The following is a 124,129-nucleotide window of genomic DNA, read 5'->3' as shown; positions in this document are numbered from 1 at the left end:
CGAACGGAACTGAAGTGTTGTTTGTTGAGTTCGCTTCACCAATCATATAAGCATGCTCATGGGGCTCAATGTGGGAGACTTTGTAAACATCCTCCCTAACAAGAGCAATGGTTCGCTGAATCTACCACCGGATCAAAATCGCAACCCACTGAGAAAATCCGGTGAGAAACTCAGTGGGCTCAAACTCTTTTTGCGCTCGCTGCATGACTTGATGGTAATCTTTGAACAATGTCCTCTCAAGAAATTCGCGGTCAGTATATCGCCCTCAAGATGTGCCGACAAAGGAGAGTCGTTAGCGGTGTTTGTTCAAAGGGCTATGTTTAGTTGGTTGATGTACTGTTAATTTATATTTCGTTTCGTTTGTATTTCGCCGCACGCCCCCACTAGTGATAGGCAGTTCGTTATCTAGGGATTCGCTGCCCTAAGCACATCGTAACAATACTCATAGTAAATGACATGATCAAACAACACCCGATATTTTTGCTATTTTAAATGAGACAGTGTATTTGCTGATTCGTGATTTCGGATTAGTGATCTACAAATAAACTTAAAAAAACAAAATAGTTAATGGAGCGGAGAGTGATACAACCATAGAGTTAGTATACTTATTAACTCCAAAGATAAGTAAGTAAGGAGGGGCAACTTAACGGTGATCATTTGTTTAATTAATTATAAATAAATAAAAGACGAACAAAAAATGTTTACATTCGAACATTAACAAACAAACAACGAACAAATAATTAAAAATAAAAAAAATCCGAAAATCAAAAAAAGAGGGGCCAAATTTACAGAGCCATACAACAGGTGGTAGGACCTCTTGTGAGTCCGCAAGGGTAGGTACCACCGCCCTACCTATTTCTGCCGTGAAGCAGTAATGGCGTTTCGGTTTGAAGGGTGGGGCAGCCGTTATAACTATACTGAGACCTTAGAACATATCTCAAGGTGGGTGGCGTATTTACGTTGTAGATGTCTATGGGCTCCAGTAACCAAACACCAGGTGGGCTGTGAGCTCGTACACCTATCTAAGCAATAAAAAAAAAACTGTACAAGTAACTTTTTTTCGGATAAGCTATTAACTCTAGTTTTTTCTATGCTATAAAATATACTAGTACCTACTAGTCTTGGGCAAAATGTGTCACTGAAATGAAAAGATACAAATGTGTCTTTTCATCACACTGAATTATATCTATCTTTTAGTTCAATAGTTCAATTTAGTTCAGTACTTCAGTAGCTCCACAGAAATGTTTTGGAGTTGCGTTTAGTTCTCCTTCACTAGTTCATATACAGATATAGAGATATAAAGTCCTTCTAGTTCAATAGTTCAGTTTAGTTCAGTACTTCAGTAGCTCCACAGAAATGTTTTGGAGTTTCGTTCGCTTTTCCTTCAATAATCATTGACAGATATAGAGATATATAATCATATCTAATATTATAAATGTGAAAGAGATTTTGTTTGTTTGTTTGTTACTCTTTCACGTAAAAACTATTGTTGAACCAAATTGTATGAAATTTGGCACAGAAATAGATTATAGTCTGGAATAGAACATCCTAACTAATATTATAAATGTAAACGTGAGTTTTTTTGTTTGTTACTTTTTTACGTAAAAACGATTGAACGGAATTGTTGTTGACATTTAGCACAGAGATAGATTATAGAATGGAATAGGACACAGGTTATATATCATCACGCTTTGGTTATGGAGTTGGGCAGTATCTATAAACGCGGGTGAAACCGTGGGTGTTAGCTAGTTAATTAGTAAAATAACAGTTCATTGAACATTTACACTCAGAATAGGTACATAAAAAATAAAATAACTACAGATTTCCCTTCATACTTGATCAGGCTTAGCTTAGGGCTGACAATCTAGATAATTTCCGTTTTTTTTTTGTTTTACGATAGTTCGTAACATATTTTATTATATATTAAAAGTGATGATATTATATATTATTTTATTACTTTAAAAAAACTAATAACAAAATGCTTTAAATAGAAAATCTACTCAAACTAAAAGGTGAAAAATAATTACCTAAACATGAAATAGAACATCATTAGGCACGTACAACAGAGCGTGACAGCAAATTATCAATCAACACTGCTCGAGCAGTGCCGATCTTAGTTCGCAGCCGGTGGACTAAACAACTGAACTAAGTGAACTAAAGATATGATTGAATTGTAACTGAAGTAAAGAATGAAGGATAGAATCTAACTGAAGTACTTCGTTGTAGGTACTTATTAACTCCATGAGTACTTCATTTGAAGGATTCATTCGTGAACGACAAACGGCTAGTACCTACTATTTTGTTACTGATCTGTGGATGTTTGTACGTTCGTCCACAGATTAATAATGTGTGGGTCCGCCAGAGAATTGAACTAAAAATTGAAATAATTGAACGGTAGAAATTGTCAAGAAGAATGTGTTTGTTGAATCTTGACTTATACCTAATTGGCTAAACCAAAAAGTCAAAGAGAAAGTATATAATTTAGCCAATCATAAGTCTAGGTTTGGCTCTTCATTTAACAAAATTTCACCGAACACTGATCTGTGATACAAAAACTCAAAAAAGTCAAGCTGTCAAAATAGATCTTGGAATTTAATAAATTAATAATCTATTTAATTGATTAGTTAGGAAAATGATTAAACTTTTTTCATTAAAACAACAGAAAAAAGATGAAGAGGGTTCTACCAGAGGAGGAGGATCACAAAAAAAAGCATCAGCAGCCCAATTACGAATTACAAAAGGTTCTAGGCGATATTTTCAGTGTTTACTAGATTTTTCATGTTTAATTAAGCATTACCAATGAATTTCCTGTATTTTATGGCAGAAATATATTGGCAACAAATAAGATATCATTAAAATTAACTTGTTATTTTATAAGATTACTCTCCTTTCCTATATGTATCTAAAATAGCTTCATTTCATGACCAATATTAATGTATCCACAGATTTGAATGAATTGAATCTACCGAAAACATGCAACACAGAATTCCCTGATCCGGATGACCTATTGAATTTTAAATTGATTATATGCCCAGATGAAGGATTTTATAGAGGAGGAAAATTTGTATTTAGCTTTAAGGTGAGCTTTTGTTCATTATTCATCAACATCATAATTAACCTTAAGATAACTTTCGATGTGTTCACCAGTAGATCACATTCATTATCTCAGAGCTGAATCACTTCATATGGCAATATTGTTGGGTACAGGAAAAAAATTGTGTGCAAAACTTGGAACTATAAGAACTGATTCTAAATCTGTATTTTTTTACAAACTAAAATCAGATAGTTTGGAAGAGTTGACTGGTTTTTGTCAAAAAACATCATTGCATGATTGTATTTAAAAAATTTACTGTCCTGATTAAAAATTAAATCTATTGATTCTGACTTGGTATTAGGTGGTCAAAGGTAGTGTACAACTGGGTAAACACTGATCATGTCTATATCTCTTCTATAATACTTTTATTATATTCTGGTTTTAAGCATTGAACATCTGATGTCGAAGTCCTCGTCCACATGATGGGTCTGTGTTGGATGGCTGGATGGCCTCACTGCTGTTGACTGGTCAGTAGGGATGCTTATAGTGATGATCCCATCGGAATCTGCCTGTGTCTGTGATTACCATCCAGAAATTTAACATTAGAGTGAAGCCTGATGGATACATGGGGTAGACTGCGATAGACTATGAATTTTTTTGTGGTTATTGATCTCTCTCTCTTTCTCTCTCTCTCACACACTCATGCACTATTGTTGGTACACCACATTCTACCTTGTTCCTATTAATGTAGGTAGATGAGGTGTGAATCTTTAAGAGCATCTAAAAAAACAGAAAATTTTGTAGTAATACTGATGATCATTGCTGATGATGATAACTGCCACAGCTTTTTTTTTTTTATAGAATCATATGATTAACCAGTTGCCCATATTAAGTATTTAACTGAGCCCCACACCCTACAATGTGAACGTCACAAATCATCTTAGAAGTGTGCAGACAAAAGAGGACAAAGTTTCATTAATTGATAAAGTGTAGTAATAAAACATAATAACAATACAACATAACAAAAAATTTTAAAAGATTTCACATGTTTGTACAATTCTTTTATGACATTGATCAGTCTATAGCAAAAACTTTCTCCTGTGTTATTTCGCCTGTCATCTTCTTCAACATCTTGAAGACAATAACACCCAGATCCTGAAAACCAAATATCTTTTATCGACTCTAGGGGATAGTAGTCGCTAGCAACCTGACCAATGAGGCAGAACTTAGTTAATGATTCTTCAGTCTTTAGAGATCTCTTCAATTCATCTTTACCCGGAACAATTTCTCAAAGGATGTTTTCAAATAATACTAACCAGATGGAGCTCAGTAGCTAATACTTCTTTTACTATTGGTTAAATTAACTGTTCCTCAATTGAATATGTATGTTTATAGTAATAAATATTTTATATTAAACAAAGTCCACAGTCTTTTTGCTGAGAAGCTGCTGAAAAAAGCTTTGACTTTGAAGTTGGCTGAACTTCTTTGTTGTGTCTGGAAAAGATTGCAGACTTAATAATAAAAACATTTCGATTATTGAGTTCAGAAGCGAGATATTTGGGGTCTTGATTGTAATTTTGCAATTACATACTCCTAATTTTCGATTTTTTTTAACATCTTGCACTTGATCAAACTCAGTGATCGGTCAGTGCTATTCTAAATAGGAGACAGTTTGAGTATAGTTATTAATACAATCTCAGCCCACGGGCTATGATATAATAAACTAAAAACGGACCCCGGGCGAACCTTGAGGTTTGTCGAGGACTTCAAGGTGATCCCTCCCTCCATATTCTCCTTCTTTAAGCCTAATCTTTATAGATTACAAACTTATGTTATGTTACACATGGGTAGGTACCACTATCTTTTCCATTTATGCCGTGAAGCTGTCATGCTTTTCGGTTCGAAGGGTTGGACGACCGTGAGAGGAGAGTTAAGTCATCGGCTCGTCTCAAGTGACTAGCAGCATTTACGCTATGTTATTTCCGATAAATATTACGTAGATAATACCTGAGTAAACTGAAGTATTCTAGAAATGCTAAAGCACTTTAGTAGATAGTAAGTAACTTGTTTCTTTCTAACAAATATTTTTAACGAATTTTCAGGTAGGACCAAATTATCCTCACGAGCCGCCCAAAGTCAAATGTGAAACAGCAGTTTATCATCCTAACATAGACCTCGAAGGCAACGTGTGCCTGAATATACTCAGGGAAGATTGGAAACCTGTTCTCACAGTAAACTCCATAGTGTACGGTCTCCAGTATTTATTCTTGGTAAGCCCACTAAATTGATATAAAGACAAAGCAATTAAGAACTTCTCATCAAACAGTTTTCTTTTTTTGGTTTATCTTTACCAGAAATTGACAAGTTTTGGTGTAATTATGATTATTTTTGTTTTTTTATTTATTTCAACCTTTCAAATACTTAAATTTTCGTATTCACCGACGAGTCTTTAAAGTATTTTTAATTATGTCTAGGACTCGCGAAAACCGACGAAATAGCTGCTGGGTATGGTTTGATGAAAAAGTTTATGTTTGAAGTAATATTAAATTTAGAAAAATGTATTAATCTCAAGAATGTTTCGGAATCTGAAGAAATTTACTGTACAAAATGCTCTTTTATCAAACTTAGGGCTGCCGATAAAAATCATAACTATAAAAATATTCGTATATTAGCAGTACTCGTAAAGATAAATATAATGAGATTAGATGAGAAAGTCGCTATTCGTCCGTCATCACACGTATTGCATTTTTATCTATTTTGGTGTACAATAACGCATACTCTCTCTTTCATTCACGGTATTGTATTTTATTTTTATCCAGTTTACATGTACTTGTATTCTCTTGTATAATTGTATCCTATAACTCTCTGTGGACAGAGTTCTTTGAGGGATTGAGAAAATTTCATCATTTTTATTTTATCTTCGCACGAACTGTCAGCAAAGTTTATCCATACTTTCTGTGTGCTTAGTGCGAGTTTTTTAACGTTCTCGATTGCGTAAAAGTTACGTGAAATTTGTATGCAGCTGGAACAGTGCCCCTAGCGGCAAACATAGGCAAAGGTTCCGACTCCAAACAAATAAATTGACTGGTGGTAGGACCTCTTGTGAGTCCGCGCGGCTAGGTACCACCGCCCTGCCTATTTCTGCCGTGAAGCAGTAATGCGTTTCGGTTTGAAGGGTGGGGCAGCCGTTGTAACTATTACTTGAGACCTTAGAACGTATATCTCGAGGTGGGTTATTTACGTTGTGGATGTCTATGAGCTCCAGTAACTACTTAACACCAGATGGGCTGTGTGGTATAATGCTTATATTATTATCACGTTTCACTTAGAAAATTAATTTCCAAAAATATGTTATGATGTTTTTTGCATTGCACGTAATGAGCACGAACAAACAACGGCAGGGATTTTAGATAATGATACAATAAGTGTAACCTATGACCAGCAGGTATCACCACCTTTAATGTTTGCGATAAATAAGGAGAACGTACTTTAGGTAAATGCGCCACCCACCTCGAGATATACGTTCTAAGGTCTCAAGTAATAGTTACAACGGCTGCCCCACCCTTCAAACCGAAACGCATTACTGCTTCACGGCCGAAATAGGCAGGGCGGTGGTACCCACCCCCGCGCAGACTCACAAGAGGTCCTACCACCAGTAAAAAACATGTATTGGAATTGTTTTTTTTTTTTTTTTTAGGAACCAAACCCTGAAGATCCCCTCAACAAGGAAGCAGCGGACGAGCTCCAAAGCAACAGGCGACTTTTCGAACAACACGTTCAGAGAGCTATGCGAGGCGGCTACGTCGGCACATCTTATTTCGAACGATGCCTCAAATGAAAACCTGCACACGTGTAAAAAATGCTAACAACCATATAAATAATAATAAAATCTCATTTTAATGTTTTCTATTGTTTCGTTTTTATTTATTTAATATTGTTTTTTTAAAAAGGCATCTCTAATGCCATGCCCAACAAGATATCTAAAGTACAATTATATTGAAAAAGCGTTTAATTCACTTGAATTTTTCATATATTAATTTCATAACAAAATATATGAGTCGTATCGATCGATCCTATATTTTTCGAGTTGATATCAAATTCAAACACAGTTATGTCTTCATAGTTAAACTTAAAAAATGTCGCTAGTGGCGCTTAGGTCATTGTAAATAAAGAACTGCATTCAACAATTCTTTCATTTGAATACCTAAGTATATTTTTGATGTTGCCTAATCCTTATCGGATGGGTAACTACGAGGGCTCCACTAAAAGTATCGGGAATGGAATATTTCCACTGTTCCTGTCATACTAAAATCTTCTTAATTGAAAACTCCTTGGTTTTAAAAATCGAATACCATTTATTTATTTAAAAAAAGATTCTCGGTCTTGTCACGAGGTTTTGTCAAACTTGTTTAGTCGTTGAGAAAATGGAATTGACTCGAGAAAATTCAAGAGCGATGATTTATTATGACTTTCGAAGTAGTTTAACACAAAAACAGTGTGTTGACCGGATGATTTCTGCATTTGGTGATGAAGCCCCATCCAAAACCACAATTTATCGCTGGTTTGCTGAGTTTCAACGTGGACGTGTCAAGCTCAGTGATGATCCCCGTCAAGGTCGTCCAAAAACTGCAGTCACCCAAGAAAACGTTGATGCTGTGCGTAAGCTGATTGAGGAAGATCGACATGTGACATACCGCGAAATTCAGGCAACTTTAGACATTGGCATGAGTCAAATACAAATAATCTTGCATGAACAATTAGGTGTAAAAAAGTTGTTTTCCCGATGGATACCGCATTCGCTCTGTGAAGAGCAAAAAGCGGCTCACGTTACTTGGTGCGTCAGAACTCTCGAAAGATTCCACGCAGGATCCTCAAATGCTGTATACAACATTGTATCAGGTGACGAATCCTAGATATACGCGTACGAACCCGAAACAAAAAACCAGTCACGAGTTTGGGTGTTCGAAAATGAGTTAAAGCCAACAAAAATTGTTCGTTCACGGAGTGTTGCAAAAAAAAAGGTGGCCACGTTTGTCTCCAAAACCGGCCATGTTACGACTATTCCTCTTGAGGGACAAAAAACGGTTAATGCAGAATGGTATGCTAGCATTTGTTTGCCACAGGTCGTTTCTGAACTCCGTAAAAAGAACTGCAACCGCCGCATCATCCTCCATCACAACAATGCGAGTTCTCACACCGCGCACAGAACAAAAGAGTTTTTAGAGCAAGAAAACATAGAATTATTAGACAATCCGCCGTACAGCCCCGACCTAAGCCCTAATGATTTCTATACTTTCCCTAAAATAAAGAATAAATTGCGTGGACAGAGATTTTCATCACCTGAAGAAGCTGTGGACGCCTACAAAACGGCCATTTTGGAGACCCCAACTTCCGAATGGAATGGTTGCTTCAATGATTGTTTCCATCGTATGGAAAAATGTGTCAAATTTCGCGGAGAATACTTCGAAAAGCAATAAATACATTTTTAAATAGTAATGTTGTGTCACTTCGGTAATTCCCGAAATTTTCAGTGCCGCCTAGGTAGTAACTATAAATGTACTTTTCTAGTTATTTACCAAACAAACTATTACTCTGCTGGTTGGTGGATGAAATAGCATACACAAGACATGAGTAAATGCATGGAGTATGCGGTAAGTATCTAACAAACCACTAAATACTTACTAAATAGTGAAGAATTCGATAAAAAGAGAAGGAAGAATTTAATTGATATGATTGAATTGATTTAGTGACACAAACGAATGTTTTAAAACCAATCCTAGTAGGTGGCACCGATGACGTCTGATCTGGCATCTATGCTAGTAAAAATACATTTGAGAATGCGGCTACCTATTATACCCGAATTTTTAAGTCTACAAATATCGTTCGTAAAATCAAACAAAAGTTTAAAATTTTGCACTGAAATATTTATTCCTTTTTTTTTAAATGGAATTACCGTCTGAAAAAACTTGAAAACTATTTTTGAATACCTACCCAATTCGTAATTTAAATTTTAATACGCTTACCTCCTATTCAATATGACAAAGTAAAGAAGTGTGAAAAAATCCCTGTAGTCAGAAATGTTAAAATATCATAATTAAACCAAGCAATATTAAATATAAACTTTTTATGTAAATTCGGCGCTCCCTAATTCAAAAATAGTAATAATAAAGCACATAATATGGCGCTGCACATTCTAATGTTTTTGTTAGGATGCTGTAATATGTAGATAAATAAAAATTAATGTATGTTCTTGAGATTTGAAACGGTTTTTTGATTTATATTAAAGGTGATTAACATTAAGTAGGTAAAATGAATTCAAGGATCGTCGTTCATGATAAACGGGCGGTGTTTTTTATTATTATTTCTTATTGTTTTCTATTTCAATTTTATATTTCCTACTAATGTTGGTAGCCTTGAGGGGTCTGGCTGAGCCCTTGCTCGCCCACCTGTCCTTATGAATCTGGAAAGGCCTCTGGGCCACCAGTAAACTCTCAATCATAATTTGTTTTTCTCACGGGGCCTGACGAATTTGCTAACACTAGCCCTAGCAAGAGCAGTGTTTCGCAGAATCTAATACCGGATCGGAAACGCGCTTCACTGAGAAGATCCGGCGAGAACTCAGTTGGCTGTGTCTGAGGATTAATTTGCTCGCCTAGCCCTTCGTCACAAACGACGGGTTCGACGTGAAATATTTCAATATTTAAAAACTATACTAAAACTAAGTACAGTCTTTAAATAATATCAGAAAAACATCGAGATATAATGAAAACCATTACTTATATTCATAACTTTATTTAATACATGATACATGACAATGATTTTTGTTTTTTCATCGTGGTTCAAGTATTTAATAATGTCGAGATTTAATAAGTACCTATTTTAATTAAGCAGAATTCTGTAAAATAATATTACAATAATTAGATTCAGGACCACAACGACTTGGACAATACAATGATTTGTCCATAACGTGAATTTGAAATGCTGTTTTATGTTTCACGAAGTGAGCAACGGGCGAGGGTCGGCCTGAGTCACTCCAATCAGTAGGTAGAACCTAAGCTAAGCTGGCACCGACCGCGAACGCCCCGCCAGTTTCCCTCTGAACGCCGATCGGTCCGCGCGCTCGTTACTCACTACGCTTTCACCTCACGACAACGTGTTCAAGGCAGAGAGCTGTTTCGACACGGCATTCGGACTTCGGTTGCGAAAGTCTCGCGATGATATACAAGTGAGAGCTGACATCGAACGTCAGGGTAACGCTCATCGTGCACGGTGAGCCAGTTTATTCACGAGAGACATTCGAAACGCGCCAGCTGTGAGGTACGGGGGGCGCGCGACGCCGTCGGTTCGTACACGCGGGAATAACATTTACCCACGGTTACTTGCTGCAAGTCCTAAGAAAACCAATTTTTAATGTGTCAAGTCAGTATAGCTTATTGCTGCTACGTCAGATCGGAGAGCGCCTCGAGCAGGAACTACAAGGTTATGCAAATGAGTTCTGAACGATTCTATACCAGGGGTAATCAAAAGACCATTCACAACTTTAATAAACTTTAATGTTTTCGTGTTCCGTTCAGTCTTTTTAGTGCTTATCTGTTTCCAACTGTTTTCCAACCTTTTTTTTTATCTTTCGGAGCCACGATCGCTAATTGCTAATTACTGTGGAAAACGAGTGATAACAAGTCGGAGTGGTGTTTGAGGAGTGCGGTACAACCAGCTGTCAGAGTTAATTCAGCCGGTGATTACAATGGCGGCCAAGCAGGAGGAAACTCTGCTCTCCCGCTGCGAGATTCCCATCATAGACCTAGCGCACATAGGTATGTTTTATTTAAAAATACTAACCTTTACCTCCAATCTTCAAAATCTTAATTATATTTTTAAACGTTCACTACCTACATTTCTTGTGATATTAAAATAGAGGTAGACGCAGCAACCAACAAAATACTATTCTTTGAATTATTAAGGTCAAACAAAGACGAAACATCTCAAGTAAAAACGCGAAGGCAGCTACCTGAATCCTTATTGTAGACAGCCCCTTGGCGTGTTCCGTGTAGCGAGACCGACAGCTGCTATGTGTCGATACATTTGTGATTAGTAAATAATCTCTATATCCCATTCTTCGAAAATCCTACACGGGGATACCTATTAATCGAGTTCAACGGGTGGTTTGTTGAAAAAACAAGTTTTTTTTACGCTGGGATTGAAAGTCCATACAAAAACAATATCAAATTATCTATACATACACACAAAGAGCGGAATTCAATGGACTGATGAGTAAGTGGGATCCTAAATAAGCCAGCATTCGTGTGTCGTAGTGAATCAAACATACCAGTCATCCGCTAGTCGGTCATTCGTTTTGTTTAGTTATTTTACACGTGTCGCAATGCTGAAAATAATAACTATAACCTACATTAATTACATATTCAAGCCAATTTTTTAGATTCTCCTTAATTTAACTAAGATACATATTTGTATCATAGATTGTACGTATTTCTATCTTAGTTAAAGTATGTATACCCGTACATATTTGTTAGAGAATTAACTATACAACTTCTAAAACGGGGCGAGCGATCACAAAAGTCTGCAATGTGGGGGCAATGGCCAAACGCCCTTCGTAACAGCTAACAGCAGTCCCAATCAAGTCCCGGTTCTACTTGCATTGCTACTACTTTTCCCAGTACTAAATTTTCCGTACCTACTAAAAGAGAAACATACACACGACACTACACACGACATTCTAAGTCTATAAAATTGCAATGAACTTTAGTGAAAATACCTTTAGATGTTATTTAAATAACACATTACGTGCGAAAAACAATATTTCATAAATATTTCGAAGTCACACAAACGATACACATTCGGTAGTTATTCAATTGAATTATACGTGAACTACTAATACTTACACAATAATTTGAAAATTTAGACATGTCCTGATTTCTATAAAAAATCCCTCTGCGTTACCCTTAAGCCAGATAGGACGAAGACTCACAACCTCTTGTCCTGGTAAAAGGCCAGGGCCACCAGTAATCCTCCAATCATAAAAAAAAGACTCACAACGTAGCTAGAATAGCCCTTTGGGCTACCAGAGAGTAGGTAGACGGAAAAAAGATGAAGTTACACAGTATGATTGCAACAATGGATTCTAAAGTAAAGTAATTTTCAATTCTGGAAAAATTCAGTCGGTCATTCAAATTCCGCAGTCAATCTGTAATAGTATTATACACTCTACCTTAAATCATAGTTTAATGAGGAAAAATCTATTTGCCTTTACGCAAAACGAAAAAACAATACTCATGATATGGATAAAACTTAGTACGCCCTGTTCGAATTTGGAGATGTTCATAAAATAATTTTATTATTAGACGAAACGAACGAATACTAACAAACTACCAAGTATTTATACGTAATAGCTGAATACTTTCATAACATCAAGCAAGCTTTGATCGGAACGCGTTTGCCAGTTTTTGTGGTTTATTTAAGTTATGATTCATGATTCCCAACATATTTATTGAAGTATGTAGATACAATTTATGAGAATCATTCTCAAATCAACCATTTGGCGTTGCTATCCGGTGTAATATGTACTTGTACTCACTAAAACGTAATCTTACACATTTTTTATTGTTCAAATGTCACCCCCAAAACGCGTATTGGCTTTATTTATCAGTGTTCGTATTTCTAGTTTTATTAAAATATTATTCGATGAATCACTAATTATTATCATTCAGAGTTTTAACGGTTTCGTAGGAAACACGCTGCTTTGTTCTTTTCATAAACCGCTCCTTTGTTTTAATTAAACAAGCCGTTAGAATAAAAATCGTCTCGGGTATTCGGTGTAACGTGAAGGTCACTACGTATTGTCCCAACTCACAGATAAGATAATATTCTTATTACCGTACATTGCCAACGACGAATATCAAATAGAAACAATCAAAAACTTATTTCTCTATTTTTGCTTTTCTAATATTTAATTGATAATTCAACTATAAATAATTTACACTACTTTATATATTTTGTATTGTCAGTCAGTTTTAAAAACAATCATAAGATACAAAATATGGTATCAGTTCACGGTTTTGTTATTAACAATGTAATAAGAAATCCGTTAAGCAATAATAATATCTAAAATACCGTAACGTTTCCACGGTACAGTTTAGTGATAATTAATATGTCACAGTTCGTCCTGATGCTGAACACTGAATACTGACCCAGTTGCGCGTTCTCAGTTGTCATTACTTTTTTCGAAAACTCAATTATGTAGGTTACGGGGATTAAAATTGAATTCAATTTTATTCGTATTATGTCGGTACTGTAGTCACAGATTATTTATTGTGTTATATCGTTCTCTTTGATTAAGGATAGTTTCCAATGCACTAGAGATGAGGAAACCATTTCTCTATGTACATTCATACTAATATAATAATTGGGAATGTGAGTTGTTTTTTTTTTCTATGTTATAATTTGACAAGCTTTCTAGCTTTCTAGCTACTCAATTGATCGTAAGGAAATTTTGTATCCACGTAGACAAGGGTACAGACAAAGACATAGCATAGAGATCTGAATGAAAAGTTGAATTCCCGAGAAGCAGATTTTATTTTCTAGATTAACGCGACGGAAACCGCGTATAAAAACTAGTTATATAATTTAAAAGATTTGTTTTATAAAATTAAATAACGTGCACACCGCCGAGAGTTCACATCTCATTAAAAGTTTGATACTAAGAATGGTATTAAAAAAACTTAGTAAACCCAAAGTAAAAAATAAAATATATCATAGGTACATTATTCAACGAACGAAGCTGACACCATCTTTATAATTGGAAAATTTAATTGAAGTCTGCTTGTAAGTGAACGCAAATTTACATTATATTACCTTTAAACAAGCGTGTAATTACATCCCAACATTGTTAGAATAGACGAACTCACTTCACGATCACATGGCTCCTTTACACAATTGGCCATAAAGGGTGACATAACAAGCCGGCAGGCTCCCGGTCACTGTCCTCGTCGAACCCGTCGCTTGCGGCGTAGGGCTCGACGAGCGAATTAACCCACAGACATAGTCCACTGAGTTTCTCGTCGGATCTTCTCAGTGGGTCGCGTTTCCGATCCGGTGGTGTATTCTGCGAAGCACTGCTCTTATTAGAGCCAGTAATAGCAACACTCCGGTTTGAGCCCTGTGAGCTCACCTACACGTTAGGGCGAAGCTGATATAGCCTCTCAAGGCTAACAGCATAGGTAAGAAAAGAAAAAAGGCAAGCTCTTCTGAAATTGTTAAGGATACAGTCGCGTCGTGTAACTGCTGCTATCGTCACCACAGCTTCAAATGAATTAATATGATAGTCTACAAAATTATTACTATTCCGGTCTATATATTATACACTAGTACATGAGATATACAAAACTTGACACAATAATCTCAGTCTTTACCAGTGCACTTCAGTGATTTTCCAGCTATGCCATCGTGCAGCACTGCAGCATCTGTTAATCTGTTATCTTGGATTTTGGAAGTTCAATTTATAATAATGAAATGAAATTTGTCTAATATGTGAACTTCTTGAAGGATTTTGGATCGGTCAACAAACATTTATTTCTAGAAAAAGAGTAATAATGACTTTAATGTAGCATAGATTAAAAATTCAAGACGAAAACGAATTTTTTTCTCAACTTTTGATTTACGGACCACACATTAATTATTTTGATCGTAGTTTGAATATTCATCGCGGCAAGCTGAATCGTAGTCAATAAATTGGAAGCCATAACTCATTACATCGGACCTATTACGAAGAACCCTTCTAAGTCAGAGTGAATCTATTGTGTTGTAGTCCATTCAAATTGCAAGTCAAGTAATTGTTTGAGGTGATGAATTCCATGATTCTCTTACTATCGCAATAGTTATTATCAAAGTGGAGTTCGTGCCTCGAACAAAAAAAACAGTGGACTATGGATTCGTTTGCCATAGTTGACACCCTATTAGTTACCTACCTACTATTACGAGTAGTTAATTATGTCAAAAGAAACCTCCGTACTTCTTCCTGATTACGTCTACGTCTATAAATAATAGACACGTCTCCCCAATTAACAATTACTATGAACATTGTGTAAACCAATCTTAGCTTGGATTAATGGCCGACGAGCGTGATCCACGTCAGTCGTTTTATAACACGAAACATAATTTAACGCTATTAACTGTATCTGTGCGTTGATTACAATGCGGCAGTTAATTAAATTTCGAAAAAAAAAAAAATGTATGAGTCATTGCAATCTGTCTAATTTTAATGAGGTATAACAACTAACGAATGAAACCCACACTGATCTTTAAACACAGTAATTAATAATTTTCAATATAGTTCATGAAATTAAATTCAAGTAAGTAAAGTTTATTTTATTTTTATGATTATGATTCAAACATTATAGATAGGACTAACTACGTAGCAGCTGACGTTGCGTCGGCATCATGGCGTCAATTTAATCTTGTCACTTGAAAAACTATCAGTGTATAATATATAGCTTTCCCTACATGGCGTTGGATTAGTTCGTTATTTGCATATTTCTATTTTCGACCTAAATCCTCGTAACAAGAGTCCGGTTGTTCGCGACGACGGTGTAGAAATTTGCGAATATCGTCCGTTCGTTCACCTGTGACCTGCTTGTGTGTAACCATAATAGTAAATAGAAATACTACAGCAGTGTATATAAATATTTAAACGTATACGATGCCTATAAAATTGCAATATCAAATTTTAAAGAAAAAATTGGCAACTTTATCATAGCAATCAATTTACCGAAATCTAAAACATGAGATAAAAAAGGTTCAGTAAGAAAAAAAAACGACTGATAAAATATAAAAATATGAACAAATATAAAATCACCAGATATCTTAAATGTACCTACTGTATGTTAAATGATTGATGGGATAAAATAATTTAGTATTAACCTTTCAAACAAATAAATAATAATTTACAGCGGTCGACAAATGACAAGGACAAGAGATGAACATAAAGTACAGTACAAAAAATACAGTCGAACATAGAAATTACTATTTTTTTTATTGCTTAGATGGGTGGACGAATTCACAGCCCGCCTGGTGTCAAGTTGTTACTGGAGCCTATAGACATCTACAACGTAAATGCGCCACCCACCTTGAGAGTTTTTAAGATCTCAATATAGTTACAACGGCTGCCCTACCCTTCAATCCGAAACGCATTACTGCTTCACGACAGAAATAAGCAGGGCGATGGTACCTACCCGCGTGGACTCACAAGAGGTCCTACCACCAGTAAAAAAGTTGCCTTAAAATATTTTAAGCATAAATTACGCAAATCATGAGCGGAACAAGACTTACAGTTTTTAGGCATTTAGAAAAATGAGTTAGGTAACATCAGAAATGAAAAACCTAATATATTTTTAAAAGACAATTAACTTAATTGTGTCATTTCATATGCGTTTATACTGAGCGTATGTACCTGTATACGCAAGGTCCAATCTGCATTGGCAACAGGATCCTGTCTAATCAGTTACATACGTTTTATTATAGTTATTTAGCTAGCCTCCGAAAATTAATAATAAAACAATTTTGGCCTAAAGGTCTAGATACCAGGCCATAAACTCCAAAAATAAAATAAAATAATAAAACAATTCTAGTTTTGGCTCTGAAAACGAACGCGTGTCACATCGCAAAGTAAATGGATTATGTGACATAATATTAAATCACTTATAATTAAATCGCAATCAAAGTTGCAATCATACATTCCAGAAAAATACTGATAAATGATTAAAATTAAATAAAGTATTTTATCAGGTCTACCGTATTATGAAAATTTGATGTGAGTAATAAAATGGAATGGAGATTTTTGTGAAAAATTAAGTAGGGTATTGCGTAAAATGAAACTTTTGTAGATTATCTGCAGCAGCCACTTTACTCGGACTTTTTACTCGCACTCCACATATGAGCCACATATATTATAGTATAAATCAATAATTTTACAGCATTATACACCGATATTTTATAACACAAATGAGAATTTATTTCCAATAGAACAAATCAAAAGTTCTGTATTATTTAACAGGCCCATTCTTCCGACCACTCTTCATTAGCTCACACATAGATGAAAATAAATCTTTATAAACGAAAGTGTGTGAAAAAAGAGATTTTCTTTTGCAATTTTATCAGCCATTGTTTACAAGGTTTGCCTCCTGTGATCGAAATGACGCGCGCGTCGCGACCGCCATTGTGTTCCGACACCATCTGTGTACACCTGAATTGCTGACACTATTTGCATGTACATATTTGTCAATCCGAATCATGAACAAGACTAAAATGATTTGCTTTGTTCGTAATATGACGTCATCGCTTCAATTTGCACCATTTATTTACAATAGAAACACAATTTATATTTGACTAGCAAACTACCTTGATTTCGCGCGGGTGCAACAGGCCATTGTGCTCCTAGCTCCTAGACTTTACCAAACTAACTAAGAGATTTCTATAATTTTCTTTGTGTCAAGAAAACACAGACTTTTAAGGAAAACACTTAAGCAGAACTTTCCCCGAAATAAATAAACGACGATGGCGAAAATCGTATCAACATTCATTTTATGGTTGATAAGTCTAAGCTTCTAAGCTTAGACTTCATTATAAATACGAGTACTACTCAGTTGAACTATTTGGATGATACATAGGCGACACTGAAAATTTCGGGAATTAACACACAACATTACTATTTAAAAATGTATTTATTGCTTTTCGAAGTATTCTCCGCGAAATTTGACACATTTTTCCATACGATGGCACCAATCATTGAAGCAACCATTCCATTCGGAAGTTGGGGTCTCCAAAATGGCCGTTTTGTAGGCGTCCACAGCTTCTTCAGGTGATGAAAATCTCTGTCCACGCAATTTATTCTTTATTTTAGGGAAAATATAGAAATCATTAGGGCTTAGGTCGGGGCTGTACGGCGGATGGTCTAATAATTCTATGTTTTCTTGCTCTAAAAACACTTTTGTTCTGTGCGCGGTGTGAGAACTCGCATTGTCGTGATGGAGGATGATGCGGCGGTTGCAGTTCTCTTTACGGAGTTCAGAAACGACCTGTGGCAAACAAATGCTAGCATACCATTCTGCATTAACCGTTCTTTGTCCCTCAAGAGGAATAGTCGTAACATGGCCGGTTTTGGAGACAAACGTGGCCACCATTTTTTTTGCAACGCTCCGTGAACGAACAATTTTTGTTGGCTTTAACTCATTTTCGAACACCCAAACTCGTGACTGGTTTTTTGTTTCGGGTTCGTACGCGTATATCCAGGATTCGTCACCTGATACAATGTTGTATACAGCATTTGAGGATCCTGCGTGGAATCTTTCGAGAGTTCTGACGCACCAAGTAACGCGAGCCGCTTTTTGCTCTTCACAGAGCGAATGCGGTATCCATCGGGAAAACAACTTTTTTACACCTAATTGTTCATGCAAGATTATTTTTATTTGACTCATGCCAATGTCTAAAGTTGCCTGAATTTCGCGGTATGTCACATGTCGATCTTCCTCAATCAGCTTACTAACAGCATCAACGTTTTCTTGGGTGACTGCAGTTTTTGGACGACCTTGACGGGGATCATCACTGAGCTTGACACGTCCACGTTGAAACTCAGCAAACCAGCGATAAATTGTGGTTTTGGATGGGGCTTCATCACCAAATGCAGAAATCATCCGGTCAACACACTGTTTTTGTGTTAAACCACTTCGAAAGTCATTATAAATCATCGCTCTTGAATTTTCTCGAGTCAATTCCATTTTCTCAACGACTAAACAAGTTTGACAAAACCTCGTGACAAGACCAAGAACCTTTTTTTAAATAAATAAATGGTATTCGATTTTTAAAACCAAGGAGTTTTCAATTAAAAAGATTTAATATGACAGGAACAGTGGAAATATTCCATTCCCGATACTTTTAGTGCAGGCCTCGTAACAACGTTGTTTATGCGTTAAAGAAAATTTATAAAAAATTATGGTACCTTATGGTAAGTAGTACACAGTAGATGTCACCAGTATCAAATTAAAAAAAAAAATACTTGCAGGCATAGCTCAGATACATATTTGTAATATAAAAAATATAAATGTGGTGTCGTGGAACACCAGGTAGGAACGAAGTTCCTTCAGCTAATGTAGAATAGACACAATTTGCAAAAAAAAATCGTGCTCAATTTTATGTTGGTTTTCTTAATTTTTCTCTTAAATTTTGCTGATTAGTTTTTGGAACGAAGTTCCTTACGGCAGGCTTGGAGGGGATAGGGATTATGCTGCGCGACCGAACTGAAAAAAATGTGATAGTAAAACCGTAAGAAAAAATCCGTGGAAAAAAGTGCGTGGAATAAAACCGTTAAATGAGACGTGCGCAGGCGCGACAGTCGTATACACAAGCGAGTAGTGTATAATACCTTTCTCATTCTCCCTCTTTCTTTTCGTTCTCTCATCCCTTCTCTCTCTATTTTGTAATTATTTCTATTTCTATGTAATTTTATGTTGTCAAACAAAAATAAGGAGACATATTTTGTTATTTTAATTGATAATTTGAATTACGATTTTATTTTTATTTTACGTAATTTATTATTTCCTAAAATACTGAATTTCCTAAATACTTTCCTGTACTTAAATAAAAACTAATCAGCAAAATTTAAGAGAAAAATCAAGAAAACCAACATAAAATTGAGCACGATTTTTTTTTTGCAAATTGTGTCGATTCTACATTAGCCGAAGGAACTTCGTTCCTACCTGGTGTCCCACGACACCACATAATTAGTTTTATTTAAGTACAGGAAAGTATTTAGGAAATTCAGTATTTTAGGAAATAATAAATTACGTAAAATAAAAATAAAAAGCAAATGTGGTGTCGTGGGACACCAGGTAGGAACAAAGTTCCTTCGGCTAATGTAGAATCGACACAATTTGCAAAAAAAAAAGTCGTCGTGGCCTAAAGGATAAGACGTCCGGTGCATTCGTATCTAGCGATGCACCGGTGTTCGAATCCCGCAGGCGGGTACCAATTTTTCTAATGAAATACGTACTTAACAAATGTTCACGATTGACTTCCACGGTGAAGAAATAACATCGTGTTATAAAAATCAAACCCGCAAAATTATAATTTGCGTAATTACCTACTGGTGGTAGGACCTCATGTAAGTCCGCACGGGTAGGTACCACCGCCCTGCCTATTTTCTGCCGTGAAGCAGTAATGCGTTTCGGTTTGAAGGGTAGGGCAGCCGTTGTAACTATACTGAGATCTTAGAACTTATATCTCAAGGTGGGTGGCGCATTTACGTTGTAAATGTCTATGGGCTCCAGTAACCACTTAACACCAGGTGGGCTGTGAGCTCGTCCACCCATCTAAGCAATAAAAAAAAAAAAAGAGAAAGGTATTATACACTACTCGCTTGTGTATACGACTGTCGCGCTCGCGCCTGCGCACGTCTCATTTAACGATTTTATTCCACGCACTTTTTTCCACGGATTTTTTCTTACGGTTTTACTATCACATTTTTTTCAGTTCGGTCGCGCAGCAAAATCCCTATCCCCTCCAAGCTTGCCGTAAGGAACTTCGTTCCAAAAAAAAAAACTTTTTGTGATATTTATCAAAACAACATTTTATCATTTAAAATAATAATCAGAATAATGTCATAATATTACTAAAGTCGTTATCTGCAACATGCAAATAAACAAATATCTTTATATTTTCTTTGGAGATCTTGAAAAAAATCTAGATTGTATCAGAAGGCAGGCGCTCCTGAAACTCAATTAATAGAAACTGGTCACTCTCGTCTATAGTAAAAAATGCAAACCACAATAAAGATTAGATTCAATAGGTTTTTGTCCTACACATATAGTGCAGTATAGACTATTAAATCATACTTTTAAAAATCAAACGATGCGCTAGTTCAATGAACTTGTTCGACGTGGACATCCATAGTGAACTCCGATTTGTAATTAAAAAAAGAAAACTAATTAAAGTACAGATTATGTAAGTGTTCTATCTAACCACTATATTTCACAAGAATAAGTAACTAGAAACTCTCTAAAAAGTGGTCATAGAGTAGTAATGGCGTAATTTCATATAAATCATGCATTAGTGAATATATAGCTTGTCCTTAATTTTGCCCTTAAATGACGTCGCATAATAAAGTTGCGCTCGGCCGAGTCACATAAAGCTTGCGGGGCTAATTTGCAATATAGGCTATAATATTACTCTTACTTGTAGTCACCGTGTATCTTATACTTTTAAACGAGCAATTCTTGTATATAAATATATATATAATCTGAATCTCGGAAACGGCTCCCAACGATTTTCATAAAATTTAGTATGCAGGGGATTTCGGGGATGATAAATCGATCTAGCTACGATTTATTTTCAGAAAATGTTGTTTTATTCGTGTTTTTAATTATCAACTTTATCGATAATCAACTTTATGACTCTTCCCGACATCTATTGGCGAATATTAATACTATTTTTACTGCTTTAAAGACACAACATGATGGCGTTATAAAAAAAAATATGCCGAGCAAAGCTCTGTTATCATCTAGTGATTGAACTAAACACGCAACGATACGTCATTTGCTGCTGTACTTTAAAAGTAGTGTAACTTTTTCATTTTATTGCTTAGATGAGCGGACGAGCTCACGGCCCATTTGGTGTTAAGGAGTTACCGGAACATCTAAAACGTTAATGCTGCCATCCACCTCAAGGCATGAGTTCTAAAATCTCCGTATTTACAGTACCACGGCTGCCCCACTGCCGGCATTACCTACTGTTTCACGGCAGAAATAGGCAAGTTGGTAGTGGTACCTACCCATGCGAACTCATAAGAGGGCCTTTTTTTGTTGCTTAGATGGGTGGACGAGCTCACAGCGCACCTGGTGTTATTTGGTTACTGGAGCCCATAGACATCTACAACGTAAATGCGCCACCCACCTTGAGATATAAGTTCTAAGATCTCAGTATAGTTACAACGGCTGCCCCACGCTTCAAACCGAAACGCAATACTGCTTCACGGCAAAAAGAACGGGTGGTGGTACCTACCCGCGCGGACTCACAAGAGGCCCTACCACCAGTAATTACGCAAATTAGAATTTTGCGTGTTTGATTTTTATTACACGATGTTATTCCTTCACCGTGGAAGTCAATCGTGAACATTTGTCAAGTAGGTACGTATTTCATTAGAAAAATTGGTACCCACCTGCGGGACGTTAAAACCGTTGCATCGCTAGATACGAATGCAAAGAACGTCTTATCCTATAGGCCACGACGACTTCATACCTGCCACCAGTATAAATATTAGAGCACAAAGATCCTTCGAAGAACGAATATTACACCCGATCAATCACTACAATCAATCAGAAATGTATGTCGAGTGCTGCTTCATTGCAATCTGTGCATATTGTTTCAAATTGATTTATGCTCAGCTTAAAGAAATTCACGTGCACTCGTGATCGATTCCTCGTGAGATATTGTAAATGTATTAAATTGGCATCCAATTGTAAAATGATAAGCGGCAATCATTCAAATTAAATTAAATTGTTTTTAGTAAATCCTTGCCCTGTGATAGCTACCCTGCTCGTTTTGATGGGTAAAATTATTGTGGATTGCGAAGTGTAATGCATTAATGGCCATGTCTTATCATTATCATCAGCTTGCGGGGGTTAACTTATGGGTATAGACCTCTTCGTAATTTCGTCATTATGACCGGTTCTACGCTGCCGACATTTAGCTGATTCTCAGACCATGTACATGTCGACGAACCACATATATTTAATAACCCGATTGGGACGAATTGAAGGACTATTGGTTAGATTCAGATTAATTTCAAGTTGATACGAATTCCCTAGGAAAGACGTTTGAACGGTCGTACAGGCAGGCATATAGATACAAGTGTATGAATTTTCGGATTGCCATGTAGCAATATGGTGGTAGCAATGATTGTAATGGCGACAACGCACGTTAGGGTAAGCTGGAAACTGATCGCCCGCAGAAGGAAGCCGGGTGATGGTAGACCGTGTTCCCCCGACTGCTCCGGGGGAAGGTGTCGCGCGGCGCCACCAAGGCGGGCTTTCGGACCGCTGACCGAGGGAACCGGTAGTCGTGTCGCCGGCGGCCGCCGGTCCGGCGTCTGTGGGACGGCGGTATGGATGTAATATGCTCTGCGTCAACCTTGTCCCGCCGTCTCAATAGGCCCGACTGGGCTCCGGTCCGGTCTGGGGTAGGGCGCTGGCTGTGACCGGCAGGAATTTTTAGTGATGTTCAACTCCCAAATACTCCACCTGCCACACGGGTGAGGATCCGGCGATATTTTCATGTGGAAAAAAAAGCTGGAAACTGATGAAGACAGTGGGTAAGAGGACGACGGAGAAACAAGTCAGGAAAAAACTAGTAAGAACGGGTACTTTGTAGTGGGTACCTAACCGTTGAATTACGAAGAATTCAGTATAGAATTAAGTAAACTACTGCAGTCTGTATTTTATCTGGTCTGGTATAAGCGTAATTTACACAAGTTATTCAAGACAATATAGTAGGGAAAAAAGTTATCGTGAAAAAGCTCTGTTTATTCCTTTTGAAGTTCGGAACCCTAAAACATATCCCATAGGTGAAACTGTGAAACTATATATAAAGTGAGTTATAAGAACACACTGCGTAATTCTTGTCCGAACGCTTGAACTGCGAACTGTAACTAAATGAAGCTAGACAGGCTTCTCCGTTAGAGAAACCGCTTGACGGACTGTGCCAAAATCCTATTCAATACAGGCCAATTAATACCTAAGCATGTTTTGAACTCTGCTCGAAGCTGTCTAGTATCAATTATAGCTAAACATGTATTGCAGAAACAATTTAAATCGGCTTCGTCGAACAAGGTTTTTGACGATTTTCTTCTCCCTTTCTCATGCGAGATCTGGTATGGAACTTGGATGGCGACTGTGGTGAATGTTGACGTCACCATCAAAAATGTCTTTCTATTTAGCATGAACTTACAACGCCTACGACTTTCTTATTTCTTAACCTATTTTTAATTTCATTTTGATATAAATGAATGAATGCTTGTGATTAATTATTAATCAGAGCTGGCGTGATTATCTAAATTTTATATAACTATATCTACTTGTAATATCGCTTTAATTCACTAAATATAAAGATATTATCTATGTTTAAAAATTAATTAATTAATAATTTGAATATTACTGGTTAGCCCCTTTTCGATCTGTAAAAAACAATAAAGGAGTATTCCAATTAGTGTGTTATTGTATGAGTTATGAAAGCAAAAATGCATCGAGACTCGTTACATTGTATGATATGTAAACATTAAGTCATTCCAATATAACTTAGTCTTCATTAAATAAATTGAAACACTAAGCATTCTATTTTCGACTTATTCAATGGCAGTCACTATAAAATTTTCCTTAAAAATATCGTCTACTGTAGGTATAATGTGCAAAAAGTATTCATAGGTATAAATATAAACTAGACGCGTTCCGAAACTATCGGTGAATGGCACTTGTAAATAGATTTCACTTTCTATCCTTGCCATTTTACCTTGGCTAGTATTATGTACAGTTTATATAACAAAAAACCGTTTGTGTGATTGTGTACAACATTAAGAAAGGTGTGGTGGGTACGAGAATAGCAATTCTAATTAAAAGACATCCATTACGTGTTAATTCAACAAACGAACTCAAAATTCCGAAACACGAGCACGTATCGTGCCACTTATTTGGTTTTTTTTCTGAGTCCATACAAGTGCCAATATGGGCTCATTATGTTTGCCTTCAGTCAATCATGATAGTTTCCGTGACAATTCCAATATTTCGCAGTAAATTATTAATGGCTGTATGCGGTGTTTTTTTTGAATTCAAATCTGAGTCTTAATTATTTTTTTTATATATTTCAAGCCATTGGACCAATGATTGTTTTTTTATCGCTAAAATGGGTGGACGAGCCCATTTTTTTTTATTAACAAAAATTTACGGAGTATAAGTACCTTTTTTATGGTATTTTTATACGAGCTCAGGGCCCATCTCGTATAAAGAGATTACTGGAGCCCATAGACATCACAACGTGAATACCGCCATCTAGTATGAAACAGGTAGTTGGCGTCTCAATAATATTGTATAACGTACAGATGAGCGAGATGGTGGTACCTAACCATGCGGGATAACCAGCCACGGAAACAGAAAAAGTAGTTATTACTATTTTAGGCCTAAATCAACACTTGATTGATTACTGACTACACAAATAATCAAAATTAAAATCAAATTTCAGCCAGGAAACGATTTTTATTTATAACAATTGAGTAGGTAGTTCACTATCTGCTGTCTAACCATGCTAATATTAGCAATCCGTGCAAATGGAGAACCCGATGAAATGTCAAAGACCCTGCTAACATTAGAACTGACATCTACTAGCTACATAGCCATTCCAATCGAACAGGATACTTCAACCCGCATGGGGTTTTATTATGGCATTGGAAATTCCTAAAATACTAGGAATTTCCAATGACAGATGTAGCCATTTGATAATTATAAAAAAAACATTGTACAAATATTATAATTATTAATGGTTTGCTTTCTCTCAAAAAAGAAACTATGTTTAATAAAGAAAAATTTGAAACATAAAAGTAAAAAACCAAACAGCTTTTTTTCTAAATAAATAATAAATAAATAAATATTTACTAACAATCACGCCACGTTTTTTTTTTTTTTTTTTATTACCTTTGTAGGCAGACGGGCATACGGCCCACCTGATGGTGAGTGGTTACCGTCGCCCATGGACTTCAGCAATGCAAGGGGCAGAGCCAAGCCGCTGCCTACCGAACGTTAACTGGTCCCGTGCTAAGTTCGTAAAGAACTTGTGTTACAGGTATAACTTATACCAGATAACGGAAATAAATGTAAGATTTTTTATTATACACATACATATATTTAATATACATCCATAACCCTGGAAAATACATTTATATTTATCATACAAATATCTTGGCGGCATTCGAACCCGCGACCCCTTGTGTAGTGACCATGTCACTTACCACTACACCAGACGGCCGTTTATGCCGTCAAAAATACCGGATCGAAATAATAAAATTATTTTTGTGTAAAATTATTCCGAATGCTACTTCATATTGATCTAATTTACTTTATATCCATTCGTTTTGTCACGTGCTAAAACAATTTACTGAAATGTCATGCTTGTGGACATCTAATCACTTATCGATAATTCGATAAAGCGATAATGCAGATTCGGAACCGATAAAACCACAGTGAACGGAATAGTGATAATGTAACACATACATAATACAATAAAAATTACGTTGCAAAAATTGTTTTTTTTTTTTTTTCCTACCTAAGCTGATAGCCTTGAGAGGCTATATCAGCGTAACCCTAACTTTTGTAGGTGAGCTCACGGGGCTCAAACCTGATGACGTTGCTAACACGAACCCTAGCGAGAGTCGTGCTTCGCAGAATCTACCACCGGATCGGAAACGCGACCCAAAAATTGTACATTTTTAACGCTAAATCGCTAACCCATACGTACCAAAACGTAAACTAAGGTTATACTAATAAAATTTACAAATTATGTTTTAGTCAATACCGTCTTTACCATAAGGGCACACGGGGCCCGTGCCCAGGGCCCCCGTTCTCAGGGGGCCCCGAAAGACCGACAATTTCTCTCACACGTTTATTCTCAAAATATTTTTGTCGGGCACATTACACTTTTTTCGCAAATCAGTAATCAGAAGGTATTTACAAGACATATACTATGCCTATAATAGAATATTTTGCTCAACAGAAATCCCGAAAGAAACCGTTATCGAAATCTTAACCAAAAAACCAGCAGCATTCTAATATCATTAATGACATATTATATCATACTGTATTTGATTACCTATAATAAATGGTCATACTCAGTAAAAAAATGTTATCATAATTCGCTTTTTTTACTTTCCAAAAGGCCTCAATTCTTGTGTGTCCAAGGGCCCCATCCTAGCTTAAGACGTCCCTGGTTTTAGTAACATATTTCAGAATACTGTTTTATCAGATGGGTTATCGAGCTCACAGCCCAGCTCGTTTAAAGCAGTCCATAGACATCTCAATGTGAATGCCGCCACCCACCTTGAGACTCGAGATCCATTAGCATCGCTTAATACGAGTACACCTCCGACGTCTTCGACGAAGTAAAATTTATTTGGTCCAAAATAAAACCAGTTTGCTTATTTAGTTGTCAACATATTACTTTTTTAGTAGAAGTAAAAATTCAATGAATAATACACGTTATCACGACATGTTCTAATGCATGTGCATGCAGCATGACAACGTGTCGAAATTTATATTTGTAACGTAACACATTTCATAAACAATTTACATGATATTCAGTGAAGTTTGTGTAACAATATTCAAAGCGAATGTACATAATACTATGTTTTACATATTTTATCTATCTTCTTCTACTTATTTTTAATATTTACCGACTATATACTATTACAAAACCGCACCTAAAGAGGGCCACAGTACAATTTACACAATAAAATGTTCACATCACAATATGTTATGGTTAATGGAGCAGTTATTAGGGAACTCACTTATCGAGTGCTTCCATTAAATATATATTTTTATGCCAAATTTAATATAATTAAAACCACGAACCACTTCTAGTAGGTTTATTAAAAAAGTATTTTGCAAAATTCCCGATTTCCGCAATCACGTAGTGCTGTAATCTTTTTTAGTGGAAAGACGTCAACCACTTATCTGTGATCTTAGTTTATTGAATCACATACTTAAATAACAGAAGCATATCGGTAAAATACTTAAGTATATCTGTCTTTTAGCCCATAAGTGTCCTCTGCTGAACATAGGCCTCCTCATCGTCCTTACAACCCATCAGCGGTGGATTTTCACTAGGGGCAGTCGGGGCAAGTGCCCAGGGCGGCAAATTTTTTAGGGCGGCAAAATTTTGAAAGAGAAAAAATATTTTTGTCTTATCAAGATTGCCCAATATAATTAATTAATTATATTAATTAATAACTTTTTTTGATTAATTTTAATTGATAATTCAAGAAATTCAATTCATCTATTATTTGTGAATTTTATGTTGGCACTTTTGGTAAAAATTAATAATAAAAATGGTTTAATCAATTTATTTCCTTGGAGATTTAAAATAATAATAGATTTTCCTATTTTCTGAAATTAAAGAAATTTAATTAATATTTTTAATTTTGAAAAATAAAATATATAAACTATACATTTAAGTAAAATTCCAGTATTGGGGCGACTTTTTTTTCCTTGCCCAGGAGCGGCATAAGCTTAAATCCGGCCCTGCGACCCATGTCGATTTATAAAACGCCCTACAACCAGAGAAATACTTAATGTTTCAGAAAACCTTACAGAAAATTAAAATAAAACCTGCATAACAGTGTTTACCTACACGTAGAAAAGGACTCGCAACTTCTATATGGTTTACTTTTTACTAACAGCAGTTAACATGTCCATTTTAAAAAAATACAGTAACCTTTGTGGAAAAATCAGTAATACCAATAGAAAAATCAGTGATAGCTTATTTAAATTAATCCAGTGACTGGGGATGATCGATTTCGCTAGCGTTAACATATGGACCACATTGTTTACACGTGCCCAATTATTCGTGAATTTGTATCTATACCAGCGACATTAGACCATCTTAGAGTAATCGTGATTGTGCTCGCCCATCTAAAGACAAGGTCTAAAATAGCCGGAACGATTTTACGAAAAATGCAAGTTGGAAACCCATTCCACCACCACTAGTAATATTAAAAGGAATTTAAGTAGGAAAATAAGCTGAGAAGACTAGTATTTATATGTTTACTGCAGTACCTATACTAGTATTATACTATATGCTAATGACGAGAAGTAGCATGCCAGTGGTGGCTGGGGTGGCATCCCCATATCTACAGACTGTTGTCGCTTAATCCCATTTGGACAACGCCGAGGAGTCTTATGTCTAAAGAGCTTTGTCTAAACGAGTTCACTTACGCAAAAGCTGTAATATATATACGTATTAAATATACGCCAAAAGCACGCAGGCTGGTCCAAATAAAACCGTGACCATCACAAGTGACTGGATTAACGTAAAAACTACTATTCTTAGTTACAATGCATCAAAATTTAACAAACCTTTGTGTATAAATATACACAATAACTTGAGTTTTTGTAGCATTTTGATAAAATTAAATTATGTAATGCTTCGAAGAGCACGTCCGAGAGTTTCAGTTTTTTTTTACTGGTTACCTACCTATTTTTATGTGTACAGTGAGATGATTGACGTAGGTAGGATTACTAACAAAAATATGATTAAAGAAATAAATTATCGGTCGTGTACGCATTGCATAGGTAGATAAGCGTATGTTAAAGAGTCTCGGTGTGCGTGTTGAACTATTCAGCTGTACTATCCTAATTTATACATTGTGCCTATCTTCTAGATTTCATCGACAACAAAGAGATGATTTTCTATAGAGTAAATCTTATTGCTCGGTAGGCTGACGATCTCAATATTGTGGTTCGAACTTGTATATATGGAAGCTTATCTTGAAATTATCGTAGACGATAAATGAAATAATACGGGTACGGTTTTTGCAATTCTCAGAGGTTAGGTGATGAGGCATAGGATATACCTTAATACATTTAAAATTAAACAATTACATATTTTGGTTTTCATTGCGGGGGTCGAACCTCATGCGAGTTTTCGCGACTAGGGGGCGCGTGGGGTATGAGGGTTTTAAGGGTTTGTAGATGTTGGGAGCAGACTGTGGGTCCAAAGATGTTTTTAGTCTCTACCCAATAAACGACTCTCCTTGCACTGTCTCACCTGATATCCGATCCGATGCGGTTAGAACCGTAGGGATAGGGATAGGGGAGTTCTCGCGGTCAACCCTACGAGACATACACCCTGCGATACACCACCAACCGGGTTGGTCTTCCACAGCATGTCCAGCGACGACGACGACCGCGGAACGTGGCTACATACTATGGATCTTTGTATTTCAATTTGTGGTTCCTATATTACAGGAAAGCACAGTTTGTAGCCAGAACACTATGCGTGATATCTCTCCGATATATTAATAATAACTAGTGGTCCCACAGTAGTCGAAATTCGACTATAATTAATTGAAATTGTAGGTTTTTACACTGTTATGATTCTATTTTCAAAGACTTTTATACTCCTATAAACACAAATTTCGCCAAGACTACACTGTAGAAAAATGTTAATAAAGACAAACAATATTTAATCTATTCTCAATTCGGCCACAGACGTCAAGAACAAAAATTTGACAATAAATAAATAGTATGCATGCGTGTGTACGTGAAATACATGGTAGTGTGTGTAATGTTTTTATTTTTTATTTAATGTATTTTATATGTATAATTTTAAAAAATATTAACATTCTGCACTCCTTCTCTATATTCTCTATACCTGAGTACTCCTCCGTCCGCGCAATTTTCGTAAAAGGGGATACAAAGTTTTTCCTTCACGTATTAATATATAGATATTATTCGCTTAATGTTGAAACAAAACATCTTTCCACAGTACGGCGTAAAAAGGACGACTTTCATTAATAGAAACCTTTTGTTCTCTGTTAGGTATATTGATCACGTTCTGATTGTACACGTGCATATGCTTAAACTGCCACTGTTGCTGCAAGCATTCGTCAGATCAATGTAAACATTTCTAGGTGCATGTACGTTGTATATTATCGCAATTGAAAACGGTAATGGCTTTGTTTAGGGCCTCGTTGTATCGAAAATGATTATCATAATCTGTATGTGCTTATACAAATTGTTTGATTGATCAGCTTGACTTGATGACTTTGAATTAAGTGCATAATACACGTACATAGATGTGTTAAAAAAAAGCAAACATAATAACTTCTCAGAATTCTTAGCTACGAGTAAATTGTAATGTGACTCCATCTTGTATGTACGACGCTTTACGAACGATTACGAGCTTATTGCGAATATATGTAGGTACATAGATTATGAAAATAAAACCTCTTTCTGTTTGAAAGAAGAACTCGCTTCCACTGGTCCGAATTTAAATACGAACTCTTTGTCATAGTATTGGAATATTAATTTCAAAATAAAGAAAGAGAAACAATGAACAAATAATTAAAGCGCTTATCTGATAAGACATTGAGATAGTTATTTCCTGTTAGGCGTTTTGCGATTACAAAACTGTGTAAATATCAAAACTGACTTCATTTATATACAAAACATCATGAGGATCCTACATGATTATAGTATACATTATACTATTTAGCAGATACGGTTTTGTGACCCCGGCTGCCACGAGCTACTACATACTACTTTTATTACTTCCTCATCATCTGTCCGTAGCAGTAGTAGTAGTACGATATAGTTCTACCTAGTTTTCTACCCTTCTCCTGTTAGTACATTGTATCAGCGAACATAATATAATACTCTTCGCATATATATTCTAACATGTATAGGTACATTTACGAGAATTGCAATACGAAAAGCTAAGCTATACACAGCTATATCACGTTTCTCACGATTTAGCGACGATTTTTTTACAATTAAAGTGATCAGACTCAGGTTTTACTTAGTACGCCTGTACACAGTCTACACAATACTAAAATTATGGACAAACTTCAGCAAAATTTATTAGTGGTACTCAGTAATATTCCTAACACTAGGTTACCTAATACAGCTATATCATCAGTAGTAGTACTGTTCGACGTCGCCCAAAGCACGTCATTACGGATCCTCCCGATCCATTAACGGTGCTTTTAGGCACCACAAGCACCGGTCACCGTCCTCGTCGAACCCGTCGCTTGCGACGAAGGGCTCGACGAGCGAATTAACCCACAGACACAGCCTACTGAGTTTTTCGCCGGATCTTCTTAGTGGGTCGCGTTTCCGATCCGGTGGTAGATTCTGCGAAGCACTGCTCTTGCTAGGGTCAGTGTTAGCAACATTCCGGTTTGAGCCCCGTGAGCTCACCTACACTCGTTAGGGCGAAGCTGAAATAGCCTCTCAAGGCTATCAGCATAAGTAGAAAAAAAAAGGAGTACTAGTGGTAGGGTAAGGGACTGTTTCCACCATCGTGAATACTTCGGCTCTGAATCAGTCATGCGTTCCAGTATGAAGGGTGGAAAGCCGTTATACAATGGAACTGAGACTTCGATCTCAAGTTTCAAATGAGATGGCAGTATTCACGTTGTGTTAATATCTGCAGACCCCGGTAACTACTTTACAAAGTGAGAGCCATGAGACTGTTCATCTATACTAATATTATAAATCTGAAGAGTTTTTTTTGTTTGTTTGATTGATTGAATGCACTAGTCTCAGGAACTACTGGTTCAATTTGAGAAATTATTTCAGTGTCAGATAGTTCATTTATTGAGGAAAGTTACATAACATCACGCTAAGACCAATACAAGCGGAGCACCAATAATGTTTCCCAATCGTTTTTTTTTTCCTTTTGAGAGCTTCCGCTGCGTGCGCTGCGGAAACGGTTAAAGTCCGCGACAGCATATTATGTCTATATTTTAAGGTTGGCTCACTATAACGTTTTTTATGCTTTGTTTTAAAATAAAGCATTATTTGTGAAGGTGTTTTTATGAAGATGATATTAAGCCCTATCCAAATAAATACGATATTGATTTTAAATAAATTTCCCCTCACTTGATTTTAATGAGTAAGTCGCTATGAGTATTTTAATGAGTATGAGAAGATATCGCAGTTTTAAAATAACATCGCAGCAAAATAATGATCAAGCGCGTAATACTGATGTACAAGGCGCCGGTCGACCGGTACTCGGCGGCACAGAATAAGAAGAATAACAAGAAACACCCAAATCACTTCAAGATAGGCTTTGAAAATTATAGATTTTTCTGGATTTCTCCAGGATCCCATCATCTGATCTTGATGATTACAGGACCATTCGGGAAGTCACCCTTTCGAACAAAAAAAAGAAAAATAATTGTCAAAATCGGTTCAAGCATTCCCGAGAAATCAGTGAACATACATAGATAAAAAAATGGTGGTCGAATTGATACCTTCCTCTTTTGAAGTCGGTTAAAAATAATGACTTTGGTACATTAAATAAACCCTTAACGTTCTATTATTCAAAAATATTTTCACTTTCTACGTAAATGAAGAGGTGGGTAAAGTTTAGCGTTATGCCAAAGTAACTATTCCACGCGGACGAAGTCGCGGGCAAAAGCTAGTCCAATAATAAAAAATAATTCACAATACCAAACCAATTGTCTATGGCATTACATGAAGCCGGTTGGCATATTGAAACAACTGTGAACCCAATTGTCGATTTAAGGGGAATCCCTAGCATTATAACTGAAAAGTCAACAAGTGTTTTCGGAAACATAAATAAATCATATCATAAATGAAGAAAAATCAACGTGGCATAAGAAATTAATAAATTTCTAACATTTGTTTCAAAACTCGATTGATCGAATAGTTTATGTTTTCCTATTCCCTAAACCTATTTCGATAATACCCACCGATAAGTAAAAATGTTAACAACCGTTTGTTATGAATATCGGAAAGTTTCAAAGATAGCATTTGTTTAGTTTGTGGCCCCTAAACCTCAATTGTGGAAATGAAAGATTACGATTATCAAAGTTTATGATGAAAAAATAACGCGACCTCATTGGCGATTTCGAACGAAAAACATTGTAAAAACCCGTGCAAATGTTTTGTTCAGTTTCGGTTTTCCTCATACTCTGCTTCAAGATAAATAAACATTTTCCTTGCAATTGTAACAAATAAAACATAAATTATTTCGGTTCTTCACAATGATGATTCGTCGAGGCTGATGCCCTACTGTCTGCAATCCACCGTTTGCAAAAACACCTTTTGGCTAAAGCGCATATTCTACTTCTGTCAAATATCTCTGATTTATCTGCTGCGTCTTGCTCAAACGTATATTACATCTCTATTTAGAAATAGCTAACAAGACCATTAACACTAATAAGAAAGAACATTAAAAAAGGTGAACTAATAGACAAATTTCCACTCGAAATTGCCGGAGGAAGTTACGCGTCTGGGCTTGAGGATACGAGTTTTATACAAAAAAAAATACGCAAACTTAGCAAATATAAAAAAAAAAAGCCATATTTTAATCAACGAAATTATTTTAGTCAAAAAACAAGTAAACAAAACAAAGGATAAACTCAGAAATCCTTATTCGTTTGTTTATGAATAATCAAAGGTAATAATAACATATGTAAGAAAAATCGTAACAATTATCTGGGTATTATAAATTTACTTATCGTAAAATGCTAAATTGTTGTGAGCCGTTGAATACTATAAAATTACGACAATTTCAATTCATAATAAAGTCGTCTTACTGAGGAACAAGTAAGCATTGTAATTGTATAGCTTAATGATGATTATTCAGCAGAATGCCAGTCACACGGTACGTGCATGATGCCTCACACATTGACGCTGTGGTTTTTAAATTATATATGTTCAAGAACATTGAAGCCTGTTCAAGCACTAATATAAACATGTTTTATTCAAATCCAAATACACTAAGTCAAGTGGACGCTGACGCAAAATTTGGCAAAGCGTTGCTATCTGAAAGCCTGTTTTATTTAGAACAAGTTTTAATAGATACTTCAGTTTCTAATTGTAACTAGAAACTTAAGTTTAAGATACGAATTTTTGGGCTAAATTGAAACGAAGCGTAAAATTCCTTCTCTTATATCTGTACATATGTTCCGCCTTAAGCAAAAAAAAATTCGATTATAAACGGTAGAGTTTCGAATTTGCATAGCAACTAGGTATACTTACGTTTTATTCTCTCAATAAAATTAGCTTTGTGGACTATATTTCCTTTGCTTGTCTAATGGAACAAATATTTAAAAATCTTATTTCTTACAAAATTTAACCAAAATTAACCAGGTAATCTAAATCGTTACACATATTTTGTTTCATGTCAATACTATGTACCTGTCTAGTGCTTACGTAGATAATTATATTAATTTAATTACTTCTTGGTTGCGAGTTACGATCAAGGTTCACTGTGCATTGATTCATTAATAGTTTCATTATTTCTCTCAATTTACTGAATTAAATGATCATGTCAGATAAATTATTTCCAAACGACATTACAAGATTTATGCGGACGATGTTTGGTGATGAGATTTAGAGAACAGGTGAATGACAAGAAAGATCGCAAATGTCAAAATGTCGGACAGGCCCAATAATTAAAAACAAAACGATACATAATAAATATAGTTTAGTTATAGTTTCCTGATGTTATATGTTATATGATAGTTTCCTGATAATTTATTTATACATTTATATAACGATTTTACCCTAGTCTAATAAACATCATTGACCGTAATCAATTCAGGGATTGCTTCTTCTAAATCTATACTAATATTATAAAGAGGAAAGATTTGTTTGTTTGTTTCGAATAGGCTCCGAAACTACTGGACCGATTTGAAAAATTATTTTTCCATTAGAAGCCGACATTGTCCCTGATGAACATAGGCTACTTTTTTATTTTATTTATTATTATTATTTTTTGGTATCATGTGTGTTTTAATGTTTCCGAAGCGAAGCGAGGGCGGGTCGCTAGTATAGAATAAATGTAATCTTAAGATAGCGATTCAGGGCTTCTGCCGGTCTGAACGCATATTGCTTAATCATTAAACTATTTGTGGAAACTTACTTGGCCATTAATTACTACTGATTGTTTAGTTATATTTGAGGTGGCTGTAAGTTTTTCAACAAGTGAAAACATAATTTCATCTTTGGATGTCACTGCCCCAGATGACCTGATGGAATTTACCACAATCGCTTGGACTGGTGATAGGACCTCTTGTGAGTCCGCACGGGTAGGTACCACCACCCTACCTATTTCTGCCGTGAAGTAGTAATGCGTTTCGCTTTGAAGGGCGGGGCAGCCGTTGTAACTATACTGAGACCTTAGAACTCAAAGTGGGTGATGCATTTACGTTGTAGATTCCAATGGGCTCCAGTAACCACTTAACACCAGGTGGGCTGTGAGCTCGCCCACCCGTCTCAGCAATAAAAAATATACATTAAAAAAACATGTCAAATAACCATAGTTCCGTTTAAAAAACTGGTATAGCCTGATTGCGGGGTTAGTGTTACCAGATCATGTTGACACAGAAAATTGTCTGCTGAATAGATTTGTTGCTAGTCTCGACGCAATGAAAAGTTCAGTTAACACTTAACGTTAAACATTAATATATGATCGCTATCTTTTTTTATTGCCTTTGTAGGCAGACGAGCATACGGCCCACCTGATGGTGAGTGGTTACCGTCGCCCATGGACCTCAGCAATGCCAGGGGCAGAGCCAGGCCGCTGCCTACCAACCTGTCTACCTACCTGCCAGCTAGAGTGTTCAGAAAGTTTTGTGATATCTTATTTTGTCAGCTTGCTGCACGTTGCCAACTTTAAATTACAACGATACATTTGCTTTCACCACGTTAACACTAAATTTGTTACGATAGTCAGATTAATGATTCATTTCATATAACAGTAAAGCAATTATTCGGTTGAAAAATCTATATTGATTTGATTCAGCAAACAGCTTGTGATATAAATTGACTTGGGAAAAATATAAAACCACGCGTACTTGGATATTTTTGTCATACAGAACATGAAATACGGAAGTTAAATCCAGAATAGTTCGGTAAACCCGAACATCTGATAATCATCGATGCGTTCATTTGCAAAACAGTTTACAAATTGCAAAATGTTTTTTTTCTTTTTCTTTATAAAGGTAGTTTCAGACTACTTACGCTAAAAGACCATCATGAATCTATGTCAACGGGATGTAACCTATAGTTTTGATGGGTGACAAAATTTTGATTGCGTTGACGGAGAATCTTGAGACTTTTATGACTTCCTATCGCTGTACAAATTTCAACTTCGACGGACAACAGTGATCCCATAAGGGCTTTGTTGCTTTTCTGTTTGAGGACCGGAATCCTGGATGATTTTGAATCAGTTTATTAACTCTAGAATTTTAATGTTATGTTTCTTTAAATAGCCTTTTGTTTAATTTTTTATTTATTGCTAAGATGGATGGACGAGATCACAGTCCACCTGGTGTTAAGTGGTTACTGGAGCCTATAGACATCTACAACGTAAATGCGCCACCTACCTCGAGATATAAGTTCTAAGGTCTCAGTATAGTTACAACGGCTACCCCACCCTTCGAACCGAAACGCATTACTGCTTCACGGCGGAAATAGGCGGGGTGGTGGTACCTACCCGTGCGGACTCCCAAGAGGTCCTACCACCAGTGATTACGCAAATTATAATTTATAATATATAAATATCGGAAGCGAAGAATTTACAGAATTCAGTTCGAAAACACGTCGATGATGTGAGTACTAACGCGGGCGTAATGCATTGTTCTCGTGAGATTTCGGACACAGCTCAGCAGAGCAAATTTTTGTTTATATTCCAACATATCGGTATTTTAATCAATCTTATTGCGCCTTGAACTATGACGTTACCGACTCCGTGTCCTTCGACGTTTACGTCAATACGGTAACTAAACAATCGAATTAAATAATCAAAGATATAGATGCCGAAATTATGCAAAACAATCATAAAAGTTAACAGCTGAAAACGTTAGCAGTAAAGCTACAATAAAACGTGTCACAAACTGCTCTATTGTCATTCAGAAACCAGTTTAACGGGAAAGTACTTACCTAGTTGTACCTAGTCACCATTGACGTCAGCGTTTGATTTAATGTTATCTTGAAAGTGCTTATGGTTTATGGTGCAGAAATCAGAAATTGCAAGGTACTTCTTGATGAAATTTAACGTATAAATCAGACTCAGATTATTTATACAAATCCGATTATTTTTGTGCAGACAAAAATACTATAATGTTTGAATTTAATATATACAAAAATCTATTTGCTTTCCTGTAATTCGCAAATACTTAACTATTTCCATGAATTATAAATTTACCGTAGTCGGTATTGAATTTCTTTGAACCGGACACTCCTGAGAATCAAATATAACATAAAATGTAAATAATTATAATAATAATAAAAAAACAGGGGAAAGTGGAAAAAGATCCTAAGATTGAAGCTCATGGGTGATGGTGGTCACGACCCTCAGACATGAGGAACACGACTCGAGGAGGAGGAATAAAAAAATACCGTAATAGAAATTAATAAATATAATTAAATTTAAAATATGATAAAATTACAAAAAAAAAGTTGAATGAAATGAAAAAAGGATAATGATAAAAAGGGTTATTTTTTATATTTTAAACATAGATTATACAGATGGAAATGTGCCGAAGATTTTAATAGTTTGACCTTTTTTTGCATAATTACCAAATAAGATTCATGGTTAATCTATAAAATATATCTAGCACTGCGTTTAAATGATTAAAACTGAATTGTATACAAAAAATTAGTATTGCTTAAATGAATTATCGTTTTCTTCTAACCAAAATTAGTTCTTAGAAACTATTAAATCAGTACGCTAATGATTATTCTTATTCTGCACACAATGATATAAGTAACGAATAGTATTATGCAAATGCTACACATAAACGTACCATGTCATGATAACTAAGTGGCTGTGTGACGAAAAAATAATTAAATCACTTAACAAAATACTCGTAATATCAAACAGGTCCTTGCTTTTCACATATTCCAATCCTAATTGTAACTTACAAATAAAAGTACCCATTACAAAACTGTCCGGTAAATTTCATAAGTGTATTATTATTTTTAACAGCTACAATCTAGATTATAACAAGCAATAAATACATTAAAAACAATCCGTTACCCATTAGAAAATCTTCAATCTCCATTTGCCTGGTTTACGATAGCTAGAAAAGTCTAGATATTAAATTTAGCAAACTGTCGTATTCATTGCTGCCATGACAGGAATAAATGTTAACTGTAATATGGATGTGATTGTAATAACGTCACCAACGCGAACGTGGTGACCGTTAACGGTCGCTTTATCAACACGTTTGACCGCAAGATGCTGTTATCGTAATAGTTACTAAAATTCAAACATTAATAAACTATACAAAACATTGCAAATATTTAGTTCTAAAAGCCGTAAAAAAAATGTGTGTGTGTGTGTGTGTGTGCAAGTCACACGGTAGAAGTGAAACTTATAAATAAGATATAAATATATTAGATATACTGACTATCCCACTACACAGGAGCATACATATGGACAATGTTTAGTTGACGATAGTAGGGATGCTACGAAGAGTCGCACAAAGAGGAGACCGAGAACGTCTAATGTGTTCTATCTCATTCTCTCGCCTGTTGAATCCTATACATTTATGTGTTTGTGTCTCTATGGACTTATTTTTTCGTTTCATCGAGTTTGAAATCACAACGATTCTAAAGAAGTTTCACTTCAATAAATGTAAATCGAGGAATTATTAATTTATATTTTACTCAAGTCTTCGTCGAGATTCGTTTAAAAATATGCAAAGTCGCAGTTCGAAATCTGTCCTGATTTGTCCCTGTAATATATATGTCAGTGGATATCCATCGGAACGATGTCACGGCCAGACCTTCACAAACTCGGAATGTATGCACAGCCGTATATTTTATTTTATTCATTGCTCGGGACAAGGTGAACCCACGTTTTTGTTTTAAATACTTAACACATTTTTTTCAGTTTTCACGTTATTTCAAGCGATTTATCGCACGGTAACCAAAGATGGCTGTTACTAACTTAAAACATCAACACTAATTTATAGAGTGACGATAGAACGGTCCAATTTTCACCTATAAAGAATTTGTATTAAAATCCAGTACCTACGTAACCTAGAAATACACAAATAATATATTTTAGATAAAACGAATAGACAAATAAACACAATAATTTCTAAATGTAGGTACTTCTGATCAATCATTCCATCAGCTACAAATTGATGCAACATTAATTAACTTCTTAATATCTATTTTTGTACGTCACTAATGTAACTGACCACATCATTATTCATTAACTTTTTTTGTTTCTGATGTTTCTGTTTATATATTTGGTCGTTCGAGAAGCCAAAACTACCCGATTCATTTTGATAAATCATTTTGGTTTTTCGAATTCATATTAAGAAGACATTCATTTTCAATTATTTACATAAGTATATATTTTTCACTCTTTCCGAGCAAGAGCTGTAACGATAAATCTACATTGTTCACAACCCAGATAAGGTAATATGGGGGCTCCATTTCAAGTATTTACGGTAAATTAAAGCTAGTTAACCGTAGGATTCCTTTCGAATTCCACAAATTCGTTTAGATTGCATACCTACTAATTGCCCCTACTCATATAAGGAGCAACTATGCAATCGTTTGAACCGGCACTCATTCCAGATAATACATTAATGTACGTGCATTTTATAAAGTAATTATAATTAAAATCCCATTAACTGAACATTGACGACATTCTTAAGAGTTCAATCTGAGAATTTTAGAAACAATGTAAATGTAATAAATCTTATACGTTTAAACGAGCAATTCTGGTATATTAATATATTTATATATATAATCTGAATCTCGGAAACGGCTCCAACGATTTTCATAAAATGTAGTATACAGAGGATTTCGGGAGCGATAAATCGATCTAGCAACGATTTATTTTCAGAAAATGTTGTTTTATTCGTGTTTTCAATAATCAACTCTTCCCGACATCTTTTGGCGAATAATAATACTATTTTTCTTAATTGAGAGCAACTAACCGCTTTAAAGACACAACAAGATGGCGTTATACAAAAAAAAAGGGCAAAGCTCGGTCATCGTCTAGTAGTATATTATAATAAACATTCCTTAAGAATATGATTCAGAACACCAATCATAGTCGATGTTTTACACTAAATATACCTGGCTATCCACCTTAATGACTATTAAAACATCTAAGTAAGACTAAGAAGACTATGTATATTTCAGTGACTGAAAATAAGTAGATACTTAGTAGTTATTCAATTAGGGGCTTAATATGGTTTTTTATAAGATAAATGCGTAAACTAATCAATATAAAAGGATTAGAGTAGACATTGTGTAATAGAGTATTCTAGATATACTCATAGAATCTCTGATGTTTATATCGAAGACAGTTCGCAGCGGTGCATTGTACAATTACAAAAATTATGGAATAATTATTTATTTAGTCGACGTATAAAATAAAGTTGTCGTGACCCAAACTATAAGACACCGGGTGCATTCGTATCGATTGTGCCAATGTTCGAATCTCGCGGGCGGATACCAATTTTTTTAATGAAATACGTACATGTCACACGTTCACGAATGACTTTAATACATAGACATATGTATAAGCGAAAATTATTTTTATCATCTAACAAAAAGTAAGAGTTGTACATATTGCTTGAATTAGTATATTCAATTGAATTGAATTTATTTTATGTATGTATTTTCTTTAATAATGTATTATTAATAGTACACACCGCAACATACCTGCTGTATCTTTATCTTTTCCAGAATTTCTGTTAATTAAACGGTTGTCCGGAAGAAATCGCTTTTAGCGATAAGACCGCCTATTGTACACTTGTATTTGCTTGTTGACTGTTTTCTAATGTTAATTGTGTTTTGGTGTACCATTAAGTATGTTATCTCTCTCTTTCTCTAAATGTTTATGAAAGTAAAACAATAAAAAATCGTCAATATGATTTCGATATTGCTTTTTTCCGTATAAGCCATGCTTTAATTTAATTTTGTCATTTCAGGTACAGATGTGTGTCCTATGAAATCAGTGGTGCGCCGTATCGGTCAACAACTTTTCACGGCGCTCAGCGCTAAAGGACTTGCTGTACTTGTCAACCACGGCATTGCCGATGAAAAGGTATTACAACAAATATAAAAGTTAAAGTTGGAAAAGACAAGGGCAATGCAAAAGTTTTTATATGAATCAGCACGTCCTGAGGACATGATTTAAAAAAATCTTATCCTTATCGCTCGCAGATCTATATAATATAGGTATATTAATATTTGGGCCAAGGCAAATAATTGCCCAACACTTGGACCGTTAGGAACTTTTTTGACAATGTCGAGATTTAGTACTCAAACCTTATATTGTTCGAAAGGTCGATAATACACATATAATAAAATGAATACTAAACGCGAGATAATCCGATAATATAAATTGAATAGTTTATATATTTGTATTTCTACGTAGACACATCAGAACAAGGCCCACCTCAGAATTGGGAGCTACCGTCGCTCATAGGACTTCAGCAGTGTCAGGGTTTTATTATTTAACTAGCTGTACCTGTCCCCTTCGCTGGGCATTTAAAATTAACATTATTATTTCTCACCCCCACAAAGATTCTCATCATTAACGCCCCCACCACTGGTGTAAGGGAGTCCAACACTCATATAAATATTAGCCTATTCATTAAGTACATGTATTTTCTACTTGGATACCAAGTTTCAAGTCAATCGGATGCACGGTTCAGTAGTTATAACGGAACATCCGTAAAAACCACTATAGATTTATATATTAATATAGAAGTACATTAAAACGTTGACATTTTCATTACAGCTGAAATCAGTCTATGGAGACCTCGACAATTTCTGTGCACTTCCCGAGGGCTGTCAAGCGCAATATCTTCGTAACCCTGTCAGCAACCATGGCTATGTTCGTCCCGGCATGGACCAGTTCGACAATACTAAAACGGTAATTTAGGTCTCGCTTTATCTCCTTTTTGCGTTACGTAGACAAACTCACGGCCTCCTTTTTTAATACACTTTTATTAGCTTCAGACGTATGTATGTTAGTATGTATGTTTGTAACGGAATCTTTGAACATGATTTTGACCCCCTTCAAAACATCGGATTAACTCGAAATTTGGCATACTTATTAAGGACCGATGACAAATTTATTAAAATTATAATTATTTTCAATTTTTTATTTAGCTTAAGACGTGTGAACGATATAACGACCACCTGATGTTTGGTGGTTAGCAGACCACATAGACAGAACAACGTGAATGGGGCCACCCACTCACTCAACAGTTGTTTAGGGAAACTGCTGTTGCAACCTCCAAACCATGTCTGCTTCGCAGTAGGATAAGTAATAACCCACTGATATGAATTTATGCCATAACACCAGGATTTACGCTAATATATTCCAAATGATAATGCGGGTATGTAACCTGACACAGCAACCCGGGCGTAGTTGGAATAGCCTAAGCCAAGGATTAGGTACGAAAAATATAATTACAATTTACTAATACTTTCCGCGGACACACCAGTAGTGTTAACGTTTGTGACAGGATTAGGAATTGGAAATATTGTTTGCTATCCAATTTAACGGCCGTCTGGTGTAGTGGTAAGTGACATGTTCACTACACAAGGGGGTCGCGCGTTCGAATCCCACCAACGGAGGATATTTGTATGATAAATATAAAATGTCTTTTCCAGGGTTATGGATGTATATTAAATGTGTATAAATAAATAAAATAAAAATTTAACTAAAAATCTTACATTTATTTCCGTTATCTGGTACCTGTAACACAAGCTCTTTAGGAACTTAGCACGGAACCAGTTAAAGTCGCGTGTTTGTTAGTAAATATTTATTATTATTATTATTATTATTTATTGCCCTTGTAGGCAGACGAGCATACGGCCCACCTGATGGTGAGTGGTTACCGTCGCCCATGGACTTCAGCTTTGCCAGGGGCAGAGCCAAGCCGCTGCCTACTTTATTATAATATCTGCATCTTTACACGCTCATACTGTTTCAGGAGCTGCGTCATTCGTTCAACATCACGACCCTGAATGCCGCATCGATGCCGGCACAAGAGGAAGTCCCCGAATTTACGAAGCACGCCGTACCTCTTGCCCAAGACCTGACGAAACTGTCGCGCGTGCTACTGCAAGCTCTCGCTTATGCTCTCGGTACGTGAACGCACAATACAATCCAGGCTAGAGACTCTTGAAGTAGAGGACTAGCTAAGTTATGTAATGCTAAAATAATGTGTTGTTCAAAATTTAAAACACTAACCTTGGTTGTACTTTTATTATGCACGTTGTAAGACAGTTAAATAGAGAAGCTTACAGAAAAGACAACACAAAAATCCGCACACCTTATACAGACTGAAAGTCCAGCCAATGCAATCGATTTCGTGTCGCAAGATTGTTGGTTAAGCCTTGATATCTATTGGCTCAGATGATCAGTTGGCACCTGTTAAGCTCAATTAGCCCCTAATTATTATTATTATTTTTTTTTTTTTTTTGCTCAGGTGGGTGGACGAGCTCACAGCCCACCTAGTGTTAAGTGGTTACTGGAGCCCATGGGCATATACAACGTAAATGCGCCACCCACCTTGAGATATAAGTTCTAAGATCTCAGTATAGTTACAACGGCTGCTCCACCCTTCAAACCGAAACGCATTACTGCTTCACGGCAGAAATAGGCAGGGCGGTGGTACCTACCCGCGCGGACTTTCAAGAGGTCCTACCACCAGTAAATTAATTAAACAACACATACCTTGAATCGCGAGGCTCAAAACGAAATACATGTTTGTTCTTCGGCAAAAATAAATATCACAAGACCGAATAGAGATACATTATAGACATAAGAGAATATATCCCTACTGATTACTCTGCAATTTTATTCATATTGCGGTTGTGACTATTGTGAAAATACCACTCAAAGTGGTTGGGTATGTATGACACATACCGTAACTTTCGATAAGTAACCGAAAAGATTAATCTTATAGATCGCCTACAAATTTCGAAATGGGCTTTTCTCAGAATTAACAGTGCTTTTAATCAAAAAACATTGATAAAATTGGATTAATTTTGTATAAAAACCTGCATAGATGCTCGAATAAAAACATTATTATATTCTAAATTTTACAACTTTATATTATTCTAAATTACAGGAGTACCTCCAGGCACTTTCTTGGACTGTCACTCAGGTATGATGCAGGGCGATGGGCGTAATCCTTCGATCATGCGCCTGTTGTACTACCCGCCTGTCCCACCTGAAGACGAGGGTCCTTGCTGCCAAAGTGATGTGGTACATTACACACGCTGTGGCGCTCATGCCGATTACGGAACCTTCACGCTGATCGCACAGGATTCTGAAGGCGGACTCGAGGTAAAAGGAATTTAAGCCATACGTAAACTACTTGCAAACTTACCAAATACATACATTAAGATTTTTATCTCTACAACGCTTATCTTAAAGACTTCTTTCGTTTGGGTTGATTAAGGCTAAACACCCGTTATTTGTATAAAAACAAATGAGTTCACAACGTAATACAGTTACACGAAAAGTCGGTCGCTTGGAAAGTGCGTCATAAATGTCAACAGAGCACTCACATCGCGTCGGTCCATCCCGTCACGAGATAAGAAACAAATGTGTGTTCGTTATAATATTGTATTTTAAAAATAAAACTAATCTACCCTCAAACTTATAGCTGACTAGCGACCCGCCCTCGCTTCGCTTCGGAAACATTAAAACACACATGAAACCAAAAAAATAAATAAAAAAAAGTAGCCTATGTTCATCAGGGACAATGTCGGCTTCTAATGGAAAAAGGATTTTTCAAATCGGTCCAGTAGTTTCGGAGCCTATTCGAAACAAACAAACAAACAAATCTTTCCACTTTATAATATTAGTATAGATATAGATAGCAGAGTCCCGCGATGTTACCCGCGGTTATTGTCGTACCGCGGGTGACGCCACGGGGCCAAGCTAGTCTTAAAAAAAGTTACTCCTTATATCATTAGTGAAAGTCTCGTCAAAATCGGTCTAGCCGTTCCAGAGATTAGCCGGAGCAAACAGACAGACAGCCAGACAGACAAAAATTGTAAAAAATGTTATTTTGGTGTATGTACCGTATATATATTCATATGCATGTAGTAAAAAGCGGTTATTTCAATATTACAAACAGACACTCCAATTTTATTTATATGTATAGATGATAATATAAATGTTACAATTTCAGGTTAAGCTGAATGGTAGCGAGAAGTGGCAAGCCGTTGGTCATCTCCCTGGTGCCATTCTTGTTCAGACCGGGGAGTTCTTGGCTGCATGGACTGCAAATCTTCTGCCCGCTTTAGTAAGTTTATTTTGTCGTAGTTGGGCAAATTTAGTTTCGATCTTATCAAGGATTATGATATAACTTGAATGCAGCTCTGCATCTCTATTGATTGGATCGTTATAGAGATCACTGGCTGGATCGTATTATCGAACAATAGTAGGTATACTTAGTCTTGTAAGGTACTGTCTCTGTTTATCATTGTACACAGTAAAAAGATATAATAAGATATAAAAATAATAATGTTTTTGTATCTAAAAGTTATATATACCTACTTGAACTAGGTGCCCAACTTGAAATGGATGACTCACACTTTTCTTCTTCACTTGCTGAAAACTGTTAGTTTATCGAAGAATAACAAAAAGAAGATTTTTAAGGTTTAAATTTGTGCATATTTAGTTTTTTATTGATATCAAAATTTCTTGACCGTATCTTTCTTTAATACACGTCTTGTGAAATCTTACGAAAATGTTCATATTGTGTAGACGTGTGAACGAGCTCATGACCTTGATGTTAAATGGTCACCGAAGTCCAAGGAGCCTTTTTTTTTTATTGCTGAGGTAGGTGGACGATCTCACAGCCCACCTGATGTTAAGTGGTTACTGGAACCCATAGACATCCACGACGTAAATGCGCCACCCACCTTGAGATATAAGTTCTAAGCTCTCAAGTATAGTTACAACGGCTGCCCCACCCTTCAAACCGAAACGCATTACTGCTTCACGGCAGAAATAGGCATGGCGGTGGTACCTACCCGCGCGGACTCACAAGAGGTCCTACCACCAGTAATTATGCAAATTATAATTTTGCGGGTTTCATTTTTATTACACGATGTTATTTCTTCACCGTGGAAGTCAATCGTGAAAATTTGTTGAGTACCTACGTATTTCATTATAAAAATTGGTACCCGCCTGCGGGATTCGAACACCGGTGCATCGCTACATACGAATGCACCGGACGTCTTATCCCTTAGGCCACGATGACTACAAATGAGGTCTAAGTCCCAGTTCTATAGTACGTATGGCCTATCCTTCAAACCGGAACGCATTACTGCTTCGCAGCTGACCTACTAGCTCATAAAATACGCTAACATCGGTACATATTTATAAAAATACTAGCTGTACCCGTCCGCTTCGCTGGGCATTTCAAATTAACACTATTATTTCTCACCCCCACAAAAATTCTCATCATTAACGCACCCGTAACTGGTATAGGGAGTCCAACACTCCTATAAATATTAGCCTATCCATTAAGTACATGTATTATCTACATGGATACCAAGTTTCATATCAATCGGATGCATGTTTCTGTAGTTATAACGGAACATCCGTAAAAACCACTGTAGATTTATATATTAGTATAGATTAATATGAAAATATATTTTTTTAAACCTATGCTCAGGTTCACCGTGTAGTCGTGCCGGCGGGATCGTACGCGCGCGCCCGCAGCCGTCACTGCGTGGCGTTCTTCTGTCACCCGGACAACGACGCAGTGCTGCCGGCGTTACCGATCCGCGCGGCGCCGGTGCCCGCCCCTCCCGCCTTCACCCCGCACCCGCACCTCACCCTGCACCACCGTCTGCTCAACGCGGCCCATCACATCCAGAAACGTTTCAAGGAGACATACGCGTGACTAGTGCAAACGAACGACGATGAACACGGACCGAAAACGCCGCTGTCTCGTCGTCACACCGCACCTTGACATGCGACTGTGTTGCCATTTTATCAATTGTTTCTACTTAATACCAATTTATTAACGATTACAAGAAAAAAAAACTTCAGGTAGATAATTAATGTATATTCCCATATTTTATACTGCCGCCATATATTACGTATACGTAAATAACGGATACCTTTCTACATATATTTAAAAAAAACAGTCTTCCCCCTACTGTGTTCAAACTAAGAATTTATAAAAATAACAACACATACCTCGACAATTAGATTAACTGGTAATTAAGTGCCTATTAAGCTTTACATAAAGGTTTTTGCTTTCTTACATATTTTTATATTAAAATTTACAATTTATCACAGTCGGGTGTGGGTGTTTAAAATTTAAATAAATTTGTTTTTATATACTACTTAGCCCAATCAGCATTTATATAACATTCGAGCATGCATTTTTAAACTTTCCCAAATAAAAAGATACTATATATTTCTGGGTTATAAATCAGAACAGAAGACTATAGTTATTTCAAAAAATAATATGTACTACATTAGCATTCCCGAGTAATTGGCATTTAAAAGTTAAGGATATCGTACTTACTTGTTTGTATTAATTATGTAGTTTTTGCTTCAAAGCTTTTTATTTTTAAAATTACACACTAATCAATTTTTAAGTGCCTACAAAAAAACGTAACCAAATCATGTAGAGGTAACAGAATGTAAAGTTTACTGGCAATTCATAATAATTTTACGATGACATGATATTACGAAATCCAATATGGCACCCGAGCTTGCCAAGATAATGTTTTTTTTTGTTATAATGACTCAAGAAATGACGTCATATTATTATGTACGTAATGATATTGAAAATGGATTAAATTTTATCGTTTGTCACTTTATAAATTGATTTCTATTATTGATTTATAGAGTTTAGGTAGGCAATTAAAAAATGTTCGTGTGTAATAGGTACTCTAGTGATGTCGCGATAGTTATCAAAAAATAGACGTTATTTAACGAAAATTTGAACCGCGCGAAACTTAGAAGATTAGCTTGAGTGCATACAAGTTTAGAACAACATACGGAGGGTCTGTCTGCGGAGTAACAACAGCGCTGGGTAGAAAATCTTGACCGATGACGGTACAATTAGCGATTAGCGACGTGAAAGCATATTACATTAATTCATTAATATCCTGCTTCAAGTATGTCGTGTTGGTCGTTCTCTCATGTGTTTCTCTTGTTGTTTTTGTATTTGCATTTTGCTATGCACAAAATATATTGATGTCTTTACTAGTATCTTCGAAACTGTCAACTGTTTTTCACGGCTACTTATTGCGTTATTATATTGTAATTGTGTGATAATTTTTAGCTCAATTTTTAACTGTACTTAAGTATACGAATATTTGAACATCGAAGTCTGTGCAAGACGAGATGATATAAAAATGTTTATTAGTTAAAATGTAACGATTTTCAGTATGTACTTAGATTTTCGTGTGCGAATAATTTTTGAGTACTTACGTTGTATCTAGATTTAAATGATTTTTTTTTATGTACTATCTTTATTAGCTTTATGTGACAAATGTATTGAATCAAAAATATATTCAACTACTTAAATTATAATTCATGGTTATTAAAATAATTTCAACTCCATGCTGGCTGTAACTACATCAATGTGGATTTTACTCATAGGTATTTCTATAATATTCGAATAAAGTTTTCATGACATCCGAATTGAGTTTGACAGAAAATATATTAGACCATTAAACTATGAAACTATATGATAGCAAAAAAAACTTGAGCTAATTTCGAAGAACCCTTTTGCTGTTGCTAGCCAATTTGTGTTCAATCAACAAGTTTTGCAATTATTGGAAAAAAATTACAACACTGAACTGCCCTATATTTGGACTTTCTTGTTTTCTGTGTCAAACGTAAAACGAATGCCCGACATTTATGATGGATTCGAGTATTATTAATTCAGTTTTAAAGTAATTACAAAAAAAAAATCGCTCAAGTTCTTAACATAAACATTTCTCTGATTTATTATAAATGCGAATTCTGAATCTATAAATTAGATTGAAGAGGAAAAAGTCTTGATTAACATTCGCATTATGTAGTTATAGCATAGATGCATAATTACGTAGAATTATTTAAAAAAATTATTGAATATGACCAATAGATTATTGCTTCAATTAAACGTTTACTAGACAATAACCGGTCGATTTTTTTTTATAAGTGGCTTAACAACGCCATCTGCTGAAATAGCTTTAGTGTTATTGTGTCTTTAAAGCAGATATTTGAAATTATGAAAAATGTATTATTATTCGCCAATAGATGTCAGGAAGATATCAATAAAGTTGATTATTGAAAACACGAATAAAACAACATTTTCTGAAAATAAATCGTACCTAGATCGATTTATCGCCCCCGAAATCCCCTGTATACTAAATTTTATAAAAATCGTTGGAGCCGTTTCCGAGATTCAGATTATATATATACAAGCATTGCTCGTTTAAAGGTATAAGATTTAGTTACATAATCGACCTGATCATCAATATGTTACGCCTGTTATTTTTAATAAAAATTTAACGGTGATAAGGTCAGCCTATACGGGTAGGTACCACTATCTTGCCGCGAAGGAATAGTGACAGTCGCATCACTATACAATTAACTTAACGACCTCGTGTCTTAATTATGTGGTGGCATTCACATTATAATGTCAATAGGACCACTAACACAAGGGGACCGCGATCTCGATCACCCATCTATGCAATAAATAATAATAAAGAACACATCAAAGATATATCGCTATTAAATCAACAGCTATATCTTAAAACATGTAATACCTTAGATTTTTAAATGACATAAATAAATATGCTGATTTAGAACATTTCTTAAATACACAACAGTTGTTTCATTTATTTAGGAAACCCATTTAGGAAATTCCAATATAATTAAAATAAGTTCGTCTTAATTTATTCTGTTCGCAATTACTATGGTGTGACATTCCCCTCATTAAACGAGACTTAAGGAAGATACTTTAATGTGAGCTACTCACACAGCTAGTGGTAAGCGGAGGTCTGACTGTGCTCCTGACATTGTCAGCGTCCGTGGGCAGCAGTAACCACTTACCTTAAAATGGACTATTCATTCTTCTGTCTTCAAAAATAACTAAAAATCACTCTTTACCGCATATAATACTTTTCAAATCAGATTTGATGACTTTTGAAATATCCTAAGGTGGTGGTAGGACTTCTTGTGAGTCCGCGCGGGTAGGTACCACCACCCTGCCTATTTCTGCCGTGAAGAAGTAATGCGTTTCGGTTTGAAGGGTGGTCGTAACTATACTTGAGACCTTAGAACTTATATTTCAAGGTGGGTGGCGCATTTACGTTGTAGATGTCTATGGGCTCCAGTAACCGCTCAACACCAGGTGGGCTGTGATCTCGTCCACCAATCTAAGCAATTAAAAATTAAAAATTTAGGAGTTCCGGTCCAGAGGTGGAAGCAACACTCCACGGCAGGCTGGACTTGTGCTTTATAAAGCAAAAGTCTTTGTCCTGGCGTGAAGCACCGCTTCGCTCTGTTGAGATCTCCCAGCATTTTGTCAACGTCAACCTCAAGTATCCTAATACTCGTGGAAGGTTTTAGGGGTACTCCTTAGAGTTGCGGCACTATGACAATAGGGTACTTCTTCGCAGTGAACTGGAAAACCTGGTAGGTATTACTGAACAATCAATTTTGTTGTTAATTAAATATTGGTTAACAATAAGCTATTGTATTTCTATGCAATGTATTTCTATACAACAAAGGTTGTGATGTTCTCATTTTAAAATCAAATTTACGTTCAGTATTTCTACCAGGGGAATGGGTTTTAAAATCACCTTGTGTAGATGAGCATACTGATTGATCGTCTGGTCTAATCGCAGACATCAAAATCCCGGTCCCCGGTCTTCACCTGAAGTAGAAAACTCGACAGTATTGACTTATGGTGTCAAAAGAGACTTGCTTTGCTACTGAAATAGATAAGGCGGTGGGTACGGATCGATTCACAGAAATCACAACCCTACAGTGAATACATTGATTTGTTGCAGGTAAACAACAAAATGTAATCCTATTAAAATAAGTATTGTTCTGCAATATGCAATATGAGTTTGATGGGTGTATTTTAAAAACACCCCAAATCTCATGAAAACTCTGTAGGGGGGAAATCAGTTTTACGCACTCGCACCGAGCATCGTTACGTATGTAAAACTATTTTAATTTCACCGCGGTATAATCGCGTGAGCTATTTTCGAAATTTTATTTTGGCGTGGTTCGCGTGTGGTCGAAGCCGTCATGAGCTTTTGGCGGGAAAAGACAGAGTGGTCGGCGCTGTCCACCGGGACACGCGCTGCTGTCCCAACGATTCAACTCAAATACAAGCGGTAGTCCGACCTTCAAAACGAGTAGTCATGGTGAGTCAAATTTTTAACTTGTTTGCTTCTATCAGTTGCATTTTATAGAATTTAATTAAAGTAACCGTAAATACATAGAGCTGGTATTATTGCTTTCTAGTAGTAGCTTTACCAATCACATCTGGAAAATCGTTTACTTGTGGCTTGACCTGAGCATGAAAAAATCGGTCTGCGAATATTAAGACTACTAATTAATGTTCAAATAGGATATTTATTTTTAATTGCTTGTTTTAAAGAAGCTAATCCATTCCGATCACAGTCATTTTGAATTTATTATTATATTTTCAACAATTCTTGTAGGGATATGGATGTCAGATGCACACAATACGGCATATTGAAACAATACTATTCAGTGCTTTTTATATGGCGTACTTCAGAAGAATTTAATTATTAAGTTGGCAACCATAATTCACACACAACAATGTCCTACACATTTTTACAATAAAAAATGGTAGAATAGAGAAGCCTTCAATAACAATGTAGAACACCACTTCCTCAGGAAATAATTAAAAGCATACTATAGTCCGACAGCAATAAGCCTTACGGATCCACCAGATCCAACAACCCTTGCATTAGACACCTTTAGCTCTAACACTAGGAGTAGAGACCCCGGTAATTGTCGTCGAATTCTGCCGAGTTCGACGTGCAACCTAACCTAAAGATCAGCCCGCTGAGTTTCTCGCCAGATCTTCTCAGCGGGTCGCGATTCCGATCCGGTAGTATTCATTCGCGAAGCAGCTACTCTTGGGTTGTTAGGTCTTCTTTGGTGGCGCTCGGGTAGCTGTCAGCAAATCCCACCCCTCCTGCCTGAGTCTTTGCTCGCCCACCTGCTCTGGTAAAACTAGGAACGCCTCCGGTTCAACAGTAACCTCTCAAATAAAAAAAAAAAAAAGTAACCATTCGGCCATTTAACAAGTACCATTACAATTACCAGATTTTAAAGAAGCTCACTTATTTTTTTGAACAAAGGTGAGGATAAACTTTCGAATTAAGGATAAAAAAGGTCGATATTGAAAAAAGGATTTCAACAGTAACAGACATTTCGATAAAGGATCATAAAAATGACAAGAATAATTTTAAATTGCTGTAAAAATTAATACTTAATATTTCCATCATCCAGGGCTTAACATATTATTTATTATACTGAGTTTAACGTGTCAACATGTACATTATTTGATAAAACCAAATGCACTGGGGGAACACTTATATTACACAAAAATATTTAATTTCTTTCCTTGTACTATGCAAATAACTTTACTACAGTTTTGGTAATATTGATACTATAATACATAATAATATAAATCTAGTATTTGTTTTGTGCATTATAGCTATTTGATTACCTTGAATTTGTTTGTGTGGACACCATTTGAAATAAAATACTCTACGTAACTCTCACAAATGCGACGAATCTACCTTAAGAGTTACTAAATACCATATGAATGATGAATGCTATGTTGTAATCAGTTGATAAGTTAAATGCTCTAAGACCGTACCAAAGAATTAAAATTACACATACGTTCGAAAAACAATACCCTCCTTCGGCAGTCTGGTAACACACGCGTAAAATACTTAAATTAACGGTTTGTAAATAACTTATTTGTGCAATGCGAACTTCTAAGAAAGATTTCGTACAAACAAACCAAGCCGTTTTAAATCATAAAGTGACAAGACGTTACTTTCCAACAAGCTAAGATGTTACAACAGAACGTTAATACTGCGAAATGCCGGCCATATAAGTTTAAATATTAAAGGTTTTACAAAGCAATTCAACATAATGCTTGGCAAAGTCTTGCGGAAAACGCATGATTACTCGTACTAAATAACCACGCATGCGGCACGTGACACTTTGTGAATGTCGCGTGGACAGACTAAGGATAAAAGTGCCTTATCTACTAACACTTAATATTATCACTATAAGTTTTACGCCGAGATCTCTGTTAGTCTATGACTTTCAAAACTGTCCACGATTTCATTCTCATAAATTTTAAGTAGCTTCATATACAGGGTGACTCCTCAGAGAGCCATTAACATATGTACATTTTCTCTCAATGATTAATTTCAAGTCTTTACTTCTTCCAATTCTTGACTACGCCGATTCCAGTTATCCGGATCTAACCGAAACATAATTTGATAAACTTGAGCGGCTACAAAATTTCTGCATAAGGTTCATATTTGGGTTACGGAAATATGATCATGTAGGTATCTGAATTTCAAGTGGTTACCAATTCGCCTTCGCCGCAATACTCATGTCCTTTCATTACTATATTGTAGTCTCTTTAACCCCCCATACCCCTATATATCTCAAAGAACGTTTCGAGTTCCTAGGTGATATGCATAATTTTTCCCTGAGATCATCGGATAGCCTGAGACTGAAAATGCCGGCGCATTCATCATCATTCTTTGACAATTCATTCACCGTCCAGGCGGTTCGATTATAGAATGCTCTGCCGGATGCAGTGAGAAGTGCTCCAACTTTAAACTGTTTTAAAAGAATGGTGAAGGAACACTACTTATCTGCTTAATGCTGTTTGTTTGCATCATTATCATTTATCATTTCCATACTGTTGATTTATTATATGTGCGTAAGTATATTAGTATGTATTGTCTATGGTACACCGCAACATACCTGCTATATTTTTATATTTTCTAGAATTTCTGTAAATTAAACGGTTGTCTGGAAGAGATCGTTTTTAGCGATAAGACCGCCTATTGTACAAATGTATCTGCTTTTTGACTGTTTTTTGAATGTATGTTTTGATGAGCAATAAAGTGTATTCTCTCTCTCTCTCTCTCTCTCCCTCTCCCTCTCTATTGAGCATTTGACTACACGATGCAAAAGTTTTAAGAATAGCTGGTGTTGGTCAGATGGCATTCAATGAGCTATGAGCCGAGGCTTTGTTCTCTGATAACACCCGCTCACGCGTACACACACGTAAGATGCATTGGAAGTCTCTTTTAGCTACCTTTGTCTTGTGGTTTGTATGAACCACCAATTCTCCTTTTGCACATTGTAGCCTACCCACGTAGGTATATAAGCTTTAATCTATCCACAAGATATTAATATCAGTATTTAATGATAAACGTTGACAGAAAATAACTCGAGTTGCGTTGTCTTACGGATAAACATCACCGCACATGTTGACACGTGAGTCCCACTGAAAATACACAATGATTTAGTCTTGTATTTCTTCGAAAGTTTATATGGGAGACCCTATCTTCAGCGCCCTTCAGTGTGTCGTAGAGAACTAAATAGACCAGTCCTTGGAGTTATTCTGCAACAGAATAACTCTTCGAACATTTGTACAGGTTATCGAAAATGATCGGGTATAGGCGGACCATTTCAAAATTTTCGAGATTCGTGTCCCAAATCGCTAAATATGAACCACATTAAACATTACATTATCGCAGACACCCTGTATTTGACCATGTATATGAAGAATGTTTCTAAACAGAATGACAATAGAGAATATTATCAGCTACGGAATGCGTTGTCTTGCCAATCTCAATAAAACTCGTATGTCTGGTTATTAGAGAGATATGCCGCTGCGCTTACTTTGCAGTTATCCTTCTGTAGTAGCAGTATCTTCGTTCCTTTTCAACCTGACTTCTTATGGTTGAAATCCCGCATTGACAGGCACAGCTGTCTTGATACACTATAGTATTTAGGGTATTGGTACCCACAACAAGCCTTGAGCTCATAGGCTCATATACAGATACAAAAATATTGTTTCTATAAACATAAAATGGAAGTACCCATAATAATTTAATTGAATAGATGCTTTTTAAATTTCTTAGTAGATACTTTAGTATATCACATCGCTTCAACGATTCCATACTTAAGAAGCTCAATAGCAAGGAACGATTGTCCATTATTTGCCCGCGCAATGTTTTTGAATGCACGATTGCATACCAAAGAGAGACCCAAACTATAAAGCGATCAAATACAATAGAAGCTCAACCCTGTATAGGATGCTTTCCGTGTCGCATAGAACAGTAATAGATGAAAGAAATCTGTGTAACGGTGAAGGAATAACATCGTGTAATAAAAAAACCAAACCTGCAAAATTATAATTTGCGTAATCACTGGTGGTAGGACCTCTTCAGAGTCCGCACGGGTAGGTACCACCGCCCCGCCTACTTCCACCGTGAAGCAGTAATGCGTTTCGATTCGAAGGGTGGAGTAGCCGTTGTAACTATACTGAGACCTTAGAACTTGTATCTCGAGGTGGGTGGCGCATTTACGTTGTAGATGTCTATGGGCTCCAGTAACCACTTAACACCAGGTGGGCTGTGAGCTCGTCCATCCATCTAAGCAATAAAAAAAAATAAAAAACGCTCAACCCTGAATGTGATGCTTTCCGTGTCGCATAGAACAGCAATAGAAGGAAGAAATCTGTGTAAGCATACATAGGAGTCACGAGCATCAATCATCAAGACAACCTGACGTTGCAATTGAATCGGTTAAAATTGCATTATTTAAGTTATTGGTTAATTATTTTGTAATTCATATTATATTCTAAATAAAAATCCCTCTTTCGATCATGTGATGAAACACATGTAATGTTTTGATAACCAGTAACCGGTTATAACGGGAAAGCACCGATAGATTCGCTTGTCCACACTAACTACTACTGATACCCAGCGAACAAGCTATTATGGATCAACTTGTAAAAAAATAAGTATTTTCAAATAACCTTTATTCTGTTACAAGTTTATAACATTTATTATTATTTGTACAATTAGTTGAAATAAATGTTATTAAGTATTTTTTTGTTAATTAAAAATAGTATTCAACATGAATTTTCACTTCTTTTTACAACTATGGGTATAAATAGCCAGCAATTTTTTCAAACTTCTATTTCCTACGTGAAATTTAAGTATTTTCTGAACATGAGGATAGATATCTAACGAATGCCTCAAAACTAAATAATATATTCCTTTTACATTAAAAAACACTTCATTGTAATTAAAGTTTTATTAAGTAGAATAAATATATGTACCTTATAGTAAATCTAAACTAACCAACTATAGTCTGTTTTATAACTTAGCTTTATTTATTTATTTTTGCACAAAAAAGTATACACATTTTTTATAATTTTATTTTGTAGGTATCTCAAAACAATCGGTCTTTTAATTTGATTATTTTCATATTCCGAATTTATGGAAAGTTTGTATTTGAAATCGTTGCATATAGTTTTGCGTTTCTAATTAGACGTGCTTGCGTGCGTGTCCCATGGAAAGTCCTGATTTAGAACAAAGCTGAAAGTATCTGATGAACTCACGTCATTGCGTCATCATTAAATCAATCATAAAACCAGAAACGTGTCATATTTTATTGAGTCCTTCATAAAGCTGAACATAGATAGTAGTACGAGACAACAACAGTCAACACTATGATAAGAGAACCGGCTGAAACCGACGCACGCGCCGCCAGCCGGCCGCAGGGGGCCGACGACGCTCCGTCACAAACACAGACGTGTGTGTACACGCACTACAACACTCCCAGCTGATAACACAATCACCCACACTGGTTCGACGAACAAAGTAATCCAATGACGCATAATTCTGCAGTATATTTACTCTTGTTTTTAAATGGGTGATGTTATACGCTTTGTCATGTAGATTGAACGATTAATGAAATATGAAGCATCCAGTCATTTTGATCCGTAGTTGAGCTGGCTCAATAAAAAAACTGCACCCGTTTGTATATAGTATATAAAATTAACAAATTACATATATTATATCACATTAACATTTAACGAAGAAATAAGATTTTACAACAACGTAATTACCGTAAAATGTTAAATCCGCACGCATTCGGATGTTGATAAAATTTAACTTCTAATTCCTATTAACACATTTCAAAGAGAAAGTTCACAAGACGTGAGTGATATTTGATTTTTCCGCAGTTATTCAGTTTCCTTAACTGAGAAGATAAGCGACGTAAAACACAAAGTTTTCACGCCAAAGTTGTAACATCTAGTGAGCCCGGAAATCGGTAGACGATTCCACGTGATTAGATAAGAATAGCACGACATATCCAAAGTACAATTCACGCATCGTCTGCAGGTATATTTTTGCAAAGTCCTAACGCATATCTGATAGTTATCATTTAGTCAGATCTGTCTAAGCTCGCCGACGTCTCAACAAGAATGATTACATCATAACTTTTAGGTTTTACTTCTCCATCCAATAACGCTAACCAAATTTAAAGGGGATTAGATGGTATCAATTCTCGATAATCGGTCCGAATATTGTTCGTAAGATAGACGTGTCTGACCTCGATCTACTTACTACTAATTTTTCATGTCCCGTCAGTTGTAATAGTATCTATTAATTTTTTTACCTAACTTCCTCATCTTCTCCCTAATTGTTATATTTGCACTCGCGGAAATTATTACCACCGCCTTATTTGTACCTTGAGTTTTTCGTTTCGGACCGAGAGCAACACATCACCCTCATTCTCAAGACAGGCGGCGGCCCATCATGGTGTCCATATTTTGCTATCTTAATCAGATGCTTGTTATTCTCAATAACATCCAATAGTTTACGATCTACCCTGCACTATCCAAAAAAGATAAATCTTTCTTCGATGGCGTTTTCAGGGACAGGCAACCACAGCAGCACTTAGTATTAAGAAGGGACAGAGCGTAGGCAAGCATGTAACTATGACCAATTTTAAATCTCACTTAACAGGAAGGATAGCTTAACAAGTTTTGATTGGGCATTTAGTAGATACAGCTTTAATGTTGAATAGGAACCTAAAAATTGTAAGAGACGAAGCAACGTCAAACGCGGCAGCATTGCGGAAGAGTCTAATTCATCATCTATATCAAACAAACTAAAGCCTTCGTCTTGAAGCGAAACAGGATCTGTAGATATTCCTATAGCCGACCTGATATACCCCGTAAACGGTTACAAGGGACATCGAAGAAGACAACTGGTATATTGGATTCTCTAATCTCTATCCCAATCCAATCCATCGAAAATTTAATAAAGCTTTTCCCACGAAATGAAATCTTTTTGGTTACCAAAGTCGAAGGATTGAATCGTTAAATGGTTACATTATTAATCTCACATAATTAGTGTTTAGACCACGGAAACTTCATACCAATGAGGAAGGTTGTGTACAAGGAGTCACTCCTGAAAATGTAGATTGTTGTTCTCGCCTTTTGAGAGAAACTCGAAGTAAGTAGTAAGTATCGTTTGGAACCTCTGGACCTGCGGAGGGACTCCGGTTCCCTCTGTATTTTGTATTGTATAATAGCGATCGCATTCTGGTGGTTCACATCATGCGAAGTACCGCGGAGTGTGGCCAGCGCGGCGTCGCGTAGCGTTCTGCCGCCAGTACGAGGCACGACACTACGGCGCTTGGCAATATCCAACTTTTAGTCAACTTTCCACGCAATTCGCCATTGAACACACACATTTTCACGCGTTTTCACACCAGCGTAAAGAGAACTTTGGCCGAAACGGAAAATACGTTAACGCTAATGTTAGCGTAAAACAATATTCATTTATAATAACAATTACGTTAATGCCCGTAATGTAACTAGCTACAAGGTAGTGGGTAGGCGCCCTCCGCCTTTCCTCGAGACCGTGTATTCCACCGGTTATTTGATTTTTATTTTTAATACATTGCGTGCAATCCAAAAATATTGCTTGTATTTTTTTGCATTTTTTTTATTGCATATCACAGCCCACCTACTGTTATGTGGTTACCGGAGCCCATAAACATCTACAACGTATGCCGTCACCCACCTTGAGATATAAGTTCTAAGGTTCTCTTACCGTTTGTTCCATGGGGAGTGCTTTGAGGAATTGTTCGAGATGATACCGACATCTCGTTTTTACCATCGCACCGCCCGCCACCGGAGTAGAGTTCATCCTTACTACCTGGAGCCACTGCGGTCATCCACAGTGCGTTTCCAGAGGTTTTTTTTGCCACGTACCATCCGGCTATACCTCCACGGCGTTCCTCGAGCGCTATGACATGTCCTTCTTCAAACGAGGCTTGTGGAGAGTATTAAGCGGTAGGCAGCGGCTTGGCTCTGCCCCTAGCATTGCTGAAGTCCATGTGCGACGGTAACCACTCACAATCAGGTGGGCCGTATGCTCGTCTGCCTACAAGGGCAATAAAAAAAAATATAACACAACAGTTGTGAATTTGAAGTGAAGTGAATTGAATTTCCAGAGATCATTTTTGCCTGTACCATCCTTTGTAATCCACAAACTCCTTTTCACAACATATCTTGACCTTGTCCTTTTTCCAACGAGGTTTGAACAATCTTCATCTGACCGCAGCGGTTTATACTCCTCAGCCACAATGAAACACATCAAAATAAAGATCTTATGGTGCCTTCGAAAGCAATAAATATAGTTACGTATGCAGATGGCTTATTGAAACAATGTATTCATTATTCGCTAATATTTAGTTCTTAAATAATGACATCTCATGAAAAACGATATCTGATAATAAAATTATAATAAAATCTTGTTTCTCGTCATTTCTTTGTTCAACACAAATATTTGCTGTTTCTAAAAAAATCCTAGATACACATTATTTCATAAATATTACTTTCTACAAACATTAAATGGAATATTTTGCTAATTACAACATTCCTTTTAAATACAGTTGTGACATTAAAATACCGAAATATGTATTTTTCATTACTAACACACAGATGAAACGGATCTACTCAAATGACAAGATGTTTAAACAGTGCACTTTGTACAAGAATACATATTTTTAATCGTAAGAAATACGATGTTCGTAAATAAGAACCAGTAAGGGGTCGACTCGCTCCGACATCGCGATATCAGTCACCTATTGAACTGTGGTCTATCATCAGACCGGTATAAACTGGACATCGGCCGCAGCAGGCGGCTACCGATAACGCTACTAACATTACACCACACGACTACTCTGAATTCGTAATCCAACAGACCGTTTGTTTTTATTGAAAACTTTGAAACGTTGGTAAATAACTAAACGTAAATTGAAATGTCACCAGCAACTTTGTAAATTTGGTAGGAAATGTTATGAAAAGGCAGACTGTGTGTTCGCGGGGGACTCGTCCTCTTATCAGCGCGTTGTCACTTCGAGACGTTTTATAAGTACGCGGCGCACGCTCTCGCCATCATTGTCCGCGGCGACCGCGCCGTGACCACAACCAGTATTTGTTTTGTGACAGTTCATCAGTATAATTGCGAACATGTTGGTGTTTCCGCAATGGAGATCAGACATACGCGGCGACGGATGCAGGATCCCCCGATGGATGCCCGCCGAGCGTTTCGCGCCATACTTCGCGAGGCCCGTGCCCTTAGCGCCTATGCCTCCACAAGTACGTTTGGTCTTTATCGTAAGCCGTGATCATAGGACTTGCGTGTTTCATTAAATACTTGAAGTACTAACAAAATGTTATTTCGCCACCAGGTAGAAGATGAGGATTCGTCGGGTGGGTCATCCCCCGAGCGGTCGTACGAGACCAACGGAGAGACCGGCGAAAAGGCGGAAGGATTTTGCGGTTGGCACGGGTGTGGTGCGAGGTGCTTGAGTGTCGCGAGACTCTCGGCACACATCGCACGCACGCACGCAATCGCACACACAGACGGACTCTTCTACTGCGGCTGGAGAGGATGCAGCAGACCTCAGAGAGGTTTCAATGCAAGGTTTGTACGATGCAAAATGCGTTACGCACACGTTCGTACGTTTTCAATGTAAAAAATGATCGTTAATTTCCTAATTATCTTATCAACAGATACAAAATGCTAGTCCACGTGCGAACACATACAAACGAGCGTCCGCACACATGCAACCAGTGCAATAAAAGCTTTTCCAGAGCTGAAAACTTGAAAATTCATCTCCGTTCACATTCCGGAGAAAAGCCCTACGTGTGTCCATACGAGGTAAATACCTTTGGTACTTTCAAGACAATTCATTTTTTATTTTTTTTAGATGTTTCTTTATCTGTTATATTACTTTAAAATTAACTTTCCGTTCTATGTGCAGGGTTGCGGTAAAGCCTATTCTAATTCGAGCGACCGTTTCAAGCACACGCGGACACATGCGGTAGAGAAGCCTTATTGCTGCAAAGTACCTGGATGCAACAAACGTTACACAGATCCGTCCAGTTTAAGGAAACACGTGAAAACGTACAAGCACTACACAGCCGAACAGATTGCCAAACAAGAATCAGAATCGCGTAGTCCCATCACTTCGCCCAAAGAGAGCGTGATGAACGAGCCGATGTCGCCAGTAACGTGCATCAACTGCACACCTAGCATGTCACCGACGGTACCTTACAAGCCACTAGTGGCGGACTCACTAATGCCTCAACAAATTTCATATCCAGTCGATCAATTTACGTACCTCCGCCCTATCGAGCAGATCTATCCTGTACGAGTCCCATCAAACGAGATGTCCTACATTGAGTACACGCAAATGTACGAGCACGCGTATAGAACTTACTACTCAAACGTAAACTTTCCCGTGTTGAGGCCGAGCATTAACGAGAAAGTATTTACGTACGAGGAGCAGCCTCGTCTAGACGTCTCCATTACCAATATCGAGGAAAACCCTAAAAGATATAGATCTATTGATGAAATGCCTTTGAATCTTATCTGCGCTAAACCTATTGAACGCGCGCCTATCGAAGAACTAGTCAGACGGCCAGACTTACCTTTAGATTTAAGCACCAAAAGCTAATATTTATTGAATAATATAATAAAAACATTTAACACCGCTTTTCCTCGTATTATTTTCTCCGCCTTCAATTCGAAAATACGCAATTCTTAAGCCCATTTTAAACGTATTTAATATAAAATTTGAGACCGTTCGTATTATTTATGTTATAAATATTAGCGGACCGAAATAATTCGCTTTCAGAATTGTCTGATACAAAAACACAGTCACCCAAATATTTGAACAGCTTAGCATTATTCACCATATTCAGCAAAATTTTTATCACAATGCAAACATCGTACGTGACAAGACAGTGTCGCAGATTACTTCCTTATCTCTAAGGTAAAATACAACTCATTGCGTGAAAACAAAAGCTGCATCTTCAAGATACGTCTACATCGCGCTCTACTTTCTAAGCATCCATATTTGATATTATAATTTATGAAGGCAGTTAAATTTTCAAACTTCAATAAATAAAACGAATTAATATTCATAGAAAAAATTTTAATGTGTTGACTCGTGATATTGGGTCTCTATCTTCAGATTTGATTCAATTAAGAGCTTTTTTTTTTATCATTCATAATAGTAATAGATAATAATAATAATAATCGAAATCGTATTATTTTAGAAAACGTTGAAAAATTCGAACATCGAATATATATCTGATTGTATTGAAAAGGACGTACGTGATTTTAAAAGTTCTAAGTTCGAACAAGTTGCGACATCCCTTCGGCGATGGTGTTGAGTGCGGCAAGGTCCTTGCGCGCCGTGTCCAATAGATGCGCCATGCCCTTCTGTTGCAGAGTCAAGAACTGCTTCACGTCCTCTTGTGCACCTACGTACAAGCAACGATGTTCGTTAAATGTGACAATGCTTAATTACTGGTTGTAGGACCTCTTGTGAGTCCGCACGGGTACCACCACACCGCCTATTTCTGTCGTGCAGCAAGTAATGCGTTTCGGTTTGAAGGTTGGGGTAGCCGTTGTAACTATACTGAGACCTTAGAACTTATATCTCAAGGTGGGTGGCGCATTTACGTTGTAGATGTCTATGGGCTCCAGTAACCACTAAACACCAAGTGGGCTGTGAGATCGTCCACCTACCTAAGCGCTAAAAAAAACATATGTTTCTTGAAGGATGGGATTGGCGCTATTGTACAGTAATGAATATTCGGTTTACATATCGATATACGCTTGCTGCCTATCGGTAACTTGTCGTGAGCTGGTCGGCCCATATAAATTCCACATATGGACTAATTAGCGTAGGCCAGTTGCCGGTTTGGTTCCAGACATGAGTGTCCGGTTATACTATTCGCCACGTTCAAAATAGACCTTCAATGTAATAATAAGACAGATTAAAATAAAGTGACGCATATATCTATCTAATCGGTCACGACTTTACCGAGTACGGGTGTCGTAGAACAGGCTCTCGCGTGTGCTATGAGTCGCGCAATTTTCAACCGAGAGCAGTAGGACCGAGCGACTCAATCCGAGCATCGAAAACCTTACATTGCCTTTTTCAGGCAATAAAAAGCAGTCAGTTCAGCGTGAAACATCGCTTTTTTATATAAGTGAATAAAAAAACTCGAACGAATATGTGTTTTAAGCAGTAATTGATGTTGCCTTTATCCTACTAAGTGGGTAGGCACGACGGTGTCCATATTGTAGTTTTATCTGATATTTATCTGATTTTACGACCGGTCACTTAGGGCCAACCCTATTTGAGAACGATCGGCATTTGATTGGCAAACCCGGAGTTAGAAGAAGCGCTAAATCTCACTTCTTATTCTTAGTGATTGGGAAAGAATTAAGCAGATTTTCATCCTTTAATATATCTGTCTAAAAAAATTAGGTAATACTAGTTGACAAAATTCAAATACCCTAGATACCGGCTGCAGCGCCCTCTGCGGGGCTAATTTGTGAATCTAAACCATCCAGGGTGCCACCCAAACGCATATAAAAAAATCGTTCAAATCGATCGAACCGTTTAGGAGTTCGGTGACAAACACACTGACAGAAGAAATATATATATATATATACTGATTACATCTTGAATAAAAACTCACCTGGGTCTAATTGATATCGTTCATGCGCCATTCCCGCACTAGCGCTACGTTGCAAACGCACTGCGCACAGCAACTCGTTCAAACGCCCCTACACATTTATTATTTGAATATCTAATAAAGATAAATGCATACATACACAAGCTTGCTTTCATTGCGTATGTAAACATGAATGATTGTGTACATATATTACTAATGATATTATAAATATTATTGATGATTATGTAAATTATGAAAGTCGTGAAAACAATATAATATGTACATGCATATAAATATTAAATAATATGCTTGAAGTTGATGCGATTCTTCAATCATTCAATCATTTTATCGACAATATACAAACAAACTTTAAAAAGAAAATTCTTTAAAGTTTATTACGTTTTAAAGATCTATTACATATATCTATTTAGTATATAGAGCTTTTTTGTTTGTATTTTTATTTTTAGTTTTACTCGTATGTAATTACAGTTTAGGGTTGAACAAATCTTAATTTTAATGATTCGCTTTCGAGAACTGGATATTCAGCGATGTTCAGTTTGCTGATTGTGAATAGCTAGTTTGTCTGGTTAGTACTAAAAATATGCAAAAGAATTAAGGTTTAACAGTTTCTGTTCTCATATGTGGTGAGCATTACGTGATCTACTCGTTTTACAAAGACATTGCTTTGTCTGGTAAAAATACGTTAGGAATCTAAGATGTGCTTGAGCTCCTGAAATGCTCTTCATATAAATTCTTATTCAAATATCAAATACTTTATAGCGCATCTTTATTCGAACAATTTACTTCGAATCTACTAATCTAAAGTACTATTAAAATTTTCCTTTCGTTAACAGGGATTCCCTTTGAAAGGATATTCTTTGCACGCTGAATGCTCAGTAATTGAACATAATAGTAGTATTCCTGTTTATAATTAAAATTAAAAAAACTACAACACATATCTTACCGATGACTAGGTCCCAGTAAGTAGCATGTAACAAATAATACATGATTATTCACGGAGACATTAAAACCAAACTAGTAATGGGACGTAAAAAGCTAACCATAAAATAAACCATAATTGAACAAGACCCCGTACTAATTACGTATAAGTTAAAGCATTGGACCAAACATTGTATAGAAAAATAAATTACTCGACGAGGTTCGTAAAATAACAAAACAAGTTATAACAATTTTAACTCATAATTCCGAATGCAACCTTTCGCACCCGAATTACTCGTCCGACTACGACCGTGTTAAAAGCCCTAAGGTAAGATATCAATATATATATTCTGGAGTGGAGACCGCGAACCGGCAAACGTAGTGTAGGACGCCCTCCTGCTAGATGGAGCGACGACCTGCGCAAGGTAGCTGGCAGTAACTGGATGCGTAGAACCGAAGATCGGGTTCAGTGGCGAGCTTTGGGGGAGGCCTATGTCCAGTAGTGGACTGCCGCAGGCTGATGATGAAGATATAAATTATTCCAAGAATACTTGTACGTAACAAATAAAATAACACGATGTACTTAATAATAAACCCAAAATAATATAAATTTCCGTATACAATGATTGATGTAAGAGTGCCTATGTCCGCCACTAAACAGGCATACAATACGATTTGAAAAATAACAACCATTATATGTACTATACAGGAGGTATGGTCACTGGTGGCAGGACCACTTATGAGTTCGCGCGGGTAGGTACCACCACCCCACCTATTTCTCCCGTAAAGCAGTAATGCGTTTCGGTTTGAAGGGTGAGGCAGCCGTTGTAACTGTACTTGAGACCTTAGAACTTATATCTCAAGGTGGGTGGCGCATTTACGTTGTAGATATCTATGGGCTCCAGTAACCACTCAACACCAGGTGGGCTGTGAGCTCGTCCACCCATCTAAGCAATAAAGAAAAGGAGTTTTTGATCTTATGACTCAAGGACCGTGACCCTATTAACAGCCTCATATCAGGTTGTTTGCGTGCTTGTTCATCCGAGCACAGTAATTTTAAATCATTTTTACTACAGAACAAATAAAAAACTACTAAAAATAAATCACCACAATGCCATTTAATAATCATGCAATTTAGACAAGTTCGTAAGAAATTTTTTTTTAGGTACCGTAGGGTCATATTATTTACTTAAGCGTTACATTGTATTTATCAGTGAGGGTATTTTATGAGATTAGTGTTAATATTTATCAATTAAATTCTATGACGGCACAAATCAATGATAAATTATGACGAAAATAAATTTATCCGCGTCTGGACCAGACAGATAGATCGTAATCGATAGCTTGTTAATGAATTGCTTTATCTGTATTCTCGAGCGATAGACAAATGATACGCATTTTTTTTCACACGGACAACACATGATGATCATGCACGTTGGGCATGAATAATCCGCATATTGCGAAATCGGTTATAACTGGATACTGGCTTAATTTCGCAATAAAAGATTACAACGTCTGGAGATAAGCACTTGCATTTCTACAAATTCATTGTACCGATATATTTGTCCGCATTTATACGCGTAATATTTATGTTGACATCGATTTTTTTTTTATTGCCATAGTAGGCAGACGAGCATACGGCCCACCTGATGGTAAGTGGTCACCGTCGCTCATGGACGTCAGGAATGCCAGGGGCAGAGCCAAGCCGCTGCCTACCATAAAGTACTCTTCGCGAGCCTCGTTTGAATAAGGACATGTCATAGCGCTCGGAAAATTATTTGGTCTTTCATGTCATGCGGTATTATATGTTTAGTTTTTCTTTTTTTTATTGCTCAGACGGGTGGACGAGCTCACAGCCCACCTGGTGTTAAGTGGTTACTGGAGCCCATAGACATATACAACGTAAATGCGCCACCCACCTTGAGACATAAGTTCTAAGGTCTCAAGTATAGTTACAACGGCTGCCCCACCCTTCGAACCGAAACGCATTACTGCTTCACGGCAGAAATAAGCGGGTTGGTGGTACCTACCCGTGCGGACTCACAAGAGGTCCTACCACTAGTATAAATGCTGTTGTAATTATTTAATTTAACCTAGACTATTATTAAATTGCAGAAGTTAAATTACAGAAATTACGTTCTCACATAGATCCTCAGCGAAGTTTGATCGAAGTACAAATAGGTGTTTTTACGGTATTGAGTATTACATTTGAGTATCATAAAAGACTTGGTCTATCAAAATTTTGTTATATCCTAACATAAATTTAATAATGCACAGTAACCGAGAAAAATTTTGCTTTTTATGAATCATACAATTCAACTTTTTTCTTCGCCCCGTGATATTGGAAGAAGTATTTAAACGAGATTGATAGCACTTCGGGTAAGTAAGGTAATTGAATAGAAATAAAATAAATAAAAATTATTTTCTATTGAAGAATAAAAATCGGGAAAAAGAAATGAAGTCGTTATTTTTAATTTTTACAGACTTTTTAAACATCCAAAAAAATCGAGACCAATTTGACAAAAATATATCTAATATCTTGCGATTAAGGGCTTCCCATAAAAGGACAATAGATCTCAATTGTTTTAAAATACTATGCAATTCGATTGAATAGTTTTATTTATTATGGAGTTACATCAAAGGCAAATATAACTATCGAAATCAATTTGGTAAACAAATGATTGGTAATATAAATAAATAAATAAAATATTATAGTTAAATACTTTGTATTCATTTCTAGTCTACACCGAGCTGCGAATTGTATCTTTGAAGACTTCAACGAAACAACAAACAAACATTTGCGTAACGAACTAGATAATTTTAGTGAACCAGTAATTCGACATTTCAAGACGGCTAATTTCCACTTTCCATGACAAATGCATAAAGTCCTTTTTCCGAATGTACAAAAAGTTAATGTAATGTTCATAAAAAAATCTACTCGACCAAATATGCTCAAACTGGATAATTTATACATTTACAATTATCCTGAATTAATTACTGGTAAGTTTGCAAAGCAATGTCACGTGTAATTGCTTAATTATCAATATTGCACGCGTACTTAAATAATTAAAAGCGTATAACAACATTTTAACCGAATCATGTTTCTTTATTTTTCGTTGACCGCGATCTGTAACCGTTTATCAGAACCATTACATCGATATACCCATATGTGTTTTACCACACGTCTGGAGTCTGGCGATAACGCTGATAAGAAAAACACGCAAGCGACAGGTGAGTCGAAACTTTGGACAGATAATGACGGAGTAAATCATCAACTTTGTATTTGAGCACTTGAAAAAATTTGAAGTACTTTTTTTATAGTTGCTTCATAAAGTTGTTGAATCTATATATTTCATAAGTGACTATCGTTTGGATCAATATCCAATAAAGTATTTTCTTCGATTTTTGAAACCCATATTTTTACGGTTTAATCTCGCAATTTTTATTATAATTATACTATTTCTAATTTTTCCAATACTTTACAGTTTTCTTGGTCACGCAAGACTGAATATTAATTAATAATACACATAATATTTCATGTAAATACAGTAAAAATTTTAGAATTTTACAATTATATTATATGTTAATTTACCATGACTGTTATATTCACTGTAATCACTAACTAACTAGTCAATAACTAATCAGACCCGATTAGACCCGTTGTAAAATTAAAGTACTTTAGAGGTTTTTTTAAGCCTTAAGATTATTGCTATTTATTGAGGTGTTATTTATCAACCTCAATAAACTTAGAATGATTTTGCTTTAACCAACGAGCAGAAATGTACAATTTATTTGTCGTTGCCATTTGCGAATCATTCATGTGAGTGCCAGCAACTAAGCAACGTCGAGAATAAACAAACAATCATGAAACTACGTACGATGATGATTTATATGACGCTTTAGGTATAATTGTAAATAAATAAATAAATTTAAAAAACAATAACAAAACAAGACCACGCTAAACATTAATAAAAGCAAAACCTTAACTGTCCCCTTCATACTCATAAGCTAGACCGCGCGAGAGAGAAATGGGCAGACTTTTCATGATGCGCATGCAGTGTGACGTCACGCCACGCACTTATTCACGAACACTACACAAGCGCAACGTGTGAATGTGTTGAACGCGAGCTACATGATAGGCGGAGTGAGGGGTGTTAGGTTTTTTTCGTTACGGAATTTCATGATTCGGTCGCCGCGCTCAAGGCCCGCGATAAAAGCTATGCAATAGCTTTAAAATTAAATAACAAACAATCCAGTTTATCATACAAATGTTTGCTCGATGCGGGAACAGAACCCATGAACCTAGGCGCAACAGTCAGGGACGTTAACAACTGGACCAATGAGCCAGTCAAATAAATGAATGATTGACTTACATTTGAAAGTGGAGGCGCTGCTAATTGTGAAGCGAGTTCGTGCAGTCGAGCTCGGGTCGCCTCCTCTTCGGGACTAAGAGCTGCACCAACACGACCGACGGCTTCTTGACGCGCGACAATCTATATTTAACGTCAATAATACAATTACTTTTACTTGTGGTCCCGAACACAGTAGTCGAAATTCGACTATAATTAATTGAAATTATAAGTTTGTACACTAATATGATTCTATTGTCAAAGACCATCTTATATATAAAATTCTCGTGTCACAATGTTAGTTACCATACTCCTCTGAAACGGTTTGACCGATTTTTATGAAATTTTATATGCATGTTCAGTGATAAGGGTTGTCCATCCCTAACAATTTTTGGACATATTTTTTTTGTTATAACGAGGCATTATGTGGTTGAGTGAGGTTTTGTTATTATTATTTTTTCTACACTAGAAATTCCCTAGAAATCTTATATATGGCAAAACAACGTTTGCCGAGTCAGCTAGTTATTCTTATATTTTATGATCACAGATTTCGCCAAGACTACACTTTACACAAATATTAATAAAGACAAACATTATTTAATCTATTCTCAATTTGACCATAGACTTTAAGCAATAAGAAAAGTTTGACAATAGTCGAATAGTATGCATGCGTGTCTATGTCATGGTAGTGTGTGTAATGTGTGTGTGTAATGTTTTTTTACTAATTTAATGTACATATTTTTTATGCATAATTTAAAAAAATATTTACATTCTCCACTCCTTTTTTCTCTATAAGTGTAGGAAATTTCATACTCCTCCGTCTGCGCAATTTTCGTAAAAAAGGATACAAAGTTTTAGCTTTATATTGTATTAATATAAAGGTTTAACGGAGACATTAGAGGAACAACGCCCTTACCAGCAAACATAGGCAAACGTTAAAACTCCATACAAATTTGAGTTAACTTTTACGCTAACGAGAACGTTAAAAAAACTCGCACTAAGCACAATGGAATCGATTGCAGTACGCACATATAATATTCAGCGAACGCAGCTGCCCATTCTGTGGTGAATCCTTTAGTTGCTTTTGACGAGACGTACAAGAAAAGATGGGGTATGCCGACAAATAAACAGTTCATCCGATGACATAATATGTATTTTTGATGCCTAATACAGTGTCGCCAATGGACTGACCAAATTAAAACTACAGTGGGAGGTCCCTTTAATAAATGCAGTAGGATGACCTCGGAAAGAGAGAGATGACGGGACATCGTGAGACTCGTCGAGTCTATCCCCTCCAACACTACATGACGCTCGTGACCACTATCACTGTCACGAGTGAAACGATTGAGAGAAAAAAACACGGATCGAGGAGGGGTGTAGATTCTCAATCTTCTACGCCTAACAGAACTTTTAAGGTTAACCAGTGGATATAGAAATTAGTATGAGAAATATGTTACTAAAGACCGATGACGGTGAAGAGCGATTTTTAATGTACACCGAAAACTCAAATAACTTCAAAGTCTGTGAAGGCTATCCGTAAATCGTTTTGTGTACAAAGATAACAATTTATACACAACTTTTCCATAATTAAGACAGAGTCCAAAGAACATATTGCAACGACTCATTATTATCTTTATGTGTATCCGTTATTATTGTGTATATCCGTGATTGGATATCGCGATAGTACCATTAAAACGACGGTACAGGATAATATTTGGACTGATTTACGTGATAATAATAAAAGTGGTGATTACGAGTTTAGTTTTTAAATTTGTTCCCGTTGTTCTGTTTCCCAATGATAATAATTCAAAGACTGCATGTATCATGACCGCGGTGTGATCTCTTAACACAACTTATTACATTATTATCCATACTAATATCATAAATGTGAATGTCAGTGACATAACCTTTTATCAATGATCAATGACCTTTTATCCAGAAAAAAAAACATCTAATCCCCACAACGACACTTTTCCTTGACCACGCGAGTAAAGCCGCGGGTAACAGCTGGTATTATACAAAACCTAATATAAAATCCCCGCGAATGATTGATTATACATAAAAGCAGAGCATTTCTCATTAATTAATTATTGTCAAGAAATAACGTGTGACGCAATGAATCGATTATATTAAGTAACAAAGGTAGTAAAGTAGTGTATTGTTGAACCGTATAATAACGTAGTTAGTGGTCGATCGGGTTTCTAAACTAACTGTCCCCTACTTTGTATCCCTTTTTACAAAAATTGCGCGGATGGAGGACTATGAAATTTCCCACACTTATAGTGAATATAGAGGAGTGCAGAATGCAATTTTTTTTTAAATGATGCCAAAAAATACATCAAATCAATAAATAAAACATTACACACACTATCATGTATGTGACGTACACACGCATGCATACTATTTATTTATTGTCAAACTTTTGTTCTTGACGTTTGTAGTCAAATTGAGAATAGATTAAATATTGTTTGTCTTTATTAATATTTTTCTATAGTGTAGTCTTGGCGAAATTTGTGATTATAGAAGTATAATAATAGTCTTTGAAAATAGAATCATAATAGTGTACAAGCTTATATAATTAATTATAGTCGAATTTCGACTACCGGGCGACCACTAGTAACGATAATTTTTTGAAATTATAATTTCTGGACTGACCCGAGTGCCTGTGTGTTGGGGGTAGATGGAATATGTTGGAAGAATCGAATTACAATTCCCTGACTCTCAACAATCTGTGTCCCAACCTCCTATGACAGAACTCAATCAAAATAGCAAAATGCTGTGTTTAGCAGGAAGCGCATCTTTCTCAGCTACCTTACTCCCACAGGACGTCAGACCGAAGGTATTCAGCGCCATCATTGCACTCTCGATTGGCAAGGCAAATAAAAAGTCGCTAAATACAATACAATTTCTTTTTAGGTTAATAATACAGGGTGTTAAGAGACCGTTTCCGAAAACGAAGACAGAACTAATGACACCTTTGATGATGGAGTTATTTAGACAAATGTTGTAAATAAGTATTTGTGCGATCGCGCGAGTCTGCGCCGCGCCGTCAGCTGTTTTTGATTTTGTGTTTCATTGCTGGTTTTTTTGTTTAGTAAAGTAATGTTTTTATGAGGCTATTGTTTCATTTAGCTGTACTGACATTATTGAGCGTAAATATAAATATACTAGCTAATATAAATATACTTCGCCCGCTTCGCTGGTTATTTAAAATTAACATTATTATTTATTGTCATTATTATTAAGGAGTCCAACACTCATATAAACATTAGCCTATCCATTAAGTACATATATTTTCTACATGGATACCGAGTTTCAAGTCAATCGGATGCATGGTTCAGCAGTTATAACGGAACATCAGTAAAAACCACTGTAGATTTATATATTAGTATAGATATAAAGATTTTTTTTCCGTTCCATCATCAAAGGTGTCTTAATATTATCGTCGGTGTTCGTTTCCCAACACCCAGTATAGTACCTGCAAGAGCGTATGTCGCAGCGCGTGCAGAGCGGCGGAGAGGCGCGCCAGGCGGGCGGCGGCGGCGGCGCGGCGCGTCCGCAGCTCGCACAGCGTGTCCTCCGCGCGGCGCAGCCAGCTCGCCTGCAGCCGGGCCTGCTCCGCCTGGCACTGCGCTCGGAACTTTATCTAAGCACACGTCAATATTCATCTACAGCAGCCTTTTTTATTTTAATTTTTTTATCGCTTGGATGGGTGGACGAGCTCACAGCCCACCTGGTGTTAAGTGGTTACTGGAGCCCATAGACATCTACAACGTAAATGCGTTACCCACATTGAGATATAAGTTCTAAGGTCTCAGTATAGTTACAACGGCTGCCACACCCTTCAAACCGAAACGCATTGCTGCTTCACGGCAGAAATAGGCAGGGTGGTGGTACCTATCCGAGCGGACTCACAAGAGGTCCTACCACCAGTAAAGCCTTTCCCAAAATGAGCGATAACGCCCCTTTGTGGGCGCTTCGGGCCTAAAGGGGGGCGGTAAGAGACCCAGAAAAAAAATGGGGGCAGTGTGTAGAGGCTTGCGAGGCAATTTGTAATTTTATCTAGGAGCACTCTTGAGAATCCGACTGAGCTCTGTCTATAGTGATTTTTAAGTACGTGAAAAGATAGGGGCGCTAAAAAATATAATAATTTATTCTCAAAGTGAGCAGTAGACAAAATAAGTTTTGGAACCCCTGATCTACAATAACGAAATCACTGGAAATCGTCTCTAACCCATATAGTCCCCGTTGTATCCCATTGATAGATATAGTTTTATCATATTTATGTATATCATACAGATCTGTTTTAGATGTTATAATTTGTGTTGACCTACCTCTGAGAATCCAATAATTGGCACTGGAATGTAATTAGCAGAGTCCGGTTTGTCGGCTTGAGCTTGTTTCCATAATCTTATATCCATGCCTATAGTGAAAATAAGAAAATTGATTATTTTGTGCGATATTAATTTAATTTAATAGTAATATTAACGAAATTAAATTAAATTCATTAAAAAAATATAAATTTATTGAATGGTTATAAAAGAAAGAAACATTCGTTTAATATCATTGACGAAGTTCAAAAATGTACAAATCCTGCTAATTCGCATTGAAACATACATTACGTATGAGGACTTCAAAGCGACGCAGGAGTAGCTGCGAGAGCAATTAAAGATTCCAAAAAATATATCTTAATTTACAAGAAGAAGAGTATTTAAGAACAACATACTTAAATGAGACCCTTCATTCAATTATGTACTCTAAGAACTTCAGCGATTTTATTGTTACTATTACTGTGGTACGCAAAACTCTGTGTAATGCATTGCCATGTCACTGAGTGCTGAGTTGAAACCAACTATTGTCAATAATTCTTTACAATTAGCGCTATTTGAGACATGAGGTCGATGTCTCAATTGCATTCAAATACAGTCTATCCTTTCATTCAAATCGAAACTTTTGCTTAGCAGTAGAAATTATTTGGAGTCTTTGGATGGAGACTTTAGTGCACTCCCTGGTTTGCTCAATATTCTTATAGTCTAAGGTGACGAAGGTGGCATACTTGAGTTTTTTTATTACCCTTATTGGCAGACGAGCCCACGGCCCACCTGATGGTGAGTGGTTACCGTCGCCCATGGACTTCAGCAATGCCAGGGGCAGAGCCAAGCCGCTGCCTACCGTTTAATACTCTCCACAAACCTCGTTTGAAGAAGGACATGTTATAGCACTCGGGAAACACCGTGGAGGGGAGCTCATTCCATAGCCGGATGGTACGTGGCAAAAAAAACCTCTGGAAACGCACTGTGAATGACCGCAGTGGCTCCAGGTAGTATGGATGAACTCTACTCCGGTGGCGGGCGGTGCGATGGTAAAAACGAAATGACGGTATCATCTCGAACAATTCCTCAGAGCACTCCCCATGGAACATACGGTACAAAATACAGAGGAAACCGAAGTCCCTCCGCGGACTCAGAGGTTCCAAACGATCCGTGAGAATGGGATTATCGACAATCCGAACGGCCCTCTTCTGTATGGAGTCAAATTGAAGAAGCTGGTATTTGGTGTATGGCTTCTTTATGATACCTGGTGGAGGAGTTTGAAGGTACTGCTGCAGCATCTGCGGCGTCGGTGCGGTGACGGCGCTCACGGCGGAGCAGCCGGCGCTGCTCAGGGCGTTCTTAGCGTTGCCGGCATTTAAGAAATTCGCTAACTCTGACGCAGAAACGTGAGAATTGTTCGCGGCCTTATCCACCACGTATATTACCACCTAGAGTAATTATTTAACATAATTTCAATCCAGATCTTTGTCTACGTTATATAAAATAAATCGAGGCAAATTTTATTTCGTACTAGCTAACCCCGCAGACTTCGTAGTGCCTCAATCGATAAATAAAAGACCTAAACTTTTGTATAAAATAAACTTAAAACAAACAAAAGGAATCCGTCCGACGGGGGACACATAAAAAGAAAAACAAAAATGTATTTTTATTTAATTCCGAGCATTTTCATATTTATCTACCTTTTAAACCTTCTCTGGACTTCCACAAGTAATTCAAGACCAAAATTAGCCAAATCGGTCCAGCCGTTCTCGAGTTTTAGCGAGACTAACGAACAGCAATTCATTTTTATATATATAGATTTATATCGCAGTTTATTTAAATTTGACAATAAACTCTCTGTCTTTTTCTAGTTATTTATCCGACACAGCGGTGGGGTCAGCTTTCCCTATTTTTCTCCTCATTTTCGTTTTGATTGCCACATCTTTGTCAGTAACATTGCATTCGGACTTTTTGGCGGGAACGCGAGGAGTGAAGTTGTGTGATTTGTTTTATTTTGTCTATTTAGTATTTCTTCAGGTTTAAATGTGTAATAACAGTGGTTTATTAACTGTTTAATATCTGTGAAAGTGCACAAATGTGGGAAAATGAAACAAAGCCGCTGGACGCAACTTCTCGGGATCCTCCAAAAAGTCCACTGAAAAAATCTTAGTGTGGCGGGTAGCCATCATACAACGCAAGATAATTGACAGATGCCTGAATCTCGCTTACGACATTTTCAAGATAAAGCGCATATATACAAGTTCCGAACAACAACATTCGGACCGTCGGTCTACCGAGCAATGTCACCGCTCGGTGGAAGATCTTCCCTTTGTCGTATATATCTTCCCAAACTGGTGACCCCGACGTGATGTGAACACGCAACCTTCTGATTCATCATCAGCGCATCAAGAACTTCGGCTACCACAATCCCCGCATTCTCGCAGATAAAAACACGTCATTGACAGTCGTCCCACAGCAAGCCAGCATCGCAGCCTCAACAGGACCATCGCAGCCGACTCACCGCGCTTCCTGGTCCTACGGCACGCAACTTCACTGCCTCATCACGCCGCTACAGTTCATCGCAGCCCACGACCGGATCATCAACGCTTGGGGTCACACATCTCCGGCGTGGCAGCTCTGCATCACATGGACTACGCACGACACGCACGCAACATTCAAGCTCAGTCTCGACTCACCGCAGACTTCGAGCAGCACTGGCGACAATCACGCAGCATTCAGCTCAGTTTCGACTCACTGCAAACTTCGAGCAGCACTGGCGACACGCACGCAGCATTCAAGCTCAGCCTCGACTCACCGCAGGCTTCGAGCAGCACTGGCCCTTGCAAGCTAATCTCAGCACGGACAACGCTAATTAAAAAAATGACACGACCTCCAGTCTCGGAGGGGAGTGATGTGGCGGGTAGCCATCATACAACGCAAGATAATTGACAGATGCCTGAATCTCGCTTACGACATTTTCAAGATAAAGCGCATATATACAAGTTCCGAACAACAACATTCGGACCGTCGGTCTACCGAGCAATGTCACCGCTCGGTGGAAGATCTTCCCTTTGTCGTATATATCTTCCCAAATTAGTAAATGACAACCATTTTACTAAGATTATATTTCATTCCATATCATCTCATTTCATTTAATTTCATCCCAGTTGATTAACGTCTCAAATTAATCATTTTCATTTCATTTCACTCCATATTATCATTTTTCATAAAAATAAGAATATAAATTAAAATAAGACATGACTTAAAGGTCTTAGTTACCAGGTCATAAAATCATTTAAAAAAAAAAAAAAATTACATTGCATTCTTACAGGTGTTAGGACCTCTTGTGAGTCCGCGCGAGTAGGTACCACCACCCTGCCTATTTCTGCCGTGAAGCAGTAATGCGTTTCGGTTTGAAGGATGGGGCAGCCGTTGTAACTATACTAAGATCTTAGAACTTATATCTCAAGGTGGGTGGCGCATTTACATTGTAGATGTCTATGGGCTCCAGTAACCACTTAACACCAGGTGGGCTGTGAGCTCGTTAATTCATCTAAGCAATAAAAAAATAAAAAATAAAAAAATCCCTCTTGTCCTGCAACACTACATCTTTCCACCTTGTCTTGGGTCTTCCTCTAGGTCTCCGACCGGGGAAGTGGAGCTGGAGTACCAAATTTCGGACGTAGTATGGTGGCCTCCTTTTAACGTGACCATACCATCTCAGCCTACTCAACTGGATATTGTAGGTGATGTCCTTTCAGACCATGAATATGGTACAACTTTTACATACCTGACTTTTGTCATCTGCCACAGCTTTGATTGAATCAACATTGACAGCTAAGTTCGGTTTGTTCCCTAGTAAGCCTTGTAGTGATGTAATTAAACCTTGTTGGTTATTCCTGAAATAAAATTTAGATTAGAGAATCAGAAGACACATTTTAAAATAACGTTTAAAAGTACTTTATTGGTTTGTAGGGCGTTTTGTGAGATCGCACTGGCCGGTACTACCACCTACCACCTACTACACCCACTATTTCGGCTGCAAAGCAGTAATGCGTTTCAAATCGAATGACGATGAGCAGCAGTTGTACTGTAAACCTGAGACTCATGTCTCAATGTGGGTGACGGCATTTATGTTGTGTCTATGGGATCCGGTAACTACGTTACACCAGGTGGGCCAGACAAGCTCATCCACAGACATGAGTAACAAAAAATTTACTAAAAGCTGGTTAATAACTGGTTTTGTTAATGCGAGTTTTGAATGAATGAATAAATTTGCCGCGGCTGTATGTAAATCTATTATGTCACATCAAAATCTAAGTTAGATGCAAAATAATTTTATTTAAATTTATTTCATGTAGTTTTCATGTCATAAGTTTTTATGATCCCAAATGAAAAGAAAGAAAAATATAATTTTGCAATCGTAAGAACAACTTTAATACTTATAGTATATTTCCGAAAACACTGGTTGTCTTAAACAGAAATAAAATAAAGTTCTTACTTAATTTCTTGTTCGCTTTTGTTAAAAATCATAGCAACATGTCCATCCTTATCTTCCTTCTCACAGAGCTTTGAGTAGCCAACTGCTTTAAAACGACAGAGCGGATTTTGCTCTGTCAACGTCAAAGGAGGATGGTTTCGACTATAGTACGCTTGACCTAAACGAGAAAAAATCATACTTACATACACACATTCTAAAAGTTGACTATTTGTTTCTGTTTCTGAATTTGAATTTGAATCTTAATAATATATATATATATATATAATATAATTCAATATTTAACAAAATTATGTAAAAACAATAATCACATTTTATCGAAATCTTTAGGTCTTGGATAGTTCAAAGAATAATGCGCACGAGGAAGTTTTCAGTAAATGGAGAAACCTTGCCGCTCTCTGTTTCGTATCTTACGTACCACGGTATCTTACGTACCACGGGAACTGCCAAAGGAATTTAGTTATAATTCCATAATGCCCTTTTTACTACCAAGCAAACTCATTACTGGAATTACTGCGTCTAGCATTAACTAGTATGGCGGCAATAATCTTATCTATCGACATTACGAGCTTATAGAAATTCTGAACAACTTTTCATTATAAGTTCATCAATAAATTCTCATTTCATCTTTAGCCTGCGATGGTAAAAACGAGATGATGGGATCATCTCAAGTAATTCCTCGGAGCACTCCCCGTGGAACATACGGTACAAAATACAGAGGGAACTAAGGTCTCTCCGCTGAGGTTACATACGATCCGTGAGAATGGGATTATCAATAATCCGAACGGCCCTTCTTTGTATGGAGTCAAATGTCACCATACACGACATCGAGGGGTGAAAGGTTATTTTGTTAAAGCGACATTTTTGCAACTTTACAGAGGAGCCATTTAACGTTTAAAATTTGGAGAAATATCATAATAAAAAAACTTATTCGGCTATTTCAATGAGTAAACTTAATTGAGGTTAAATTAAACATCGAACTATTGATGTTAATCTATACATAATATAAATAAAATTGGAGTGTTTGTTTGTAATATTGAAATAGCCTCTTTTAACTACATGCATATATATATTATGATACATACACCAATATACATTTTTTACAGTTTTTGTCTGTCTGTCTGTCTGTTTGTTCCGGCTAATCTCTGGAACGGCTGGACTGATTTTGACGAGATTTTCACTGATAGGTAGCTGATGATATAAGGAGTAACTTAGGCTACTTTTTTTAGACCAGCTTCGCCCCGCGGCCTCACCCGCGTTACGCCAATAACCACGTGTAGCATCGCGGGACTCAACTATCAATAATAAAATTTAATGTTTCCGAAGCGAAGCGAGGGCGGGTCCCTAGTACCAAAATAAAACACACCTTTAATTACAAATATAACTGTCGCGTATTAAGCGAAACGTCGCTTAAATCAAATAGCCTTTCACCCCTCGATAAGTTTATTGTAGTTATTTTATTTTTATTAATCAGCAACGAGTGTCAAGTTTATACTGGTCACGCATACCTGTACCCCATTGAGCTTGAATCAAATTCCACTTTGCTAACACTTGATCCCTTTCGTCGCCGAACACACAGCAGTTGAACACGGCCGCGACTAACGCCTCGTGGGCTGTCGCTGGCGCTTGCTGTTGCTGTTGCTGCTGTTGTAGTTGTTGTTGCTGTTACGATTACAATCTCTAAATTAAGACTCGTTAGGTTCGCTATGGAATGAAAGCTTTCGCAAATACATATTTATCAAGGTTTAGTTTAGTCACGTCAAATTGGCGAAAACCGAAGAAGCAGTGTAATTCAATTGTAATTGATTTTTAACAAAAACATTTGAATTATTTATAAAAAAGACTTGTTTTTAGTGTAATGATGATATAATATATTTGAAGTCGTTGTGGCCTAAAGGATAAGACTTCCGGTGCATTTGTATGTAGCGATGCACCGGTGTTCCGAGTCCCCCAGGCGGGTAACAATTTTTTCTAATGAAATACGTACTCAACAAATGTTCACGATTGACTTCCACGGTGAAGGAATAACATCGTGTAATAAAAATCAAACCCGCAAAATTATAATTTGCGTAATCACTGGTGGTAGGACCTCTTGGGAGTCCGCACGGGTAGGTACCTCCACCCCGCCTATTTCCGTCGTGAAGCAGTAATGCGTTTCGGTTCGAAGGGTGGGGTAGCCGTTGTAACTATACTGAGATCTTAGAACTTATATCTCGAGGTGGGTGGCGCATTTACGTTGTAGATGTCTATGGGCTCCAGTAACCACTTAACACCAGGTGGGCTGTGAGATCGTCCAACCATCTAAGCAAAAAAAAAAACTTTTTTTTTTCTCCTACCTATGCTGAACCTTGAGAGGCTATTTCAGCTTCACTCTAACGTGTAGGTGAGCTCACGGGGTTCAAACCGGAGTGTTGATAACACTGCCTCTAGCAAGAGCAGTGCTTCGCAGAATCTACCACCGGATCGGAAACGCGACCCACTGAGAAGATCCGGCGAGAAACTCAGTGGGCTGTGTCTATGGGTCAATTCGCTCGTCGAGCCCTTCGTCGCAAGCGACAGTTTGACGGAGACGGTGACCGGTGCTTGTGGTACCTAAAAGCACCGTAAATGGATCGGGAGGATCCGTAATGACGTGTTTTGGGCTTGTATGAACAAAGGTTAACGTTTTGTAATAAAAACGTTTCTACATAGTACAAACATGTAAATTATGAGGTTTCATCGTTTGCCGTGTAACTGTCGAAAACTAAAATCTATTTTAAAAAAATTTCACTGATATACAAGCCCTACTGAATATTAATACGTATTTCATAAAAATAGATGTTTTTCTAGTTCATTTCTTGTATGGTAATTGAATCAAACACACCTGTTGTTGTCCAAATTGATTAGTGCCAAGACCAAATCCACCGAAACCAGTTGACGGTTTTGTACCAAATCCACTGCCAAAAGTTCCGGTACCGAAAGCTCCTGTATTCAGATTGCTGGAACCTAGAGTGTTCGTACCAAATGTTGGTGCTGCACTCGCAAATGTATTGGATCCAGTTCCAAATAAACCAGTCCCAAATGTGTTCGTCCCAAAACCAGTTGTTCCAAAACCTTTAACAATTGTGTAAATAATTTGGTCAATTATTAATAGTAATTAATTTGGAATTATATTTTTTTCAATATTTCAAATATGAAAATACAAAACTAAAGAGATAATTTAATAATTAAAATGAAATCTTTAGGTATCAGTGATTACTTTGTAATACATTAATGTATGAATCAAAAACACTACTCGCATAATACATCCGATCAATCAAAGGTAAATTAGAAATTTGAAAATGTAAAGTAAAAATGTAAGTAAAATTTAATTAATATTACCAGTGGCAGGTTTGGCAGCTCCAAATCCAGTTCCTCCGAACAATGAATTAGTAGTTGTTGTAGTAGCAGTGTTACCCAAACCACCAAAAGGTGTTGCTGAAACATTAGATATTACATTATTACTACACTAATTGATATCAGTGAATATTATGCAGTGGCATATTGTTCTCGAGCAAATCGATTTTGCTTAATGCTAAACAGTTAGCTTTTGTAGCCTTCATTATCTGCCCATATTGTTTTTAAATTATGTGTATTCTATATCATTCATGTGTTATTTGAGCTATAGAAACTCCATAAAATTAGACTGAAAAAATTATTATTCACAATTTATACGCTGAAATAAAATATACATTAAAAGTGCGATAAAATTAAGATATCCATACCACATGTGCATGTAAAGTTCGAGAGCAAAAACCACATTCTACTTTGATCGGATGTTTAGTAATTGTCATATTTAATTATGATTGTTTTGGAGTATGTTACATTAAACATTTTTCGTACAAATTGGAAATGACTCGTATTTTTTCCTAGTAAATTGATATATCTATACTAATATTATAAAGAGGAAAGATTTGTTTGTTTGTTTGTTTCGAATAGGCTCCGAAACTACTGGACCGATTTGAAAAATTTTTTTTCCATTAGAAGCCGACATTGTCCCTGATGAACATAGGCTACTTTTTTTTAAATTTTTTTTATTTTATTTTTTTTGTTTCATGTGTGTTTTAATGTTTCCGAAGCGAAGCGAGGGCGGGTCACTAGTTGTATACTTTAATTGAACTATAAACAACTGTGTATTTATACAGTTTTCAATCATTAAGTCTAAGAAACATTTTTAACTAAGAATAGTTTGAAAGAACCTACCTTTTTATAAAGGTTATATGGGTGGACAAGCTCACGGCTCACCTGGTGTTAAGTGATAACCGGAGCCAATAAAAGTAGTTACCGGAACTCATTTTAAAAATAGTAAAAATGGTAAACTTTCTATTCACACCACCATTATTAAATCACCAAAATCGAATGTAATATAAAAATAGCTGTTGTCTGATTTTCTTTTATAGTTTTTGGTAATTGAAATGTGTAATGGTAGTTGTAATAATAGTGCAGAAATATATTTTTTTAAATTAATTATATTCTTAGTCAAGCCAAGTATTACCACTACTGGTCCCAAAGGAGCCAAAGCCCGATGAGGTTGTCGTAGTACCAAAATTAAACCCAGTACTGGTGGTTGTAGCAGTACTTGTTCCACCAAATGAAAATGTCGCTGGAATTAAAGTACGAAAGTGTTATTAAACAATTTAAACAAAAAAATTGGAATGACTGCCATGAATACCTGCAATTTGCAAAATGTGAACAATGAAACAGAAATCAATTTAATCATTTTTGTGACCAGGAGATGAAATAATCTTCATTATGTAGCTCCACTACATTAAGTATACTATGTATCAGAATCACAGTTAAGATATCCACTTGCCTGCGTAAACTATGTGACACAACTTACCAATGGTCAAAATTAGAATTAAGGGAAATTTGAAACCTAGTAAGTGAGAGTAGGTATTACTGCGGACAATGAAGTAATAACAGTAACTCAAAAAGTTCGCGTTCCTTATCTTTCATTTAATGGCTCATTAATTTGATCATTGATGATTTCATGTAAAATTCTCTGGCCTTATATGTGTTATAGAACTTTCAGAACATATTTAAATGTTCTTGTGTTACATTTACATTCTAAATTATACTCACGTTTGGCGGCAGCACCAAACACCGAACCTTGTGTAGTAGTGGTATTACCAAATGAAAAAGCCATTGAAACTATAACTAAATTAAACTATAAACCATGAACATACAACTGTAGATTCTTGTAAAATTTAATTTAAAAATATGAACGGTAAGTATTTATTCTAGGTTGTCCATTTCATGAAATGTACCAAAACCATCAAAACATAACAAAATTATCAGACTTTTTTAGTGTAGTCCTTTGGATAGGCAAAGGAAATATAGTCTATACACCTAATTATTTTGTCGCCAATTCATGTCTGTTGGATGAAAAGTGATGTGGAGGAAAAGTGAAATACATAGTTTATTTATATATAATTGCATGAATGCTTCAGGAACGCAGAGAGAACAAACATTGTCTTTTTTCATCGTGTTAAGTGTGACTTGTTACTGCTGATAAAGTGGACTAGCTCCGTGGCTATAACAATTAATTAAAATTTAAATAATACTTGAAAACATTGTGTTCACTTGTATATTAGAAAAATAATTTTCATAATGACAGCGCACATCAAAAGTAAAAGAACACAATATAAATTCAAATGCAGTGCATCATTGACAAGTACATGTGGACAGCATCACGACCTTCCAACAACCGCAAACAAACTAAAAATACCAGGCACGGCACTCAAGTTTGCTAGGGGCGTCACTTAACATACACACCTACAAAAATATAGTCCAAACATTACATTCCACGTGTGAACTAGCCAATAGACACAACCCACTAAGTTTCTCGCCGAATTTTCTCAATGAATCGCGGCTTCGATCCGGTGGTAGATTCAGCGAAGGACTGCTCATGCTAGGGCTAGTATTAGGAATTCTCTCAGGTTGAACCCGTGAGTCCACCTACCGGTCCGCTCGTAGTTGGAATAGCCCCTTAGACTCCCAACAATTAGGTAGGGAAAAAATGCACTCAGTATGTATACAATATAATTTAGTGGGTAGGATCTAAATGCCATCCTTTGGCTCGCGGTCTCCTCTCAAAGTTTGCGGATTGTCCAGTCTCATATACCCCGCGCGACATCTAGGTTCAGAGACCTCGTAGGGTATGCGCCCCCGGCTCACCAAAAAAATTAAAAAGTATGTATCCAATACAATAACGGAGAATGATTTTAATTTACGAACACCAGTGGGCTAATTGTTATTGGCGGGAACGCAGAAAGTGAAGTAAAATACTGTACATACGTAAGTTGTTTCATTACATATTAATATTCCTTTGGGTTTCAATGAGTAATAATGGTGCCTTATTCATAGTTGAAAGTGGATAAGATGGATAAAGTGATATAACTCCGTTATAATATGGTTTTCCCAATAAGCCAATTAAAGTCTGCTACCCTACCATTTAGAAAAAAACCAATATGATATTTAGACATTCCAGTATCATTCCTTTCAATTTCAGATAAATCACCTTCATTTGATTCCGCTCCCTTTCGCTTTCCATACAGTAATATTTAATGTGTGTATAAATAACTGAAAAATTGGTTGATAAGAAAGACATTCCGCCCGCAACGCTATTCGAGACCGGACGTGCTCTTACGAAAAACTGGCGCTGCCGTCGCGACTTTGTTTCTCGAAAGATTGTCGCTGTCCTCGCGACTTGACTCGCAAACGCACTTTTCGTCTTGAATAGTTTTGCATATGAAAACTTCGAACGCACATTCTCATTCATTCCATTTTCATTTATTATTATTTTTATTTATTTATTTTTTCAAAAACTGTCTTTCGAGACAAAAACCCCACTACGTTCAGCGCTTGTTGTGGCATATTCTCACAACCTAGTGGGGCCCCACCTTCCCATATTTTTCACCCCAATCCCAGCTGATTGCCGTTTTCACGGCATAGGCATCACCCCCCCCCCCCCCTGCAATTAACTGCTGGCTAGTATAGCGCAAGGGGTCAATTCATACTCAGGGGACTCGCCTTTCGGGTTCGAGTTACTTTAAGCCCCGGGGACGCCCCCCCCGGGCACCTCTTCAACGATGTGTGACGAAGACGACCCCGCGATGTTCGCAAAATTCGTACGGGAATGTTGCCCGGACATAAGTCCGAATTCCGGGCCTATAAGGCCAGCCTAAAAACTATCGCCGCCGCCGCGAATGTACCCGAGTCGCCGCTTTCCCCCCCCCACCCCCGCGCCCTCGAGCTCCGGCTCTGACACCGAGCTTTAACAATGTGTATACCAGACTGCAGAGAAGACTTGGTGAGATACTGCAGGACGATGTTATAATGTTCAGCAGGTGCTGCTAAAGGTAGAAAAGGCAACGCCCACCAGCGCCAAGTTAATCAGATGGGTTGATTAGGACGTGTCTAGGGCGTCAACGGTGCTTAGCCACTGAGTGAGCCCATTTTTTTATAACAGTAAATTACATTATAAACTTTTCAATCTACATGGTATGCAATTTACATACCATCAAATGTACAAAACGACTAATAGCTTATGGATTGGAGAGTGACATAAGGCAACCCTTTATCTTGACAAAATGTAAGGGTTCATAGTCTGAGTACTCCTTAGAGTTCTGGTATCAAGTGCTTTGAACTGAAGTAATGTGCAAACAAATATACAATAATCCAAACCAATAAGTAGGGTTGTACTTATGGGAGGTTTCCTTGGTTTTATGCACGTCATTTTGGATCCTCCCGATCTACTAACGGTGCTTTTTGGTACCTCAAGCACCAGTCATCGTTCTCGTCGAACCCGTCGCTTGCGACGAAGGGCTCGACGAGTAAATTAACCCTGAGACACAGCCTACTGAGTTTCTAGCTGGATTTCTTCAGTGGGTCGCGTTTCCGATCCGGTGGTAGATTATGCGAAGCATGGCTCTTACTAGGGTTCGTGTTAGCAATGTCAGGTTTGAGCCCCGTGAGCCACCTACTAGTTAAGGTTACGCTAATATAGCCTCTCAAGGCTATCAGCTTAGGTATGAAAAAAAAAAAGTTTTATGCATTTAACTTAACCTTTATATCCTTTGTCCTTACTAACTTATTTTTAAGAAATAACTGTTACTAACATTTATATGGATCATTATCTGAAATAAAGAATTTAATAATAATAATATAGATCAAATTTCCTTATTCCTTAAGGTGAGTGGGTAATACTGATTCACAGCATGTTATCTATGGGTTTCTATAATCACTTGTTTCCAGTGGGGTTAACAGCACATTGACATGTCGAGGTTAAGAAAAATACATTGGAATTGAAGCATACAGTTCCACTTTTAAATTTATAATTGATTTTTATGTATGATGGATCTGTAATGATTTCATATTTCAATAATTAATTGCTCAAATTATAATCTAAAAAGGTTAACAGAGGATCTGACATTTGCTCCTCCTGACTTTAGATAATTTTGTATCCCTCATATCAAAAAGATATTAAGCTTTTACAACAAACTTTAAGACTGAAAGTTTAATTTTACATTGAACTGCTATTTTATTACATATCACATTACAAGTATTTACGCTCATTGCCACTTATTTTGAAATAATTTACAGTTCATTTTCAATGGTGGTAACATCAGTCTGACAGAAATTTCTAGACAAAACAAAATAAATGCTTACATCATATTTCATAACCAATTAATAAGAGTACATGCAACAGCTAAAATGAGGTGAATTTTTATTATGCAATAAATGAATCGGAGTAAAGTCTTCGCCTCCCAGGGAATTCCGTTATTTCTGTCCGCCAGGAGGCTGCAGTGGTTGGCCTCTTTCTTTTCCACGAAGTTTTATTCCAATTGCCCTTTCAATTTTTCCAAGAACAATGTTATTTGGAATGCCACGACCAGCTTCATAATCATTTACAATCTGTGGTTTTTCACAAATTTTAGTGGCGAGGTCTTTTTGACTCATTCCTTTAGCTTGTCTGCCTTGCATTATAAGTTTCCCCAGATCAAGTGGTATTTTTTCATGGCGTAATTCTTCTGTTTCTCTGTCTAGTTTAGCTGTATTTTTAGTAGTAACATGTTGTTTATTAGTTCCAGCCCCATATTTTTGTTGCGTATCAACCGGAATACCTTGTCGCCGCGCTGCATTTACAGCTTGTTCAGTTTTTAAAGCAGAAGCTTTTGGTGGTTTCTTGCGAAGAATTGTAACTGTATCCCAGTCAGACATGTTGAACGTAGATCACTGGTATGATAAAACAAAACAAGGGTATTATTATTGGTTTTAAACCCTGACTCAGGTTAGAGATTTTCTTTTCGTGGACTGGTTGTGCATAGATTATACACTTGGTTGTGGGTTAAGTGTATAATCTATGGTGTGGGTTCCTTGTTCGTTCCGAAGGAACAAAGCCCTTATATCCCAAAAGCCATATCTTGTGAAAAGAACCGAAGTAATTTTTGTTGTAACCGGTGACCGTTCTCAGTGAACCTGTCGAATCCGACGAATGGTTCTTCGTTCTCAGTGGGTCTCGATCTTGATGGTAGATTGGTAAATTCGGTGAAGAGCTGCTTTTGTTAGAGCAGCATAATGAAAAAAAAACAATGAGGTGAGATTATAAAGCACCTTAGGTATATGGCAACCGTCATGATTGTAGCAAGGAGAAAAGGCACTTATTCAACTATAATCTTATGTGCTGTTGGGTTAGATGAAAGGGAATAATGGAAGGTTATCTTCGTCTTCTGAGTGAGTATTCCACCATAACGCAAAAGGAGGTGCGAAGTGAGAGGGGCAAAGGTCTTCTCTTTTCACATCAATCCGCTGTCATCGAACCAGGATTATACACCTGCCGGATCTTTACAATGGCTTAGTATCAAATATTAAGGACTTTTTGGCGGGAACGCGAAGAGTGAAGTTGTGTGATTTGTTTTATTTTGTCTAGTTAGTGTTTCTTCAGGTTTAAATGTGTAATAACGGTGGTTTATTAACTGTTTAATATCTGTGAAAGTGCACAAATGTGGTAAAATGAAACAAAGCCGCTGGACGTAACTTCTCGGGATCCTACAAATAGTTCATTGAAAAAGTCTCAGTAAACTACCACCATTTTGCTGAGATAAAATTTGATCCCATATCATTTCATCTCATTTTATTTTATTTCATCTCAATTTATTAATGTCTCAAATTAGTCATCTTCATTTCATTTCACTCCATATTATCATTTTTCATAAAAATAAAAATATAAATTAAAATAAGACGACCTAAAAGTCTTAGTTACCAGGTCATAAAATCGCTTAAAAAAATAATTAAATGGTTGAAAACTTGAAACTTGGACAAGGTTTAGTTTGTTTTAGTTTCATAAAACATAAAATGGAAAATGATGCACTAGATGATTGTGAGGAAGAAATTTTGGTGTATCTTGAATTCAAGGACAGTGTTAATATCGAAAAATACAGAAATATTCACATATTGGGTATTGATAGTAAAAATCCAATTGTACAAATGGATGATACTTTCTATATTGGTAAGATATTTGAATCACATTAATAACATTTCATGAATATACCGAATAGTTGCTGATTTCAAAGCACAGGTTCTGAGAGAGCAGTATAAAGCAGTGCATAAAATTTCAACCCAACTTTATTCCTGAGATTCATATCTAGGGACTTTAATGCTTGATACGAAAATGTAAAATATTCAACCAATTTTTTTTAGAAATTAGTTTGTATTGTCAATACTGGAAAAGACCAAAAGTCTCAAATGGGTTTCTGCAATAATTTATTTACTGGCTTGAATGGCTGTATGTGGTTAAATTATTCCAAAGAGGAATAATAGGGTTGAATGTTTATTAATTTATCATTAATACAACTTACATCAAGTTTTAAAGTCAGTAAAAGTTCATTTCTTTCTTCTAAATTATTCAGTTATACTTGTATTCTGTTTAGGTTTTAGTTCTATTTAGGTTTTTAGAGGCATGAATAGAGTTAATAAGTGTCTTCTTAAAACAAAATAGTATAAATGTAGCAATTTAAGTCTAGATAATATGTTAGGGTTATAAAAAAAATTAAATTTTTAGTCATGTAACCTTTGAAAGCACATGTTTTAGTGATTAGAATATAATGTAGCAAAACCATTACAATCAGCTATAGGTTAAAACTGCTCATGTGCTTAATTATACTTTCAGGAAAGTATGACAACCCTTTTGGTACATATTTGTTTTTTGAAGAAGATCCATCACCGAATACTGATGACCCACTGTTTGATAGATTGTCTGAAAAAAATTTAAAATATGTTTGCAAAACAAGAAAATGCATTCAGATGCAACATGCTTATGTGTCTCCTAAAGAGGGTGAAGGTAATGAAATCATTATTTGAGTATTAACAAAATTTAATATCTACAAGGATAAAATTTCCATTAGTAAAGGTCAATTATATATCAAAGATAAATTAATGAAAAGGCAAAGACATAATAGGTATTTAAAATATATAAAACTATTTCATAATTAAGCTATTACCAGCTATATTTTGTACAAAAAATGTGAACTTGCAAGTTTGACGATGATTTATGAATGAAGTGGCAATAGTATTTAAATGGTTGAGTGCAAATACCACTGATCACTATCCTTTATTATGAGTGTGTGCCGAATTTGTAGTGAATAATTTTTGTTTGTTTAAATAATGTTTTTCATATTATATATTTAGACAAATTAAACAAAAACAAGGACCAAACCAGGTGAGAAATCTGTGGGTGTACGGTGAGCACTATTTGGCAAATGCATTAACACTTTCCAAACAAGTTCACATTTGCTAAGTAGTCAAAAATCTGTATGGTCAGGCAATATTACGATGAAAAACCACAACCCTTCTGCTAATCAACTCTAGCCATCTTTTCAGTTATTTTAGTAGTTTTTAGTCCATTAGATTGTAGAGATCTTAATGCAAGTCAATGTTAATTTCACTATAGTTTGTGAAGCATGACTGCACTTCGCTCATGATGTATGTCGTTGTCATAAATTATCTTATTCTACTTTTTATCAACAGTGACCAATCTTTTCAAAAAAGTTTGGTTTCAACACATATCTAATTGTGAATAAAAAATGAGAACATAATTGGGTTTCTTTCAATGACTTCTTTTGGCTTTGACTATTGAAAAGGGTTAAAACTGTTTTGTAATCAACTTTTAGCTATTCTGCAACGTGAAAACTTTGTCATTTGTCAAAAAGCAGACTGACTTTATTTCACTGCTTCAAATGCAATTATGTAGTTGTTTATGCGATTCGAAGTAGTCGTGACCTAAAGGATAAGACGTCCGGAGCATTCGTATCTGGCAATGCAACGATGTTCGGATCCCGCAGGCGATACCAATTTTTCTAATGAAATACGTACTTAATAAATTTTTACGATTGACTTTCACAGTGAAGGAATAGCATCGTGTAATAAAAATCAATTCCGCAAAATTATAATTTGCGTAATTGCTGGCGGAAAGATTTTTTGTGAGTCCGCACGGGCAGGTACCACCACCCTCCCTATTTCTGCCTTGAAGCAGTAATGCGTTTCGGTTTGAAGGGTGGGGCAGCCGTTGTAACTGTACTGAGACCTTAGAACTTATATCTCAAGGTGGGTGGCGCATTTACATCATAGATGTCTACGGGCTCCAGTAACCACTTAAAACCAGGTGGGCTGTGAGCTCGTCCACCCATCTAAGCAATAAATAAAAACACTCTGGAACTGCCGCGTTAAAGCTATTGCATAGCATTTTTTATCAACTTATGCAATTATAATTAGACAATGATAATTTAATATTAAAACAATAATAAAACAAGACCACGCTATATTAAACATTAATAAAAGCAAAACATTAACTGTCCCCTTCACACTCATAAGCTAGACGGCGCGAGAGAGAGATGGGCAGACTTTTCATGATGCGCATGTAGTGTGACGTCACGCCACGCACTTATTCACGAACACTACACAAGCGCAACGTGTGAATGTGTTGAACGCGAGCTACATGATAGGCGGAGTGAGGGGTGTTAGGTTTTTTTCGTTACGGAATTTCATGATTCGGTCGCCGCGCTCAAGGCCCGCGATAAAAGCTATGCAATAGCTTTAAAATTAAATAACAAACAATCCAGTTTATCATACAAATGTTTGCTCGATGCGGGAACAGAACCCATGAACCTAGGCGCAACAGTCAGGGACGTTAACAACTGGACCAATGAGCCAGTCAAATAAATGAATGATTGACTTACATTTGAAAGTGGAGGCGCTGCTAATTGTGAAGCGAGTTCGTGCAGTCGAGCTCGGGTCGCCTCCTCTTCGGGACTAAGAGCTGCACCAACACGACCGACGGCTTCTTGACGCGCGACAATCTACATTTAACGTCAATAATACAATTACTTTTACTTGTGGTCCCAGTAGTCGAAATTCGACTATAATTAATTTAAATTATAAGTTTGTACACTAATATGATTCTATTGTCAAAGACCATCTTATACATAAAATTTTCTGTGCAATAGCTTAAAAATCCTTTACGTTGTTTATTAACATAACATATTTTTAATTTACAAAACATTTTATTTCAGACTGTGTACCTGGCGGCAATCAATCCAACAAAATAGATGATGACGTAAAGGCTGTCAATTTTAAAACCGTTCAAGAAGCAATAAATACATTTAAAACTGAATACCGAGATAAAACACCAGAACCAATTTTAATAGATTAAATTTAAAGAATAACAAATAAATCTAAATGTATTTTAATTTTTTTCCCTTAGCTGCATTGAGCGATTTTCTTGCTTAACAAAATGAGGTAAATAATTTGAAAATCATTCAGTAATACTGTCAAGTAACGTCAAAGCAGTGGTTGGAATTGTATTGCCATCTATTGAATCTACACTCACACCACTATGAAGTTAAACTTGTAACATGTATTTGGTTACCTATTTATTTTTAAGAATATTGATACAAAATATTAGGATATTTCATTTAATATATTATTCTTTATTATATTTAATGATGAGAAAAATATTTCAAAGTTGCTGAAGCGTCGACAACGTCGCTGACTGAGAACCCTACCTATTGACGCATGCGTAAACTCTTTTTCACTTTATCTCGAATACTTCGAGTGGTTAATAGCTACCAACCCTAATTTGCGGCCACTTGTTCACCGGCAGCAATGTATCACCATATAAAAAAAATTTGCTTTAATTTAATACAAAAAACACGCATGTTTACGTCATACGTCATGAACGTATAAATACACCAAAATATTACCTGTTTACACCTGGCTGCGAAGTAGTTGCGGCCGAGTGTGCAACGGCACCCATCGATTTTCGAATTCTTTACATACATTGCTATGATGTGGATGATATTTTTTTAAAAAAATAAGTGAACGATATTTTTTTTTGAAAATTAATTAACATTAATTTAATTAAAATTACTTGCGGCCAATTATTGACTGGCACCCTGTTACCAATGTATTCTAATCATAAATGTATGTAAAAATGTGAATTTGATTAAATACGCGATGAACGTTGAGATTTTGCAGCCGGATCTTAGACTATTAGACTAGAAAGATGGATACTTTGGAAATTCGTGTTATTTTTTAATACGAGTTCCGACGCGGAACTGACGCTGCAGAAACAGCTCGCAATATCAATGTTGCGTTTGGAGAGGGGACTGCTAATGAACGCACCGTGCGATTTTGGTTTGACTCATTTGCGTCTTAGCAATAAAATAAAAATGTGCCTCATGATTTGACTGATCTGCAGAAAGAAACGCATGCTGAAACTTGCGTTGCCTTGTTGAATCGATACAGAAATGAAGGAATATTGGATCAAATTGTGACATGTGAAGAAAAGTGGATTCTCTACGATAACTGTAAGCGAAAAATGCAATCGCTGACCTCCGATCAAACGCTGAAACAGTCCTAAAGCAAAGCTTACCAATAAAAAGGTAATGGTAACTGTTTGGTGGTTTCAGCATGGTGTTATTTACTATAGCTTTCTTCGATCTGATCAAGCAATAACGGTAGATGTCTACTGTGCCGAACTACGAAGAATGATAGCAAAACTTGCAATGAAACAGCCCGGACTCATAAATCGATCTTCACCAGTATTGCTCCATGATAACGCGAGACCTCATACAGCACGAGAAACCGTTTTAGAAAGCTCCGTAGTAATTCCATCCTCGCCCGGTGCCTCGTTATTCTTAAGCTGTTTGAGAGCCATCCTAATCTCGTACAGGCTGATGTCCGGGATGTCTTCGGTGTAGTGTCGGGTTAGCTTGGCTCTAGGGTCTGCAGCTAAACCTTGCGGTTCAGCTGAGACCGAGATAAACAGCTGCCCGTAGAACCTCTCTATCTCCCGCAGGACCTCTGACCTATTCGACGTTACACGTCCATCTTCGGTCTTCAGCTTCGTTAGCTGGCTTTGCCCAATAGAAGCGTCTCTTGCGAACACTTTAGAGCCTTGGTTTCGCTCAATCGTCTCTTTGATACGCTGAGTATTAAAGGAGCGTAGGTCGTGTCGCAAGGACTTCATGATATATCTATTGAGTTACCTATATGACTCAGCGTCCTCCGAAGTTTGGAGCGTCATCAAACGTCGACTAGCCATGAGGTTTCGGGTGCGGTCGGATAGTTTCTGAGGTCTATTCTTACGGTGGGTTTTGAAAAATTTGGACCCTACCGTACGGACAGTCTCTACCAGCCTGCTGTTTACATCGTCCACTGATGCGCAGTTGTTTAGCCATTCGAAGCGATTAGCCAATTCGAGTTGAAAGCTCTCGGGGTTTTGGATTTGGGCATTCGACGGTCGAAGCATTGGCTTCATCAGACGCGATCTTTCCGGTCTGACATTGATATTCAACATGCCTCTGACGATTCGGTGATCACTTCCTGTTTTAACACTGTTGATCACAGAGACATCGTTGAATATCTGTCTGTTGGTGCTCATGATGAAGTCAATTTCATTTCTTGTTACACCGTCGGGACTCAACCAGGTCCATTTTCGTTGTGGCGGCTTCTTGAAGAAAGAATTCATCATAAAGAGTCCTTCCTTCTCCATAAAGTCCGCCAGCATCTGTCCTCTGGGATTCCGCTGCCCAAATCCAAATGGCCCCACTTTCAACTCATCATCGCCTCTACGGCCCAGTTTTGCATTAAAATCTCCCATAACAACGGTAAAATGTGATTGGGAGTTACGTATGGCCCTACTAATGTCCTCATACGTAGCTTCCACTTCATCGTCTGGATGTGACGTCGATGGGGCGTATACCTGTACAATCTTCAGCGAATACCGCTTTGAGATTTTGAGGACAAGGTATACTACCCTACTCGACACACTTTCGATGGCCACAATGTTGTTTATGAGAGATTTGTGGACGATAAACCCAACACCACCTTGGGACTTCTGTTCTCCCTCCCGGTAGTAGAACAAGTGGCCGGACTGTAAGGTTTTCGTATCCTCCCCCTCTCTTCGGATCTCCGATAAACCAATAACGTCCCAGCGCAACTTGTTCATTTCTTCTTCCAGCTCTATTAGCTTCTCGTCCAACCTCAAAGTGCGCACGTTGTATGTCACCAGGGCCAGTTGTCGTTGTGAAGGGTGGTAGCCGGATCTCTGCCGGGGATTCTTAGCACCCCGCCCCGCCGTTACCATGGCCGCTACCGTAACCAGGAATAGCGGGGCCGCCGGGGACTAGGGGCCTGGTTCTGCGGTGTGCAATCATTTTGGAGGTTTATTAGCCTACTGGTACCACGCTGGCTAGACGGGTTGGTACAGGGTTTAATTTCGAGTTTTCCTTCTCTCACACTAGTAAATATTGTGTGTTATGCTTTCCGTTTTGTCGCCTCTTATGACTCCCCTGGGATGGTAATGGGGGTGGTGACAAAAGTATTCTAATGCCGTCACCACACGGCAATCCACTGGTATAGTCCATGTAGAATGTTATAACACCAAAAACCCTATGGACTTATTATGTTTGTAGCTGTTGTATATTACAGAAACGCGCAGTAGTATGGAAAATAATGTTTTTTTTAATACGTAATTTGAGTACTACAAGAAATACATTTTTTTCTTTATAATACGCTTTTATTAGCTTCATACGTATGTTAGTATGTAACGGAATCTTTGAACATGATTTTGACCCTTTTCAAAACTCGGATTAACTCATACATATTAAGGACCGATGACAGTTCAATATTTTAATCAGTTTGATCCGTTATCCTTATTAGAATAATCAGCATTAGCGATTTTTTTGTATTCCTGAGACTCGGAGTGTCTGTGGCAAGGCCAAGAAGGGAAACTACCAGGCGTGCTAATCACCTATTTCTCGGGTAAATTACCGACTGACTCAAATGATATTTTTGAAAAATTTAAAACAAAGAATGAATTGAAAAAAAAATTCGTTATAAAATGAAAAATAAATAATAGTTTAAAAAAACAAAAAAAATACGCTTTATAAAAAATCCAACTAAAAAATAGAAAATAAATTTTAATAATAATAAATTTTACTTTTATTATTTTTTATAAATTTTAAAATATTTATAACTATTGATATCTGCACCTCATGCTTTTTTTTACAATAAAATCATTTTTTCTTACACTATTTTTAATTCAAGTTTATTAATATTTATTTTCTATTTTGAGTTGGATTTTCTATAAATGCGTTTTTTTTTAAACTATGTGTTATTTTTTATTTTGATTCCCCAATAGCTCTACTATGAGGTGTTTCAGGATTATCCATTCTTTCTGGGACAACTAGGTATATGTTATGACAATGTGGTTGCTATAAAACGGTGCTTGATCTTTTTGATCGAATCATTTAGTTCATCTTTTTTTAAACTATTATCAAATGAGATGCCGTTCTCTGCCAGCCACTTTTGCATTTCCCCTTTACTGTAATTAGAGGTCGGTATTTTGCTGCTTAGAGTATTGTGATAAGAAGCGCTGTCCATAACAATAACTGACTTCTCAGGTTAGTTTAGCAATAACTTTTCATTAAGCCATTTTGAATAATTATCATAATTTATATTACAGTGATAATCTCCTGATGTAGATGCCGCTTTGTAAACCGGCGATTGGGCTCAAAACCATCTCCGCTACCTCCATGCACTATATCGGCACAATAAATCTGCTTCCTGTGCTCAGTTTCTTTGAAAACTGTTTATTGCCATGAATTACGAAGTTGCGTTTTCTTCATAGACCTTACACTTTTTAAGATTTGACATGCTGACCGTACTTCATGAACGATAGCAACGTGGAAATAATTATTATTAGTACAAGTGTATATTTTTTCGTAGTACCAATTATTCCATTATAGTCAGCATTAATCTTTTTTTACCTATGCTGATAGCCTTGAGAGGCTATATCAGCGTAACCCCAGCGTGTAGATAACCTCTCGGGGCTGAAACCAGGAAGTGTTGCTAGCACTGGCCCTTGCAAGAGCAGTGCTTCGGAGAATCTACCATCGGATCGGAAACGTGACCCACTGAGAAGATCCTGCAAGAAACTCAGTGGGCTATCTCTATGGGTCATTGACCGTATATTAACCGTTTAGTACCTGAACTCCACAAGTAGGAGTTCAGATACATATCTCTTTCCATTTGATGTCATTCGTATTCATCCCAATTGATGACTGTCTCACATAAATCAACTTGTTTCGCTCAATTTGATTATTCATATAACATAGTAATTATGTATTGAATGTATGAATAATTAAAGTATTATGTATTGAATTTATGAATAAATAATATGAATTAATTAAAAGCGATAAAGTGTTGGCATTGCAAGAAGCGGATTGTCATACAAAAAAAATATGTAAATAGTAGATCGCGTCCTATGTACGCGTATTTTTTTTTCCACAGCCTGTTGCGTGTATGTCGCTGTTACACACGAAAGTGGATATGTGAGTGAATGTTTCGGTTCCTTTTATGTTTACTTTGATCTTTTTCTAATTTGACTACTGGCAAGACTACTTGTTATTCGGGTTATTCCCAAAACGCTTTACTTATGACATATATCTATATATATACGGTAACACTTAACTATACCATACTTAAAACTTTGTGTTGGTTAGTAATATAGTTGTAAAAGCGACACGTACGTTATTGTAATTGTTTTATGAAATTCTAAATCATAAACACTCTTACAAACTATTCGGTGAGTGTATTAAGTGTTTACTTTACAATAAATCGTGCAAAAAATTATAATCATAATCGGAGTATTCTGTGATGAACATTGTGACGAATATACCAGTGTGAGGTATTAACGATCTTTATTCCGCAAGTTATTATTTATAAAATTGTTGGAAACGTGAGAAAAAAACTAGTTTTCAAAATACACTTGTGTAAACTAAATACATTACATAGGTAGTATAGGTATTCTAAACAGAAGAGTTCTAAAGATTGATTTATACTTCATCAAAACTAGGTAGGTATATATGTATTTCAAGTACTGAAAATGATTAGGACAAGAATCTTTACAAAGTACATTTTCAAAAGAGAAATAAAATGCACTGTTTTTATTTTTATTAAAAGTATATTAATGATGAATATATCCTAAATTATTCGGGAAAATTCTGATTTCTGAAATTGGTTGACAATTGACATGTTTATTGATATTTCTCAGATTAAAATCATGTTTTCTTCGTTTCATTCGTGTATTGAACAAATGAAGGGAACATTGCCCATTCAGCCAAATCTTTTCTAACATATGCTTTAGCCATATCTTTTGTATGAAAATGAAATGAAACGTTATTATATTTATCATGGATGTGATGAGATGAACTGAAATAACTTCTCAGTGAATTGGTGGGGATTTACTTTTGTACACTGTTCCACTCTCCATGGTTATTGGTTACCCTATCTTCTTAGTCATAAGGAACATCATGGACGGACATTCTTCTCATATACCAACCTTAGTCTGGAACGCAACTGTTTGGGCCATTTGTTAATGCCGTTATTGGCCAAGAGACGGTTGCCGCTACCAATAGATGTGCTTGTAACAGTATTAACGATGTCATCGGGCTACCTTTATCAGTTAGCCCTTTTCGTCCACGACCGTGCTGCTTATTACTCTAGCAGAAATACTTGTAAGTGAACGTGTGTGACAATGAATTACCTACGTAGACAACGTAGACAGTGGCGTTATACCGTGAGGTGGATAAACTCATGAAGCAGCTGCTTCAGATTTTTCAAGCAGCGGGTAGTTGTTAGTAAAGTCTCGTCGAATTTGGATATACCTCTGATCCCCCAACAATCCCTTGCATCCGAAAAATAATAAGTAACCTTCAATCAGATTCTTATTTTCAGAGCAATGAAAAAAGACGAACGAAAAAGCTTAGAAAAATGTTTTCAAGACATCAATCGCACTTATGTCAGAATAAGAAAGGAAAATAAAATAATGAATAATCAAATTTTATTCAAAGCCCTCAATCAATTAATCAATACTATGAAATCAAAAAATGGCTTATTTCGTAATATGAAACCAAAACTCGAATTTTTAGGCAGCTACTTCGATGGAGTAAGAGTGAAACATCCTTCGGAATATGATATAAATTTGATTCTTACCATACCTATCAACTATTGTAAAGTTAGTCTTGAAGCTGCAGAATCACAAAACGGATATACTTTTGTGATAATGCCATCAGAGTTTCGAAGATTATCAAAAACACCACAGACGACTATGAAAGGGTTTATAAACACTATTTTATGGTGCGATAAAAATCATCGCCTGAGTGTCAAAAGATTCAGGTCGTGGATACAAAGCGTTATAGATATCGCTCTGGGGCATCTTCATGACGTTAACGAATATGGGTTTCAAGAGAACAAGAATGCTTTTCAAATTCAACATAGGCTGTCTGGACCTGCCAATACACTGACGTTAAAAAACAACGATCATGTCATAGATATTGATTTGGTTCCTTCACTTTCATTTATGCTACCTAAGATCCCTAATAATTCCAAAATTGATTTAGACAAAATAAGCGCAACAAAAATTAATCAATACTTTGTAGTACCTAAACCCTCCAATGATGATTACAGCTGGCGATTGGCGTTTCCATTTCAAGAAAGATTTTATATATATAATAAATATAATTTGAAATCAACACTGAAAATTATAAAACTCTTACGTGATACTCAAAATTTAAAAACTTTATCAAGTTATTATATAAAAACTGTATTTTTATGGGAATCTTTTAGAACAGATGAGAATTTTTGGAAGTCGAACGCTTTGGAATTCCTAGTTTTACACATGTTAAAGAGATTGAACGAATGTTTGTTCACAGGCAAAATAGCCAACTTTTGGTGTAAAGAACATAATTTGCTTGAAAACATAAAAAAGGAAACATGTAAGACATGGTTTAATAAATTATCTATTGTAATCAATAACATAGACAGAAATAAATTCGTAAACCCAGAAATAGTGTACATATATTTTACTAAAGAAAATAAAAATAAACAAAAATGCATTCAATGATCCAATTCGTTTCATGTTGTAGAATAATATAATTATTGTAATTGTATCTTTGTTGTGTAATTTGATAATAGAAATGTTGTTTTAATAATAATCTATAAGCACGCAAAAGAAATCTAGCAAAAATCTATATCGCCACAACCCAAAATGGAATATTTCGTTGCACTGTAAGACCAAAAACATTTACTCATTGGAAGATCTTTCCTTTGGAGTAGAAAATGGTTACAAACACTTTCCTTACGTTTGATTTTGAATTATTAAATAAAAATATAATAAAATAAATAAATAAAAATAAATAAATGCGTTTGCTAAGTGCTGTTTTCTCAATTGATATTATGTCTTTCATATTCATAGTTTAAAATATAAATTACGTCCTGGATTGGTGCAGAAAACTCTTCTGTGTTCCGAAAGTGTTTAATTTAAGGACTGCGGGCAGGGTATGTCCGATTATTTTTATACTATTTAGTGATAAATTGTATTATTATAGGTCTATGATTATGTGAAAAATTCTTTTGAAAAATATCTGCATTTTACTCTAAAATAACTACCAACTTTGTATATTGTATTATCTTTGGCGTGTAGAATATTTTGTACTATTCAAATATAAAAAGTTTCAGCAACATATTCAGTGGATTTATTGAGATTTTGCCTAGATGGTATTCGGTTATTCATTTATTGATTTTACCTTTAATACAGCAGGCAGACAGGAACAGAGATACAAACTGCTGATTCAATAGATGATTATTTCATGGTGGTGAAGTGTGTGTGGAGCCTGTACGAGTAGAATAACACCATGCGTATTTTTCCAGCGAAGCATTAGTGCTTTCCGACTATTCGGAATTCGTGTTATATGAATTTTAAACGTAGAAGTCAAGTCCTGAAGTGGGGGATAGCATTTACATTGTTGATGCTTAAAGGTTCTGGCAACAACTTAACACTAAGAAGACCGCAAGCTCGTTAACTCGCCCAAAAAAAAAAACAGCTGTATGAAGGAATATGGAATTAGTTTAGAGCCAATTATCAGAGGCAGCTGTTTTAAATACATTTGATAAAAACTTCCGAGAGTACACTCTTTTCTCTTAGTACATTAGTTTTGGTTCTCTCCAGAGACTACAGTAACATTAAAGTTATCGATTCCTACCGGGCTGTGAAATCGATACGTCGATTAATGGTCGATTTACTACAGTTTTTACACATAACAAAATTGTAAAAACCTACACAATACTACACATTCAATTTCAATATTTGCTTTAGTTCAGTTGTATATGTACTTAATATTAATTATCAACAAATCGTTAGTCATTATTACAATGGGAACCGACGTAAAGTCTGTTTTTATTACAAATAATATTTTAAAGTAACGTCCTTAACATTAATCGATAGTCTGATGATAGAGTTAGTTTTACAGTTATTTTCCGAAATTATCCCATGAGAATATACTGGCAAAAGGAGAATCGTAACAACGAGAAGATATATACAAAGAACTCAAATATGATTCAACAGACACAAGCATCTACTGTAAATTACCACGAGAAACTGTATTTGTGTACATGTATATTAATATGTGCAACTAGTACGCAGAAAAAGAAAAAAGTTGTCCTTTACTATCTATTTAAGCAGGTCTGGTGCGCAACACAATGCATCCTTGCCGGTGGTTGCATTTTCTATATATGAGTCGACTATTATCAAAGCCGGCAATCTGACTTTTGGAGAATTATTGGTAAATCAGAAAAACGAATTATTGACTTTGTATTCCATTGGCAGTCACAAAACTCTTCGGAACGACATCTTAGATAAATAACAGGTTAACTATTAACCTTTATTTAATGCAGGTTTTGAACCGTATTCTTTGAAGGAGACGATTATATTCAAATCAATCTGTATTGACATATCAATAACATTTTTTTGTCCAAATGCAAAGATTGCCACCATATTGCCACCTTTGATAATAGACGACTCATATAAAGGAAGTTGCGAATTTAAACAAAACGTATCACTGAGCAAGTAATCACTACGTTTAAAACGTATTACTTAATAAATGTTCAAGGGTGACTGCCGTGATATAGTAATAACATCGCTTTATACCAAATCCACATCTGTTTCTAAATTTGGGTAATTGCTTTCACAATTTGTTGATTTGAAGGATGGCAATAACCATTAATGTAATTGCGACTTTGACTTCATGTTTCAAGGTGATGGGGTGACATTCATGTCTATGGGTTCTAGTAACCATATTACATCAGATGAGCTGTAAACTCATTCACCCACCAACGCAATAAAAAATTCGATAGCTTTTTGGAAAGAGTTTTGTTTCATTTTCGCATTCTTATGCACTTTCACAGGCTAAACGGTTAAATCGCCAATATTGCAGGTTTAACCTGACGTAACATTATCAAAATAAAAAATCATTAGATTTCCCTTTTCGTGCTCACGCCGAAAAGCTTGTAGTGTCATTCGTTTCATGTAGTACCTACTTAACTTTAACCTAGTATTTTTTTATCACAGCTTTTATTTTTTAATGTTTGTAACACAATGGGGGCTGTCCCGCCATTTTAAATTATCGCCATTTCGTTTCTTGTGTGAGATGGAGAATTAGACAGGAAAGTGAGATAGAAATAAAATATCCTATTGTGATTCTCTCTGTAAATCCTTACAATATAAAATTTAACTTTAACTGTGATATTATATAAGAGGTAAGATTTTAAAATACCTATACAGAGATGCCGTTCATATTAAACAATTCATCGAGGCGTCTGTTCGGTTTGAGTGACTTCAATGGCGTCCCTTACTAAAACTTTTTAGATGGTTCCCTCATCCTTTTCTCACACATCTCTACTCTTCACTAGTGACTAGAGAGTAGACTGTGTTTACTGTTTTCCTGGCAAGTGGCATGTTCAACTTCCAAAAGAACAGAAATTTAGTAAATATGTATTTTATAACTTTCACCTCTAGTTTCAATACATTGAATGATCATAATTTTTATAATCGAAATGTATTCTTATTAAATATCTTTGACTATTTTGTTTCATAAGCCGAGAAAAATAATGAGATAAAAGAATATCATTTTAAAAATGTTTACAAATAACAACGTTCAAGCGGGCACAGTGCCCACTCTACAGTACCAAGAACATCCTCAGAAGTCACAAGGGAAGAACATAGAAAACGTACAACAAAAGAATGCTCATCAATCACAGGCACAACAGGTCATTTATTGTGTTGAATTAGTAAAATAATACAGTAGGTATTTAAAATTATTAAAATATTATAATAATTGAGGACATAACTTTTTTCAGGAATTTCCAACATTTTGTTATACAACAAATGTGAATATGATTGGTAAAATTGGAACTGCGAACACTAGTCAAACAGGGGGTGTGAACATAACGCAACTGACTACAAGCGATGACAAGACATGCTATATAGCACAACCGTTCTCATATAATTATGCACTTGTTAATCAAATGCAAATAGCTCCTAATGGAATACAAAATACAATATCAAACATTAGTTTCAAATGTGATGTTTGTGGACTTATGTTTGGTCATCTAACTTTACTAACAGCTCATAAAAGGATTCATACTCAAGATACAGGTAAAGCTACAAGCTGTACTGAAGTTTTAAAACACTGCAAACATAAATTAAGAGGGTAGATTAGTACAAAGATGAAATGCGGTGTTGTTCATATTTTCAATTGTCAAGTGCAATATATTAAGATATGGTTTTGTGTTGGCAAGCAGAATTAATAACATTACAATAATTTTTACAGATAACAATATTACAGTGGTAGCAACAGCTGGAAATGATGTTACAATGCCTTCACATATACAAATATTGTCATCAGACCCAAATGAACAACAAAATCAACAACATCATGTACAAATACAAGACAGTAAGTCAAGTTTTGCTCTATATTTTTCAATTTTCAAATTCTCTTTTTATTGTTTGGTGTATATTATAAGTTATACACCTCCTTGCGTCGTTTTCCTCATTACTGATGCTTAGAGAAGATCGTATTTGGTCTGACCATCTCGTGGGACTGCGTCCTCTGGGACGTTTGCCATCTACCTTTCCTGTCACCATCAGCTGTTCTAGATTGTGACCCTCATTACGAGCAATATCTCCGAAGAATTCCAGCACCAGAAAGTTATACATATAGTCTTATATAGATAAAAAATCTAAAAGGGTGTACGTTAAATATCAAGGACCCATTAATGTCAGTGATAATGAATGTTTTAGATAGTCTACTGTTTGTAATTATTTTAACTTATAGTGAGCTTTAAGCATTGTAGAAAATATAATTATAAAGTAATCTCTAAAGTACTAAGTTAACTTAGTTACTTAAGAATCTCTTTCCTTCTAAGACTAATAAGAATCTTGTATTTATTGTAGCCAAGCCTTTACTAGACAAAATTCAGAAGTGCATATCATGTGGTGGAACAATACAGAACAATCCAAAAAGAAAGGGGCCCAAGTTAATAAGATGTGAAACCTGTATAGCACAAGACTCTGTTGATCAACATAGACCAAATCAAAGTGAGTACAACTCTGTAAAGTTCTAATGGGTAATTACATAAAAAAAATAGACAAATTATACTACAAACTACTTGTAAAAGTGGTGCTCATTAGAAACTCAGTAGTCAATGAATTTAATTTAATTTATTATGGTCTCGAGGGTTAACATAACTTGTGCTGTTATATTGGTGTGACTGTGCCTTTGTGTGACTCCCATAAGCAGGTACCAATTTGTCTTATGAAATATGTACTTAACTGAATGAAGTAATCGTTGTGTAATAAAAATCAAAACTGAAAAAAATTATAATTTGCTAGGGTGTCTTGTAAGCCTGCTCGGTTAGGTACAATCTGTCTATTTCTGTCGTGAAGTAGAAATAAATGTTTTAGTTTGGAGGGTGGTGCACCATTGTATTGTAAAAACTGAGACTTAGAACTCCTTTCTCAAGGTGGGTGACGACTCTTACGTTACTGATAATCATTTAACACTACATACATGGACCATGAGCTCATCCACCCAGTCAAAGTAAAAAAAAATAGTATCTGGGTTTTTTGAATACCATTAACAAAATTTTAAAGAAATAATCTTTTTATTTGACCTTAGTATTTTTAGTACCTGTATTTTACTATTTCTAAATAAACATTATTTATCAGTGATTCCGGCACAAATTTTCGTTGGAGAAGAGAATGTGAAGTATGAAGTTAGTGGTGTGAACTCTAATGCACCTTCAACAGATCCACTTTCGACCACTCAAACAGCTCAACCTGTGCAACAACAACAACAACAGCAGCAGCAACAGCAGCAAAAACCATGTTAGTTTGCTCGAATTTTACCTTTGAACGTACATGTTATATACATTAACATAGTTTATAGTAGTAATCTTAAAGTATTCGCTTTTTATATTTTATAAATTTAAATGCTCAAATTAAGCCACAGCCTACTTAATGGCTATCAGAATAAATAAATAATTGTTAATATTTAGTTCATTGAAAATGTAAGTGCTGAAAACTTTAAGTTTGTGAAATTATGTTGAAAGCAAATTTAAAAGCTTAACAAAGCTTAAAGGATGCTTTACATAGCTTTCAAAATCGCCGATTATTTGGAAACTAGCTGTTACCTGCGACCTTGTTTCAATTAGTTGTGTAACACTATTAATACCCAATTCGTGAGCATGATAAAAGTATCCAAAGATCTGCAAACACACTGCTCTGGTCATAAATCAGAGCCTATGCTAATAGTAATTTACGTAATTTTTGTAAATATGGTGAATAAAATGTTGCTTCTTTCCTGACTTAAAACGATCCGTAGCATCTTTGCGACGTATAAAAAAAATAAACAAACACACTTTCACATTTAGAATGTTATTGGATTAAGAAAATCCTTCATTTTATGTTTCCTTAACATACAGCTGATCAAAGTTGTAAAAATATATTGTATTGACGAGTTTAACACGGTGATGGCCCACTTAGTGTTAAGTGAGTACTGGAGTCCATAGACAACATGAATACTGTCAGCCACCTTGAGATAATTAAGTAATCGTTAAAATTCAAATGATTAAAAATCATCTTAGCTTTATGGCAGAAATAAACAGAATAGTAAAGTTTAATCAAATTTTAATAACAGATTAGAAATGAGTCGTCTATTATCAAAGGTGGCAATCTGTGCATTTGGACAAAAAAATGTTATTGATATGTCAATACAGATTGATTTGAATATAATCGTCTCCTTCAAAGAATACGGTTCAAAACCTGCATTAAATAAAGGTTAATACTTAACCTGTTATTTATCTAAGATGTCGTTCAGAAGGGTTTTGTGACTGCCAATGGAATACAAAGTCAATAATTCGTTTTTCTGATTTACCAATAATTGTCCAAAAGTCACATTGCCGGCTTTGATAATAGTCGACTCAAATAAAGGAAAGTATGAACTGCATATTAAGTAATAAAAAAATTATTACAGTGCCTGGTCACCATCCTGTGAAAAAAAGAAATTTGTCTTCTGTAACAAAATGTCAGAATTGCAATGGTTCTGGTATTATATTTGTCGGCGGAAACAAAAATAAGTTGAATCAGCCAAGTGCAGATAAACCTTTCCATTGTAACATTTGTGGGGGCTCATTTTCGAGATATTCTTCATTGTGGTCCCACAAGAAATTACATTCTGGTGAAAAGAATTTTAAATGCGGTATTTGTGGCATAGCTTTCGCAAAAGCTGTTTACCTTAAAAACCATTCAAGAATACACACTGGAGAGAAACCTTACCGGTAAGGAACATTTATTTTTTCATGATACCTAATGACTTGCTTGCAATATTTGGATTGGATTCCATTATGTTCAGAGTACAGCTAATGCTTCATTTATGGAAACATTTTAGGCCTGTACATTCTGTATAGTGATATCACATTAAATTTTGTTATATTAAGATGACGTCGTGGCCTAAAGGTTAAGACGTCCGATGCATTCGTATCTAGCGATGCAACGGTGTTCAAATCCTGCAGGCGGGTATCAATTTTACTAATGAAATACGTACTTAACAAATGTTCGCGATTGACTTCCACGGTGAAGAAATAACATCGTGTAATAAAAATCAAACCAACAAAATTGTAATTTTCGTAATTACTGGTGGTAGGACCTCTTGTGAGTCCGCACGGGTAAGTACCACCGCCCTGCCTATTTTTCTGCCGTGAAGCAGTAATGCGTTTCCGTTTGAAGGGTGGAGCAGCCGTTGTAACTATACTGAGACCTTAGAACTTATATCTCAAGATGGGTGGCGCATTTACGTTGTAGATGCCTATGGGCTCCAGTAACCACTTAACACCAGGCGGGCTGTGAGCTAGTCCACCTATATAAGAAATATAAAATAAAAACAAAATTTTCGAAGCACCTGGTGGCAACAAATTCCACCTGCTATGTTTTCCTAGAAGTAATTTAATTTAGTAATACAATAAAATAAAAAAAATCGATTTGAAAGTGGTAGGCAGATACTTCTTTCTCTGTAGCGTTGGCACTGCTAATACCTATGAGTTTCCCTACTTTAATTAGTTGGTCTAGACTAGCATCGTGTCATCAATTATTTAACTTTTTTAGATATATACTGCTTAAGTACTGTATTGCCAATTTAAGTTTTAAATTCTAATGGTCTCTATAATAATACCCAATGCTAATAATACTGTCTTCAAGTATAATAGTATTTTTATAGCGTTTGAAGACATAAAAACTTACAATCGACTAGATGGTAATAGTTACCGTCGCTCAAGGACAAAGGCAGATGCACAGGCAGACTGAAATCTAGTGCTGAGTGTTCTATACATATCTATATTGTGTAATTCTTATAGCATTTAGTAAACATAAAAGAAACTCATTACATTGTAAGATAGTCTGAATACTTAAAATTGTGATCTGTCTTCTTAATGACAGATATCTGCTTGTGATCAAAAAGAGACGATGTGATAATATCAAATACCACAAATAAAAAAAAGGAATAAAACAGAAAACCTTCCTTACAGAGTTTTCAATTTCTATGTGATTGAAACTATTTATATTGGACAATTAATGTTATTTTTCATTACTCAATTGGCAAAAAACTGAATTAAAAGTTGCATTACATTGCCACAAAATCATCTATATCTCATCATCTATATCTCATCTATCTATAATCATCATCATTCAAGTTATTTTGTTAGACATGTAACGAATCACACTCGGTTATAATGGCCATTGCTGCATCTTACTAGAGTGACATAAAGTTCTATTTTTAGGTGTAAAACTTGTGGAATGCAGTTTTCACAATCTCCTCATCTAAAAAACCATGAAAGAACACATTCTGGTGAAAAACCCTATGTTTGTGAGGTAAGAATTTATTTTCTTATTTATAATATAGTAGCCTAAAAGCATTAGGTCTTCTTAGGGGTAATGTAAATCTTTTCAAACTATCTACACCAGTGGTCGGGTAACCTTGTCAACCAAGAGAGCCAAATATAGATAGATGTAATTGAAATTTATACAAAGAACCTTTCTTTTTAACATAATATATTTTTATAGTCTTGTGTTTCAAAAACGCTTACTCGTCTTTTACAAGGCAAGATAATAAGGAAAATTCCGTGCCTGAACTAAACTTTCCGCGGGAGAGCCGTAGCTGAGGAGTCAAAGAGCCGCATGCGACTCGCGAGTCGCCAGCTGTGGACCTCTGATTCGTACCTTTAAACATATAAGTACTAGGACTTTAAACATATAGGTCTACATACATAGTGATAAGTAATAAGTTCTATTATAGAAATGGAAACAAGTGTATTGATGAGAGAACAAATTTATTAAAACTTAAATTATAACAAAAATACGTTTTTGTTTTTGTTGTTTATTTAAGTGAACGAGCTCGCAACCCACTTGGTATTATGTAGTCACTGGAGCTCATTTTTATGAAATAAAAAAAACACTACACATATAATTTACAATCTGACCAGACTTCCCTTATTACATTGATAAGACAATCTAAACCACATTTTTTTGAAAACCACACGAAAGCTATACGTAACATTTAAATCAAATATTTAAACATTTAAAAAAGGTAGAACTGATGAATCTGTACACTTAAAATATTACGTGTAATAAATTCCATTGTATTTATCGTTTACCCAAACTAGATTTGTTAAAAAACTCAAGTTCACCAGGGTGTGGAGCCAGGTTTTTGACTTCTGGACCAGGTTCTTGACTGGAGAGTAAGCCGTGAGTTGATCAAGCATCAACAAAACCCATGGACATCACAAGGTCCAAAAGTATTTGTCACTAAACTAAACTGCGTCTTTTAGGTCTAATGGAGTTATTAATTCTGAAACAATTACTTTTTGCACAGGTTTGCGACAAAGGCTTTGCGCGACACGCAACGCTCTGGAACCATCGACGCATACATACTGGAGAGAAACCATACAAGTGAGCTAACTGTAATGCGTTCTTAGATCCAATTTTAACCAATGCCGACAAGCAGAACTGCAACAAGATTATATCACTTTGTTTTGCTTTCCAATTATTATATACATATATAAAATTACAAAACTATATGCGAGTTCACATTGTTAATTCCAATTGTATCAATTGGTTCTGAAGAGAATAAGAATCACTATTAAGATTTAAAAAACAATAATCACAAAGCTTTTAGTATTTAAAATTAAATGAAATGTAATAATTTTAAATAAGAAATAATAGCCTTAGACAAAAAAATGTACCTAATTAGGCTAATCATATTGGAAAGGTGCGACCTTTGCTCTTATAGAATCAGTCATTTTTTTTCCTAGCATATATTTCTTCTATCTATCATATTATGTTCTTCTATTTCTCAGCCCACGGATGTTCACTGCTGTATATTAGCTTCACTAATAAACATCATCATCTAATGAACATCCGTGGCCATGTGCAATGAGATTAGCCTAATTTAATTTTTCTTTTTGTCTCAAGAATGTTATTAAGATAGTTAAAATTTATCCATAATAAGAGAAAATGGCATATTTATTTTTAGATGTGAAACTTGCGGATCAGCATTCAGCCAAGCTGCTCACTTAAAGAATCACGCGAAAGTACATTCAGGAGAGAAACCCTTCAAATGTGATATTTGTACGGCAGCCTTTGCGGATCGGTTTGCCTTGAAGAGACATAGAGGAATACATGATAAATACGGTAAAATAATAATCTTAATGAATTGAAAAGCAGTAAGCATTTTTAAAGCGCAAGATAATTCCCGACTTGATCATATTTTGAATAGTTCTTTAAGCAATATGGGGTGTTCCTATTTATATTGTTTGTACATATTTGTAACTTGAAATCTTTGGAGGAGTTACTTTATATCAATATAATTTGTTATAGGAACGTCATCATTATCCTGCCCTTCTCCCAGTCACCTGGGGTCGGCGCAACATGTTTTCTCCTTCCATACTCTTCTATCATATACCATTTCTTCGCTCACTCCCCTCTTACCCATATCGTCTCACACAATCCATTCATTTCTTCTTAGGTCTACCTCTTCCTCTATATCCTTCCACATTCATAGTTAACACTCTTACCAACCTCATTTTCATTTCGTAGGAACATATGTGCTGTAAATTGATTTATACTGAAACTGATTTTCATATTTTATGTTCAGGTCAAACTGCGCCTTTACCTTCGAGTATACATTTAGATCGGCAACAAAATCAAACTCTTCAGCCATCTCAGCAATCCAACAACGAACAAAGCACAACACAAACCAGTGTTGAAGTAGTCGTGACGCCACAGGGAACGACAACTGTCAGCATAGGGAATTGAAATGTAAAGTAATATAATGACTGAGTAATTAATTTCACACAAGTTTTACGACTGAAAATATTTGAAAAATATACCCCACCCACATAACAACAACGTACATCATGGAACTGCTTTAAGATATTGACAGTTTGACACAGGAAATTTTAAAGTTGTTAAACGGTGAGACCTTAATGTCTGCATTTAATTCAATACAAATCAACTTATACTATGAGTTTTCAGTTTAGTAACTGAGTGAGTGTTTATTAGCAATAATTTGCAGTTAACACAGTACTCCATTTAGTTTTTCTTAAACATTTACTTCGAAATGTTGATCGAATTAAATTTATAAAATTTAGAGAGAAAGAGAGGGAGAGAAAGTATTCTATATTGTACACCAACAAAAAAAAACAATAAGAGACATTAAATACAAAAAAAATACAATTGGCCAAAATTTAATTCATTTATTAAAACTACTTCACTCCGCAATCATCGTTTACAGAATATGGTCCTAGGAGTTTAATCACTCAAACTGAAGATTTAGATTCATTTTATGTACCTAGGTAAAAAATTACATTTTTTGGTAAAGGCTAAAAACTTGAACTGTTTTTAAAATTTGTTTATTAGTAACATAAGTCAATTACGACTAAACAAAAAAAAATAGTCGACGATAAACTGATATGAAATGAAATGTTTTATTGGCTATATTTAAGTAGATGTGACCAAAAAGTTTGGTAAGCCTTTAATATAAATAAATCACTACTATCATGTGCTATTTGACGCTATTTGAAAAAGAATTAATACTAAAAAAATTCGACCACATTTCTGAAGTTTATGTTTTATTAGTAAAAAATATTAAACAGTGGTGGTTCTATAAACACGTTTATTGCGGGACAATTTTTGTAAGACTTTCAGCCAGTGCGTATGAGATCTTTTCGAGGCAAGTTTTTTTTTATTGCTTAGATATGTAGACGAGCACACAGCCCACCTGGTGTTAAGTGGTTACTGGAGCCCATAGACATCTACAACGTAAATGTCCCACCCACCTTGAGATATAAATTCTAAGGTCTCAGTATAGTTACAACGGCTACCCCACCCTTCAAACCGAAACGCATTACGGCTTCACGGCAGAAACAAGCGGGGTGGTGGTACCTACCCGTGCGGACTAGACTAAGAGGTCCTACCACCAGTAACAAGATTGGATATCTTTACTCATGCCCATAGAAATCTGGACATAGTCGCCTCCCGTTTCGAGTGAAAGAACACGTGTATGACTGCTCCATCAGAGGACAGCTGCGTATGGGGCTCTTTAAATCACATGACACATTCAACGTGTTGAAACACTAAATGGATTCATAATAGAATAATTTTATTGTGTTACTTCACCTTTATGTAAGGGATGGCCAAGAAACCTTTGCAATTTAATAAACACTTTTTTGTTTGGCTAAAGATAATTAAAGCAATATTATAAGTAGTGCCTTGGATCCAACGTTAAATAAATTATCATTCGTCGAATTACATTGTGTACATTCGAACTTCATCAAAGTTCCCTCTCGGGTAGACTCAGTCACAAAACTGAAGACTTCATTTTTCTTTTCAGCTAAAATGTAAGTTACACGAATTACGAAATGTTTTATATCCGCCCATTTAAATAAGCCTGCTGAATTTGATCATGTACTAATGTAGCCTTTTAATATTTCAAGGCGATTAAACATTAAAATATTAAGGATCAGTTACTTTTGTTTAGATTTAAATCAAGGCTTTAATAACGAAGTGGACTGAATGTTATCATTGAAAACTGATAGTGTTTCTGTACAAATTTGTTTTCTGTAAGTGTCCCTTGTAAATAAAAAAAAAGATTAAGGTACCCATAGAAATATACAGATGTGATTTATTATAGCATATCCATAACTGAAAGGTTCTCTAGGAGTGTGTTGCACTTGTCATGTTAGTAGACAGTAGGTAAAAAAGCAATAATTAATAATTATGTAATATGAGATGTGATAAGTGCAACTCATTTCATTTTTGTATAACATCAGAATGATGTTTTCTGTTAAGTTAGGGTTTATAATAATGTAATAATAAAAATATAGTAAAATTGTCTAGAAATAACGCTTTTCATTTCATTAAGATATCCTTACAACCGTTACGTATCTTGCTGCACAAAAAGTCGCATAACTAAAAATCAGATACATAAATACTTGCCAGCCATAAAGCGATAATTTCCCTTTTACACTTCTGACTATGAGAGACAGTAAATTTTTAGAACGAAATTGATCTCATTCAGTGCTTTAATGTAGCATATTCATTGATATATGAAATAACTAGCCGTACTCTCCCGCTTCGCTGGGTATTTAAAATTAACATTATTATTTATTGTCATTAATAATAGGGAGTCCAACACTCGTATAAATATTAGCCTATCCATTAAGTACATGTATTTTCTACATAGATATCAAGCTTCAAGTCAATCGGTTGCATGGTTCAGTAGTTATAACAGAACATCCGTAAAAACCACTAGATTTATATATTACCATAGGTAATTATTAATTTTTAAATTTGAATCCATCAAGACTAATTTGAATTTTCTGGTAGGTATAGGCTTAAGAAATCTTTGAAACAAACTGAAAATAAAATTCCAAGTTTAAATGATAATAAAATTACAGTGGACATCTCTGTTCATATTATATTTTTTACTATTGAAGTGTGTTTTTAAGGATCTACCGCAAATGAAAAACCTTGCAATGGATTAGGCTAAAATTCTTGTAGAGATGCAGATAACTTTTTGGCTATAAATTCTTTCATAAGTTTTTCACTATTAACTTTTTGTTAAAAAACTAATTAGATTATATGTTTTAAAATGGAAAGTCACAAATAATATTATTTTTTTGTTTAAAGATAGATGTACCTACTACTTCCCTGCACTTTATCAAAATTTCAAGTATAAGTATTAAAGGAGGAAAGTGTAGATGAACCAGCCTTGTTTCATGAATATAGATTTTAAAGGTACATTAGCAATTTAAAGATTTGTCCATGATTTTTTTTAATTTAGAAAATTAAGAAAAAAATGGCAATAGTTATAATTCTTGAATAAGGTAATGACATAATAATAATCAGACAAATGTATGAAAATGTCTCATTTAATCACAGAATGTTTAACATAAATTATGAGAACAAGACAAAATATACAGATTAAAATAAATTTACTCATAAACCCAGTTTTCATTTGCAGGTGTCCAGCCCACTACTTCTTTGTCCGTAAACCAGAGGCCTATTTCCTTTTTAGCAGATTCAACGCTGTCCGAACCATGGATGATGTTACGCCCAACTTGAATACAGAGATCACCGCGGATAGTGCCGGGCTGCGAGTCAGCTGGGTTAGTTGCGCCAAGCATTTGACGGCCAGTCTTCACAACATTAAGGCCCTCCCATACCATAGGGACCACAGGTCCTGAACTCATGTACTTTACTAGACCAGGGAAGAAAGGCCGGGATGCCAAATCGCTGTAGTGTTGCTGGAGAAGTTCTTCTGATGGCCATACGAATTTCAAACCGACTAGTTTGAAGCCTTTCTTTTCGAAACGTTCAATAATGGTGCCCACAAGACCACGTTGTACACCATCGGGCTTAACCATAATAAAAGTACGCTCACGTTGTTCCGCCATCATGAAATATTACTAACGTGCTCAATTAACTACACGTGCACTACAGCCGGCAATGATTTAAAAAGTGGCAGGTGGCAGCTGGCAGCTACAGACTATAGACTAGGTATTAGGGATAAGGCGTATTTATCAGAACAGTTAAACGGAACAGGTTCGTCTATGAAAAAACTCGGATCTGCTGTCTATAGACCGAAACAACAGTTCCATAATATTCTATATGTTGCGTTGTTTCGCTCCACTGCAAACAGTTTGGAACAAGCTCTTTCCCCTTTTCACGTACAGAAATAGAAAAAGATAGCACACATATATATATAATATATTAAATGTTTTAATATAAGTGCATTTTGGCAAAACTAGTTTCACATATCATTAATATTAAAAACATCAAATTGTCAATCCTAAGCTTGAGAAAGCATGAAGGATTGTTTTCATTTAAAAAAAATTATTAAAACAATTTTTATGTATGACTTGCGTTATGTGGAACATATTCTACTTAAAACATTATTAAGCCTGTTGCAACACAACAGGCTGTTATTTTGGAATAGGCTACTGGGAGCTCTTTCACTGGAACATATCTCGAATTTAATTTTTACTAGGTATGTATTGAGGCTGCTAAAATATGTGGCAACAGACATAGACAAAATTACTCTTTGGGTAGAACTAAAATGGTCCGTCCGTTCAGTCATCAGAAATATAATAAGTGTATAATTTTATTTCTTACTGTAAATAATATACAATTATAAGTACACATGTATATAATTAATATTCTATTTGATTTAATTTATTAATTACTGTTCTTTTCCTTAGCGTAGTATTTTGTATTAGAGATAGTTTTTTATCCTGCTGATCCTATCCTTTATCCGATGTTTTTTTATTTATTTATTGCTTAGATGTGTGGACGAGCTCACAGCCCACCTGGTGTTAAGTGGTTACTGGAGCCCATCGACATCTACAACGTAAATGCGCCACACACCTTGAGATATAGTTCTATGGTCTCAGTATAGTCACAACGGCTGCCCCACCCTTCAAACCGAAACGCATTACTGCTTCCCGGCAGAAATAGGCGGGGCGGTGGTACCTACCCGTGCGGACTCACAAGAGGTCCTACCACCAGTAATTACGCAAATTATAATTTTGCGGGTTTGATTTTTATTGCACGGTGTTATTCCTTCATCGTGGAAGTCAATCGTGAACATTTGTTGAGTACGTATTTCATTAGAAAAATTGGTACCCGCCTGCGGGATTCGAACACCGGTGCATCGCTACATACGAATGCACCGGACGTCTTATCCTTTAGGCCACGACGACTTCAAATCAATTCTCAAGTCAATTTCGTCCGATGTAAAATTCTTTTCCTGTACTACTATGTTTCCTTACCTTTGTCTGTGGCAATACGCACAGTGTGATGCCATAAAAAATATATATATGTGTATAATCTATGGTCATCAGTCTACATCGGTCACCAGGGGACTTTTTGGCGGGAACGCGAGGAGTGAAGTTGTGTGATTTGTTTTATTTTGTCAATTTAGTGTTTCTTCGGGTTTAAATGTGTAATAATGGTGGTTTATTAACTGTTTAATATCTGTAAAAGTGCACAAATGTGGGAAAATGAAACAAAGCCACTGGACGTAGCTTCTCGGGATCCTCCAAAAAGTCCAGTGAAATTTTTTTAGTAAATGACCACCATTTTACTGAGATTATATTTCATCCCATTTCATTTCAATTCATTTCATGCCAGTTGATTAATGTCTCAAATTAATCATCTTCATTTCATTTCACTCCACAATATCATTTTTCATAAAAATATGAATATAAATTAAAATAAGACATGACTTAAAGGACTCAGTTACCAGGTCATAAAATCCCTTAAAAAAAATCACTCACCAGGGGACTTTTTGGCGGGAACGCGAGGAGTGAAGTTGTGTGATTTGTTTTATTTTGTCTATTTAGTGTTTCTTCGGGTTTAAATGTGTAATAATGGTGGTTTATTAACTGTTTAATATCTGTGAAAGTGCACAAATGTGGGAAAATGAAACAAAGCCGCTGGACGTAACTTCTCGGGATCCTCCAAAAAGTCAATTGAAAAAGTCTCAGTAAATGACCACCATTTTACTGTGATTATACTTCATCCCATATCATCTCATTTCATTTCGTTTAGTTTTCATTTCATTTCATGCTATGTTTCATAATAATCAAATTCATTTCATTTCATAATATCATATTTCATATAAAAAGTTAATATTAAAATTAAAATAAGACTTGACCTAAAGGTCTTAGTTACCAGGTCATAAAATCTCTTTAAAAAATCTGTAACCAGACTGACAGTACTGACACACAATTTTTAGGGGGAATTTTTAATTGCTGCTCTGTTTAAAATTCATGCAAACTAAATCTCCCAACTAATAATATAATCCACTGCATATCAGATAAATGACTGCGTAACAAATTAAATACTTGATTACCTAAACATATTTTATTAAAACACGTATAAAATTAACCAAAATCAGATGACCTTTTTTTATCTAGTTTACAACGAAAATCTAGCTGAAATCACTAATATACTGATTTTAAGACAAAATTACTCCCCGCATAACAAAAATACTGATTTGCACACTAAATTAACCATCTTACAACGGAATTTCTAAAATCATTTTCTAAAACTGTATATCAAATAATGTATGTTTACATTATCAAATTACATTCCACGAATTTACTACTTATATATCTGAAATCCCCATCACCCAACTTAATTTCTTTTTGTTCTTCTGAACTTCTTTCGTTTTTTTGAACTTCTGAACGAATACAAGATTTCTAGATGTTGGTTGAAACTCTTCGCAACAGCGTTTTCTCCCAAACTCCCTACAACCATTGCATTTTTTCCAAATGCATTTAAAGAAGTATTTGGTGAAGAATTTACTGAAAAAATGTGCTGGGCCCATGCAAAAAAAATAATTATGACCAATGTAGAAAAATTTGTAAGCAAAAAAAAGAAGAATTTATGACTGCAATCGGCCCGGCTCCGATCCGGTGCAGTAACTCACAAAGCAACCATGCCTAGTGAGCACCTGCATGAGCTGGATAATGAGTCCTCTGTCACGATTCACCCAGTCCACAAGGACCGGGCGAATCGCCTCACCAGCCGAAAGATCGGCCAGCCGCCTGAACCATGACTCCGATACGGACCGCCAAGATTGGGCACTCTGCGCTCTGACCACACTGGGGCTGGGACGAAGGCCCCGGACACGAAGGTCAACCCGCCACTGATAGTCAGCGGCGAGTGCCTCCCCCAAGACCAAAGGCGGCGTCCCAGCTAGTACACACGCCGCCTCGAAAGAGATGGTTCGATAACCACGAATGACCCTGACCGCGACGAGTCGTTGCGGCTGTTGCAGCAAATTCCCTACTCCCACGGCCACGGACTGGCCCCACATGGGCGCCCCGTATAGGGCCATTGATCGCGCCACCCTTGTATAGAGACCGCGCGTCACCTGGTCAGGCCCCCCGATATTGGACAGAAGCCGGCTTGACGCGCCGGCCACCCCCAACAAACGAGGGACCAGGATCTGAAAGTGAGCACGGAAAGTCCAACGACTGTCCAGAATGAGGCCGAGGTACTTCATCTGTACCCCGACCCCAATACGGACGCCTTCAACCACGATATAGGCATCGACAGGTGGCAGTCTCCGGGGCCTGTGGAACCACATGGCCTCGGATTTACTGAGCGCCACGTCAAGGCCCGATCTCCTGATTTTGCCGACGACATGTGCCACCCCAGTGGTAGCAAGATGGGCAGACTCAGCAAAACTCCCTGAAACGCATTGGCGATATCGAGCGACACCGCCAAGGCCACCCCGCCTCCGGAGACGGCCTCCTACGAAAGGGCCCACACGCGAAGGATCGCCTCTATCGTTGAGTGGCCCTCTCGGAAGCCATACTGCTCCGCCAACAGATCGGGTCCCACCCCGACCAGATGCTGGATGATGCGGGCCGCCAGAATGCGTTCTCACCTCATCCAGCAACATGATGGGACGGTACCCGGCGGCAATATCCACCGAGCGAAAGCAAAACCTGCCCTAATCATACAATAAGAAGTTTTTTTATGTTGTAACAACAAAGATTGATTAGTTAAAAAAAACTGAGTTACCTTACTATTTTGCAATTGTTAGTGTATATTAAGATTGCACTTAGTTGATTTTTTGTGCACTTTAATTAGATGAACATGACTGATTAACTGGTGTTTCATTTAGAATAACTCATGTTCTTAACAGTTTAATAAGTGATGGGTTTAAAAAAAATAGATTTAAATATTTTGTTGCACACACAGAATTATCAGTTTTACTTTTAGTTAACAAATAGTCATTTAGTAAAACAGTTTAGCTTTATAGATCAAACAGTATATTAGATTTGATTTATTTGATGAGCAATTTTAGTGTACAATTCAGTATTTTTGGTGGTAATTTCAAATGAATAGAAAAAATTGCATTTACAGTTGTAGGATTAAATATTACCCAATTTTTAATAATAAAAATATATATATCGGTATACATTGACGACGTGTTTTGAAGAACTTTGAAATAGATTTTTACTTAAAGTACCTATTGCACTGAATATTTGAATTGAAATTATTTTGATGTCAAAATAGTTTAAATATGTAAGTCAGATTTGTAACGATTTTTTGCCCTAAACACGTCATTACGGATCCTCTCGGTCCATTAACGGTGCTTTTAGGTACCTACCACAGGCACCGGTCACCGTCCTCGTCGAACCCGTCGCTCGCGACGAAGGGCTCGACGAGTGAATTAACCCACTAAGCTTATCACGGGTCGCGTTTCCGATCCGGTGGTAGATTCTGCGAAGCACGGCTCTTGCTAGGGTTCGTGTTAGCAACGTCGTCAGGTTTGAGCCCCGTGAGCTCACCTACTAGTTAAGGTTACGATGATATAGCCTCTCAAGGCAATCAGCTTAGGTATGAAAAAAAAAGACATAACAGTGTTAGCATATTCTCTCAGGTTGAGCCTATGAGCTGACCTACTAGTCCATGCGAAGCTGTAATAGCCCTTAAGCTTCCAGCAAATAAATAGGGGAAAAACAAAAGAAATGTAACAAGCCATTTTGATTACAGTTCTTTAAATAGCACTCATAAACATAAATATGATAAATCAAAGAACCATCATAAGGGCCATGAAAGTCAACTGGGAACAAATATTACACCTTTAATGAGACGATAACCATGGAGTTAATAAGTAGTAACTCTATCACGATAACAGACAAAAATACTGCCTGAAACTATCATCAAATAATTTCCAAATTATAAACAGAAGAATTATATTTCATATTATTAATGTACACGGTTCACTGATTTCAACTTATGATTTTCTGCCAGGTACATTTCAAACTTTTTCTGGATTTTCATAGAAATACAATCTCATTATTCAAACATCAAAAAACATTCTTACTGGCCATGTTAGTCATTAATTTAGTGTAATACTACACCCTATTATAATTTTATCAATGTCAATTGATAACAATTCAGACTTTCTGGCATTTTTAGAAAATAAAATGTAATATAATCTACACTCTTGGTAGTAAAGGTGATTATTACATGAAAGTGCAATATATGATCCCAAAAACATATTGTCAAAGCTACAAAATGTATTAATAGGGTGAATAATAGGAAATATTTTCTAATCGAACAGTCTTTAATTCTTATCAATAGTTTGAAATGTGTAATGAAGTCTTAATTTTATAACATTTTATTAAGTAACTATTTTATCTTGCGTCCCATACCATAGCCCATATTGCTATTTATTACCAGGCTATAAAATATTTAGAAAAAACCGAATTTAATAGGTAATGATATTTAGTAGGTAATGAATGAGATTGGGCTTTGCTTTAATCAATAGTAGATTCCTGCAGAGTTTGACGACATATGCAACTAACAATATGATCATTAACTAAACCACAAGCTTGCATGAATGCATAACATGTTTTGGATTCCAAAAACTTGAATCCTTTTTTTTTCAAAGCTTTTGCAAGAGCCTTTGATGTTGAGGTTTCTTTAGGGATATCTTTGTTTTGAACCCAGTAGTTTACGATGGGTTTTTTTCCAACAAAACTCCAAATAAAATCTGAAAAATCAGTGCCTTCTCTAACAAGTTGTAAATAACATAAAGAGTTTTCAAAAATTGCTTGAATTTTTCCTTCATGTCGAATAATACTAGAATTTTTTTTAAGTTCAAGTAATTCAGTTTTTGTAAAATTCGATATTTTATACGGGTCGAAACCATGGAAAACTTGTCTGTAATTTTCTCTTTTTTTAAGTACCGTCAACCAAGACAATCCTGCTTGTTGTCCTTCTAAGCATAGCATTTCAAACAAACGTAAACTATCATATTGTGGTACACCCCATTCTTCATCATGATACTTTATATAAAGGGGGTCGTCACTGAGCCATTCGCATCTTTTAATCTTATTGTCACTCATAGTTCATTACCATTACTTACTTTTTAGATAAATAATTTCAATAGTTATTAATTTGAAAATAGTAGGTTTTTTTTAAAGGATTTTATGACCAGGTAACAAAGACCCAGTGTTGCCAGATGACCGTGTGAATTTCCCCCCAACTTTTTTCGAAAACCCCCCGAAAATAGGCTTTTTGAAGAAAAAAAACCCCCAAAACAGTTTTTACTTATTTTAAAGAAGAAATAAAAAAGCAAAAGGATTCTTTTATTTTTTAATCAAGCTATCCCTATAACTTCAACCATCTCTAAACAATTATCACGATCATATTCACTTTCGTTATTATAATTTAAAGCATACTCGTTTTCGAAGCTAAAGATATTTAACATGTCCGATGTGGGAACAAAATTTATGCATCTATTTGGCAGTGAAAATCGAATCCTGAGAACCGCTTCGGCAGTTTCTATTGCTATTTGGTTGCATAATTTGTCCTTTATAATATTGATTTGTGAATAGTATAGTAGACTATAATTATTTTATTAGTAATTGCAAATTGATACTCAAAAAATTCTCCCAACTAACTTTTTCCACCCCAATGTCCCTCCAAAGAATCTTTCCCCCTCAAGGTCGAAAAACCCCCTGAATTTGCAGGGAATCCCCCCCATCTGGCAACTGTGCAAAGACATTTAAGTCATGTCTTATTTTTACTTTATTCTTATTTATATGAAAAATGATAGTATCGAGTGAAATGAAATGAAGATGATTAATTTGAGACATTAATCAACGGGGATCAAACCAAATGAAAAGAGATGATGTTGGATTAAAAATAATATCAGTAAAGTGGTGGTCATTTACTGAGATTTTTTCAGTAGACTTTTTGGAGTATCCCGAGAAGTTACGTCCAGCGGCTTTGTTTCATTGTCCCACATTTGTGCACTTTCACCTAATAAACCACATAATAACACATAATAAACCACTATTATTACACATTTAAACCCGAAGAAACACTAAATAGACAAAAAAAAACAAATCATACAACTTCACTCCTCGCGTTCCCGCCAAAAAGTCCAAAAAAGTAGGTAAAAAGAAGTATCCATAGATTATACACTTAATATATTTGAAAGAAGTACTTACCTACGGCATGTACTATGTACGTACCTACTGCCACAGAACAGTCTGTTACTTCTAGGTACGGTACGTACTCTTTCACAAATATTATATCTGATAATAAAAGACGGATAGATAACTAAAGCAGTTATATAAACAGAGTCAAGTGTGAAAATTAAAATATTTGACTTGTGTAGTAAAAAAATATTAATAAAGTATTTAAAACTTCGACTATATTTTTATCATAATTTTCAAAGTAGCGTTCTGATGCTTCTCTAAGATACTTACGTATCGGTTCTAAAATTATGCCGTCGTGAAGATATCTCACAAACAACGGCGCTCCGACTGTCCTGCAGAAACGGGATTGGATAACCAGAGAGATAATGTGTGTACGGGCTGCGTTCAGCGGAGCAGTTCGGATTCAGGAAGGGCCACTTGACCATCGACGCGGTAATGCGCGTGCGCGTCCTCTCTGATGAGACTGTCGACCGGGGCGGGATTGTACTGGCGGTGTCCCTGGACATCGCCAATGCGTTCAACACCCTCCGTTGGCTAATTGGTTCCTACCTCGAGGACATGTCGGTCGTGTGCACCGGGCACGGTGGGATGGTGCTCCGCTTCCCCGTCGAGCGCGGTGTTCCACAGGGGTCGGTACTTGGTCCTCTCTCGTGGAACATCGGCTACGACTGGGTCCTGCGGGGCGCCCTTCGTGCTTCTCTCCCGGGTCTGAGCGTAGTTTGCAACGCGGACGACACTTTGGTCGTGGCCCGGAGGAAGGATTTGCGTGAGTCTTACCTTCTTTCCTGGGCGGGGGTGGTCTTCGTCATCGGCAGGATCCGAAGGTCTGGAGGTGGCGCTTAATATATGCCAGGCCCTATTGTTTCAAGGGGCCCGGAGAGCGCCGCCTCAGGGGGCCCACCTTGTAAACGGAGGCGTCCGTGTCGAGATCGAGGCGACCGGGTTGTGGTACCTTCGTCTCATACTAGTTTCCGTGCTCAATTCCACGGACCGTCGAAGCGATCCGCCCGGTTCTCATGGACTGGGTGAATCGCGACCGAGGACGTCTTACTTTCCGAGCGACGCAGGCGCTCACGGGAATGTTTCGGTCGCTACCTGCACCTCGTCGCCCGGAGAGAGCCGACGCCGAAGTGCCACCACTGCAGTGGCTATAACAAGGACACGGCGGAGCACACGCTCGCGTACCTACTAGTACTAGGGGAGTAGTTTAGTGCGGTAGGACCCTAAAACTCCTTGGGCCCGCGGTCTGCTCCCAACATCAGCAGATCGTCAAGTCCCACATACTCCGCGCGCCTCCTTAGGCGCCTCGTAGGAGGTTCCGCCCAAGGCCCGAAAAAAAATAGTGTAACGGTCCACGTGAGCGAAACTACACTTGCATAGGTCCGGAATGTATGCAAGATTTGTAGTGTTATGAAGGGTCAATTTACTTCGCAACTTCAATGAACCTGGCACCTGAAAAATATTTTTTATTATTATGAACCGTTTGTTCTTAAATGTTTGTTAAAAAATTATATTGGTCCGATTTTTGGTTAATTACTAAAATGTAAACCAATTTATTTTCACAAGTGT

General features: G+C 36.3%; 10 protein-coding genes and 1 pseudogene across 23 annotated transcripts; 6 read left to right on the top strand and 5 right to left on the bottom strand.

Moving 5' to 3' along the window:
• The first annotated feature begins 2,508 nt into the window (after positions 1-2,508).
• Positions 2,509-6,938, top strand: UbcE2M (NEDD8-conjugating enzyme UbcE2M). Its single transcript, XM_028180070.2, has 4 exons — positions 2,509-2,741; positions 2,946-3,079; positions 5,137-5,304; positions 6,732-6,938. Exons 1-4 carry the CDS (start codon positions 2,633-2,635, stop codon positions 6,870-6,872), a joined length of 552 nt encoding a protein of 183 aa, XP_028035871.1. The 5' UTR covers positions 2,509-2,632; the 3' UTR covers positions 6,873-6,938.
• Positions 6,939-10,061: 3,123 nt separating this feature from the next.
• Positions 10,062-50,682, top strand: FNSI (flavone synthase I). The gene is made up of 7 exons (XM_028179984.2): positions 10,062-10,848; positions 41,793-41,908; positions 42,608-42,742; positions 43,812-43,965; positions 44,955-45,172; positions 46,026-46,139; positions 47,520-50,682. The coding sequence occupies exons 1-7, from the start codon at positions 10,779-10,781 to the stop codon at positions 47,748-47,750; spliced, it is 1,038 nt and encodes a 345-aa protein (XP_028035785.2). The 5' UTR covers positions 10,062-10,778; the 3' UTR covers positions 47,751-50,682.
• A 1,261-nt stretch (positions 50,683-51,943) lies between these two features.
• On the top strand, positions 51,944-62,980 carry LOC114247180 (uncharacterized). 2 transcript variants are annotated; one of them, XM_028180064.2, is made up of 4 exons: positions 51,944-52,233; positions 61,670-61,905; positions 61,995-62,142; positions 62,246-62,980. In XM_028180064.2, exons 1-4 carry the CDS (start codon positions 52,231-52,233, stop codon positions 62,939-62,941), a joined length of 1,083 nt encoding a protein of 360 aa, XP_028035865.2. In that variant the 5' UTR covers positions 51,944-52,230; the 3' UTR covers positions 62,942-62,980. The 2 variants fall into 2 exon arrangements, with proteins under 2 accessions (XP_028035865.2, XP_028035864.2); XM_028180063.2 differs by lacking the exon at positions 51,944-52,233 and adding an exon at positions 61,355-61,577.
• Positions 62,981-63,406: 426 nt separating this feature from the next.
• On the bottom strand, positions 63,407-84,381 carry Nup54 (nuclear pore complex protein Nup54). Of its 2 annotated transcripts, XM_089732719.1 has the most exons (13): positions 84,158-84,381; positions 83,571-83,678; positions 82,418-82,513; positions 81,921-82,150; positions 80,566-80,719; positions 79,061-79,217; positions 78,350-78,458; positions 75,824-76,007; positions 74,581-74,669; positions 73,725-73,892; positions 70,271-70,390; positions 64,983-65,070; positions 63,407-63,752 (listed from the first exon to the last, which is right to left on the bottom strand). In XM_089732719.1, exons 1-13 carry the CDS (start codon positions 84,219-84,221, stop codon positions 63,619-63,621), a joined length of 1,701 nt encoding a protein of 566 aa, XP_089588845.1. In that variant the 5' UTR covers positions 84,222-84,381; the 3' UTR covers positions 63,407-63,618. The 2 variants fall into 2 exon arrangements, with proteins under 2 accessions (XP_089588845.1, XP_089588846.1); XM_089732720.1 differs by lacking the exon at positions 83,571-83,678 and having other exon boundaries at positions 84,158-84,371.
• Positions 84,382-87,122: 2,741 nt separating this feature from the next.
• mbf1 (multiprotein bridging factor 1) lies at positions 87,123-88,418 on the bottom strand. Its single transcript, XM_028179992.2, has one exon. It carries the CDS (start codon positions 88,295-88,297, stop codon positions 87,857-87,859), a length of 441 nt encoding a protein of 146 aa, XP_028035793.1. The 5' UTR covers positions 88,298-88,418; the 3' UTR covers positions 87,123-87,856.
• Positions 88,419-89,356: 938 nt separating this feature from the next.
• Positions 89,357-92,804, top strand: LOC114247167 (general transcription factor 3C polypeptide 6). Its single transcript, XM_028180038.2, has 3 exons — positions 89,357-89,585; positions 90,246-90,416; positions 92,644-92,804. The coding sequence occupies exons 1-3, from the start codon at positions 89,372-89,374 to the stop codon at positions 92,781-92,783; spliced, it is 525 nt and encodes a 174-aa protein (XP_028035839.2). The 5' UTR covers positions 89,357-89,371; the 3' UTR covers positions 92,784-92,804.
• Positions 92,805-93,153: 349 nt separating this feature from the next.
• Positions 93,154-95,974, bottom strand: LOC114247123 (uncharacterized; annotated as a pseudogene).
• A 1,946-nt stretch (positions 95,975-97,920) lies between these two features.
• On the top strand, positions 97,921-101,058 carry LOC114247162 (cyclic GMP-AMP synthase-like receptor). Of its 5 annotated transcripts, none has more exons than XM_028180033.2 (2): positions 97,921-97,968; positions 99,374-101,058. In XM_028180033.2, exons 1-2 carry the CDS (start codon positions 97,940-97,942, stop codon positions 100,539-100,541), a joined length of 1,197 nt encoding a protein of 398 aa, XP_028035834.2. In that variant the 5' UTR covers positions 97,921-97,939; the 3' UTR covers positions 100,542-101,058. The 5 variants fall into 5 exon arrangements, with proteins under 5 accessions (XP_028035834.2, XP_089588843.1, XP_089588842.1 ...); XM_089732717.1 differs by lacking the exon at positions 97,921-97,968 and adding an exon at positions 98,103-98,222; XM_089732716.1 differs by lacking the exon at positions 97,921-97,968 and adding an exon at positions 98,114-98,324.
• A 2,061-nt stretch (positions 101,059-103,119) lies between these two features.
• Positions 103,120-113,423, top strand: LOC114242984 (transcription factor Clamp). 8 transcript variants are annotated; one of them, XR_016324154.1, is made up of 12 exons: positions 103,120-103,231; positions 103,571-103,741; positions 103,832-104,129; positions 104,305-104,427; positions 104,928-105,071; positions 105,702-105,860; positions 107,008-107,311; positions 108,806-108,896; positions 109,897-109,973; positions 110,557-110,714; positions 111,178-111,497; positions 112,539-113,423. XR_016324154.1 is itself a non-coding variant. In XM_089732714.1 (12 exons), the coding sequence occupies exons 2-11, from the start codon at positions 103,610-103,612 to the stop codon at positions 111,336-111,338; spliced, it is 1,566 nt and encodes a 521-aa protein (XP_089588840.1). In that variant the 5' UTR covers positions 103,120-103,231; positions 103,571-103,609; the 3' UTR covers positions 111,339-111,341; positions 112,539-113,423. The 8 variants fall into 8 exon arrangements, 7 of the variants coding, with proteins under 7 accessions (XP_089588840.1, XP_089588837.1, XP_028030135.2 ...); XM_089732714.1 differs by having other exon boundaries at positions 105,783-105,860; positions 111,178-111,341; XM_089732711.1 differs by having other exon boundaries at positions 111,178-111,341.
• A 1,013-nt stretch (positions 113,424-114,436) lies between these two features.
• On the bottom strand, positions 114,437-115,052 carry awd (nucleoside diphosphate kinase). The gene has a single exon (XM_028174255.2). The coding sequence runs from the start codon at positions 114,980-114,982 to the stop codon at positions 114,518-114,520; it is 465 nt and encodes a 154-aa protein (XP_028030056.1). The 5' UTR covers positions 114,983-115,052; the 3' UTR covers positions 114,437-114,517.
• A 5,604-nt stretch (positions 115,053-120,656) lies between these two features.
• Positions 120,657-121,576, bottom strand: LOC114242961 (uncharacterized). Its single transcript, XM_028174304.2, has one exon. It carries the CDS (start codon positions 121,457-121,459, stop codon positions 120,869-120,871), a length of 591 nt encoding a protein of 196 aa, XP_028030105.2. The 5' UTR covers positions 121,460-121,576; the 3' UTR covers positions 120,657-120,868.
• Positions 121,577-124,129: the final 2,553 nt, after the last annotated feature.

The sequence above is a fragment of the Bombyx mandarina genome, chromosome 15 (genome assembly GCF_030267445.1).
Source record: "Bombyx mandarina strain Sakado chromosome 15, ASM3026744v2".
Classification (NCBI taxonomy): Eukaryota; Metazoa; Arthropoda; class Insecta; order Lepidoptera; family Bombycidae; genus Bombyx; species Bombyx mandarina.
This window is presented reverse-complemented; position numbering and strand designations above follow the sequence as displayed.

Excerpts from the sequence above, each read along its gene's own strand:
- Nup54 (XM_089732719.1), bottom strand. The coding sequence starts at position 84,221 with ATGGCTTTTTCATTTGGTAATACCACTACTACACAAGGTTCGGTGTTT. Across the intron at positions 74,670-75,823 it reads CCTTCAAACTCCTCCACCAG|GCATGGATATAAGATTATGG; the intron begins GTATCATAAAGA and ends TTTTCACTATAG. Across the intron at positions 70,391-73,724 it reads TGCGACATACGCTCTTGCAG|ATTGTCGCGCGTCAAGAAGC; the intron begins GTACTATACTGG and ends CGTTAAATATAG.
- UbcE2M (XM_028180070.2), top strand. The coding sequence starts at position 2,633 with ATGATTAAACTTTTTTCATTAAAACAACAGAAAAAAGATGAAGAGGGT. Across the intron at positions 2,742-2,945 it reads CCAATTACGAATTACAAAAG|ATTTGAATGAATTGAATCTA; the intron begins GTTCTAGGCGAT and ends ATGTATCCACAG. Across the intron at positions 3,080-5,136 it reads AATTTGTATTTAGCTTTAAG|GTAGGACCAAATTATCCTCA; the intron begins GTGAGCTTTTGT and ends ACGAATTTTCAG.
- FNSI (XM_028179984.2), top strand. The coding sequence starts at position 10,779 with ATGGCGGCCAAGCAGGAGGAAACTCTGCTCTCCCGCTGCGAGATTCCC. Across the intron at positions 10,849-41,792 it reads CATAGACCTAGCGCACATAG|GTACAGATGTGTGTCCTATG; the intron begins GTATGTTTTATT and ends TTGTCATTTCAG. Across the intron at positions 41,909-42,607 it reads ACGGCATTGCCGATGAAAAG|CTGAAATCAGTCTATGGAGA; the intron begins GTATTACAACAA and ends TTTTCATTACAG.
- LOC114242984 (XM_089732711.1), top strand. The coding sequence starts at position 103,610 with ATGTTTACAAATAACAACGTTCAAGCGGGCACAGTGCCCACTCTACAG. Across the intron at positions 103,742-103,831 it reads ATCAATCACAGGCACAACAG|GAATTTCCAACATTTTGTTA; the intron begins GTCATTTATTGT and ends AACTTTTTTCAG. Across the intron at positions 108,897-109,896 it reads AAAAACCCTATGTTTGTGAG|GTTTGCGACAAAGGCTTTGC; the intron begins GTAAGAATTTAT and ends CTTTTTGCACAG.
- LOC114247167 (XM_028180038.2), top strand. The coding sequence starts at position 89,372 with ATGGTTGAAAACTTGAAACTTGGACAAGGTTTAGTTTGTTTTAGTTTC. Across the intron at positions 89,586-90,245 it reads GGATGATACTTTCTATATTG|GAAAGTATGACAACCCTTTT; the intron begins GTAAGATATTTG and ends TTATACTTTCAG. Across the intron at positions 90,417-92,643 it reads GTCTCCTAAAGAGGGTGAAG|ACTGTGTACCTGGCGGCAAT; the intron begins GTAATGAAATCA and ends ATTTTATTTCAG.
- awd (XM_028174255.2), bottom strand. The coding sequence starts at position 114,982 with ATGATGGCGGAACAACGTGAGCGTACTTTTATTATGGTTAAGCCCGAT.
- LOC114242961 (XM_028174304.2), bottom strand. The coding sequence starts at position 121,459 with ATGAGTGACAATAAGATTAAAAGATGCGAATGGCTCAGTGACGACCCC.
- LOC114247162 (XM_028180033.2), top strand. The coding sequence starts at position 97,940 with ATGTCGCTGTTACACACGAAAGTGGATAT. Across the intron at positions 97,969-99,373 it reads TTACACACGAAAGTGGATAT|AGCAATGAAAAAAGACGAAC; the intron begins GTGAGTGAATGT and ends TCTTATTTTCAG.
- LOC114247180 (XM_028180063.2), top strand. The coding sequence starts at position 61,449 with ATGTTGGTGTTTCCGCAATGGAGATCAGACATACGCGGCGACGGATGC. Across the intron at positions 61,578-61,669 it reads TAGCGCCTATGCCTCCACAA|GTAGAAGATGAGGATTCGTC; the intron begins GTACGTTTGGTC and ends TTTCGCCACCAG. Across the intron at positions 62,143-62,245 it reads CCTACGTGTGTCCATACGAG|GGTTGCGGTAAAGCCTATTC; the intron begins GTAAATACCTTT and ends TTCTATGTGCAG.
- mbf1 (XM_028179992.2), bottom strand. The coding sequence starts at position 88,297 with ATGTCTGACTGGGATACAGTTACAATTCTTCGCAAGAAACCACCAAAA.